The sequence below is a fragment of the Cygnus atratus genome, chromosome 3 (assembly GCF_013377495.2).
Source record: "Cygnus atratus isolate AKBS03 ecotype Queensland, Australia chromosome 3, CAtr_DNAZoo_HiC_assembly, whole genome shotgun sequence".
Lineage (NCBI taxonomy): Eukaryota > Metazoa > Chordata > Aves > Anseriformes > Anatidae > Cygnus > Cygnus atratus.
In genome coordinates this window covers 76,993,277-77,115,172 of record NC_066364.1, presented here as the reverse complement: position 1 = coordinate 77,115,172, position 121,896 = coordinate 76,993,277, and the positions used below count along the sequence as shown (strand labels likewise).

The following is a 121,896-nucleotide window of genomic DNA, read 5'->3' as shown; positions in this document are numbered from 1 at the left end:
TCCCCAGCCGCGGCGAGCGCGATCACTTATTCGCTGCGAGGGGCTCCTCCCGCCTTCTCCCGCCCCCATAAAGCCGCCCCGCGCCGCCCAGCGCTACCGGGCCAGGGCGGGCGGGCGGGCGGCGTCCCCGGGCTCCCGGCCCCGCCGAGCTGTCCGCGCCCGGCGGGTGCTGAACGCCCGTAGGCGAGGGGGGCGCCGGGGGCAGCCCGATCCCCATCCCCATCCCCATCCCCATCCCCATCCCCATCCCCATCCCCATCCCCATCCCCATCCCCATCCCCATCCCCATCCCCATCCCCATCCCCATCCCCATCCCCATCCCCATCCCCCCCGCCCACGAAGCGGCGGCCATGGAAGAGGAGCTCAAGTGCCCGGTGTGCGGCTCGCTCTTCAGGGAGCCCATCATCCTGCCCTGCTCGCACAATGTCTGCCTGCCCTGCGCCCGCACCATCGCCGTGCAGACCCCGGAGAGCGAGCAGCACCTGCCGGCCCTGCTCCACCCGCGGGGCACCGCCGCTCCGGCCACGGCCCCGGGGCCGCCCGGGGGCTCCGCCGCCCCCCCGGACCCGGAGTGCGCGGCGGGCGGCGGCGGGGACCACGCGGACAAGCTGAGCCTGCACAGCGAGACCGACAGCGGCTACGGCTCCTACACCCCCAGCCTCAAGTCCCCCAACGGCGTGCGGGTGCTGCCGCTGGTGCCCGCGCCCCCCGGAGGGGCGGCCGGGGCGGCGGCTCCGCGGGGCGCCGGCGCCGGCCCCGGCCCCGCCGGCTTGTCCCTCACCTGCCCGCAGTGCCACCGGAGCGCCTCCCTGGAGCAGCGCGGCCTCCGCGGCTTCCAGCGCAACCGGCTGCTGGAGGCCATCGTGCAGCGCTACCAGCAGGGCCGCGCCGCCGCCGCCAAGTGCCAGCTGTGCGACCGCAGCCCGGCCGAGCCGGCGGCGGTGCTGTGCGAGCAGTGCGAGGTGCTGTACTGCGCCGCCTGCCAGCTCCGCTGCCACCCGGCCCGCGGGCCCTTCGCCAAGCACCGCCTGGCGCCGCCGCCCGGCCACCCGGGCGCCCCCGGCGGCGACGGGAAGGGGGCGGGCGGCGGGCGCAAGCCGGCGACGTGCGCCGAGCACGACCTGGAGCACTACAGCATGTACTGCGTGAGCTGCCGCAGCCCCGTCTGCTACCAGTGCCTGGAGGACGGCCGGCACGGCAAGCACGACGTCAAGGCCCTGGGCGCCATGTGGAAGCAGCACAAGGTAAGCCCCCGAGGCGGGGGGCCGGCGGGGTTTCGTTGTCGCGACATCGCCCCGCCACCCCACAGCCTCTGCTCGGGTTGTTCCGGCACCAGCAGGCTCCCTCCCACGGTTGCCTTGCCTGATCCCAGGTATCAAACCTCAGCCTGAACCCCGGCAGACACCTGGGGTTATCAGCCCCGCCAACTTGCTTGTCCATGCCATCGTCCTGTCCAGGCCTGAGAGCAGTGGAAGGAGAGGGGATGGCCTCCGTTTCTCCATTTCACCACCTGGGACTCAGTGGGAGCTGCCGCAGTCTCATCTCACCACGTCTTCTTCCCTGTCAATGCCTCAATGAGGGCGAACGGCCCGCAGCCACCCAAAGTTCTTAGATGAGAAGGTGTGGTAGGGAGGCTCACAGGACATTGTGTTGTCTCCAGGGCCTCAAGGAGATCTTCCATTCCCCTCAAAACCCAGAGGCCAGAAGGAATGGCTGGGGGACCTTCATGGCACAAGAGTGAGGAATAGTAGGACGGGCTCTGGGGACAAGTACAGCCTTTTCCAATTCCCATGATGTTGCGGTCTGATTCATTCTTCTCTGCAAACGATGCTCCTTAACCCTGTCTGGAGCCCCCCGTGTGATCTCAGTCAGTGACTTTGCAGCACAGGTGGTACAAAATAAGTCTTTGCAACCATTTGAATAAAGAACAAGACGTGACCATAAAAGTTTATAAAGTGTATGAAGTTAGCTCACTCTTGTTAAGAACAATGGATGCTGGGAAAATCATTTAATACAAATGAACATTTAAAAACCTCTGAGCTGAGAGCAGTTCTTTGGAGCTTCCGGCTACATTGGGGGCAAAGGAGTCCTATGGGCCACGCAAAGGGCACTTGGCTCGCTCTGCTGGCCGCAGGATCTCCCCCTCCGCTGCAGTTAGCACTGAGAGGAGCCCTGAGAGATCCTTTCAGACGGTGCAGGAAAGGACAAAATCAAGTCTGGTCTCATCTTCTAGCCGTGGAGTGGCTGAGCATGAGCTAGCAAAATGAAAAACAATGCCTTTTGGTTTTAAGACCTCCAAAAGATGCCACTTGGGGTTGAAATGCATAGTTTGTCCATCTGAGAAAGACAAGCTCCTTCCAAATGTGTGTCCATTGCATACTCTCGGCCAAGGACTCAGCCACCTCCTCACTAATGTGACTTGCTTGTGCACGGGAGAAGTTCTCTCAACTCAGAAGGAGCAGATCACAGATTCGCAACTATCACTAATCTACTAGTGGCAGATTCCAGTTCTGAGCAGAATTATTTCCATGAGCAGCAACTAAGCTCACTGTTCACATGTGGTTAACATTTTGTGTGTTGTGAGGGACCAGCTTGTGTTGTGTTACAGTCTACTTTGAGTGAAAACTGGTGCCTTTTTGAACAGTGTGATAAACTCTGCTGCGATCAGAGTGTGCCATTGGTCATTTTACTTCTTTTCTGATGTCAACAGAATGAACAAGAGCAAGTTGGTTTCTATTTTTACTGCATTTTTTCTGGGAGTATGGTATCACTGAATGTGATTTCTCTTGATTTATAGATTCAATCTTAATGTGAAAATGCTAGTGAAAGCCAAAAAAAAAAAAAAAAGACTCGAAATTAACTAATCTGGGGACTCTGAAGTTGGTCCCTTGTGAATATTACTTTCCCCAGAACAATGCACTTGGCTGAAAGTAAATATAGTGGAACCATACAGTCAGACAGCCTAAATCAGCAGCTCACATTCACTCGGATAAATTGCTCAGGAGTTAGATACTTGTGTTTATAAATAGTTCTCATATAGCTTATTACCTGTAGTTACTTCTGCCAAACCATAAATTACTTATGCTGAAGTACTGTGCATTGAATGGTATGCCGAATGAGGTTCAATTCTGTGTTCTCCTCGATAACCCAGCGTAGCTGGCAGAGAAGCTGGTGGAACGGCTTCTTGGTGAGCACACTGAGCCTGGGCAGCTTGGTGGCTTGGTGGTGGCTTGGCAGTTGTTCCCCATCAGCTGCCTAGCACCTGCATATCCCATTCTAAGGCAAGGGGCTGGTATTCTTCCCCTAAAAAAGGCAGCCAATGCCATGTTCCCTCCTCTCATAGGGCACGGTTTCATCCCACAACAGCAAACTTCAGACTAACAGTTTTCCTACAGACCCTAGAACTGTTTGTCCAGAGCCCCTGCCCATCTTCACCTTCAGGACCGTTTACAGCCACTTCTGCGTTAGTCGTCTTCTCAGGCTCTTTGACTTCTCCATTGTCTGAGCCTTACATAGAGATTCGTTGGGCAATTACAGAGTGTGCAAACTCATCCGTGCAGTGTTTCAGACCATGCAGTGAGAATTGCATTTACCCTCAGCCGTGCTGCTAGCCTGATGGCTTTTCAAGACTGGTTGGCCCCTGTTAATGGTGCAGGTTTTTCCCCGTTACCCTGCTGCACGTAACCTCTCCTTCAGAGGAATGAAAAATGGTGGAAAACAAAAAGAGGGCCCCAGTGGCATGAATCAGTGTAAATAAATCCACTGAGTTAGGTGGGCTATGCTCACTTACATGACCTGTGCATCTGGACCAACAGCCAGAGAAGTTGGTTGAGGCCCATAACAAGAACAGAGGACCCATGAATATGAGGAATGATGGTGGACATGTTTCAGCTCAAATGGTTGTATACGCATAGAATTGGAGTCTGCACGCCTGCTTTTATTTGCTGGTGTGAAGACTTGTGTTCCCCAAAACATGCGGGCTCTTTCAGCATTCAGCACCAGGGTAAGCTTATCTAATCAATAGCCAATCTGCTGCTAAAGAGAGAGAGAGGGAAAACAAGCTAAATGAACACGAACTGTGCGCTTGAAAAAGGACATTGGCATTATCTGGTTCATTTTCTACAATCAAAGGAAGCATCAGTCTTCCATGCCTATCTGGATTTAATTACTCACCCTCATTATCTCCCTGTTCCTGTGTTTGATAGAAGTAGAAACTTGGCATCCAGAATCCTCACTTTTTTGTTGCAAGAGCAGGTATTATAGTAAAGACAGCCATCGGAAGAGTACCGTTTGTCAGGAGTTATTAATTGTCGTAAGCAATGGAGCTTGTAACGTTTCAGCTTGGCTTCAAGTAAATATTCTGCAGCACGCAAGACTGCTCTGAGCGTACAGGGCATTTTATGGTTTGGTTGGTTTATTGAGGGCTTAGTCATCTAGCTCTGTTTGATTCTAATGGGAAGTGCAGGACCAGATGCCACTGCTTTGTAAGGTATCCTTTACAATCACTTTGAAAAACAAGGCTATTATCTCTAAGTGGGTTTCATAAATGGAGATCTGGTCTTCTCTGTGGTTCCGTGCTGCAGTCGCGTTAATGCAACCGCAGTTTTTAGTGAACACGAAAATTCCCTTAAGAGCCATTTGATCAATGACTTTGTCAAGTGTCTGCTCCAGTCCCTCGCAGTGGTAGCGTGACTGGAGCCGGGCATGACTGTGCGAATTGACGGCAGTGCCTGTGGTGGCCACAGTTCATCTGCGTTGGCTCGGACTTCTACCTGATGGCCACAAATAGTTTTTGGTTCATCTTATCTGGCAAAATACGCTTTGGTTTGTAAGTGAGGGTTGATGTTGGAAAAGTTTTACTTTTGTCAGGACCAATCCTTGGTTTTTGGTTTGACAGAAACACTGGGACAGTTGTGTTGGACCAGTCGTTGGCAGAACTTATGATGCTCGTGCCCCCTATTTCTTTCTTGCTTCCTCCCCACCGCTTTGTCATATGCCAGCTCCACCTTGTCATATGTCAGCTGAACAAACCAAAGGCCCAAACACCTTGTGTGTGGGGTGGAAAGTGCCATCAAAAAGGGTGGGCTTTAAATTATGGCAACCATAACCAGCACATGGAGGGCTGATTTGCAGTCCTGATCAGCTGGTCTGGCCGAAAACGTGGGCCCTTTCAAGGAATTAGAGTTTTTTTTGTAGCCTCAGGTGGCCTTCCTATCAAATACGCTTGCTTTACATTTTTGTGAGGTGGCACAAGTCTGTGTAAGAGAATGTTAAATATTTAACTATTGAGCAACTAACGCTGTAATTGTTGATCTTCCTATTACATTTGTTACAAATTAGTTGTAGTAAAGCATATTTTATTTTCAGGTTTAGCACTGATGTGATGCCTACAGCTGGACTTAAAGGGGAAAATTTGTGTGACTGTGAGGAAATGGTGTGAAGATGGCTTCTTTCTCTGTAATTCAGCCCCAGTTGTGGAGAATGTGTAGGGGACGTTCAGGCAGGAGGTAAACCCTGAACAAGGTCAGTGTGAGGAAGTGAGCTGTGTCATTTTCAGGGATGGAGTAATTCACTTCCCCTCAGGAACAAGAGGGAGGCAGAGAACGAGTGGGGACTTCCAGGATTGCAACTAGGTCTCCTCTTAGGGGCTTGTAGCTTTTATGCCATCCTTCATACGAGGCTCTGTCTCAAGACACCCTCTAGTCCTAAGGAGTCAAGAGACTGCAACCTTTTGGGAGCCTGACATCAGCAAGAATACTTAGCTTTCCTTTTCTTTGTCAGTTATTGTTTCTGTTTTGTGGGGGTATTACTTGGATGTTGGCAATCTGATGGTTACCAAGTGCGACTAAGGAGCAGACCCAGAAGAGAAGGTCCAACCAGGAGGACTTGGCATAAGAGCCCAGAGCCCCATGCTGGGTGCACACCCTTGTCAGGGAGGCCGAGTATGACAGCAAAAAGAAAACGTCCCCAGTGACACCCACAAGGGGACCAATCCCATCTCTCTGTGTTACGCTGGATTTGGGCTTGCCATGGGCTGCCAGATGGAAGAGCATGGTTTCCGTGGTCCCAGCCAGGCTCCGAGGAAGCTGCTCGAGGAGTGTGCACTCAGACCACGGGTTCCTCCAGACGGAGTTTCCTTCCGACATGGAAAGTCCATCAAGAAACCACTTGTTCAGTTTAGAGATCTCAGGTGCCAGCTGAGCAAAGGGGAAGTTGGGTCTTCAGTGTGTACTTACACACTGATCAAGTCCTCATCTCTCAGCAGTAAAAAGCTAACAGAAGTTTTTTTTTCAACTTTTCCAGAAATATTCACCCATTTGTTGGGTTGGAGCATGCGAAACTGAAGCCCCCATTACTATGAAGTCTGAAAACACAGATTTGTCTTTGAAGTCGTAGGTTTGGTAGAATCTACTACATTTACAAAGATTTCAGGCTTTGATGAAAAAAAACCTACTATTTTTGAAAGCACTTGGGGATTTTTTGGCATGACAGATGCTACTGTGTAAGACTATTTCGTTATATATGTGGGTAGTTGTCTTGTAAAAAGTATTTTGAGTTACAGAGTCACTGTAATAAAGTGTAATGTGCAGACACAATACTTGACTGCCCCCACATGCGTATTTCTCCTTTATTAAAACTTATTACAATTAAAATCTTAACTCTTCTCTTCAAGCACAAACAGTTTGTGTGTGTAAGAATACATGTGACAGCACGTAAGCCTTTTAGCTCATTGTTAATTGTTAAAAACAAGGATTAGTAAGAGATATTTTGCATTTTATCTCCAATTTTTCCTTCTATTTTTTTTTCTTGCAGGCACAGCTGTCTCAGGCTTTAAATGGTGTTTCAGATAAAGCAAAAGAAGCTAAAGAATTTTTGGTTCAGCTGAAAAATTTATTGCAGCAGATACAGGTATGTAGAATATTAGCTGTTGTGATAATATGTGATCAATAGAACTGAGTGAATAATTTATCTGATGACTTTGTCTCCTTTGCTGTTCTCATATTTCCTGGAATCGTCTAACCTTTCTTGAATGTATTTGCTAGGCAAAATTACTCATCAAATAATGCCTGTACACCTCTTTTAGCTTCTGGATTGTTTGCTGTTTATTGCATGAAGCTGATATTCAATACTGGACACTGGAGCTGTGTTGATTTGTATTTGATTGAATTCAGCCTCCTGCCTGATGATAATTCCTTGAATTTAGGATAAGTTCTCATTTTTACCCACTCAGAACTTACTACTTGTTTTTCATCTAGCAATTTCTAAAAATGTACTAATTTCTGGATAAAATCCAGCCAACCTGTTTATTGGAGAACTTGTAGGAAGTCAAAAAAAATAATGAAATGAATGCTGCTAAATCAATTTGGTTGTCTATTGAAGGAGAAGATATTTCCATGCATGTAATTGCCCAGCTTCAACAGTGAGAATAGGGCTCATGGTGAGTGCAATAATTGAGAGCACAAACCCCAAATGAAACAAGTTCTGTTTTCAGCCAGATTTAAGCTCTGATCAGTGTTGGAGGTTAGGTGATCCTCAACTTCCTTCTCACCCTGCAGAGTGGGGCTGGGGATGTGCTGCTGTACTTTGAGCTTCACTGATTCCAGGAGGGGACACTTGCTGTCTGCAGCAGCAGCGCTCTGCTGCCATGTGTTTTCTGTGTGATACGCATCATCTGCTCTAGGGTACGCCTGCTCATCTTCCATCAACAAGCAGGTCCTGTTCCTGTTACTAACAAAGCCAAAGCTCAAAAATCTGTATTCGGTTTAGAATGTAATCATTAAAAAAATGACACTTTATGCTGCAAATGATGGATTCATACCACAAGTGCTGCCAGAGCTCGCGGATTGCCACAGAGCAGCATAATTACCCACCCTCACAGCCTTCTGTGACAGGGTGGGAAACAGAACAAGCGAAGACTAGGAAATTGGTTAAAGAAAAGAACATCTAGCTGAAAGAAACCAGCATGCAGCCACTGACTGGTACCTGTCACGTGTCATGTTTTGGATGCAGTGTGAGGTTTTTCTCAGCTGACCTTAGCTATCTAAAAGTTAAATAGCTCATCTAGCCTAGTCACTAGAGCTTCTGTCATTTTCCAAGGAGAAGGAGAGGTACCTGTAGAGAGCCGTTCTTCCTATATGTACTGGCAGCTATTTTAGGCTGGGATAACTCATCCAAAACAATAGTCTGTCACCAGTCTTCTCTTGAGTCACCTACCTCCATTAAAAATGTATTTTTTCCCTCCTGAAACCCAAAGGTGGCCTATTACGACTATTTATGACTATGTTGTAAAATCCTTTAATGTGTTTCAATAAAATCACTGGCAAATTGCTCTGCTTAAGGGAGCTGCTAGAATTAGATCAAAAGACCAAGTAATTTCTTTGATGCTGCTCATTGCTTAAATGCTAGAGGAGGGCTTGAAAGAGGAAATAGTATCTACCAAGCACTGTCTAAAATTCAGGTGTGTCTGGGCACAAAGCTGGATGTGACCTCACATGTCGAGCCAGTCTCCAGCATGAGTCTGTCTGAATGAGGAAGGACATCAAATTTCAGCAAACCAGAACATAAGGACTAATCAGCTGCATGTGTATTAGTAAGTGAAACAAGGCTAGGGTATAACTGAGTGCTAGATGATGATCACTCACACCATCTGACATGGCATGGTTTGTCCCATGACAAATAGCACTCGTTCCCAGGTGATGCCTGGGCAGCATTCACCAATGGCACATGCTGGGGATTACTCCCGGGAGGCAGGTTTGATGCAGCTATGCTGTTTTAGGGGAAGGGGTTTAAATGTGTCATGAGCTGATCTGTGCCTTTTGGCCTTTAGACGAAAGAACAGTTCTTGGACTGTTCTTTGAGGGGGTAGACAGATGTAATCTGCATGTAGGTACTCAGAACCATATATCTCAGTGCAGGGTATTGCTAATAGCTGTCTTATGGTTACCACACATGCATACAGACACTTACCACTCAGCTAAAATGTATTTTTACACAAAGGAGTGAGCCATATGTTCATTTTATTATCCCGTTTCAATGCATACTGGACCAGTTAGCCATCCACTCTTCATCTCTTCTTTGAGTGTGTCAGAACTACCAGGAGCTGTGCTTTTGTCTTGCCTGGGGCAGTTTGCAAATTCATAATCTATTCTTCTTTTTTCTGTTTTGCAGATCTGTTGGTTTCTCCTCTTCTTCATTCCCTTCCCCTTTCTGAGGTCACTTTTAAATCTTGTAGTCTTTTCTCTTTAGAAACTGCCTGTTCCTTCCTCATTGCCCCTGTTGCTTCCTTGCTCCTCCTTGTTGTGGTCATTATCCGATTTTCACATTTTCCCATCTGCTGTAACAATTTCATCCTTTCTCACTCGGAACAGGCATATCGCCAAACACCCTGTTTGATGTGTGAACAGAAAATGAAGAGAAAAAACGATGCTCCACAGCCATTTACAGAGTCAAGCTCTGTACACATAACAGTGTGTCAAGAGAAGCTTGACAGAAAGAAGCTTAAGAGTGAGTCAGGTGTGATATAAGCCGAGGAGGGAGAGATACGAACAGGAGGAGTCTAGAACAAGCCTGTGAACAGTAGCCGAGCTGTGTGGTGTCTCTCCCTGCTCCCCTCTCACTGGCTGGGGCTAGGACAATGAAGAGTGAGCCTGCTTCCCTCAGCCAGAGGAAGGGATGCAGGTGTTGTGCTGCAGGGAAAGGAATACAGTGCTGAAAGATCTGGTCTCAAAAGAATGAAGACAAAACTAATGAACAGAAGAGAACACTATAAACAAAAGAACTGGAGAAAGTAAGGAGTTAGGGGTGTGTGATGGCTTTCCATAGAGGTGCTTCTCCTTAAGCACGCTTAAAATAGTCTCACTCTTTTTTCTTTTCTTCTTAATGATGTGGGGAACTGTGAAAAAAGCTGATAGGACAGCTGAGCATCTCCTGGAAAGAGGAGCTTGAAAGCTTTCTCCTTCTTGCCTCACCAGCAGACAAAGCGAGGGAGAGCTTCCCTTTGATGGGTGTTACAGCACCAACTCCACAAACAGGGGAAGCCATCCCCTGGAGGAGGGTCGGCACAAGACACATTTGTACCATTCAACCAGATTTCTACAGCTGCAGTGGGTGTCAGTGGTAGCAGGGTTTGTGCCATGTTTATTGTATAGGGGTTTATGCAAGGCTGAGTGATACCCAGGCCTTGTTCAAGGCTCAGCAGGGGTACACATTGTGCACCTCACGTGCTGGCCCCTGCCCAGCAGAGAGTTTTACCACAGCATCAATAAAAGACTGCCAAGTGCTTGCTATTTTTGAAAAAGTACTAGATGCGATACACAAAATCTCAGGAATAATATTCGTACTTGATTAATTTCTCGGTAATCAGCCTACGGACTGCATCCTGGTCCATAATTCTCTTCTAGTTGTCATAATGTAGAGCTAGTGATTTCAAGGGAGCTACACTGCGATAATTATACAGGGTGGGACAGAACCCTCTTACATATATGTATGGTAGGTTTAGATTTTACATTATGTTGTACTACATCTGCTGTCTGAAAAGTGCCAGTAAATCAAGGTTTTCATATTAGCCCACTCTGTGGCATAGCATCTCACTGTTTCGTTTTATAGCATGTGGATATTAATGATACAGCAATAATGAAATCAGAAAGGCAATAGGAATGCTAAAATCTTGAAAAGAAATATTCTCTGAATGGAAAAACAGGTAAGAATGAGCAATAATGTAAGCTATAAAATGGGTTCTTTGATTAATATGTTTCTCAACTTCTTCTAGGAGAATGGGTTGGATTACGAAGCCTGTCTCGTTGCTCAGTGTGATGCCTTGGTCGATGCGTTAACACGACAAAAGGCCAAACTGCTCACAAAAGTTACCAAAGAACGTGAGCACAAACTAAAAGTGAGTGTAACTCTCATCAGCTGTGAATATTCAGCTGAGCGTGGCTGTTGATACCTGGTGTTACTGAACATTTTGTCAAGTTCTGAGCCCTTTACACGGTGACAATGCCTAACAACCCAATCCTGAAGTCCTTCAGCAGGTTCCAGCTTAGCAGTTTTATGGAAATGTGCTTATACACTTAAAATTAGGCATGTACTTCAACAGTTTCTTGAGTGAGGCCATCATTCTATGCATCTGATGTTTTGGGGCTCACTTTTGAGAGCTGCTTGTTAGTGTAACCTCTGTGTGATTTGGATTGTGGATCCTTCCAAATGCAAGAAACCCCTTCTGCCCAAGTAAATCTTTGAAGATTTTGGTTTCTGTTCAAGTCTCTGAAATTCAGGCAGGCCACCACCAGATATTGATGTGCTACTCGAAAGATATTAAAGAAATGCTGTAAAGGGAAGAAAAGAAAGCTATGGCTGGTTAAACCAAGTGGCAGTCATAAAATAGACAAATTTTTTGAAAAGGGGAACTTCATAAGTGATTTTGAGGTATTACAGTGCTGGTAACATTAACAGCATCTAAGACAGAAGGAAAAATCAAAGTGAAAAATATAAAGTGAAAAACAATAAAATATACCTGAAGTAAGCATTCAAAAATCCCCATGCTTAACAAGAACCAACATTTAGGACATGCTTATAATGGCATAGTTTTATCTTGCTTTTTATTCTCCTTAGCCTGAGGTAACTGTGGAGTTCTGTGACTGAACACAATGCTATTAGGCCTAATTTACAGGAGAATCTAGCCCAAAATCTGGAAAAAATGAGAGGCATTCTTAATCCTAGCAATGCATCTTTAAGCAGAACAGGATCAATGGGGAATTGTGAAGATAATGGTAGAGTATAATCTGCAAGAAGCTACCCCTGCAGTTATCTTCTGTAATATTTGCCTTTTAAGTCAAAGGTTTTTTGAAAGCTCAATTTTTAGTGAAAGCACGATTGTAAATGTGAATACTGTAAATGCAAAAACATGTTCTGTGCTCTTTCTGCCCCAAGCAAACCTGAGCTTTGAGCAATTAATCTGCTCTGAAAATTGAGATTCCCTGTGCACAACATTTTGCCAAACTAATTATCGGTATTTACAATACAGAGCAAGTGAGTGTAGCTGATGGAGATGTGGCAATGGCCATATGGCAGCTAAATTAAGCATAGCTTTAACACACTCATCCGTTTGTTGTCTCTTCTGAAATAATTTTATACATTTCACTGTAAGCTGAGGCAATTATCAGAACTGTACTGATTGTTTTCCAGGTTGTTTGGGACCAGATAAATCACTGTACGCTGAAGCTACGTCAGTCAACAGGGCTTATGGAGTACTGCCTAGAAGTTATCAAAGAAAATGATCCCTCTGGGTTTTTACAGGTATTTTTCTTTCCAGTGTTCTGGGAGAAAAAAATTAGATTGATATGTAAATCTAAAAATGGAATGCTTTGCTAAGTAGCACCTTCCACCTCCAAGGCAGGTTCATTTTAACTCTTGTTGATAATGTCTAAAAGGCCAGTTGCAAATACTGTTTCTTAGGTGCAAACTTTTTTTTCTGTACAATTTTAATATCACTAAATCTGATAGTTTTATTCCATCTTCTCTACAACAGACAACTCACTGGAGGTGCGTGCTAAGGTTTGAAGAGTTTTTAAATGTATAGAAGGCCCCTTAGCCTCTGCCTCAGTAACTATTGAGTGAGATTTTATGGCTAGGTCTCATGTAAGCCTACAACTTGAAGGATTGGCAGGTGTCTCTTCTTTAACATTTGACTTCCTCTGGCTCAGTTCCAGGAGCTGTGCAGCCCAGGTCCCAGGGAGGAAGCAGGAATCTTTCATGGTTACCATTGCCAAGAAGAGGGAGGAAATTGGGCAAATCATGAAAGGGTCAATTGATGAAAAAAAAACATAAGTTTTACTATCCAATTAATTACTTGGCCTAATTAATCACATTATTAACTGTTTTCCTTAATTCTTATTTTAACGTATTAGCTTTATTGCCTTATTAATTGCCTAAGAAGAAAGGCACATCAAACAAAATGGTTTGTATGTGGCTGTCAGCTGAACAGGGCATGCTGCACACACGAATGCATGAATGTCAGAGGGCTGTCACAGTATCCCTAAAAACAGGATGAAAATTAGCCAATGTAAACCTATTAGCACTCCAGATTGATTGTTACTGTCACGTCTGGTCTCAAGAGTTAGGAATGTGTGGTGTATGTTAATCTCAAAGACTACACAGCATTTTAGCAGGCTGTCAGTTGGATACTACAGAATGAATGCAACCTTTAGGTCTTACACACATGCTTAGATATGTGCTTTCTTTTTGTTTCAGCTTATTTTTCCTATAACCTTTGTGACTTCATTCTTTGCGCTTGCCTTTTACGTAAAAAAGTACTTTTGTTTTTACATTTTCCTGGTTTATTTAACAATGATTTCCAGGTTACCACAAACGCTGAAGCACTGCATTACTTAGAGCAACTACTCCTGCAGCCAGGATATTGAAACACAGCCAAGGGATCCAGCACCCCTGTAAGTGACTCCAAGGTTGTAGGAAGGCTGTTAAGATGCTTCTCCACTTAAGGCACAGACTGGTTAGGAGCTGTTGGTGCAGGAGACCAGACAAGTGTCTTACAGTAACAGTAGTGAGGAAGAATATCTGAACTCCTGCAATACAGAAAAAATATCTCTGACCTATCCAGAAGAAAATTCTGCTCTCTGTGATTTGCAGGAATCTCACTGGGAAGGATTCCAGGTATCCAAGCGGTGTTGCTGAACTCAAGGACAGTAGAGTTCATTGATTTCCTCAGAACCAAGATTTTGCTTACAGAGGAGGCCATTGGGATCATCTTAGTGTGACTTTTGGCCTAATTGTCTGTGGGCTGAGCTAGAGCAAAGATTTAAAAATGAAATTCTGTTTTGATGTATTGATAGCAAGTCCATCATATTCTAAGGAAATCTGTCTGACAACTTACTTCCCTCACTGTGAGAAATACCCACCTTCTTTTCCTTTTGATTTTTTTATTCCTTTCAGCTGAATCATTTGTGCTAAATGGAGAGACTCTGACATGTAAGCCTCTGTTTGTGCAACTGCTGTTTAAACAGGAGAGCAAACCAATACTGTGCACATCAGAGAACGGAGTTCACAAGTGCATGAGGCTTTCAGAGACATGATATATAACTATCTTAATGGTCTTTACGAATGCAGTTTTTGCTTTCCTACTCTAAGATGAGATTGTTTTTGAAAGGAGGAGACCAAAGGATACCACATAAATGGAACTCACCCCAGAATTACTGGATCCCATCTCAACTCTCATGCTGTCATATTCCTGGTTTCCTTGTGCTGTATCTCAGAGCCATTCTGTCACTTCTAATGTCTTCCAATGTGCTGCTTCATCTGCAGCTTCATCATAAGCCTGATGCTGTCTTTCAGATTTCAGATGCTTTAATCAAACGTGTTCAGGTATCCCAGGAACAGTGGGTCAAAGGAGCCTTGGAGCCAAAAGTGTCTGCTGAGTTTGACCTGACACTGGATAGTGAACCTTTACTGGAGGCGATTCACCATCTGGATTTTATTCAGATGAAATGTAGGGGTGAGCTTTTGTGATTTTGTTTTTTATGCATGTGTTGAAATTGCACTGGGAAGAGGGGGGGGACAGAGGGAGGAAAGAGGAATGACTTGAAATTGCTGGATATTTTAAAGTTTTCAAGCAAATTAAGATCACTGGGTGTTTCTGAGAAGGGTGTGCTCACCTCACATGCAGTGACCTGGACAGGCTCAGACAGTGATACCATGTGCAGTTGCATATTTGAAATGATGACTTCTTCAAAGTAGGACTGTCTGCTAGCTTTGGTGATTCAAAAGACATCAGCTGCATGAAACTTTATGCCATTTTATAGCATTCATAGATTTAACACAGTTAATCAAAATAACAATTATCTCTATCTTGTCAGGAACAGCTGAAGTAGTAAATAAATATCCCCCGCCCCCACATGCTTCATAGGGAGAGAACCCCTTTGGCTTATATCTGGAAAGTGCTGCTAACAGTGCTCAGGTTTTAAAATAAAATAAAATTGGGAGGTGGAGAATTACAGGCAGAAACTAGTTCAATGACTGTAGTGTTCCTTGATTCCAGTTGTCAGAATGATCCTGAGGGGCACAAATAAATGGAAGAGGAGGTTAAGGACATTATTTAAAAGCAGAAGCTGATAAACAGTAGATGCCATTGGCAAAAAAAATATATTAACAAATATGTGCTTGTAATGCACTTGGTGCAGAGCACACAACTGCATCAGGATTAAATAGAGAGATACACAGGCTGGCTAGATGTTAAGCCCATGGAGGTTTCTGTGATCAGACCATTTTCTCCACTCAGTGGTGAATCAAGCCTTAGCTACGCAAGTGGGCAACAGGCTAGAGGCTGTCAGAAGTTCATGAATGAGTTAAGGATAATCACATAGTGATGTTGGATGTGTTTGTTTTTTTTTAACTCCAAATAAGCATAAAGATTTCAGTTCCGTTTATCTGTTCTCTCTGAGCTTAATTCTGAACCTAAGAGGCCCAAGATGGAGTGGGTCATTTGGCAGATAAATCTGTGGAGAAAGAATGGGTAAACAGGTAAAGGCCAAAGTCTGCTCACCAGGAATGGCTTACATCTTGACAGGAACAGACTGTGTTAGTGTTAAAGAAGTTACTGAAAAAAAACATCTACAAACTGCTCCTCTGAAATGCTTACAGCCTGCAAAGCAGTCAAGAAAGAGTAGTGCTGATAAAGCTTCTCCAAATATTCTTGCATTTATCTGTTTAAATCAGTTTATATTTAATGCTGGCCATATTTATTATTAAATATATTTAATAATAATCTTCCACCACTCTCCATCCCTAACATTTAAAGAATTTAGCTAAACTATCCAGTTAGATTGCTCATTAACCACAGGTCACTTGAGGTGAGAGCAGCTTAGGTATTTGGCTTTTGGATGTTCATCTGGCTTTAAGTGTGAGGACTTAGAGACTAATTGAGCCAGATTCACTGGAGCTTTATGAGAGATAGTGCTGTCAGTTGACAAACCCATTTAAAGTACTATCACTGTTAAGCTCTGGCACTGAGCTAGACACAGCCTGAGATGCAGAGGACAGGGCAGGACTGCTTCTCCTTAAGCCTGTGGAGAGCTTACAGACCAGCTTGGGCACTGCTTCCCAGCGGCACCCTGATAATTAGTCTTTGGGAAGAGCTTTTCCTTGGGCTGTCTTGGCTTTGACCAGGGAGTACCTGCTGCAAATCTCGTCAGGTTGGTCAGTACAGGTGGCTGGTGGATGCTGAGACCTGGCCTGGCTGTAGAAATGGTGCAAACAGGGGTGGAAATGCCATTTGTCCTGGTCGCTGTTACTGCAGATGCGTAAGGGACTGCATTATTCCCCCTGGCACCAATGTGTGCCCAAGCAACGCATGCCACCAACTGGTCCTGAGCCAACATTCGTAGGTACTGAGCATAGTTTAGTATAAGCAGTATATTTTTCAGTTTATGACTGCAAATCTGTTTGTATTTGAACTGCTCACTGTCTGACACGTTGGCATTTTTGTTTCTGAAATTTGCCTCTATGGACATCATTGTGGACATATTTACCTCTATGGACATCAGCCAGCTTTGCATTATCTTCTCATGCGTAGTGGTCTTGCATCTCAACATACAGTTACTACAGAGTAAACAACCCAGCATTTTGGTAGTGAGCACCCAGACCCACGAGGATTACCGCTTTGCAGACTGAGAGAGGGAGCTGTTGTTGGTTCTGTTTTGCTATTTGTAGCAAAATCACACTCAGGGCTTGTATACTTCTGAGTCGCCAATTCCACACACAAAAAATCTGTCTCTTCACATCTGCTCCTCTTTCTCGAATCTTACCTGCCCCAGCACACCAACGAGTCATCAATCTTTGCCAAATGCTTGGTGTTGAGGGGAGTGTTACTAACTCACTGTATGGATCGGTCTGACAAGAGTAGATGCACTAAAGACATCAGAGACCATCTGTAAAGGGATTTTTGGGGGAGCCTAAGAGAACAGGGCCAATGTAGCTTTTCCAGCTGCGTGCTGTTTCTTTGCAAATACATTGCGATGTAAGGTCTGTAATATTGTTATCGATGCTTAATGCATGACTGAATTTCTAAATTTTTTTTCAAACTCTGGCCTCATTCAACCTCAGTGAGCTTGCATGGGTCATTTAGAGTGAAAGCTTGCTTGTAAGTAAACATTGATTCACTGTGTTAGACAAAGAAAAATGAAAATGAGAACAAATCACATTAGATTTGCTCTGATGACTTGTTCATGTACCTTACTGGTGGATTCTGTGTAAGCCTGTATCTAAGGCCAATCTCAGCGAATAAAGATCAGGGAGTGTTGTTTTCTTTTTACAGAAAGAAAAAGCAATTCAGTACCAAATTAAATGTGCAGGGAGCAGAAATGTGATAGATGCAGAAGTGATGCTTAAGCAGTCGTATTGACCAAAGTGTCTCACTGATTGTTCTTTGGTAAGAGTCCCGCAGTCCCCTGTCTAGCTGACCTGCTGAGATACATGCACAGCTCTAGTATTTGCTGGTATGCTGAGCTTTCCCAAATCTCCTTCCTCTGTCTGTGTTTTCTTCTCTTTATTGCTTTTTCTGAGTGCCTTGGCATGAAATTCCTGTCTTCTTCAATGACTAGCTCATTGTGTACAATGAATTTTCTCAGTTCAAGCTATGGACACAGACAAATAATACATGTTTGAGGTTTGCTTAGTTCAAACAGCTGGAATTGCCATGCAGTCTTGGTTTGTTGTAAAATGTAGACCAGGTACAAAACAGGAAAGAATATAGCTACTTGCCACTTTTCTGTACCACCTCTGAACAGTCACTTATATACTCCTTGTCAGAAGTGACTCCCCTCTTCTACATACCAGTCCCTGAGGATTCCCCAGGCACATCTCCTGCAGCAAAGTCTTTCTTCTTCTCAGCCAAGAGATACACAGCCCTGATAATGAAACAGGAACTGTTTGATAGTAGGCTTTATTCCTGGGTCAGTCTGTTCTGCATCGTGAATGCAGGTCTTTGCCTGTGGTCTTTCCTTCTCTCTTGATAACACCGTTTGTAGTGCTCTTGCTACAGCAGTGACTCAGGGATTTATGTGGCCAAGATGCAGTTCTGGAGGATGTTAAAGGTTTCATACTTCTGAGGGTCCCATTCTCCCACTGCATTTACTCATTTAAAAATTAATCTGAGAGGGTAGAGGGCACCCACGTACAACTTGCTTTGTCAAGATGACAAATAACAAGCAAAATCTTAGAACAGCCTTACTCTACCCTAAGAGAAGATCAACTTTGAAATGCATTGAGTAATGTGTTTTTGAAACTGCTGAGTTGATGTTAGACATCAGTATCACATTTCTTAGCTAAGCATGACCTGCGTGTAGCACTTCTACAATAGCAGGACATTATTCAAACTCATTAATAGGTCTTGTTGTGCTAATGCAGTATCATTTCTCCCTTTATATTTTCATTCTTTTCCTTCAAAAACGCTCTAGAGGACTTTTAAGTTGAACAAGAAGTGGGACAGCACTGTTATTTAACATCTGAAACTTCTTTTTTTTTTCCTGACAGTCTATATTTGTCTTTTCTTAGTGCTGTCCCATGGCTCTTCACTATGAAGTGCATCCCCGTGTCCCACTTATTCACCTCCCTCCGTACTTTCTTATGACTTTTACAGCAAGAGTTCACCCTCTTTCTTCCCAAAGGGAGTCCGAGGTCAAGATAAATCTCTGACCATCTGTGTCCAGCTGCTCCAGGAGGGAGACAGGAGGGCGAGTGCAGCAAGCGTAATCCAGCAAGGCTGGACACCTGCCTGGGGGGAGCTTCTTAGCCTGTCCTGGACCACTGTGCGGTTGTGCAGCACAGGGATTTGGGCAGTTTGTTGAGTGGTGTGGGGGTGTTGTCTATTTTGCACTTATTAAGCTTTGTGAATGAGGTTTTCATGTAGTTTTGCCAGAGGGAGTCTCAGAAGTAGGGGGGACCCAGCAAATGCTTCCTGAGAGAGTTAGCAGGCTAGCCAAAATGGCAGGAATGGGAATGGTGGCTGATACAGCCCTATCTTCTCCCAGGTTCATCAATCCCTGAAAATACACATGCTAACAAACACAAACAAAACCCTAAACTAAAAATGGTTTGTTTAAAATTCTCTGAATTCCTTGCTGTCAGTTTTTTGGCTCCTGTAATACCACATTTCTGTAACTTTTCCAGACACAGTGCCTTCTAGAGAAAAGTCTGAACTTTTTGTGTGGGGAAAAAAACAAGTAGGTCTTTATTTATGATACCCTCTGAATCAGCCTTAAATATCAAGGAAAAGCAACAAGGGTTTCTATTTTGTTTTGTTTTCAGAAAATCCTTCAAGAGCTAGTTTGTTAAGCTCCTTTGTTACAGACCACGCTCATTCTGCAGGGCTACTAACCACCTGGGTTTGCTGCAGTGATGGTAATGCCAGCGGGAAGCCAGGGTAGCGCCTGCATTGTTCATCACAAGTGGGGTGTTGACTTGTGTGTCACTTCCAAGGTAGGGGTGAAGCCTTAGCCTCCTGCCACAGTAGGGGGCATTTTCCCCCTATTTTCCCACAGACTGTTGGCTGCACGAAACATGAGCAGTCATTTTTATGCTGAGAGGTTAAATAGGACGAAAGGAACAGCTCAAGGGCTTAGCTCTCTCACAGGCAGAAGGAGGAAAATAAACTAGAGGCTCAAAGTGGAGTACATAAAAGAAGAGCAAATTGACATTGTTAAGAGCTCGGTCAATGAATGCTCAGAGCACTCAGCTCCCTGCAAGACGCCGTGCAGCTCTGCAGAAATGATCCTAACGCTGAAATTAAGCCTTGGGCAGAAGATGAGGCAGGCCCTGTGCGCAACGTATATCCCACTTATCCTGTGTAATTTCAGTTGTGCACAAGACACGTGCCAGATCTCTCCAGGAGACTGAAATTTCACTTAATAATTCCCAGCAAAGGGCGAACAGGGAGAGTTTAGGTGTGCATGGTAGAGAAGGTGTGGTGGAGGCCTCTTTTCCCACAGAGGCACGGCTGAATGTTGTACTCTGTTTACTTTTATTTTTAAGACGTTGCTCTGGTCAACAGTCTCTTGGTGTGTTTTTTTCCTGGGCAAGTCAGTAAAAAAGCGTGTCTGTAGATGACTTCACAGCTCTAATTTTCAAAAGGACGGAGCCGCAAGCAGTCTCCTGTGATGCAGAAGCTCCTTTTGCTACCTGAGCTGAGGGATTTAGATAAACGTTGCAATTGGAACAATTTCCAAATATGTTTTAATTTACATATTTCAGCCAAATGGTTTGTCTAGCCAAGTAAAAACATTTAATTATATCATTTTTACCAGCTTTTGTTTCAAGGGCCATCTTTGGGGTTTGGACTAGATGATCTTTAAACCCTTCCAACCCACACCCTTCTGATTCCCCACTGCCACTCACTCCCCACGAGGGGAGGGAAGCAAGCGGCTGTGGTCCTGCTCCCAGCACAGACTGAGGGGGTAGGGCAGAGCTACACTAATCTGTACTCAGTTCCTGTTACAGTGCCACCCGTCCCATTACTGCAGCTGGAGAAGTGTTGCACCAGAAACAACAGTGTGACATTGGCCTGGAGGATGCCACCTTTGAGCCACAACCCGGTGGAGGGTTATATCTTGGAACTTGATGATGGAGATGGTGGCCAATTCCGAGTGAGAATTTCATTCAGCATTTATTTGTGTTTCTTTGTATATAAGTTTCCTCAGGATCTGAATTTGTGTCTGTCTGAGGGTGGGGAGAGGGAGCAGGGAAAGTATGGTATGTCAAAGCATCCCTGCTTTCATTGCATGGATGTAGAAAGCTCCGGATGTGGTTTCTACTCCTTAGAAGGAGACCCAGCTTGGGTAGGAACTTGGTTGAAGCTCTTCCTGGGCAGCTGGCAAAGAGGCCTTGCTGAGGTGAAAGGTGGAATTTCAAGTCACTAGTGTATCTATTGTGTGTCCTCCCTGGAGAACACCCCCACAGAAAATCTCATACCAACCTACAGGGGCTGAAAGTGCTTCGTGCCATGGAGCAAGGATTTCTTTGAAGCCCCTACTCTTGTCCGTCCATATTTTCTCCCCTTCCAATAGACAAAAATTCTTGGTCCAGAAATGCATTTTTTTTTTCCTAGTGTTCAGATTTAAAATAGGATCCTGCATAAAAATACAAGATTTCTATTTTTTTTTTCCTCTGAGAGTAGATGATATGAGGCTGAGGGAAGTGTTCCTCAGACATGCTGCGGTGGCCTCGCTAAGTATGGGAGGACATCCTGAGTGCCATCCTCCCAGACCTCCAGGGTGATTCCACAACTGCTCGCTTATGCCTGAGGATGCAGGATGCTTCCATACTCTTGTCCCCTCCCTCCACACCCGAATAAATGAACCACAGAAATAATTCAACCATCTTTCTGCCAGCCACGTCATGCTGGAAGCAGTGGTCTGCCTACCACGGACAGGATTGCTGCTACTGTGCGTACTTCTGTTACTTCAGGACCAGGCTAGGCTGATGCATTCCCCAGGGGCTAGTGCCTTGAAACCATTACTACAGAGCACATCTGCTCTCTTCACAAGTAGGAAGTTGTGCCTAAAACATGTGATGAGATTTCTTTGGGAGCTGTAAACTGGCTTCCCACCAGAAACCTGAAGGTTAGTAAAGCTGAAAATGGCCTGGAGCTGGCCCACCTAAGGAACTGCCTCCCTGTACCAAACTGCTACTTCCCCAGCCAGCAAAGGCACCTGGTTTGGATGCCCCTCATTAGAAAAAACAGCAATGTTGGCAGGGTGTTTTGGAGAGGGCACAGTGTTTCTGGAACTTCTCAATTCCTTGGTCTGAGTATCGTTTGTGAAAAGGTGCCTTTGAGAATGACTGGCTGGAAGCTGCTGACAGAGTTAATGTTAGTAGGTGAGAGTGGTATCAGTGCGTGATGAATAAGTGCGGGGGATGAGTTGTGACACATTCCAGTGTCTTGGATAAACCATTTCAAGTGTTATTTACATCTAAATAAATAGTTGTGAATAGACAAGATTTTAGGGTGTGCATATCCAGGGTGTGAATGAGCCTTGGTCCATTCGTGTGTGGGGTTTTATAACTGGCAAAGGCTTTAGGACTGCCGGTGCTGCCATGTCAGGATTTTGGATTGAAAGGATACAATGTAATCTCAATCCTTCAAGCTCAAGGGTCACAGTTTCTAAGTGAACCACTTTGTTTGCAGGGGTAGGAACATCCTCAGTTTTACCCACAGAAAGATAAAATGCAGGCTTCCCAGAAATCCCATTTCAATAAGAGTTTGCTGACCATTTTCCTGAAGGATTATATATCTGAGAGCAGTGATACTGACTGCACTTCACCAATTCTTGATGAGTAGGTTTTAAGAATGTTTTTTGTTTCCCTTTGTAGTGGAGAGCATCAGTCTGAATAGACACAAGCAGTGGTAAGACTATAGTGAAACGACTGTAAAAATAGATGGATTAGAAAATGGGAGAGTTGTCCTACAAATACAATGTTTTGCACAGGCAGCATATTCTATAATACACAGATGAAAAACTGTTCTGTTAAAACTCTTTCTCTCCATGAAAGTTCATAGACAAACTCAGGACTCAAGAGATTTTGTTATTGTAGCAGCCAGAATGATAAGCAAGGTGGACAAACACATGCCCTGCTGCGTACTTAAGTAATCCCTTTCTTATTCATTATATACTCCCTTCACTTCAGGTTCCTATCAGAGCTTTAATCATCAGGACTACTTCTAGGCATATACTTAAGTGCCTTAATTGAACTGGGGGCTGAGTGCTCTGCTTACTCACAGCCTTAAGCTGTTTACAGCCTTTGCTACCACAGATCTGTGGATTTCACAGAATAAGAGAAATCAGAGGTGAGAAAGCTTTGGAACTGGGGCTTTCAGCCTGCTGCCAAAACAGGATTATTTCCTTTTCTATCATTTTCTATTGCAGTATTCAGTTTTCCAAGAAACATGAGGTTTCTAGGCTTCTTTCAGTTCATCACAAACTATCATCTGACTGATCCTGTTAATTATTTTGCCTAGTTTTTCCTTCTCCTGAAATATTTTACCTTATGCAAGTGCTTGCTCTTTAATAAATCTTTGCAGACTTTTATTTTGTCTCTGCTGTCTAGTTGCTGTTTCATCAGGTGATGCATGTGATCCTAATCTTCGGGAGACTGGATTCTTCTGTCTCTGTCTTAGCAGGTTTCAAAATTATGTGTTAATGCAGGCATGAGACAGCCTTTCCAACAGAATTAAACTGTGCTTACTTGTTTTTTATTCCTCCTTTCCCCCTTTTTATGGTCCTATATAAATACAAGAATGGCCACAGTGGTTGAGATTCTAGGACTATTGCCTAAAATAGTGTTTTGGAATAGGTGTTTAGGAAAAGAGGGTAAAAAGTAAAATCTTTTCATGTTCCCTTTCCTGCTGTACCTTCCCAGCTTTACCTTCACCTTAGTGTCTCCAGTGCTGACCTTACTTGATGTCTCCACTTCTGTAGCTATCCATGTTATAACAGCCTAAACTCTGCATTCACTAAAACCATGAGAAGTTGTTTACTTGTGATTTCTGTTTAGAAGTCTTATCGTGATCATGAGACACAGAAACAGTTAAACTATGTCCCTCTTTCTCTCTCTTTCTCTTTTTTTTTGGTGTGTTTAGGAAGTATATGTTGGCAAGGAGACTCTCTGCACTATCGATGGCCTTCATTTCAACAGCACCTATAATGCGAGAGTCAAAGCTTTTAACTCATCAGGAGTTGGTCCTTACAGCAAGACAGTTATTTTACAGACATCAGATGGTGAGTTTGTTTTTCGCCAGTTTTTAAAGTAAAACCTGCAGCCCTCAGTGTTGGGACACTTGCATCCCATTATATCCACTGATATATGTGGCACTTGCTGGCATGGAGATTTTGGATCATCTCAGCGGGGAGGCCAGGGACAGCTGCCCTCCAGGCGTGCACCTCCAGGTCAGGGCTGAAGAAGGCAAGTCAAGTAATGCAGGGCTGTGCCCCTGCTGTCTCTGCTGTCCCCTCTGCATGTGAACTAAACGACTGCACAGCATTTGCATCAAGCTGCATGCACCTTTCTGTGTGCATGCTTTTCCAGTGCTGATTGAAGCTAATCCACGTGCAGGTGACCGATACTGCCGAGTGTACATGCAGAAGGCAGTGCCAAAAACCACACACAGCTGTAGGTGTACTCTGATGGCTGCTGCAGTACACTTGGGCGGAAAACCAAGCCTGCTGTCTCGAGTGGGAACAAACCAGCCCTAACTTCACTAATGATAAAATTCAAGTAGGCCATTTCTTTACACTTTTGGGGGATTTTCCATTGTCAGTAACACTTCAGATTTCAAATCTGCAGTTTTGTTTGGTTATAGAAGTTTGGTGTCTAATTAGGGTCTTTATTTGTTTTAGTATACAGAAGCAGTTATGCAACACACTGGATATTTGTATGCCATGCTGTCTCCACTTCTCCATTTATCTTTGGAATTTGTGTTTTTCCTCACTACTGCTTCAATTTCAGAGCAAGGTTTGATAAGACAGAGATGGGAATTTGTGCTTGTTCCTCTGTAATTACACTTGACATCCATAGAGGCATTACAAGAAGTTCATCTTCAGTAATGATATTGTAATGAATTGAGAAGTATGTGCTGTCCTCACTTCAACTTTTATGCTGTGTTGCCAAAATAGGCCAGTATAAATTATTAATACTTTAAGAGCTTTTTCTGTGTTTTTTCCCCCCCCCTTTGATAAACTGGTGGAATCAGTCCTAACCAGCATGGATACAGAGGAACTCCGTTTCTAGTAGAGACAATCCTGAACCAAATCACACTTGTGAGCATTTTCTGCATTATGAAGAAGCCTTTGTCTCCTCTGTGACTTTCTGGTTACTGTATGAGAACAGCAGGTCACTGTCCTTAGAAGCCTCCATTCAGAGACACAGATGACATAAGGCACACGAGTAATTATCACTTCGATACCACCTTAAGCCACCTGGACTGAAAAATGCCTTTCAGGTATTCCTGGGTTATGCAGATTGCATGAAGCACTCTTTTCTTTCTCACTCAGTCACCAGTAGTCACTCTGAGCTGGGTCTCAGTGCAAAGCAGTCCTGTGTAACCTCTAGGATAATGAGAAAAGATCGTCCTTGTTACTTGAGAGTGCGGTAGGGTCTTCAGGAAGGCTGAACCTCATTCTCCTAGTGGAAGTAGGGCAGCTGATGGGTGCGTACAGCCAATTCTGTCATAAACCTGCATCTCCTCTTCCCCTGCACAGTGGCGTGGTTCACCTTCGACCCCTCCTCAGCTCACAGGGACATAGTGCTGTCAAACGACAACCAGACCGCCACCTGCAGCAGTTACGATGACCGGGTTGTTCTTGGCACAGCTGCCTTCTCCAAGGGGGTGCATTACTGGGAGCTGCACGTGGACCGGTACGACAACCATCCCGATCCAGCCTTTGGCATCGCCAGGATTAACGTCGTCAAGGACATGATGTTAGGCAAGGACGACAAGGCTTGGGCCATGTACGTTGACAACAACCGCAGCTGGTTCATGCACTGCAATTCTCACACCAACCGGTAAGCACCATCTGCACAATTTTCTCCTTATCGGTTGTTTTTCCTCCTTGTCCTCAGAGGAAGAGATCTCAACAAGCCATAGTCCACCTCCCTGCCAAATAGTTATTTTATTCCTGACAGAAGTCTGCCTCACCTGTTCTTAAAAGTCACCAGTGACAGAGATGGCATCTTGTCCCCTAGCAGTCTGTGTTGGTGTATGTTATCCATTCTGTTAGCAGTTTTTTCCTGAGATCTAGCCTGAATCTCCCCTGCTGCGATTAAACCCGTGACTGCATGTCCCACCCACAATGTCAGTAGACAGGAGTGCCACACAGTCTAAATCCCGTGTATATTTGGAAAACACTGTATTTGTATACCTACTCTACCATGATGGGAGACTGATGTACAAAGTCTGGCTGAGGATATATAGCAGGTCTGTGGCAGAGTGGGAATTAATTTTGATTTAGTTTTCTACTGCCTGTCTCAGCAGGTTTTCCATACTTACTAGGTCAGATGTTGTTTCAGTTATATCAAATGATTAAAAGAAAGGTTTGCAGTCATTTTAAAAACACTAAAAATGCTTGTATTGTCTCCTTAGAGGGAAGTTTCTGCCAACATTCACGGCATCCTAAAGCTGATAATAATGTCTCCTGTTGAGTAGTCATTCAAACTCTAAAACATACTTGTATTTTGAGTATGTATACTGCAATTGATGGTAATTTTTGTTTGAAGCAGTTTGATTTTTTTAGTTCATTACAGACAGGTGGAAGAACCTTATAGCTGGACCCAAAGCTATCTGAAGTAAATATGAATATTTTCATTGGCTCCAAAGTCCCATGAAAGGTCTTTTTAGGACATGACTTAGGTCATGTCCTAACTAAATGCAGCATAAAATAACATCAGAATGATAAATATATCAAAAGGTTCTCTGTCCCTTTAATATCTTGATTTGATTTAGGGTGGAAGTAATGTTAAGCTGTGTAAATTTTAATGCTCTGTGAAACAGCTTATGTTTTCTGGAAAAAACTGGCAAACGTTCTGTGTGCTGCTGTCCCAGAAACCTCTTTTATGGATTTGGTCCTAGGCATGCTTCTTCCCGCGAACAACACAAGAGCAAAGCAAAAGCTTTCCTTCTGGGAAGCACAAACAACGGAAACACTTTGGATTTCCAATCATCCTGCTTAAACAGGAGAACAAAGTACTTTGTGTTGATGAGAGCTTCCCTCTTTTTACTAGGTAAAACACAAAGGTTTTGCAGGCACATCCAAGGAATGGGCAGTCCAGCAGAATATTCTTTTGAGTGAAATACACTGACGAAGGGCATGTAGTCTCATGAAATCACATGCGCTTCAATGAAATTAGGTCTGGGCATTATATTTTTAACCGTGACAGTCAAGTAGGTCAGGTTTTTAACTCATTAGCTGTGGTAGTCTAGTGGAAACAATTGTTGCTGCCTTGCCATTTTTCCCCACTGGAGACAAGTGCATGATAGCACAATGTCAGTCCAAAGAAAATTTATTGCCAGCTTTTAGCCTCTCGGATGTTATTATGTTGGAGGCTTTATCTTAGTAATAATTTCATCCATCCAAATCTTCATGAGACTAAATTAGGACTATAAATAAATGTCTAGCTTCAAGGATAAGCTGGGGTGGAGCTTGAAGGACTGAGGCATGGGACCTGCCAAGTTTAGCGAACTTCCCTGTTCTTTTCGCTCACAGCAAGCACACCAGGATCTGTCTGCATCCTTAAAACTGCCAGGCTGGGCTCGACCTCTGTCGTGCTAGAAGAAAGGGCATGAACAGATGAACCTAATGCTATAAAAATAGAGAAACCTTTGAGAACAGGTTATGCAGACACCGGTTTGATGCTTCAGGGCAGGGATATACCTCTGTCAGGTACCTTTCAGCCTTGTTGTTCCTGGAAATAATCAGTTCACACCAGAGGTGTTGTGTGCCCATTGCTTAGAGGCATCGCCACTCATTGCAGTAGATCTGTACCTTGGCAAAGTTCCCAAAGGCAGGAGTACCTTGTGCTACAGGCAGTATGCTAGCTGCTGCATTGGTACATGAAGAAAGAGATGGAAATCACACTGAAATGCTTTATGCTTAAAGACTGTGGGACGTCAAAATCTAGACAGGTAATCTTTAAGCCCCCTGCTTATAGAGAGTCTCTTCACTAACTTCAGAGGTCTCAAGAACAGGTTCTCATCACACAAAAATATTACAATTGACTGAAAAATACTGTCCTTGACAATGGACATGGCAAAGTTGTTAAGTTACTGTAAAGTTCATGAAAAAAATACTGCTAATGTGGAGTAAATTCTTCAGTGTATTAAACAGTGTTCATAGATTAAGATTTATTTTTCAGTAATAGTGAAATTTACTCCTATTCTTAAGTCCTCAAGCCAATTCATTCAGTCCAGTTTTGCAAATTGTCCACACTGCTGCTGAAAGCACTCTGAGAATATCAGATCTCACTGCAGCAGACAATGGCATATTTCAGGGTAGCCCAATTCCTGTGTCTGCACTCAGACCTTCCAGCCCTGCACACAACACTGGCAGTCAGTACTTATCGTTGTGCACAGAGATAATATTTTCAGGACTGTGGGAAAACGTGTGTGAGAGTTGGGATTTACTTGGAATAATGAAAGTGGTGCGTGTTTTCAAAAATGGATCATTGTTGCAGAAGTACTGTACCAGGTAGCTGTCTCTTCCTTTCACATGGCCTGCAGACTATCAGGAGCCTGTAGTATAACTACCATTAAGTAGTTTTAAAAAGACATTACAGAAAAGTGTCAGCTCTTGGACATGCTGACACAGAAGTGCACGAGGTAAGAGCATCAGTTTAAGTTGGCTTGAGCTAGCAGGCTTTTGTATTACAACTAAGACATTTATTAGAATAAATATCCAGTAATACCGTCTTGATGTACGAAGAGTGAGGAAATGTTTTGTACAAGTCTGCTCGTGAAACTTTAGCTGTCCCATCTTTCCTCCTAAAGGAGGTAACCGTGACAGTAGTCTCAAAAGCACTGGATTTCTCAAAATGAGTTCCTGGAGACATCATGGGATGCCCAGAAGGAGCAGCCATTCAGCCTCAGAAGCCTTGGCTTCATCCTGCCAGAGCCTGCTGCTCCCTGTGGGGAGGTGGGTGCTCAGTAACGAGGCAGTTGACCTGCTGAAGTCCTGCAAGATTTGGGGCAAGAAAGCCAGGGAGAGCCTGGTGCCTCTTTCTCCTGTCCTGGGCAGCCCTCAGCTGGGTCGTGTGCTGCAGGCAGCATCTTCTTTTCAGCAGGGCTTTCCCCAGAGGCTGCAGAGAAGTCACTCAATGTCACCACGTAGCACATGGCTAATTAGCCCACAAGAAGCAAATTAGTTTATTATATAAGAAAGAGCACAATAATCTCAAATAGGCAAAGTTGCCATTTCTATTTCCCCGAGAGAATCAATGTCATTTAAAAAGATGTCATAAAATCTATTTTAAAACACTGCAGGATATAAAACTCGGTGCACTACAATCAAAGCTGTCCTCCATCAGAGGAAAAAAAAAAAAGAAATACGTTATCCGTTTGTAAATAGTTCTAGATGGTGGTAGTGACACTTTCCACAGTCTCATTATGAGTTTTATGATTGAGTGCTTTTAAAAAACAACAACCTAGTTCTAAAGATACTGAGGCTAGGTAAGCATTTTAACTTTTGTTGGAAAATAATACGCTTTATGGTTTTGAAGAGCTCAAACACAAACCTGTTAATGCTTATAATACCAGAAATAAAGGGAGCTCAGAACTGCACAGTTTTAAATCTAACACATCTGAGAGCCCAACTCCTGATTCTCAACTGTACCACTATTGTTTGAAGAGCTTTAAATAGAGAAGGCAAAATACTATTGCCATTACTATCACAGATAAAACTACTTACACCTTAAGAGGAAATTGTATGTGCCACATTCAGTCTAAAGGAAAACAGTTTATGACACCTAGTGGACATGATGAAAATCTTACCCTGCACCATATTCCTAGTGTATTTGTTTTATCTACGTGATAAAATTTATGTTAAAATTGCATTTATCCTGTGAATTTTGCGTGCCTGAGGGAAACTTGTGGGATAAAGGACAGTTGCTTCCTTTCCTAATGCAAATGACTTGACATCTGATTTAGCCTGAACAAATTGTGTCAGGTTGTAAATGCATGGCAGAGCCCCCACCCCATGACATTAGTGAAGTAGCAGTGCCTGTGGCCAATTTGCATATGTAGCAGATTTCTTGCTCAGCGCTCTTTAAAGTAATACTGGGTTTGACTAACCCCCAAATCAAAGTGCATTAATGTCAAATCATTCATGCATGTAATGGCTGGATCTGTCCTGGCATGATCTGATACCATGGTAGCTCTCAGCAGCTGCTCCTGACACAACCAATTATCGCCAATACTAATAACTGTGCCCCAAAGCTTAGAGCAGCTCCCAGCCCTATAGCTGAACACCTCATCAGCCACAGATGTACGTATATCCTTAACCGGTCCCACCTTCCCTTCCTCCCTGAAACCAGGATCTGTTGGACCTATGCTGGCTCCCTGGCCTCTGGAAAATTGGGTCCCCTTAGGAATTGCAGAGGTGAGCCTCGAGCTGTTAGCAGGCATAGTGACTAAATATGAGTACCTAGGACACAAGCTTTTCTGCTTGTTCATTCTCTGCTGTGCATCACTCCACCACAGCAGGGGCACTCTCAGGAGCTGTCTCCAGGACTCCTGTCCTGCACCCTTGGCACTGAACTGATCTGCTTGCCTGCCCAGCTCTTGTCAGCGTAGGGCATCTGTTGGCTTTGGACACCATTTTCAGCACAGAGTTTACAACTGGAGGAGAAATGGACCTAATTTCTCTTGCAGATATCCCCTTTAGGCTCTGATGAATGTGGTACATATATTTTGGGTAAAGGTGCGGTTTGGTCGTTGCCAAAGTGGTGTGGGGCTAATCTTTTCACTGTGCTGCTCCACTCTCCCCTTCCTTAGTAAGACTGCTTGTCCTAGAGAGAGCAGCAGTGGTGTAGCATTCTGCCTTCACTAAACCAACTGTGTGGTCCCTTTGTGCCTTAGGACTGAAGGAGGAGTCTCTAAAGGTGCCACTGTTGGTGTCCTCCTGGATCTGAACAAGCACAACCTGACCTTCTATATAAATGGGCAGCAGCAAGGGCCTCCAGCTTTTGAAAACATTGAGGGTGTCTTCATGCCTGCACTGAGCCTCAATCGAAATGTCCAGGTAAGTCTTCCGTAGTTCCATACGACTTACCCTGTTCAGCTAAAGGAGGGCATATGCTACTGGCCATTTCTGCTGTGACCAATAATGCCATTTGTAGGTAGTCACTACGGATACTGTCTCTCTCCTTCTCAGCCTGCACTGAGAAGGCTAACTAACGCTTTCTTGAAAACTGGATTTGACCTTCTGTCTTGCCTCAATGATGTGAGGGGTAATGCTGTAAAAGCAAGCAGAAGTGTCTGCACATCCTAATGCCAACATTATTCTGCTGCAAAACCCCCCTTAGAAAGCAGCAGGTCTAAGGCTTCCTCTGCCAGTTTGACTAAAAAGCTTGAGTATCCAAATTCCACATAGATCTTGTGTTTAGAGATAATTAACACTGGCAAGAGACAGAAATGCCAACAGCACAGTTGAGCAAAGCAAAGAGCAAAGACAACATAGGTCAGAGAATTGGTTCAACAGAAAGACCCAGTTGGCACATTGTTCATGAAGTTCAGAGATTTCTCTCTGTTCCCAAGAGATCTCCTCTTGGAGGAACCCTCTTTCAATATAATGCATTTTTTATTTCAAAACCACTGTGTTTGGCTAGAAACAGGAGGTAATGTAAGGGAGAACCAGCACCTCTACCAATGGAAATACCAGGAGCCTGAGGACTGAAGGCTGGTTTTAATCAGGCAGGACCAACGCAGTCAGGGGTGGAATATCCATCATTTACAATCCCCAGACTGAAGCAAGAAACCTCACATGGCCTTACATTAACATTAGCATTAGTTGCTGATGGCATCCAAATCTTTCAAGGTTTCGTAGCTTTATTGTATTTGATGCACAAAAGCGGAAGACGTGCACTTTCCTGGGCACCTGACTGCTATTTTCAACACAGATTTTCAGTTGCAGCCTTCCTACATCCTTTAAGTACCTGGCTTACATTTACCATGACCAAGTTAAGGCAGAGCATGGCCAAGAAGGTGTGAGGGGGAAGCTCATGGCCAGTGTTATTTCTTCTTTGCACAGGTGACACTGCACACAGGACTGGAGGTGCCACAATGTGTAAAGCAGCCAAAGTTGCCCAGCAACTAATGAAGCTCCATTGAAGCTCCTGCCTGAGCCCCTGCTGGATTCTGTAAGCTTTCTCAGTGTGATTTGGCACCTTTTAGTAAGTCAGCAAAAAAGCATTCTCTTCCCTACGTAAAAAGTTGTACACCATGTTGCTCACTGAGTACTCCACTGGTTACAGCTCGCCCACTCCATCTTTAATTTAACAAGCCACAGCAAGCATACCCACAGAACTGGCACGTGATTACAAATGGGTACCTGCACATAGCTATACTGCACTGCATACATGTGCACACAACACGCATACACATTTATAAGGTGAAAAGTTAAATGAGTGTATTTTCTCTCCCATGGCTGGATTTGTACTCAAAAGATACTAAGGATGCTTGAAAAAATGGGCAAGACTAGGACTGGGGAACATTGGCTGTTGGAACAATTCACCAGTTGGTGAACTGGATTCCTTTGCCTCCTGAAATCCTTAATTCAAGACAGCGTGTGTTTTGGCAGCTGAAGTGGAGGCTGTGTGCTCAGTTAAAGAATTCACGTGCAAGATTCTTTTGTCTGTTACTTCCAGGGGCTCAAATGACCTTAACTATTCCTTCTGGCTCTAGACTACAGTAAGCTGTGACTCGTGTTCCCCTAGAATTCAGTGGCAGAACGAGAATAAGACTGTTTTCCAAATGCTGTCACATAATAGTTGTGCTCGTTTGAGCTTGCACCATGATACCTGTGCAATTCAGATATGAAAGGTAGAGAGAAAAATATTCTTGATACATTTTCATATTTCTTATTTAAGTGTGATTGTGGGGACTATCACAAAGAGAAGATCTGATTGTGGTTATCAGCACAACTCTTGAAAAATGATGCAGGGTAGATCCTTTTGAATTTAACTGATAAGAGATTTATTTAGATATGGTATATGCAAAGTATTCCACACAGAGAAATGCTGCTTTTCAGCCTTGATCCTGTAAGTCCTGGGCAGTTGTAGTTCCAATGTAGCTTTGAGATCAAAAGCCTTAATTTTCTATTAGATTAGGGTGATGTAACTAATGTCTTGACTTCCATGAAACGTTTGAGCACGAGAGATTTATAGGATTAATGCTAAATCCATTCTGAAGATTTTTTTCTGGATTGGGACATAAATACTTTGTCTGACTTGACCGTATCCTGAATCTCCCATGAAAGCAAGAAACCATTTCAGATGCTGTCCATGACAACATGAGTCTGACCAACGTGGAACTTCCCATAACCACGGCACTACCACCTGCATGCTGTTGTCAGAAAACATATTGGTTTGTGTTTCTTTTCCTCTAAAACAAGTTAACATATGCAGTGTGTGTGCATAGCAGTAATGCATAAGAACAAGATGCAGCAGACTGTGTGAGCCCATGACATCTCAGACTTTGTCATTTGTCATTTTGTCCAATCCTACATAAGTGCAGTGGTATCAAACAAGATACCACAAGCATCAGCTCTTATATCCTATTGATGTACTATGCCCTTTTCTTAAATTCTGCTGCTTATACAGATTTTCCCCTCTAAGCATAGGTATAAGCACTTGTATACTGTTGTCAGACGAGTAATTATGAAGCCTGAAAACAGATACCCTAACCCAAATCCAGCTAACTGCCTTGCATTAAACCACAGCCGCAGGACCAACAGCCCAGGCTTCCCTTAGGGCAGCCTGGTGCTGGTGCACTTTCAGTCCCTGGCCTGAGCACATCACTCAGGTAGTGCTGAGTGCTGGCAAGGCTGCACTGTGACAGAGCAGCCAGCGTCCTCACTGGTGGCATCCCACCCTGCAGCCACTGCGGGGAGCGGAAGGCAACCCGGCATGAAATAGTCACGGGCTATTTCACAGGTGAAATGCAGCCTGCCACCACAGTGCCTGTAACCAGCTAAGCATCTCGTAGCCCACCTCTCCTGCACAACAGCAATGCACCATCAGGGATGTCAAGACTGAAATAGGAAACAAAACCAACAACAGGAAAAAAATAACTTAAGCTGTTAAGCAGGAAAGCAACTGTAGTTTCTTCAAAGTCTGAAATGGATTGTATTAGTAACCTTTTAAACATTGGAATAACTGTGCTACACTCATCTTGATTTCTTAAGGAATAGCAGAGACCAACTGTGTTTTAATTTTGGTTGTGTTTAATGCCATATGAACTCGTGCAGGATTTTCTAATTTAGTGGGTCTGCTTTAACCTACCTCAGCTAGAATGCTATTGGACCCTGAATTTCCTCTTGAGCATGCTCATCGTAAAATTGTCTTCAGTGAACCTAAAAGCTGAGTATTGCCAGTCAGAGCAGTGTGTGGGAATACTGTACATAAGTTGCACATAGTTTTTTATATTGAGGCACATCCCATGATAATTTTAATACAGAAGGCACTCCACTTTCATTTTTCTTATTAAAAACAAACAGACGTTGTTTGTTTTGGGACTGAACCTTTGTCTTTACTCCCAGCTTCTGTGAAGGGAATTCAAATGAATTTAGATCTTTCCGTTCTTCAACCATTGCCAGATGTTTAAAATTAATTCTGAATGGGTTTTAGAAGCGTTGCAGTACTTGAGTTTGGTTTGCATAGTTGCTTTGGTATAGGTTCCTAGTGTTGTACCTTGGGGAGAATGCAGTGAGTGGTGCAGGTTACTAAGTTTTAATGGAAATACGGATGCTAGGGACCCGCATCAGCTCTGTAGAGAAGCTCCTAGAAGCTCATTGTTGTTCTAACACTCATACAGGTAGGGTACAGACTAGCTACCATTACAGTCTCTTTTTAACCTAGTGGAGATGCAAATAAAATAAAAGGAATACATACAGTTAGAAGTAGGTATCCTGCATTAGTAAGACTAATTTAGCCTAGGTCTAAACCTAAACTAAGTGGGTGTATGTGTTGGTTGTGTACAAATTCAGCAACTTGGATTTGGCATGGTCCATAGCAATAAACCAAGTTACCACAACAGAGTGTAGTCTCTTGACTTAGCTGGATGCATTTTGGTAGTTTAACAGAAATAATGCTTAAGTAGATAGAATTATGCTAGGAAACGAATTACTCCACATGTTATATTTATGCAGAGCATCCAGATGGCAGCGGGAGCCATGTGAACATAGAGCAGAGCGGAATTTGACGTTTGCAGAACAGCGTCAGGTGGGGAGAAGCAGGGCACTTTCACCTCTTTGCTCAGGCGGGAGGTAGCTTGTTTCTCTGCAGGTAACTCTCCCATCTGGTTGTAAACCCAGCAGTCTGCACGTTCTTCATCTACAGCATCTCTTTTGCCAGCTTTTATTTCCTCCAAATCCCTTCTCTGGGAGGGAGCCAGCCTTTTGTAGTGCGGTCCTTGCAGAAATTGTGTTGCTGACTATCCAGGAGGAACCCAGGGGACCAAAGGGTGGCATAGATACGAAAGGGGACCGCTTTGGATGTCTCTTGCTTCCTTTTGATTCCTTGGGATATTTGTGCAGCTCTCTGGGGCTCCAAGCTCCTGCTCCTCCTATATCCCAGGCACCTGGACAAGCACAGAGCTGCTTTTTGTGGGATGCATCTGTTCCTGGAGCACAGGCTCTTCCTTATAAATAGGAAAGCAGAGCCTTTTGCACTGAGATGAATTTCATCCCCTGTGGTACGGAGTCCACATAAGGCAGTTGTAAATTGACTAAATGTTTACAAAGAAGCAAGTCCTCCTCTAATAAGCACAATGAAACTTGATTTCTGAATATGTCAATTTGGAACATCTGCACAGCTGCTAAATAAATATTGTAGGCAAACTTTCTGTCCTGTAGAGCAACAAGGGGCTCTTAGTTTTCACCTACCCACACAAACCCAAACATTATCCTTTGTGAACCATCGTCCTGTCCTGGCTCTTTCCTCTGCAAATTTCCCTATTAAGTTTAGTGGGACCAAACAGAAGAACTGTGCCATCAGGGGCATTGTCAGATCTCCCACTGCGTGCAGTGCTACACAGTTTCCTGAACCTGTGTTTCCCTCATCAGCCCAGAAAGAGTTCTTGTGAAGATCTCTTACTAAGAGCACAGGCCTAGCTGACAATCTCTTACTACTTCTGAGGCTGAAAGATGCGCACTAAAATACATGTCAGTAAGGACAGTAGGATACTGTGATGCATCTTGAATTTGGAAAGCAATTTGACTTCTAAAACATAGAAGACAGGCAAACAGCCCTGTCACCTCCCATATTTCCCATACTGTTAAGACATATAAAGAAAAATATATTGGACCGAATTAAAAAAAAAAACTTACATATATCAGAATTTAAGAGGAAAAGTATCAAATGTAATTTATTATGTGCATAGTGTTCCATCATGTTGTAAATAAACCATTACAGTATATTGCTGTAGTTTGTTCTTGGCTGGTGATCAGAGTTCTGTTGTAGTGCTGTATGAATTCTGTTTTTTAATTTTCTTTTGAAAGTATAATTAGTAAAGATGGCACAGAGCACCAATACCCTAGTTTCCTGGTTGTTCTAGAGCAAGAAGAAATGTGATATGCAGATTTTTTTCTTTCTTACATATTAACATTAAAAGAAGAAAGAGGAAGAGGGTCAAGGTTAAGCTGCCACTACCACCACGTGAAAAATGCCATGTTTGTGATTGCCAACGAGGTGGTGCATTTTGGACCACAATTAAGATGACCTGTTCCTGTGAGAAGGGATGCAAAGTACAACAACCTGTTAACAGCAGCTTACTGGTACCATCTAGTACATCCTTTGTTCACAAAGATGAGAAAATAGAGGTGTTAGACCTAATCTCAGGCTTTATCAGCTTTGCAGCATTCTGCTTAAATAGCAGAGAAAAAAATTAACCTTTGAATCAGGTAAAATAATCTGAAAAAGCCAAACATCTTGGCTAGCTCAACTCTGGAAGGGAGATCACAAGTCCATCAACAGGTTATGGTAACAAATCAAACACATTGCAAACGTAAAGGGCACTTGTCACTGAAAACTATCAAAGATGGAGTGTCATCTTACTATTATTAATTTTTATTAATTTTTTTTTAAGTGAGCTGCTTCTAGTTTTTATTGACAACATTTCTGGTCATTCCTCTATCCAGTATTACTGAACGCTGCACACACAAATGGCTGGAGTGGCAGCTTGAAGCACAAATCCGCCACAAATAAGATGCACTCAGTCTTCTTATGTGTAGCAGCCCTTATGCAAGCCACAAAAACTAGATGGGTGGGGTTTCTGCATCTTTGCACAATACAGGAGACAGATGTGTGTTGGCTGAGCTAGATATTCAGCAGCATTTTCCCCTTCTGTTAAGTGACTTTCTGTTGCGTTTGTTATTGGAAGCAAATCCAAGCAGACCAGTACTAAATTATTTTTTTCTGCTGATTGAAGGATTTTTAATATGTTCTTGTAAGTCAGTAGATCTAAGTATTTATGGATCCAGATCACATTCTTTCATCCCGCTGGCTGCTACCACCTTCCTTTAATGTTGTCAGTAAAAACTAACCTTTGTAGGTAGCATGGTGAGAAGACATTATGTGATGAATATTGAAATAAATGCATGAGGTAAAACTGCTGTTACTTCTGAGTGTTATATGAAGCATGAATAACACTAATTTAAATGTTGGCAACCAAAAAAAGTGCAAAGGAATAAGATCATGGTGTTCACTTCTGGCTAAGTGAAGGATGAGAAGTTTCTTCTGTTTTCTTCTTAACCACAGCATTTTTTTCTTTAGCATCATTTCCCATACCTTATACGAATTTGGACCTGGTGAAATATACATCTCTTCTGCATGTGTCTGTCACCAGATCAAGAGGAAAATAGAAACTTTTATAATTTTGTATCTGTAGCAAAAGTTTGTATTTTTTGAATTGGAAACAAACTGCTTTTTGTCTTTTGGTCTAAAACTTTGTGTATTATTATTACTCTTTTGGAAAAACCTGACATATGAGTTAATGCTGTTTTACAGTTTCTAAATAAATTCTTAAAACATTGCCAACAAATTCAGCATCAGTGCCTTTCTTATTATTATTGAAAAGACTGTCACAGTACACACCTGGCTGTTGATACCTGCTTTGTTACCAATCAATAACGCAGAGAAAACCAAGATCTCTTCTTCAAAGAAACCATCCATGTCTGAACTTAGCACATGACACATCTCTGTCTCAGCACCACCTGATTACCCCTGGCTCATGTACTCTGTAGGGTACAGGGGATGTTATGTAGGTCTCACCCATCTTAGATGCATTCCCAGAGACAGTTTCCCAGTCTCCAGAAAGTCCTGATGGTGGAGGAAGCACGGCTTGAAAACGATGACAGCACCAGAAGGATCTGATTGGAAAGGCCATCATGTAAAAGTCAGACTGGGCAGGAAAGAGAAAGCTTTGTAATACAGTTTAAAATTACCTACCACACTGGTGCTGCACACCTTTATCAGGCAGATGCCTCAAGAAGGACTGAGCACTGCTACGGAGGTAGCACACTCAGACCCTCCAAAAAGGCACTCGTTTAATCTACACAACCTCAATGAGCACCTGTTAACAAAGAAGAAGAAAGCATAGTGACATGGTAAGAGCAATGCTGGGGAAAGAAACAAAAGCCTGGCCACAACGAACAATTGGGAGTAAGCACAGACGAGAGTGTGGAGACACCGTCCATCACAGTGGTAGGGTGCTTTTTAAGCAAGAGACAACTTTGCATCGCTCTTTCATTGTAAAGGCTCTGACTGAGAGGAAGGATAATGACAATGGCTTCAGCATATGTGGAAACAGGAATAACACTGATCGTATTCTTCCTATCTGCTCTTTCTTACGCCTTTTACTGTGACAAAGTTTTCTCCTTTTCTCCCTTGTTCTGCTATCCGACCGCAGGTAACAATTAGATGGTCCTTGCTCTTCCTTGCCTGCAACAAATCTGTTATTCGGTCAATACTTTCATGCATCAGTACATGCCCCCAAAACAACTGTTTGCTGGTTGAACATCCTAAATAACAGAGCATGTAAGTGTAACACATTCTAGTCCAGAGAAACATTAAGTGCATAAAAGGTTCTCAACAGTTTAGTTAGCCAAATGCCAGTCATTATCATTTTTGTTAATGTGTCCAGTAACAAAACTGGACCTAAAGCTATCACTGTTTTACTGAGAACATGATCCTGAAGGTAGGATGGCCAACTTAAGTCACCTTGACAAGGTGATATTAAAAAGCAACGTAGCACCATGTAACAGCAACTTTTTGTAATGCATCCACAGCACTGTGTGTTTGCATGCTTACATGTGTGAGGAAACAACATTCTGAATAAGCTTTTGCTTTTTTCTAAGGTTTAATGTTCCACTGTCACCTTGGCATTTCAATTTTCAACTGTTTATTTTAAGAACTGAATTTCCTTCACCTCTTTTTTAACAGCACTTACAAAACCCGAGACCAGGACTGCATTAATTAGACATTCCATTCTGACCAAAGTTCACCCCTAAAAACCTTTCGGGAGCTGTGGAGGTGGAAAATGAACCCTTTAAATTATCTAGGCTGAGTCAGGACACAAGCTCCCAAGTTATATTATACCCAAAGCCAGATAAACAGCACTTTATCTAGAAGTGGGCACTGTAAAACCAAGCTCAAGGATCAACCAGAAATTAAAAGATACAGGCTGTTCTGTAACATCCAAAGCCCATCCTGCTGCCTCAGCAAGTCTTGATGCTCTCTGTTCAATCCTGCTTGGTGATTACACCTTCACGTGAAATTGTGATTTGATATTTCTGCAGTGTGCATATTCAGTAACCAGATGGGATTATTAATTCCGGTTTGAATTTGCAACCAATACCGAATAAGAAGAAATCCAATTAAGCAATTATGAAACGTGGTAACAGTGTTTAGCAATCCAGCAATCCAGTTCTGGAGCCGTGTGGGAAGGGTGTGCAGAAACACTCCCTTCCTCTTTTTATCTTGCTCTATTTTCCCTCTAGGCTTGCTCCTTCCCTCTTTTTAGTCCTCTCTGTGTTGGCACAGCATTATCTCCAAGACTTGAAAGTAAGGTGGAAGGTACGGGGGAAGAAGCGTGTGAGAAAGCATCCCTTTCCGTGCTGTAGTTCTCCCTACCTCAGGATAATTTCTTATCTTGGGAAGGGAGCAGCCTCTGGTGCTGCTGTTCTCATGCTAGCTGTAAGCTGGCTTGGACCTCATCACTTGATGAGGTCAGAGCTCACCTTATTCAGGCTCCCAGGAGGCAGCTAGGAAGCGTGCTTCCCAAACCCTCCTGGATAAGCTGAAACTCAATGAACAATTAATTCCGTTTCCAATGGAAACACAACCTTCAGAAACAAAAACCCACAACAACAAAACAAACCAAGCTAGAGAGGGCAAAATTGTTCTTTCAGACCGACCAAATTGCTGAAATCAAAATAGCACAAAAAATTCAGTTTTGACAAAGATTTCATAGAAAAGGCTTATGAGGCACAGGAACACTGATCAAAACAAACCTGAGATAACCGTGAACGATCAGGAGCTACTGGGTGTCTATGCCTCATCTGGCATTTGGCTCAGGTCTTGAATCTTGTCTGGTTTTGTACACTGTCTTAATCACTACCACCCCCGAAACCGCGATCTGAAACAGTGACTATCTGGAGTTTTCTGGAGATATTCAAGTTGAGTTTCTAACTCTTACCTGGGACAAAACTTCAGAAAAAGCGCATTTTCATTCTCAAGCAGGTAATTTTGAAGCCTTAAAAGGCTTTGCTGGGCAGGAGAACTGTCTGTTGTGCAGCTCCTCTATCCGCTAACAATTCAGATAAGCAGAAACAGACGTATGCCTGGTAAACGTTTAAACACGTAAGAACACCTCCTTCAGGTTCAGAGCAAGTAAGTTACTGCTTTTGCCATATTCCTTCCAGATGAAAGCAAAGAGCTATATATTTTAATTCATTAACTGATGCATTAATCTTTTGCTTAGAGCCAATAATTTAGTTCTAGATACTGAAATGAAGTGAAATGCTTTCTTTAGCACATACTGATTAATAAAAATAGCCTGTGCAACCTTCTTAATTATTAAAAAGTCTTACTTTTATTTACAAAATGGTAAATTCTCATATTCCCCCGAAGAACAAATGGAAGATAGAAAAACCTGCAACAAATAATAAGGTACAAGAATTACAACACGGCGACAGGGCAAGGAGCTATGTTTTGGTGGCAGTGTGAATTCTGTCTTATGGCTTTTGTCCATTTCCTTCTGTATCATAAGTTCATTTGATAACTTTAGATGATTTAATTTTCTTTATGTCACCACTTTGTAGAATCAAAGTCCCATCTCTGAATTTTCCGACTTGTCCTGCAGGCCAAATGCTAGGCACTGATTTCTTCCTTTTGGCCTTCCTGAAATATGAGGGGGGGAAGAAATGAATCAAGAGAAACAGCAGAAACTCATGAAATGCTCAATTTGGTGAAAAACATCACTTATTTATGCAGTCAGGGTTGGTATTATGGAATACCAAATCATAGCGTGTAACAGCCCCAGAACGTTTATTACCATTCGTCATCCAAACTTGTAGCACATTACAAAATGAACTACATTAAAACAAGAGTTTAAAACCACAAAGACTTTCAGATAGACAAAGGAGATAAAGAGTTTCACATGTCAGTGAGCCTGCTGCACTATAATTAAGGATGTCACTTTACCTTCCAAGCCTCTCTACGTTGTAGCTTGTGTTTTGCAAACATTATTTCTCAGTGCAAATGTTCTCAGTGGCATATCGTAGGTCCCCACACAGGGATTCCCAACCATCCCACCTCCAGCTGCAGTCTTAAACATCCTAGAGCAGAACTGACACGTTTTCAGTTAAGCTGCATACCTAAAGCCTCTGGAGCTGCTAGACACAGGTCATCATTTTGCAACAAAGAGTTCTGCAGTTTGAGAAATTTGTGCGTGACTTGTGGTATAAGACTGTGCATAGTTAGACAGGGGCAATACACTGGGAAAGCTATACGAAATAAATTTACCAGTCTTAAAAATGTCTCACCTCTCCTTCAGGTCTTTCTTCTTCTTCTTCAGAGAATCTCCTTTGTGTTCCTGTGTCTAAAGATACATATTTTAATGGCAAAGGAACCGAGCACCTCGGCTAAACAACCCTCTGCACAAACAGCACACAGTTCTTTTTGTTTCACAGAGCGCAATGCGTTAAAACAGGTTGGGAGACCTCCTGACAGGACAAGTGATGCAACACATCCGGAGGCACCACACCATGCCCACAGCCCTTCCGTCACCTTGTGGAAGGCACAGCCCTCTCATGGCCAAAACGCTGCCCCTGCCACGTGAGGAGGTGCAGATCCAGCTACACGAGGGGAGACCTGCCTTTTGGGTATGTGATAGATCTTTTGGTCAAAAGATCTACTTGCTAGCAGGCAAAGACACCTAGCTGCCTGCCTGAGCGTACCTGTCACACAACAGGGCTCGCCTGCGTTTGGCCATGCACTGGGTTGTGCTTTAAGCCACGTGACAGAGGAGAAGTAGGTCCCCTGGAAAAGAAGGTGGCAGGAGACAGGCTGGTGGAGCAGAAACCTGCCCTGCAGCCTGCTCCCACCTACAGCAGAGGCAGGGAACAGGCTTGGGGCCAGACAGGCCATGCTAGGGGATGGATGCAACAGAAACCTCACCCTTGCTTTAAATAGTGAGCAAGATCCTAGATGGAACTGTGCTGATACGAAACCAGCTGAAGATCTGGCTTTCTGTGGTTATTCAGTATGCAACAAACACTATTTGGAGGCAACATTTTTTCTCTTGAGAGGCGTGAAAAAATAAATAGCTGCTGATTTCATGTCATCAGTCTACCAGCCTCCAAAGTTGGGGCACTGAAGCCCACCGTAGCACAGGACAAATTCTGTGCCTTTCATACTGCCCACAACCAGCTTTGACTGACGAGGTGAGTCCTGCTGGAGTCAGGAACCCACTCCATGGGGAGCAGCAGGTGTCAAGCCCAAGCACTCCTCCTGTGCCTGAGGCATTATCTGTCAGGCTCTTGGGCTAGCTCTTACATGCTGAATTGTTAAAGACAAAATTTCACACGAACCTTTCCCTTATCATCCTCCTTCCCTGCTTTTTTCTCTTTCATTTTCTCTTGATATGTCTTGTAGTTGATGTGTTCCTTTTTGGGGGGCTGCAGAAAAGATCGGGAATGATACCACCAATGAAATTTTCAAATAGGTTCAAAAAAAATATTCACATTTGCATGGAAATAATTTTTCAGGTGGTGGGGAAGAATGAAGACGTGGTTTATTCCATTTTGGATAAGAGGAAATGACTTAAGGTAGATAAGGTAGTTTCTTGGGAGAGAGGGATGTTTATGTTATGTAGCAGACCTACAGAGTTTCCACAATAACACCAAGCCTGAAAAAAACTATAGTCCCTTCCCCACTCCCAAAGACCTAGAAAAAATGTTAAGTCATTGGGAGAGAGAAGCTTTAAAAAGCTTCAGAAGAAGTAGTTCCCCCTCCAGCCACTTAGTTTTGAATGGTCTGATTAAAAATTAGTAAGTGGTGTTTTCCATCCCAATCAGTCCTATTTCACCTAAACATCTCTGATAACACAAGCATACTAATTTTCCAAATGTCTATAGAAAATAGACGAGACTGAACAGAAAACATAAAGTAAGCATGAGGTGGGAGAAGGGGCATGGGAGGGAATCTGGTGTTTTAAAGTAGTGCCAAAACCCCACAGCGTTTATCACCTTCCTGCATTGTGAGAGCTGGGTCACCTCCGAGCACAAAACAAGCAAGAATTACCTTGGCTCCCAGCATGATAGCCCGTTCCCGTTCCCATAAACGTTGCTCTTGTTTCTCATAGCCCGTGATCCCAAACCTGTGCACTTCCAAGCGAGCCTAGAACATCATAAAAATATTGCAAGTGTTTTGTAGTTGTCTGACCCGTTGTAAAATAATACTTGACAGACCACAACAAAGTCACACTCCCAGAGAAACCCTGGCTAAAACCTGAACTCGGCATGCTATAAAATAATACTGAGTTTTGAATTATACTGCAGAACAGTTAACCGCTGTCTATCTAATGTCTGGACAGTAAGGACTAACAGAGGGTCAGTATTTGATTCTCATTTCACACAAAACTGGACACATGGGAAGGACCTACTTTGTATAAAAGTGAATCATGTCGTGCTGTACAAACCTGAGCAATAAAACATGCTACCCACAGCACCCAGCAATTGCAGCACGCTCCCATTCCTTGGCTGCAGAGCTTTTGACCAGTGAGAAACACAGATGGGCATATGGTGCAGTGGTTCAACTACATAAATATACGTACACAGTTGACACTACACCAGAACTCCCTGGCAAAACCAGGACGGAATTCATAACCTTTATAGAGGTAGTAGTTGAAGCCCCAGTGTTTCCACCAGTACAGCACTCCACACAGAATCTCCACCGGAAGGTCTTGCTGGATCACAGCACGACCCTGGGCAGAGATTGGGCATACAAAACAACTTGCACAAATCTGCAAAAAAATATGTAGCTAAGAAGGCCAGTGCTGGTTACACTTATAGAACAGGTTAGCACAAAAAGACAAATGGAAAAAAGTCATCTGTTATTTCAAAAATGGAAGCCTGCTTTTTTTCCTCCCTTTCCATATGGGATTAGAAATGCAAATTTAACACCACGTGCCTAAAACAGCGTATGCTACACATTATGGGTATTCACATAGTTTCACACCACTGACATACAGTGCACCTCCTCAAATTATCGGTGACAAATCAGAAAGAAAGGACACAGAGTTGTAACATGCCTCTCTCCATACAGAGCTGTCCACAACAGCCAGCACACTCCTCCTCCAGCACAGCTCACGGCCGAAGTAACATGAAAAGATACCTTTTTCTAGCAGTGCTTCTCCTTGGTCCCACTGTACCTTTCCCAAACATATAAATACACACTCCTGCACAATAAAGTGCTGAGATTAGATAGATCCTGGTGACTTACTTTTTCGAAGTTAAATTCTTGCTTGTTTTTCTTTTCAGCCACTGCTTTGGTCTATAAGCAAAATAAAACATTTCCATTGAATATAATAAGTAAAATTATATTTAAAAATTATACTTAAATTATATTTAAAAGCTGATTGGGATAGTTCTTTAGAAAGCAGTGAAATGCTAAATTGGGTGGTAGCGGTATCTTTTTCTGGCTTTACTACCTTGATTTATTAAAATACAAGTCTTAATGGTATTTTTAATGTGTAGATATTGTAGGGTCTTACTGAAACAGCCTTGCACAATTTGCACAATTGCATGTGAGCTATGCATCATGCACACTTTCATTTCAAAACTCATACCAAAAGTGCTAAGCCATGAACTTTAAGCCATTAACGCAAAGAGAAACACGTCCAGAGGAAGCAGTATCTACAAAAGGTAGGTCCCATTAAAACCATCTCAACGTCGTTTAAAGAGCACACTTGTTCAAAGCGAGACTGGCACTCGGTGGCCCATGGGCTCCGGGCCTTTCCACCCTTTGGGGCAGGAGAAGCAGCCACTTTTGGTACTGAGCCTTTCCGAGATGCTTCAGCTCACACAAAGCACACAGTGATAGCTCTGAGGATCTAACGAGAAGCCAACTTTGTTTCTCCTACTTTTTAAAGTCTAAAGCCACGTGTGTCCGATGCCTGAACCCAGCAGGAGCTGGGCCTTCTCCCCGAGGTGGTCCTGGGGCAGCTCCCAAGTGCCCAGGTATAAAAAAAAAAACAAAAAAAAAACAGAAAAATAAGAAAGAAATAAATCCGTGCTTCAAGATCCGTGCCCTGGGCCTACCTGTGCGCCGCTGCCGGGGCCCGGCCGCCCCTTCTCCTCCTCCTCTTTCACCTTCACCCTCCTCTTCCTCCCGCGGAACACCACCACCTCCACGGGCTGTAGCGGCGGGGCGGGGGGCGGCGGGGGGCCGGCGGCGCGGAGCTCGTCCCGCAGCCCCACGAAGAAGCCGCGGGCGCCCCGCTGCCCCCCCGCCTCTCTTCCTCCTCCTCCTCCTCCTCCTCCTGCCGCCACCGGCTCCTGGCTCTCCTCCTCCGCCGCCTCCTCCTCGCCCCCATTGCCGGGCTCCTCACCTGCGCGGCGGAGCCCCCGGTCAGCCGTCACTCCGCTCCCGAGTGAACGCCCCCCCCCCCCCCCCCCCATCCCTTATTTCGGGGAGCCCCCGGCCGCACCCCGCTCACCCACCCAGGTCGTAGAGGGCTCCGAGCACCGCCTCCAGCCGCCGGCAGGGCTCCCTCGCCCCCATGGCCGCTGCCTTCCGCGGCGGGGCGGGCGGAGGCGCCGCTTGGTCCCGAGAGGCTGCCGTCGGCCCTAAGATGGCGCCGCCCATGGCGCGGCTCCTCCGCCCTCCCCTGCGCCCGCCCCAGCGCTGCGGGCAGCCGGGCCGGGACCGGGGCCGGAGCAGGGACCGGGGCCGGGGCACCGGGGGGCCATGGGGGCCGCAGCCGCAGCGGCGGGGTAGGGCGGGCGAGCGGGGCGCGGCGAGGCGCGGCGGCGGCGCTCCTGGCACCATGGCGGCGGCGGCGGCGGTGCCCGGGCGGGCGCGGCGAGGGACGCCCATGTACTCGGTAGGCTGCCCGCGGGGGGCTGCCCGCCTTGCCCCCTCCCCTAACCCGGCCGTGCTCACTCTGAAGCGCAGTGACGGCCCCCGGCGGTGCGGGGGGGGCTTTGGGGCTGGCTGCGGGGGCAGGGCGCCCCTTCGGGTTCCTGTCCTTGCTGGGATCGGGGCGAGGGGGCTGGAGAGAGGGGGGCGAGTCCTGGTGTCTGCAGAGATCCCCGAGCTTCGCTTCTGTGTCCCCAGGTGCCACACCGGTGCATCGTGAACGCTCCCATTTTATTGTTTTGAAGGCATAGGGAAAGCGGAGGTGTTCCAGGCTCCCACCGCTTCGCTTCTGTCACTGCCAGTGCCCCGGTAGCCACCTGCCCCACTGGGTTCTCCGACTGGAGGTTCCCGGTTGTGGTTTCTCTCAAGGAGCTCTCTCCCGGCCTGCGCTGGAAGCCCCTGCAGCACCTTGGCTGTGGAGCACGAAAGGAGCGATGCTCTTCTTCAGCCGTTGGCTCCCTCAGTGCTATGTCAGGCCAGGACACGAAAATAACTATTGCTGCGGGAAGAAATCCGTGGCAGGTCAAATCTAGAAACGTGAAATGGAGACAAGTGGCAGGGAGGTGACTTTTCCTTTGGCCGTGGCCTTTGTGAAGCCTCACTCACCGTGGATGCGTTGTGGAACGGCTGTAGCAGTGCAGCGGCTCCTGATGTGGCTGATGATACCGGGGCTGAGTGCTGGATTTCCTCCTTTTTTGTTGTTTCTTGTGTTCTTTTGCATGGGGTTGCATGTTGTAGGATTTAAACTTTCGTGATTCCAAGAAATGTTGCTTAGTTTTTCTGGGTAATGTCTTGTCACGTACTGATTTAAGCAGGTGCATGCTTAGAGCTGACCACTGTTTGCTGAGGCTATTTTGAGCTATCTTTTTCACTATTAAAAGGCATAAGTGTTTTTTTTTACGGTTTTATTTTTAATCAGGAGGGTTGATATAAGGTATCACGGCAACCGATGACTAATACAAACTATTTCCAGTCTCCTTGTCAGTTTGTGGCTTACATGGCTCTTGTAAAATATCAGCCAGGTGAAAAGTATGGAAGAAGACAGATTGAAAACTGTAATACTAAACTTCCACAGTTATCTTGTGCTAATGAATGGACAGGAGCTAAGTGTTTGCTCTGTTTTCGCTTTAAATGTCAGCTGCTTTTGATAATGTTGCTGATGTGGCTGTGGTCAACCGGCAGTGAAAGCTGACTCCCTCTCCCGAGGCTGAAAACCTGGCTGCTGCTGCTGGGCATTTTGCGTATCTGTTCCTGGTGTTCTCCTGTGCGTTTGCTGGCCAGGCTTTCGTCTTGAGGCTAGAGAAGGTCGCTCTGACAGCCCGTGAAGCAATGTGTTCTCTCCTTCGCTTTCAGACTGATTCTGCACAGGTTGTATAGGAGAGAAGACAAAATGAGTGGAAGGGGTGCCTGTGCTGCAAGTTGTGCTGAAGAGGAAGACATAAGCATTTTTATCTTAGCATCTTCTTCTAATAAATGTGCTTAATCATAACTGTTTCCTTTGTGTTGCACTGAGCCTTGCTTGTCTGATGAACTGTTGCTGCTGTTCTGAAGTTTGGAGGAATATGATTTAAAGACTAAGGGGTCATTCATATGATCTGTGCTGTTAGAGGAGATAATAGGAGAGATCTCTCTCCAGCACAGGGGATGCCTACTGACTCAAGGAGAAGAGTTTTGTCACAGATTTCTACAGCGGGATGGATCCTCAACTAGCTCTGGATGCACTGCTAGCTTTGCTGCTTACTAGTGATGCTGGTCACTCAGGGACTGCACTCTCTTTATAACTCTGTGTGCACCATGTTGCGTTTTTGGTCTTCGTGTGGCTGGTAATAGTTTTTTGGTTCTGTTCCTACCCGGCTGTGTTTTCTGTACCTTATGTCCAAGGCTGGTGAAAGCCAGCACCAAGGTCCCAGATGCAACTTAAAGCAGAAGGGATTATTTCTGGTGTTGATGATTGTGTTTTTATAATGTCATGCGTGTTATTGCATTCATGCAGCTGCAAGAGTAGGGATCAAAGCTGTTTCAGTTAATACCTCTTAAGCACGAGGAGGCTGGAGGCAAGGCATTTTAGCTTTAAAGCTTAGGTGTTTCCTCAGCCTCTTCCTGTTGGACAGAATTAAGTAATGTGGCATATGGTGATTTGGGGACCTTTGCAGAGGGAAATGGTTGTTTCTTTTGTCTTTGCTTTCTTTTGGTTTTAGTTTCTAATTGCAGCATTGTTCCAAGCAGGCAATATTTGTTCATGCACTCAGAGCGTTGAATGGAGACGTTATAGAAAGGTTAACAAAAAAAGACACATTGCAAAAATTTTGCACGCTATTATTTTACTGCTGTAGTCAAGCAGATCACTGAATTGCTCGAGACGGTGTCTCATTCTTTATTTGTATGTTCCCAGCAGAAAGAGCTCACGTCAAAGAAAAGGGATGAGTTTGAAGATATCTTGGAGGAAAGGCGATTGTCCAGTGACTTGAGATATGCAATGAAATGTTATACTCCTGTGATCTACAAAGGACTTTCACCTTGCAAGCCAAATGCTATTAAAACTGCTGTTCTGCAGTCAGAGCAAGTTCAGTATGTTATCAAGCAGGTGAGCCTGAACACCGAGCTGTAAGACAAAGTAGATTGAACAGAGCCAAATTTTGTGTGGCAACGGGAAAAAATAAAAGTTACTGCTGGTCTTGTCAAACACCAGAGCTGTAGTTTGAAAGGCACTCAAATACATCAGTAACTAGGGAGGCACGCTCTTCTGGCAGGAAGAACAAATACTGGTTTACCACAGAGTTGCCACTAAAGCTGTTGTGTTGTAGTGTTTTTATTTTCTGTATATGACACTTTACGTTCAACTTAACCAATGTGCTTGACTTCTTTTTTTTTCCTCCTCCACTGTCCTTGATGCAGAGCAGGATTGTGAAAGATTCTGCTTAGTAGATGTTTTTGTACTTTGAGGATGTTTTGTAGCAATTTTATAGGCTAGTGATGTATTTATGAATTAGTCATTGACACATTCCCTAAAATGAGAGTTATTAGAAATTTAGAAATGTTAGAAATTTTTCAGACAAGTGTCCAGTGGTTAAAGGGAGTTAGTCCTGCCATTGCAATCTAGTTCTCAGCTTTGGACTAGAAACTACTGAAAGTATTGCTGGCCTCTAAACTGAGCTGTGCTGTTTGGGAAGCTTTTTCCCCTGTCACTCTTCCTCTTTCTTCCTACTCCATGTTCTGTAAAAGGCATGTTCCTCATTCCATAACAGAAAAAAAACCAAACCAAACTTTTCAGCTAAATATTTCTATATTTAGGAGAGAATATAAATCTCTCCTCCTGTATAAATAGAAGAGATGACCATTATTTAAGTCCGTTTTAAGAAACTTCAAAAGGGAACGTGTGTAAGAACAGAAAAAAAGAACATTGATATGCAAAGCTGGTAGAGACAGCGCTTTGTATGCATTTCAGCTAGCGATTGCTACAGTAATACATTACAAAGAAAATCAAGCTTGATAGGGCTGATGTTCTTCAGCCAAGTCTGAAAATCCAGTCCAAATGCACTTCAGAGATTTACTTAAATATCTCTGCAAACATAAGTTTCATTTTACTCGATAAAGAAAATTGCACGCAGCCTTCTTAGACCAGTAATCTATGAAATATTCTTAGAACTGAACCTCCTCTGAAGATGCTACAGGCTAAAATATTCAGATGGTGTGTTTAGGGGGGGGAAAAATGTTGCTCCCTACTCCCTGTTGACAGCTAAGCTCACCATTGATTTTGAACAGCTTTAACTTGGCTTTTGCTTGCTGGTTAACAGCAAACAGATTCTGTGAGATTAGATGTATGCCTATCCCATAAAATAAAATCTTGCTGGCTATTGCATTAGTGTTGGCATAATTATTGTGGCACATTGAGCAGTGTGCACGGGCAAGGAGAAGGGAATCGCATCTGACTGCTCTTTTGTTTGTTTTCTCTTTAGTTAGCAAAAGAGATGGGAGAATCACCTGATATTATTCAAGAAGAAGCCACAGAAATCCTGGATGAGATGGGTCACAGTATGCAATTAGGAGCTGTCAGATTTTTTGCCTTTACTCTGAGCAAAATATTTAAACAGCTTTTCCAGAGAGTTTGTGTGAATGAAGAAGGAATGCAGAGAGTGAGTACTGTTGGGGAAAAATAAAAAGGTATAATATTTTCATGCTGGTTGCTTAGGCAAAGACTCCCATCTTCACTTCCAGTAAAAAATACAAAAAAAAAAAAAAAAAGACTGCACTTGTGTTTATTGCAGCTTTTCTAAATAGAGGAGAAAAGACAGATGACGTGTAAGTTTTTGAGGCAAACAGCATCGTTTTTTGTACACTTCCAAATGTTTCCTGTGGTAAGGAGATGTTTTGCATAAAGCATCTTGCAGCTTTTGCAGAGATTATACAGGCCTTCACTTGGGATACATTTGGCAATGAGGAACATACGATCTGTAAGATTTAAATATATATATATATTGCTTGTGCCATGTATTTTGATGCTTAGAAGGAATTTGCTTAAAACTTTTTAGTAGGATAAGAGGAATTGTGATCTTGCAAAAGTGAACTGTTCATGTTATTTGTTTGCATTTTTTTTCAAGAGGGCATTAAAGGTAAGTAGTTGTCAAAAGAAGACACGTGACTGTCATTCTCTTTCTCTTGTTGCTTTTTTTCACTTCTGTAATTGTTTTGCTAGTTCTTCAGGGATCTGAATTCCTAATTAAAAAAAAGTTCTCTGTATGACTAATTTTGATCAAGTGATTTATGAGATGTAAGAGATGAGAAACCTTTATTCAACAGTTTTGTTTCGAGAATACTTTGACCTCTTTTCTTTTAGCTTGGTTTGCCTTTTAAAATGGCAATTAATACAGTACATCCTGGAAGCAATTTCCATGTGGGGTGGAACGTGATGATTGCTACCTGGGCAGTAGATAAATAGAAATGCTGGAACTGTTTCTGGAGGGAAAGAATGGTATGTGGCCAAGAATATAAAAAAAAAAAAAGAGTAAGTTTTTTATTGCCTAATTTTATGTGGCTGAGTGGGTTGGCAGTTCTGCAAAACCTTCATATAGCTAAGATCCATGAAACACTGTGTACCACTGTAAGATGTCTTAAGTTTGCCCCAGTCTGGTGGGGATTTGTTGTCCCCTGTTTCATTGCAGGTTGTCACCCCTCTGGAGGAGGGTACAGTCCATGTCCTGCAAGACTTAACAATGTCAACCCTTACAGCCCCTACTGGGCTTCCCATTCCCATCAAAAGGGATTTGGATTGTGCCATCATGTAATGAGGTGGCCCTGTCTTTCGAGTCCTGTGGTGCCTACGAATCACAGGTTGCTATTCTGGAAAGTACTGCTCCAAATTTCCTATGACTCCATGCTGAAAAAGATATAAAGTATGTGAACAGAGAAACCACCCTCATCAACAAATCAGCTTCTGTTTGTCTGAAGCCACGTGAAGGTCTGTATTTGCAAATTCCAACAGTTGTTCCACAAATACTGGAGCAATATTGTTTGTTCTGGTTTTCTTTTTTCAGCTGCAGCATGCCATTCAAGAGCACCCAGTTGTACTGCTGCCCAGTCACCGAAGCTACGTAGACTTTTTGATGCTGTCTTACTTGCTATACACGTATGACTTGGCTTTGCCTGTCATTGCTGCAGGAATAGGCAAGTATGTTGTTTTAGCGGTGTTTTCAGGATTCAGAGTACTGGTAGCAATTGGTCTGGTATCTGCTGCTATAAATACTTGCGTTTAACTTCTGTTCCAAGTACATTTTGTTAAAACCCGCTTGGGTTAGATGTTTGCAGTGTACGTGCCTCTCCTCTGTGTTGAGTGCCATCAAAAGTGAATTTTTTCATAGCAAGTTCAACCAGAAGCACCTCACCTGCAGACCCAAGGCTGGGCAAAGATAGGTGTTTGAAGCAGACTTTGATATTACTTTCCTCGCCCAGAAACAAGCAAAAACTTGGCCATGAGCTCCTGTGTACACAGAAGGTTTTGCAATACCTGATACAGTTTTAAGCACAATCATAGTAGCCAGATATGAAGTGCCAATCACCTTTTGCTAGCTGGTGGTGTGACTGACTCCCTTGAAAGCATTGGCAGAACTTCATTATGCAAAGTGCTGAGAGCAGAGCTGGCTGAGAAACAGAACTTCGTCAGAGGGCAAACTGTCCAGATTTTGAACGTAGTACTAAAGCAGATAAAGCTGGTTTTATTTGTGGGAAACGGTTATTGAAAACTAACAGTCAGTATCTTCTCAGTCAATGTGCTTTTTGAAACTCCTGTCTCTATGGCAGCCTTTAACCAAGAAGCCTGATCTTGGAAGTCAGGAGTGTCAACCAAGTCTTCTAAGCAGGCAGATCTTCTAAGCAGGCAAGCTAGCAAAGATCTGGGAACCTAGTACTCTCCTCTAGTTTACTGGATCATCTCTTTTAAAGACTGGGGAATGAATGAGCCTGGAATAAACAGATAAGATGCTCCTACCCCATGTCATTTTTGTCAGATGAACAAATTTTGCATTGTTTTCAATGGAAAAATATGTGAAAATGCTCCCATCAACCTAAACTGCTTTTCGTTTTCAGTAGATGGTGTTTGATATCAGGAACTTTGTTTTGAGCCTCTTACAGAAAAGGTGTCACAGATTTTGGAATTGTTTTATTAAGTAAGCACCTGTAATGGTGAGAATTTGTGGGTATTTTTTTCAGGTCTGTATTATGCTTACGTTTCCTCCCATAAAAAAAAAAAAAATGGGGGCAGGGATGATTTATGCCATTTTTTGAAAAATTTCACCTAATGTTCTTCTGATGCTCTAATATAGATTGGACCAGATGGGAATTTTTCAAGGGTGCAGGCTAGATCGTTACTGTCTTTTCCAATTGGGAGATTAAGAATACCAATAAAAAATCAGTGGAGGCTGGGAGAATAGTGAAGATAAGGTTCTGCTGATCTGTGAAGTAGGGGTATCTTGCCTTCTGTGTGATGCAGGTTAGCTTCTGGTGAATTCGGAATTTGATGTCTCATAGCTGCCTTTATCAAGGTGCTGCAGCTACTTACCTGCCACATATTATTCTGAAACTGCTCACGTGCTGACGTAGGTATTGGTGTAGTGCTTTGTTAACTTTTGGATTAGACCCACTATTAAGTTTGGAGCCTCAAAGTAGTAGCTACAGATACTAGTACTAAAAAAAAAAATTGCGTATGTGTATTATTTTAAGTTCCTCAGGTGAAAATACAGTTCTCTGATTGTAGTCATGTACAATGTGTTGTTAGATGTTCACAAGATGTGGTACACTAACTCAAGGTGGTACTTGTGCTGAGTCTTCTGATTGAGGAATAAGCGCCTCTGCTTTGTTAGTTGTCGTTTGGTTTCAGGTAGCATACACCTAGATCTGTGGGGATTTGCTGCTGTTGCCACCCAGGGTCCTGTAGCCAATTTCCTTTTATCTATTTTGTATCGTGAGTGAATCTCCATTCTCAAATGTTTCATCGATTGAGGTTGCAAGAAGGCAGAAGCAGCAAATGGCCAGCTGCTTTGTAGACTCATTTTAAATACCTCATGAATAAATTTAAGTGTTTCCTAGTTTTGGCAAGTTAAACGCTGGTCGTGATTGCTTGAAACTAGAAAATTACCAAAAATTTTAGCTGATTTAGTCTACCATTCCTAAATTGATGAGTCAGGCTCTCAAATGGTATAATGTAACATAATTGGTTAGTTAATTTCCAGGGTTAATTTTTGTGTCTTCTGGGATACATTCAGTGGTAACTGAAGATGAGTGAGTCAATGTACTTAAAAAATATATATATATATATATATATATATATATATATACACATATAGTCTTCATTATGGCTGAAATCTGGACATCTAAATTATTGAAACAAATTGCTCTAAGTGAATGCTCTTTCCAAAAATAAAATATAAAACACTGAAAGCAAATTATAGCATGACAATCACATCTTCCAAGTATTTACAACAGAATCCTTGAAAGAGATCTCCTTTATCCTGGTAATTGAATCACTTTATTACATAAAGTGTTTGATTCTGCTGAAAGTTATTAATCAATAAGTTTTGTGTTTGTGGTCTTGTTTTTTGTTGGGTTGTTTTTCAGATTTCCTAGGAATGAAAATAGTTGGTGAGCTGCTGCGAAGGGCAGGTGCCTTTTTCATGCGGCGTTCCTTCGGTGGGAACAGGCTCTACTGGGCAGTTTTTGCTGAATACGTAAAAACTATGTTAAGGGTAAGTAAATTACTGAACTCTCAAAGTGTATGCTTAAGAAATACTGTATTGCAGTGATTCATGTTAAATGTGCATGATGTAGGCAGGAGATTGAAAGTCTTCACTGTGATCTGTGGAAATGGATTTTACCTCAGAATTCATGTAGGTGAAGAGCATGTTTGCTGTCTCTTCCTGCAGTTCATCAGTGGGCGATAAACAAATTGTTCACCTTCAGTTGCTTTGGCTCATGTGCCCATATCTCATAACAGACAAAATATTTTTTTTTAATTTAGCTATATGTTGTGGCAAATACAATAGATGAATACAGGCTTTGAAATGACTGAAGTTAGAGATGCATGGCTTCCATTAAAAAAAACTGCTTACATTTTAAGTACTTGAAATTGTTTGTGGGTGGTAAAGATGAAATATTTCAATGTTTCTGACAAGCTTTTTTTTTGTTTTACTTTTGTAGAATGGTTATGCCCCAATTGAGTTTTTTCTTGAAGGGACAAGAAGCCGCACTGCCAAGACTCTGACTCCAAAGTTTGGTAGGTTTGTTGAAAACTTGGAACTTTTTATGATTAATAATGTTTTCCTTAGTGGTTATGTTTCTCCGAAGTCCTTCAGATAGGAAGGGATGTTGAAGCGGTGGGAAATTGGTTAAGTCTGTCAGAGTAGTGGAAAACGCTATAGTTTGATTTCCAAGGCTAAATAAAGAAGGGCAATACATGCCTCTTGCACTCTGCTGCTTTCTCTCCCATTGTGTATATAATTGCATAACTCTTCCCTCTTTCCTTTCTGGAAAATAAGCTTCCCCTTACCTGCACAGAAGTATTTTAAGCTAACTGTTTGTAAAAGACATGGGGAATCTTTAGAAAGATGATGATGTGCAAGTGCAGATAAGTGCTATTGAAAAGAGCACAAACAGCTGTCCACGTGCATTGCTTACATTTACCTTCTGTTTTAAAGCTTGGACAGTGTCTTCTGCTTCTGCTTAGTGAAGGAGAGAACAAACGTAATGTTCACCTATTCACAGCTTCTAAAAATTATTTAACTTTTTGAAAAAGATATCTTGCAGCTGCTTTTCCCTTCTTGAAAAAGACAAGCGTTTCACTTTTTTTTATCCAATTTGCAGGTCTTCTCAGTATTGTGATGGAACCATTTTTTAAACGTGAAGTCTTTGATACGTACCTTGTTCCCATCAGCATCAGCTATGAGAGGATATTAGAAGAATCTCTCTATGCATATGAGCTCCTAGGAGTCCCAAAGCCCAAAGAATCTACATCTGTGTGTAAATTCCTTAAGAACAGAAACTAGGTGGATGTATATACACCCTGCAGCACTAAAATTTTATTTTTGCTCCTCCCATTTTTGTAGGGGTTGTTAAAGGCCAGAAGGATCCTCAGCGACAATTTTGGTACCATACACATCTACGTTGGCCAGCCGGTGTCACTTAGAACGTTGGCTTCTGGGAGAATCAATCTATGCCCATATAACTTGGTTCCCAGGTATTACATCTTTCTGTGGTTTATGCACAGGAAAAACATTTGTTTAGTCCTCACCAATGTAAAAATAATTAAGAAGTTGTTTTTTTACTTTGGTTTTGATTTTTCTCCTCTCCTGTCCATTTGACCACTGAAGAAGTTTTGTCTGCGCTCAGAGTTATCATGCTTATGACTGGCTGTTTCTGAAACAGGTTGTTACTTCCATTGCTTTGTTCTAGGTTGAGAACATGCCATTTTAAAAGTTTATGATGATGTATCAGTCAGGCAAAGCTTTGTTTTCTGAGAATTCAGTGGTTTTGTTACTTAAAAAATCTACTTTCTTTCCCTTCTTGCTTTATTACTGCAGTTATGTGATTGTGTACCAAGAAGCTGCAGCTATGGCTGGATTGGGTGGGTTTGCAATTTGTTATATAAAGTTACAACACTTTTGAATGTTTTTGAGAATAGCAAGTGTATAGCATCAATACAGAGTTCTGTTTCAAATATTTTTGTGAATTTCCTCACATTTTTCTTTGTACAACATAGTGCATAGGTAGAATTACCCTCCAGGTGTTCGGTGCTGTAAAGTACTTAGGGATCTGGGAGCAATACAGAAGAAGTCTGGAATATAAATCACCCTCTTCCCTATTTTGGAGCTTTTTAACCTTGAGCTGCATGGTTCTTTTCAGACATCTTCCACAAAAACCATCTGAGGATATCCAAGAATTTGTCAGTGATGTGGCGTATAAAATGGAGCTCCTGCAAATCGAAAACATGGTTTTGAGCCCATGGGTGCTAGTTGCTGCTGTCCTGCTCCAGAATTTGCCAGCTATGGATTTTGAACTTCTAATAGAAAAGACCCTGTGGCTGAAAGGCTTAACACAGGCTTTTGGAGGTTTCATTGAATGGCCTGGTATGCACATGAAGTGTTATTTCTATTTCTTTTTTTTGTTTGTTTATGAAAGATAAATTATTTTTATGTGGAAGCAGTATATAGTGACAACGTTACAGATTGTTTTCATGGGTGCTGAGTCATAAATGGATTTTAGAATATGCCAAAAATGATGCTAAAATAGAAGGGGTTTTGCCTTAGGGCTGTAGAAGATGCTACTCTGAAAAACAGTTAGGTTGAGGCAGGACAGGTATTTTACTGTTGTTTCCTGAAGCATGGAATGAGGGAGAAATTATAGACTGCTTATAACGTCTTTCTGAAGGCTGTCTCAAGTCCTAGGCAATTAATTACCCAGTTTGCAACAGTACCTCAGTAAAATGCTACATTCGTTGCTTGATATTGGCTATGAGTTGGTACTGTGATAAAGAACTAGCCTAAACAAATGTGTGAAATAAATAAAACCAAAACTATACTTTGACTATTTATTTTTAAATTTGACTTCATCCTTTTGGGGATGCAGTGATGACTTTTGAGGTAGTGGCTTCTATGTATGTGTGTATATAATATAAAAACACAAAAATATATTTGTGTGGAAAGGTTGATTCTTCTTCGTCTTCTGAACAATTGTTTTAAGCATCTCTCTTTGAGCCAAGGTGACACAGGTAATTTGTTTTGGAGCATCAGGACATAAGTGGATAAGCGGGCAAAGAAAAGTAGTGTGTGGTGCAAATACATTTTCACTGTAGGTATATTTAAACTATGGATCTTTGCTTTTGTAGTCATGTGTATACTCAAGGATCACTCTCGGTATTGCAACAGAGAAATATGAGCAGGCCACAGTTATAACAGAACTCTCATTTCTGGAAAAATACCGCTTCTCCTTTCAGGTATCTTCACTGTAGTAAATGCAGACGCAGTCTGCTCCTACCAGACTGTGAAAGGAAAAACTTCATGGTGTTTAAACATCATTTAGAATCTTACTGCACAGTAAACTGAAGAACATACTGCATTTGGGTTTGCTTATTTATTTTTTCTTAGTAACAATGAATAAACTTCTGCTTTAGTAGAGTTGTAGTCAGAGAATGGAAAATAGGCAAGGTATAGAGAGAGAGGCAATAACTGAACAGACTTTGTTTGAGTGCATTGGCCCTGCACTAGCTGTCATTTGCATAGAAACAGGGTTTGTTGTTTGTTTGTTTTGAATTGTCAATTATTTGAAAGAATAAATAATTTTAAAGGTTAGTTTGGAGGCATCATCATGTCAGCAGCTACATGCATCCTGTCCGTTCTTCTATCTCCAAACAGCTAGCTGTTCCTCCTGCTACTGTGCTGCTTGGTTGTTACAGGCAGAACATTTGCTTAGGTATTAGAAATTTTATATTAAAAACAGGAACTGAAAAATGACTCGCTCACGCTTCTTATTAAACTGAGAAACGTGAAAATGTTGGCAAAGCTGGAATGCAGTAGGCTGAAGGAGCAAATAAGGTGCAAGGAGGTTCTATGTGAAAGCCAGCGTAAGGGGAAAATATATTTTTGTTTTCCAGTCAAAGTCTGCAGTGATTTGATATGCATGTATTGCTCTAATCATGTAAATGGTATTTTCATGTTCAGTTAACAGTTTTTATTGCTTCTTTCCTTGCTTGCTAAAGAGTTCACAATGCAGGGAATTTTGGTAGTGTTTAAAGCCTAAGATATTCCAAAAAAAGATGACTGTATTTCAAGACTTGAGGTGCTGTTCTTTATCTGCCTAAAGTTCTTTGAAGGACTTTCTTCTTTATAGAAAATAACAAACCCATAACCCACCCAGTTCCTTGCTTTAGACTTTTTTAAAAGGATTTAATGAAACATGAATGTACTTGGGTTTAAGTGCAAGCTATTTTCTTTTTGAGCAGGTATATTATGCAATGACCCCTGTTAGAATTTTCTTAAACTTAATTATGATGAGGAGTTCCTTGTTTATGAGAGTTGAGGAAAAAAACTTGTGCATCTGATTCAAAAATTACAGTATCAGAAATTCCTAAGCCAAAGTGTTTCCTTAATGATGACTGTTTCCATCAAGTAGTTCTAGCCTCTTTTATTTGGAGGCGCAGAATCTTTGTTCCAGAGACAAAGGATTTACTTGTTATTGTTAGCAAGTGGAAGAATTTAAAGTGCTGTAATGACAGAAATGTCTGAAATTTGTTCTCTCCATTGCATACAATGCCTGGGCTGAGAACATTTTTCTAACTGAATATTTGATGTAATAATTGGTCCTAAAAATAAAGCTTAACGAAATACTAGCATACTTTAGACAGTATCAACAGAGACATATTCTCTTTTGCATTTTCCTGAATCTTGCATTTTCTTGCTAGATAATCTTTGTGCCAAAAAAGCAGTTATGTCTGCCCTCGCCCTGCATTCCAACATTGCTCGCCTCGTCAATGGCCACGTGGTCCTCAATGACAAAGGAGAGGAAGATGGAGCTGCAGGGGAAATTGTCTTTAAGCGAGCTCTGGCCATCCTCATGTGTGGTACCTACAGAAACCAGTTGCTGAATGTCTTCGTGCGTCCCTCTCTGGTGGCACTTGCCTTGCAAATGACGCGCAGCTTCAGGAAAGGTACGTTTGGGTAGCTCGGGGAGCCCAGTGGCTTCGTTCCCTCTCACGTCCTCTGTGAGAGGAGCAGGAGGTTCCTGTGATTGACAGTGGGGGCTACTTGACAACGTTGTGCCAGAATTCTGAATAAGGTCCTGTGACATAAAGTGGGTGTTTTGGGAGGGGACTTTTTTTTTTTTTGCCGTTTTTGTTTACCCCTTGATACCTTTGAAGGGAGGCATATTCTGGTGAGACAGCAGACATGAGATGATTCCAGTTCTTATTTACATTGTTCTGCAGTCCAGAAGTAGTTGAGTTTAGAAAAATGTATTTGGGAGTGCTTGGGTTGCTTCCCTTGCAGTATACATTATGAAACTGCCAGAGGGTAAAATGGCCCCCAGAGTGGCAAAAATCACCTCTTGTATTTCAGTTGTTAAATAAAACTATGCTTGGAAGTGTCTCCTGCCTCTCTAGCAAGGCTTCATTTCATGACAATGTAAAATAACCTACAACCATTAAGTTTCTTGTTTTGTTGGCATTTAGCAGACCTGCTTTTTAGGTTACAAGTTACCCACGGCTCACATTCACATACAGTGCAGCCAGTTCTCAGCCTTTTTTCTCTTCTCAGTGCTGTTCCTGAAGTGTTTCAGTGCTTTCCAATACTCATTAAGTAAAATTTCAAAATATATGCCTTGGTTTTGCGCAGCATCTCATTATATGGTATTTAATGCATGTTCTTAGAAGCTACAGTCCCCTGTTCTTTCTTTTGGTAAAATCTGAATCGAGTACTTCCTGTTTCACTGTGGTGATTTCTGTTGTATCTGTACTCGTGGTTTTAATGTCAAGTTCAAATTTTATTTGGGGTAGATATTCTCTCTCAGGAATAATAATAGAGAGTAAATATTCTCCCTAAAATAAGGAATAAATGGCTTTTCAATGGCGTCCTTTTAAATTATGTTTTTTAAAACAACAATACTTTACAATATTTTTTTTCAGAGGAAGTCTACAGCTGCTTCAGCATCTTGAGAGATGTGTTCTCTGATGAGTTCATCTTCTTTCCTGGTATTTCATTGAAGGTAAAAACATCCTTTATACAAAAATGCTGATCGTCCATAGCACAGTCAGCACAGCATCTGATTTTGGAGCTCTGCTTAACAAATGCCTTGTGATAAATACCTACAGAGATATCAGCTTGATCTGTAAGTGGGAGGGAGAACTTAAAAGAGGGTCAGAGTGGAGGTAGTCATTAGGTTAGTTGCAAAACATTGTGTGAATCCACAAGGTTGCATATGCAATCTTTTTTTTAATTCCTCCAGTGTGTTTAAAAAAAAAAAAAAGGCCTGAAACTTCCTAGTTCTGAACTATTAAAGTGAGCTGTAGCAGAAGTTTGGCTTTTTTGTGTAAAACTACCAATCTTCTAGAATGGATATAAAAATGAGTAGAGCAGTCTTTTTTTTTTTTTTATTAACGAAGTGTAAATACTGTCCTGTTCCTCTGCAGTTATGAAAGAGACGTTAGGCTGTGAAGAAGAAAGTGTTAACATAGGTCTAATTGGATTCTTTCACAGAGTAGGTATGTTCTGTCAGCACAGAAGCAGAAGAGTTTTCGCTGAGGTTATAGCAGGGTCATTTTTCCTTAAAGCTCTTGCAGACTCTGTAGCAGAGGGGGCACTGCTGCTCTTTCAAAAAGTTAAACTATGGGTTCTATACCAATTAATGATCAACCATTGTATGTCCTTGTTATCTTTGACAAATAGAGTATGCAGTTCTAAATTTAAGTCCTTATTGTCTTCTGGTTGATTATACTGCGTCTAGTGCAGCTGTGATGGGCTGCTTTGTGTAGCACTATACGTGTGGTCTGTGATGGTGGGGCTGCCGGAGCACTGTGCCAACACCCGTGCTGTGTGTGTTAAAGCACATCTCTGTACCACCTCTCCTCGGATGTGCAGCATGGCCGTATCTACCTCTGTAGCATTTATATAGCAGCTAGTGTTCCTCTTATACCTTAAAATCTGAATATTACAGTGCATATGTAAACTTTTTTCTAATATGTAGTGTTGACGGCTTTGAGGCCTGTTAGATTTTTATTACTGGCATTTACAGTGTCTCATGTAGATCCAGATATTACACTATGAGCACTAGGAAGGAAGTACTTATAGTAAAACCTGATTTAAACCTCTGCAGATGAAATCTTACAGAGCTAAGAAGGTACAGCCTGTGAAGGTTTCTGAAGCGAGAGCCTTCCTAATTGCACAACAGTGCCCCTAGCAGAGTCTTAGGGAAGCTTGGGTTCCATTGCTTGAAAGCAGCTTCCCCTCATTCCACCCGCCTTCCCATATCAGCATTACTGAGACAAAGCTGGTATTGTTCATGCGTGCAGCCTTATTACAGCACTCAGTGTGTCTGCACGCTCTCCGAAAACAGCTGGACACAGAAAAGATGTGAAAACTGCAGGCAGTACGTTGCTCCCTGCAGGACTTGCCGCGTCAGTTTGTACGCATCCTGCAGGGTTGGACCTGGCTCTGGTCCAGCCAGCCTGAAATGCAGGTGAGCACAAATTTATTAGTGAAAATTGGTTTGACATCATACCCAATACAAACTGGTGCAGGCGCAGTTTTTATTTGGGATTAAAACAGATTAAATATGATTTTTATCAAATGTTAAGGCTAAATATCTGATAGCGATATTTAATTGTGATCTTTCCTGCATTTAAAAAAAAAAAAAAAAGAAGATAACTTTCATAAGAATATTCAGGATTTGTGACTATATTAAAATCTCAGCAAGCCACCCCTCTAGTCATCCACGTGTCTATCATGTCCGTTCCCTCCCCCCCTCTTCTCCTCTGGTAATGCAGGGAAAATAGTTTTGTCACTGACATTTCCATAGTCTGTAACTTTTGGCCATTGTGTTGCTTTTTTTTTTGTAGACAGCAGGTCAGTGAACTATGTTATCACTTATCACTAACAGTGTGTGTGAGATACAAGCAAGCCCTGACTTAAAAAAAATAAATAAATAAAAAAAATTAAAAAAATCTGCCACCATCACCAAACAAACATAAAGTCCCTAAAATAGACAACTTGTCCATATTCTGACAAAATCCAGGGGAATACAAGCTGGCTGTTGCAATAGCAACCACAGCCTCTTCCTAAGGTCCTAGGCCTGTTGTGCTTCCAGATTTGCTCTGTTTAAGATCATGTTCCCAGTGCCTTTTTAGAAGGGTATTTCTGGTATACAGGAAAATTTTGGTTCATGTCTCCAGAGAACGAAAGTGAGAAATGGAAGAAGTGTCATGCTCTGTTTTTTGTTACTGTGGTTTTGTTTTGGCTTGTTTTTTTTGTGTTTGGTTGGTTGGTTTTGTGGGAAAAGGTCTCCGCACTTGCTGTAGAGGTTAACATTTCAGTTGCGGTTCTCTCTCCCAGGATTTTGAGGAAGGATGTTTTCTACTCACAAAATGTGATGCGATTCAAACAACTCAACAGGAAATCTACCCCACTGACAAAGGAAGTGTTATAGTATCTTTCTTGTCAGCTATGTTCAGACCTTTTGTGGAAGGTTATCAGGTATGCTGTTTGCCAAAAAATTATCTTTTTTTATCCTGTGTTTTATACAAAAAGTAGTAGAGTAGTGATAGTTCTGCAGTACAAATAGTGACCGTTTCCACGGCTGGGGAATGGAAGAGTTGAGAAATAGCAGTAACAGGTATCTTAACATCACCTTCCCTCCAGGAACCTGATTTCAACTTTTGGCTCGGACTTTTCAAAGTGACTAAAGCAGTAAGCTGCTTTGTAACGTGACGAGCTATTGTGGGTTTACAAGTTTCACAGGGAGTATGCTGCTGGCAGGCTCCGTTGCTCTTTCGTAGAGGAACTCTTGCTTAATTCATTTTGTGGGCTGTCCTGCCACACGCAGAAATGAGTTTGTATCTCATATCTGGTAGGGTTTTTTTTTTTTTTTTTGCTTTTTTTTTTTTTTTAGAATCATTAATTCCATTGGTTTCTCTGTAAATTCTTTTTATTTTTTCCAAAAGGTTTTAGTATGGCTAAACACACTTACAATCCTGTAATACGTAACCTGTACAAAAATAGGAGGCTAAAATCTCTGTGTCAGCATAACATTGGTGGGAATGTAGATGTTTGAACCTGGTAGATGAGGGAACTGCTAATGATCTGGTGTACGACTTAAGCTGGTCTGTACTGATTTGCCTGATTTTATTCCTATCTGTAAAACAGATAATGCTTTAATAAAACTATACTGGGTTTGATTGCAAGAACAGAAATGTTAAATTGATGTCTAAGGTAACCATTGCAGTAATGAATGCTGAATCTTCTTTTAATATTAAGATTCTCATGCATGCTAAACAGTAATAAACTTTTCAGATGTGCTACCTACTGATACTTTTTGAGTTCCTCTCCTAACTTTTCAAAGTGTAATAACATTACCTCCTTATGGGGACATGTTTGTTTGTAACTAATAACAAATTGACAATCACAAGGAAGGAAGTGCTGATGTTTGTTTTTTTTTTTTTTTTTTAAATGTTAGTTAATTTTCAGATACCTATCAAAGGAAACAAAAGAAGCCTTTACGGAGAAGCAATTTGTACCTGGAGTCCGCAACTTTGTTTTTCAGCTTCTTGAAAAGGGTGCGTACAGCTGTCACGCAATATGATTTTACAAACTTAACCTGTTAATGGACAGTGGCAACATTTTTGATTGTTTTTTCTGCTTTCTCTGTAGGGAACACGCAGTGTTATGAAGCGCTGTCTTCTGACATGCAGAAAAACGCCTTAGCAGCTCTCGTGCAACTGGGTGCAGTGAAGAAGAAGAAAATGTAAGTAACACAGGCTTTTTGGTATATAAAAAGACAATGTGCGGTCTTACTGGAAGTTCTTAACGACTGAGCTATTAGCATTAAGTAGTACAGCAGACACCCGATGCCCTGAACATCAGTCAACTGAAGGCTGATTGGATTTACCTGAGTTGTGGTGAAGACCCAGGTAGTTCCTTTCTGTATGCATTGTGGAAACAGAATGGCAGCCCTCAGAGTGAAAACACCCCCGCGGGACCCAGCAGCAGAATTTAATAACTCGCTGGTGGGCTTCTTCTGACTCCCTTTTCTAAACCTTTTGGTTTTCAAAACCTTTAGCAGGGCTTTGATAAGCAAATAGAACAGCCCTGCTTATTCTGTGTGTTATAATAAGCCTCATCAGGCAATGTAAGCAATTATCAGGAACAGTAATACTTTTTCGTGTGTTTCGGCACTGACATCTCAAATCAATTCAAATGAAAGCTTAGACGTTAAAATTATTTAACACAGTTCCCAGGCCTAAGATTAAATGATAGCTATAGTTATACAGAAACATGGTCACATATGTTTCATGTTAACAGATTAATTTGTGTTGAGGTGGTATTTCTTATATTTAAAAGTATAACCACAGAAGACCCTGCTACACGTCCCCACATTGTCTTGACTGTTTCACAGAAGTGTTGGCAGCTGATGGCCCTGAGCTATTTTCTTATGTGTCTGTTCAGGAAATGAACTGGTTAAGGTTTGTATTGCTCTTGGAAAGCACACAAAGTGCCGTTGTTGTTTGTCCCCCTGCTATGTCATTGTGCTACATAAATGTCTGTGGCTGAATTCCCCTTTCCAAGTAAATGGAATAAATCAAGTGCAGCAGATTTTGAGATCAGCTGAAGGTTTGATTCAGTTTCAGAGATACAGTCTTGAAAATTGTACAATTGAAAACAAATATTCTCTTCTTGCGGCTATCCCCAGTAAAAACCAAGGGAAGACAGACTCAGGGAGTGTAAACGGGAGGAAAGATAAACCCTAACAATCCTTGAGTACAATTTGTTTAAAGGTCTGCTGTGACCTAAAAATTGGTAAGTATGCTGGTAGGATGAAGAATATGATGACATTATGAAAATGTTTAATTCAGATTACTTGTGTAGAAATGACTGAAATAAGAGATATCCATTGAAGTTATTTGTTTTAACTGTAGGTCCAATGGATTCACTTACAATGTAAATCAAGAGGCTGTTAATAAAATCCTGGACGTGTTTGGTAAGTGTCGTGAGTGGTCTCTAGTTCATTTGAAGAGAACTTTTCAAGTTACAAATGAGTTTGGACAATGAACGTACATGTTAGACCTACTGTTTTTTCCTAATAGTTCCTCAGAATTATCTGCATAAAAATACTAATGATATTTTTACAGTACTTCTTCCTGTGTAACTGACTGCAGCTTTGAATCTCTCTCCCTCTTTTTTGAAATACTGTGCAACTCAATGACCAAAAAAAAGTAAATCAAAAGGAACTTTAATGGAGTAGCTGCAAGTAAGTGATTACTTTTTCTTCTTCTTTTTGTCAGATGCCAGGATACCTGTACAGAAGCCCGTGGCTGCAAGACTCTAAGTGGTTTTTGATGCTGTGACTGGACGTAAGTACCTACTGGGGGCACAGACCACCGCCGAAGCAGAGCGGGGACGGCAGCAGACCAAGTTCACGTCTTGTCCGTCTGTCTGGGCGTTGTCAGCGTGCCAACCTGCGAGGCAGGAGCAGGTGCCAAGGCTGTGGAAGGGTGGTCCTCACCTGGGGTACTTCCCCTAACTGCTTAGAGACTGCTGCCTCCGGTGGTTAAGAGTTGTATTTGTATACTCACCTGTGGTTTGCTTTTTAAAATGGATTAAACCTTTTTTTTTTTTTTTGGATACCTATTTAAAGAGAAGCGCACAGTAACGGCTACTTAAATACATATTTTTAGACTCGTAACAAGCAACGTGGTCGGTCTCAAATGTTTCCCTGGAGTGAAGCTGTAAGGGGGGAACTGAAGGCTGAACATTAAAACGAGCGTTCAGACAAACGCGTTGCCGGCTGCCTGTGTGCGGGACGAGGCCCACGAATAAAAAACTCCTGGCCGGCGCTGTGCGTTTAAGCACGGTGGCGGCGTTTCGGCCGCCCCACGGCCGTTCCCTTTCCGAAGGGGGCCGTTGGGGCTCCCGGCGCTGAGGGAGCGGAGCGGAGCCGTTGACGCGGCGGCCGTTGGGCGGCGCCGTGCTGCGCTCGGCTGCCTTCCGCCGGCCGCTCCGCCCCGGTGCGGCCATGGCGGGCGGCGTGGAGCTGGGCTTCGCGGCGGCGGCGGCCCCGGAGGACGCGTGGCGGCTGCGCAGCGCCTACTTCCCCAGCAAGGTGGGCGGGCGGCCGGCGTGGCTGGGCGAGGACGGGCTGCCGGGCCCCGGCGCCCTGCGCTGCGCCCGCTGCCAGCAGCCCCGCGCCTTCCTGCTGCAGCTCTACGCGCCGCTGCCCGGCCGCCGCGACGCCTTCCACCGCAGCCTCTTCGTCTTCGCCTGCCGCGGCGCCGCCTGCTACCGCCTGCCGGGCCCCGGGGGGCCGCTCTGCGGTGAGGCGGGGGGACGGCGGCGGCGGGGGGCGCCTCGCCGCCCGGCGGCGGGGCCCGACTGAGCGCCGCCTCTCCCCGCAGTGTTCCGGAGCCAGCTGCCGCGGCGGAACCGCCTCTACCCCGAGGAGCCGCCCCCCGAGGAGCCCCCGCCGGGCCCGGTGGCCCCTCCCGCGCGGCTCCGCAGCGGCGCCCGCCTGTGCCGCGTCTGCGGCTGCCTGGGGCCCAGCGCCTGCGGCCGCTGCCGCCGCGCCGCCTACTGCGGGCCCGAGCACCAGGCGCTGGACTGGCGCCGCGGGCACCGCCGCACCTGCGGGCAGGCCGGCGACGCAGGTAGGTCCCCGCCGGGTGCCCTCGCCGTGCTGCCGGGCCCCGCTGGCCTGGCTGTGAGAGCGCTGGGGGGGCTGGTGCGGTGACGCTGGTGTAGGGATGGGGATGGAAGGGTCTGTGCTGCGGGTTGGCTGTAGGGGTTGGCTTCGGTGGTAGAGGAATGCGGGGTCTTTGTTGTGCCTGACACACTGCTTGCGCCCTTTGCGAGTTGCTTTTAAAATGCCTTCTTCATAAATGTAAAGGAGCGCACGAGGTGATGCCTAAAAGGATACTGTGAAGGTCGGTAGGTGAAAAAAGTACTTCAGATTTATTTAAGAAGACACCCTTTTCTTACACCAGCCCTTCCCTCTCACTGTGGCATCTCATTCACATTTGTTTGCGGGATGTTCGAAGGACAAGTACAGAGCGTTGGAAGTGTTTAATGGTGTGATGTAACTTGGTGAGCGTGTGCTGTATCTTTGCTCAGGCATTGCGCTAGTCCCTCCAATGTGGGCTGCAGGAAGTGGAAATAAACAGTAAGTAAAAAAAATATATATATATTCATACAAATCAAGTTATGGGTCAGGCTTTTGAATCACGTAACTGAAACAGTGAAAATCTGAAACATAACATAACTAATACCATCGTTACAGAAGGCATGGTCAATGCATCTGTGGAAACTTTGTCTACTCAAAATACGCAGTGGAAAAATACGAGGAATAGTGTGGCCTCAGGGTACCCGATGCAGACATGACTTGTGTGCATATGCTACTTGGAATGGGATATGCACAGAGGTGTCAAACTGCAGTTTGGGACTTTTTAATGCAGCTGCTAATACTGTCTGTCTTCCGTGTCACATGGATTTGCAAAGGTTCAGAGCAACGCATCATCTGCTAGGTTTTCTACTCGTTACAATTTTTCTTATTTTTGTATCAGATTTAACAATGATGTATTTTTTTTTTCACCCTTGCCATGTTTGGGCTGTATTTTTGCTACGCAGCTTGCTGTAGTTACTTCTGGGGAGAAGAGCGTGAAATATGAATTGGCGTTGTGAAGTGGTGCCTGTTTTCTGCTTTGCAGATGACTCGGAGAATGCAATTCCAGGCGATGACAGATTCCTGTTTCCAGAATATGAGATTTTGATAGAACCCGAGGAACCAGAATTTCCTGCTGACAGCAGTGTGGATCCTGATGATGACAAAGGAGCTGCAGGTACATCAAAGGAAGCGGAAGAACAAGAGGAACTCAGAGTTAGTAGCAGTACAGGTAAGAAACATGGCACTGCAATTCTTCGTAACGAAGCCTGCGTAACATCTTTAAAATATCACATGCTGTTGTTTTTAAGTGTTCCATCTAAACTGCTGGTGACAAAAAGCTACAGTCAATAGCGGTGCAGGCTTTTTGTATACATCCCATAATATGTAGTGTGTTTGTGGGAAAGACTCACAGGGCCCCAGCCCAGGGAGTTGTCAGAGCAGCTGCTGCAGAGAGCTAGGAGCATACTGTGTCCTTGTGTGCTTTCCTCAAGTAAGGAAAAACTCGAGTGAGATGAGCAGGGCCCTGAGCACCTGCTTCTTTCTGGACACTGCTGGAATCAGGACACCGAGTTAGAGGCTCTCGGTTTAGCTCATTTTAATACACGGAAAATACTTAACGAACCTCCTTGTCTGTGCTAGAAGGAAACTGTTCTAAGGTTATCTTAGTTGCCTTTGAATTCAGAATTTGAAGTGCAGGCCCTTTCTCCACAAAATTAATGTTTGCAGTCACCACACGGGCTTTGCACACACCCAGGGTTTGCGGTTAAAAGGGAAAGCTGCTGGGTTCCCAGCTGTCCCTAAAGCTGTCTAGAGGCTGCTCGATGCTCCGCATTGATGTGAACGTGGGAGGGCTGTGGCAGGAGTGTAGCAGATGCCCCCTTCAGTGATAGAAACTGAAAGTCTGTCCTGTGTGCAGCATGGGCGGCCTTTTCCAGATGTCACATTCTGAAGGTTCAATGCTTAGTGATCCCTGCTGGAAGCCATAAACGTTGGTAGATGACCTCCTTCCCTTTCTAATGTGCAACTACTGACATCTGTGGTTAAAATGCTACTAAAACTAATCAGTGGATGTGTGCCAGGATCTTAGATGTCACAAAAAAAAATTGTCTTAGAGTGATGTACGCTGGCAATGGCTGAGAACAAAATACTCTTACGGATGCAATGTTGTTTTTAATTTTTGGCTGTCTTGCATTAACCTGTAATGTTTGTGGATTGTTGTTTTGTTTTGTTTGTTTGCTTGCGTTTTTTTTCTTGCTTAGGTGAAGCATGTCAGTCCTTAGATGAAGAAACTCTGGAAGCAATGGCAAAACATGAGACTGAAGAAGACAAGATCTTCCAAATGTTTAAAGAGCGAATAGCTGCTGAACCAGAGCAGGTCAGAATATAGATATGTGGGGCAGATACAGAACTTGCAGATTCTGGCGCAGCATTGTTCTCCACCTGTTCCACTTTCATGCCTATGATTATAAATGGTGATGGAAATGCCTCCTCATCCTCTACACACTTTAATTAACATAGGCTAATCTTCCATAGAGGCCAGATCATATAAAATATCAACTATTTAAACAAAAGCACGGTTCCTGGTTCCATTCAAAGGAAGCACATGAAAGGAAATGCATGTAAGCAGAGGAGGAGGAAGTAAGTCTCTGTCTTTTAGCTTGTAGCTCAAGCGTTAGGGTGCACATCTAGAAAGTAGGAGACCCTGAGTCTGTTCCCTCCTCTGCTTGGGGTAGGTGCATTGCTTCCCTCTCTGGCCATCCCCATGCTGACTGCTCTGCATAAGTGCCCTTTTGTTGATAATGCATCATTTGCTAAATAAGTATTTAGATAGCAACAGAACAAAAAAGAATATGAATGTCTGAAAATACTTGCACCTTGGACGTTAGGACAGTCCCCGCGTGTGTTTAGACTCAGAACTGCAAACAGAAAGAGCTGCGCTGCATCCCTGACTTCTCTGTACACTTCCACATACTCAGCTGTCAGTCTCTCTGCCTCCATCTCAAACCTAAAATACCTGTCTAGCATTTATGGGTCCCTTAATTAGAGAAATACAAACTAAACAATGATCTAGGGATAAATTGAATATAAATTCAATTGATAAATTGAATAAGAAGGCTAAATTAATACCTACACGAGTTTTCTTAACCAGTTGAGTCATGCAAAGAACCAGTTTTGTTCAGAATACTGCATTTGCTGCTGATCGACTTGGTACTGCTTCAAGGATCAGACTTGTTTCTGCACCCATCTTACAGCTTTGTCTACGTCAGTAACCACCTGTTTTAGAACAAGCTGAAACGGCAGTCTCGATAACTTAACCTTCTGTTTAATTCTAGATTATTAGATACTGCAGAGGAGGAGAAGGCCCAATCTGGATATCAAGGGAAAATATTCCCAAAGAACAAGATATCCCAAATTGCGTATGTGGTGCCAAAAGGGTATTTGAATTCCAGGTATGTAAATTTGTTTAAAGGTAATACAGGTGATGTGGTTCAGACTTAATGGGTTCTAATTGTATAGGTATTGACTTATGCTTAGAGCAAAGGCGTTGAAGTTGCTACACAATAATGATGCTAATTTGTACAGAGTCCGTATTATTGCACTTGCTTTTCCCTATAGGATTTTCACATTTAAAAAGTATGTTTCCATTCTCATAACTTGTACCATGCATAAAACAGTGCACTTGCGAACATAGAACCATCTCTTAAGTAACAGGAATCTGGTATCGTTTATTCAGAAGAGAAAAAAGCATTCAGGATGTGAATTGGAAATTTGCCTAGCTGGAAGTACTGAACTGCCGAATTTTGAACACTAGAACCATCTGCATGTTGAATGCACTTCATGTCAGGCAAAGATGAGAAATGTAATTACGAAGATGGTAATTGGGAATGGAAAGTGGCTTGTAAGTCGGGCAGCACTTAGTCGAATAAAACTTCTGTAGCTAAAATAAGTATGGCCGTGTGTTTGAGTCTGCGTGCATCTAATGCCCTGTGTCAGGCAGGGCAAATGAGAGGGTGTTTTGAGCTGCTGTGTTACTTCGTAGTTTTGACTGGGATTCTGGTAAAGTGAACATAAATGAAAGAAAAGCCTTACTTGTTGGGGGAGAGAGAGTATAGAGCTGTGGGCTACCTCTAAACCTTTTTTTTTTTTTCCCCTGAAGATTATGCCACAGCTCCTGAACCACCTTCAGGTTGACAGCCTTGGAGAGAGCATTGACTGGGGAACGCTGGTGGTGTACACGTGTGCCGAGAACTGCGGGGACGGAAATGAGTACGTTGAGGAGTTCATATGGAAACAAGACTTCTCTGCAGGCTCTATTGAACTTCCATCAAGTTCCTAAGTTGCATCATCTAAATGTTACATTTTCCTTGTTTAGTGCATCTGTGCATTGCATTTTGCAAGCAGGTAACTGAACTAGCAGTGATACCTGGCTATCTTGTAACAATACAACTACTAGACCTTGACAGCCTCTTTATGGTGCTGCAGAGGAGCACCTTCAACAGGCCAGATGCAATTATTAATTGAATTTTGGTTCAAATCTCAACTCTGAATGTTTAAATAAAGCTGAGATGTTTTTGGACTGGTAAGTGTCTTTTGTTGGCGGCTGAACTTTAAGAACGTAAATGTTTGTCTGCCAGGGTTTTCTTTGGGTTTCTCAAAAACAAATGCACGGAGAAAAGCAGACTGCGGTAAGGTCATGTAAGTGGTTATGCTCAGCAGGCGTACAGCAGTCACAGCTACGGTGAAACCGCTCAGCCTTTCAACGTGCAACCTAAATACGCTTCTTTTTCCAAAAGGCACACTGGAGCTGAAGTGGCAGTTGCTATGCATTGTAATTCTTCATAATTCAGGGTAAATGAACAGTTTGACGTAAAAACATTAACAGAGTTAAACTGGTTCTGCATTCTAACTGTCTGACATAGAAGCAGCTTAAACATGTTCTGGAATGGCTGGCTTTGCTTGTCTGTTACCTACTGCTTGTGGCACCAGATTTTCACTCTGAACTGTATCTTAACACTGCTGTCTTGGGTGAGGTTTAAAACAAGTGCCTCCTGTGGGGATTAGTCTGGTATTTGCTGTATAGCTGAGGCAAGAGGAAAAACAAAATTGTAATGTTTAAATTACCGTAATGGTTGCTTAACTACCCCTGTGGCCAAGAGCTACGTTTGCAGTAAGGGTCAGGAAAAAGCATGGATGGTGACAGAATTTGCTCAAGAACAATCAGTCAGGAATGTTGGCCAGCTTACGTTGTGGCGCTGGCGGTGATGCAGTTCTTGGGTGGCTTGCACTTACCTTGGCAAAGCTACGTTACTGAACACCGGCTTTCTGATAGGATCAGTGAAGACTAAGGATAAAGTAAGTTCACTTCAGACCTGCACACTTAATGGCAGCAAAACCAGCTATCATTTCATCTTCTATAGAATGAAACATCAGTTTCATTAAGTAAAAGAAACTGTGGTTACACTGGGGTTAGTTTTAGGTAAAAGCTGTTTGAAAGAATGTGCAAGTAGAAAGGTTATTACTGGAAATGTACTGGAGAAAAAAAAGTTTATTTTTAGTTCTCAGCCCATTAAGCTTCAAGCACAGTTCAAAGGGAAGATTATGTACATGCTGACTCTAGTCGGAAGGGCTTTGACATTTTACAGGAACACTAATATAGTGAGACTGTCGTAGTTGGTAAAATACAAAAGTAATTTAAAAGAAAGTCTAGAAGCTAAGCAAGAGTCTTTTGTTCCAATTCACTCAAGTGTAGCTATTTAAGACTTGCATAAATCCCATCTGTTGAATGTGAAGCAACACATACTTGAACACAAACTTCTTTAACCAATCATCCCTTGCTTTAACATACTAGAAATACTCGAGCTAAATGTTGCCAAGGATATGGCTACTGGTAAGCAAGCCAGAGTATCATTAAGATTCTCCTCACACTGACAAGTCATTTACAGTAGTGTATGTGCTATTTATAAATCCGGATTAAATTAAAAAAAAAAGTTCTCAATATATTTCACTCTACCAGCTGCATAATTTTAAAATTCATTAAGACAGTTCCCATAATTGTATAAACAGGGTTTATTGTACATGTGGAGCTGAAGGAGGAAAGAGGAGGAATATATATATTATATATATATGTACAGTGAGCCATTTTCATTAATAAATTTATTCTGTCTTGCTTAATACTGGAAAGAGGGAATGTGTCTGGCACAAAAAAATTAAAATTGAAAAAATTTAAAAGCTTAAGTTCTTAAAAATTATAAAAACCATGGTCTTATGGAAGGAAATTAAAACATATATACATGGCAACTTAAGTGGTTTATACACTGAGTGACACAGTTGCAGTTGTCTTTTAAACCAATTTATGGATTTTCTATTAATAGAACTGGCATTAAAACTATTTAAAAGCTAGAATATAAATAAAACTTGAAGAGACTGCTCCAGGAACAGCCCAGTAAAGCAACTCACAGTAACTCAGTAGACGTAATCAATATAATTCCCCGTGAGCATCAGGGAAGTAGGCACTAACTGGGAAATAGTCCAAGTCCTGGTGTTGCAGTTTCACGGAAGTCCATCTCGTTACTGCTGTGCCATATTCAATGCCTTTTAAAATGTACCCCCGATTTCTCTGAAACTTGTAGAAACTGTTACGTTGTCTTTCTGAAACCCTTTAAAATAGGATAGATGTTTTCAAATGCTTCATAGATTTCTGCTCGAACTTTAGCGCCTAGAAAAAGAGAGGGAATTAGGTCAGTTTATGCCTTTCTCCAGAGTTAAATACTTCATTTTAGCCTTTAGAATGTTTATCTGAATGCAGCTTTATGTACATGGTCCCTATTTTTTACGTCTATTTTTTAAATACACATTTCATATAAAGCATTCGTTATCAGAATAAACAGTGAGAAAGCTGGTAAATGAAAAAAACAACCTGAAAGGACTTTCATTAGCCTCTTCATGTTCACCCTGTATTCACAAATTAGATTTTCTAGACAATTTCTTAGTAGCCGGAACTACGAAGCACAGCCAAGAGGATGTTTCTGTAGAAAGGCCTAACCAGCAGGGTGTTTCTTCCAAGAGATTGCAAACACATTGGGAAGGAAGGTCTGGAAATGGAGGCTGTTGCAGAAGCCTACCACCTGCCATAGTGCAGGGCCATGCTCCTCCTTTCAACTGCGAGCTGCATTTTTCCCTACACAGTAAGGCTCAGCACAAGGCGAAAAGGAAGGGTGCAGGTGGAGCGCCTGAGGTGAAGGAGGTCCTAGAGCTTGTCTATCTCCCCCTCTTTGGCTGCTCTGCCAAAGGAAGATGGCAGCAGCCTCCAGCCAAGCTGTTAAAAAGCAGTCTGCTCAGTCACGCACCCAGCACACAGGAACAGGCTTCCAGATGTTGCTAGGAGCATTACCTGTGCTCTTAACGGCTTTTGGGGCACCTGCATTCCCAATTAGGATTCATGATCACTGCTTATATGGATTTAGCCAAATGCATGTGGTTTGCTTCGTGGGTTCTCACCCGCAGAACGCTGTACTAGCTGTTCTTTCCCAGTACTGTCAGCTTTAAGGAAAGCAACTAGCAAGTTGCATGCTCTTGGTATCATTGTTTTCAACACAGTCTAAATCCTACCCACTGGAATAAAATACCGTCTTCACTTACTTACCAGTTAAAACCACTTTTCCAGAAACAAAAATAAGCAGAACAATTCTCGGCTTGATCATTCTGTAGATTAAGCCAGGAAACAATTCTGGCTCATAGCTGTAAGAGAAGAGAGTCACAGGGTTTCAACATGCTTGCAGACAGATGTCCTAACCTTTCATCTGCAGGACTGTTCAAAGTGGACAGAGCAGGTGTAGAGTTCACTGAAATTTGGAGAGAGCAGCAACAACTATCATTTTGATGGGTTGATACCGGGCAACATCAGCTACACCAGAGGCAGAGCAGTGACAGGAACAAAGGTGTAGGTTCCTCTCTGGTGTAAGGAAACAATCTAAACAGACGCCACTCTCTAAGCTAGTCAGTATGCAACAAGAATGAAACATAGGCAAGCTTTTATTTACCTGCTGAACTGCTGGTGTGTGAGTACCAGTCCTTCTAATCTGATAGGAAATTTCACATCACAGCTGCCCACCATGTTCTGAATTTTAAAATCCAAAAATTTTGCAGGAAAACCCAGTTTCTGAACAACTCTTGCATACTTCCTTGCTGCCAGTCTGGATTGTTCTTCACTGAAGGGAGAAAAAATATCCATTTTATTTCCTCAGTTAAGTATTACTTGAATCAAAAAGCATTAAACCACAAATATTTGTCAGGAGAAAAAATGTGGTGCGTGTTGGGATGGGAAGGGGAGTCGCATGCAAAATTTTTACATCTAAAATTAGCAACTAACACTAGTTTTTACGCTTAGTTTTGGTACTATGGTCCTGAACACGACCGTCATTGTATTCACTGTTTATGAAGCAGCAAACACAAAACTAGAAAGCCATGTATTTCACAGACTTCATATATATGTACCTGAGTCCCTCCAGTAAGATGTGAAAGCTTACTTAAGTTTTACACTGAAAACAACTTTGAATTACTACTGCTACAAAATGCATATTCCTATAAAAATCTGTAAACTGCCCAAATCACCTGCTTGATTCAGCCCAGGCACCCAGACCTGGGTTTAACACAACTGCACGGCCTTACTTGCTATTGCAGAACTCAGTTTGCTTCAGTTTTGTGAAGTTTTCAGTTGTTCCTAAGGCAGAGTAAGACAACTTGAATTTCAAGCATCCCCAGGCAGAGAAAGTGTTCCCTGTGGGGCTCTATTCATTCATCTCTGCCTATTGGCTTATTCCTTCTGGATTCCTAAAGGACTTCTTCAGAGCAGAATTTCTCTTCTGCCCACTGGAGTTAAGCTTATGTTTAGTTTTCAATTCTCATGCTTCAATGATCACATTAAGAACAGATCAGACTAGAGGGACCGGAGACTTGGAGCTCTTGGCCTGTGATGAATGAAACTATTCAAATGCCCAATCACTCTTACTCTGCCACTGCCCCTACAGTTTAAATGGTTTTAGTGCAGTCATTGAAATTCTTAAATTATCAGGAAAAAAAAAAAGATGACTGCAAAGCCAAAAAAAGTGAATAATGACCTCCTCAGCCAGTTTATCAGACTGTATGAAAGAGCTTCAGAAACAGAACTCTCGTTTCCTCTTTAGCAAGGAAGTCCTTTTAGTCACAAAAAGACATTTTGTAAAGAATGTATACATTTGTCTATTTGAAATTATTTGGGAAGCAAATAGCCTATCTGTATCTGTATGATTTTATATAAATACTATATTCAAGCATCAGTATTTTTAACGCATCACGGTTTCAAAGGAAAAGACAGCTTTAATTAGTTTGCTTGTAACAGCTAAACATACCTTTTTGCTCCTGTGCACACCATTTTTCCAGAGCTGAATATAAGCGCAGTAGTACGTGGTTCTCTTATTCTCATGATCACAGCAGCAAAACGCTGAAATGTGAGTGTTGAGACTATCAGTGACACACCGCTGTAATCATCACACCAAACCCGAGTTTGCATAACATAAGCCATTGCAAAGAAATACTAAATTCAAATATGCTTGCAGATCGCTCGTGATTCAAGCATTTTGAGTAAATTTTAAGTAGCTTCCCACACATGCAGAGGTGGAGTCAAAGAGGAAGGATTTTTTCTGTTGCAATCCTATTTTATTAAGATCATCTTTCATTACTAAGCATGTGACAGAAAAATACCGCTAGCATTTGCAACAGAGTGAAAGACACAATCTTAACACCAAGTTTTCCTCCATGTCTTGAAATTTCATCTGTTATAAGCGGGATGGAAGACTAAGTAAATATTTTATGATCCATTTTGTTTCTTTACCTTAAAAAGTTGGACACTGTTATATTACTGTCAAACAACAGCCGATTTTATGTACTGTAACATCTCTACCTGCATTTACAAATATTCTTAATCTCTGAAGAAAAAGATACTGTAAACTGATCCGGGCATCAGACAAAAACCCTGCTGTTTGTTTGGTACATGTAACTTGGACCAATTCGCCGCGTAGTCCCATAAATGCTCTGCTGACATAACCAAGGCAGAAGCGTGGGTTACCTAACAACACATTTGACAAACCGTGGCTTAGATAATACAGCCAAGCAACATCTTTTTTTCGTAGATGAATGCACTGACTAAAAGTCAGGAGTGTATTACATAACCCTTCTTTCTCTCTGCTGTGGAAAACAGCATTTCCATATTGATCATTCTGGCCTACAAGCTTACGCAGACACCTACCCTACCTTAAGGGTATGCTCAAATTTTTGCCTCACTAGCATCTTACTCGCATGCAATCGTGTAACAGCATCACTGGTACAAACTTACACTAACAGTTATTTATTATATTTGCCTGCATGCACACTTCAACTAAGCAGAGCTCAGGCAAACCGTAGCAAAATCCCACCTCCTAAAACAAAACAAACAAACTAACATATCCCGAGAAAACCAAACCCTTCCCAAGGCGAGCCAATTCAATTACACAACATCCAAACTTCTATTAGACACGGTGTCCAGCTACTGTGGTTGCAAAGATAACATTTCCAAGAGGAGCCACCCAGAAGAAAAATGAAGCGACAAATTTTCTTGATTTGCTGCTCCAGGGCCTCTGCTGTTGTTCGAAGCTTCCCAAATTAAACAACTCTCATGGCTTAAGTCACTGCTGTTCCAACCTGCTAGTTAGAAGCAGTGGTCAACTTGGAAGTAGACATGAAAAAATAAAAAATTGCCATTCCACCAAACCTAACCATCAGGAGCAAGGAGATGGTAGGAGCACTGGGCGACAACATGAAAGAAGAGAGCTCGGGGGGGGAGTGAGATGATAAAACAACCAGTAACTGCACTGCTGCCACAGGAATTTCCAGGGGAGCCGCTGGATGGAGGAAGCCACTGCACACGCAGAACAACCGTGGCTCTGGCAGGAGCCCAGAAATTGAATTCTTCCTTCCGTTCTCCTTGTTGGGAGACAGGGAACAAGCCTTCAGAATCAGCCATTTTGTGGTAACAGAAAAAAGGAACTTTCTGAGCACAAGCAACAAACATGCCCACATGAACAGTAGTTCAGGATAGCTCCACAACAAAAAGCTTTGCCAGTATATTACACCGTTAGTTAGTTTCTTCCTAAACACGCTGATCTTTCCACATCTACCAAATTACAACCTCATGTAAAACATAGCTACATCAGCATAAAAACATTTCTTACTGATTTAAAACAGAAATCTTTAATAAACTTAGACCATTCTGTTAACTCTATGATAAATCTGCATATATATGAAGTTTTTTTTTCATTTGAGCTATTACAAAGTACGGCCCAAACCCGTGCTTCTGACATACCTGTTATTGGGTAAGTTCTAACACACTGCTCTTACCTTGGGATTATATTCAGCATTTCGGGCACGAAGCGCAATGGTTTTTAGGTCAAGCTTGCAGCCAAGATTCACCGTGGACACAATATTCCTGAAGATAGTTCACAGAAATACAATTAAAAAGTAAATTAAAGAGTGCATGCATCTTAACACATTTTAGCATGCTTGACTCGTTTTATTTCTTGCTTTATTTAACTGAGTTTGAATGACATCTTTCCTACCGACAGGAACACCGAGCAGTGTTTTGGCTCAGGAACCTCCTTTTTTGCCCTTCAAGGAGGAAGAAGAGGTACAGGACTAAGTGAGAATGCACTCACAGATAAACCCCTTGCCAGGTGATAGGAAAGAAGGTCTCCAGAAAGTTTAAGATAAATTATTAGATGCAAAATATCCTTTGACATTTGTTTTCCAGGAAAACTCTGAAATCTAAAGGTCCTCAATGGGGTGGAAGTGTGTGTGGGGTAAAGTACTAGGAACTACTCTTTCCATGCAAAATTCGCTTTGATTACCACCCATTTCTCTTTGGGCCTTCCATAAGTTGCTGCAGAAGTCTCTTTAAAGCCAAGGTTCAGTGAAAACACTTTCATACCTGAACCTCAACTAGTTCTAGGTTGTTTTTTTCTCCTCATCATAAACTCAACAGTAGTAATGAAGTAGAAAATGGAACGTGTAATATTAAAAACTACTCAGCACTAGCTCCTAGACTAACAGCTAGTTTCTTCCCCTCTACCCATCTAACTCCTTTTCAGCTGTGATAGTTCCTGCAGTCTGCTTTAACATTTCACTAACAAAATTCTATGCACAGTGAAGTGGAGCTATCTACTTTTCTGTGAACCTGCAAGTTACAAATGAGAATATATTTCAAGGCATAGATATTTTGAAACACTAGATTATCAACCCAGACTATTTTATAAGTAAAGCATGCTGAACTCTTAGAGTGTGTGTTGTTAGAAGTTACAATGCTGATAAATTAAGCATTAGAAGTCAAAGCACGTCCTGCGGAAGGACGCAACACACTCACTGTAGCTGTGGCACTATCCCAGAGCTCTCAGATGCTGGTGTCGCAGGAGTTATGGGAGTCATCGGAGTCATTGGAGAGGGGTACAGAGGCGTGGTTCCCGGTAGGGGGGCTGTGGTAAGAGTCTGTGAGTGGAAGAGCTGGGGGGTTTGACCAGATGTTCCCTGCGTCGCTTGCTGTGATGTAGACTGCTGTGCTGCTTGCTGCTGCTGCTGCTGTCGCTGCTGTTCTTCTAGGATGGACAGGCTGTTGGTGCTTTGGACAGGCTGCGGTGTCAGTCCTGTGCCATATGGCATCATTGGGCTAAAAATTGGAATCCCGGGAGTCATTGCACCCTGTGGAAAAAAGCACAAAAAAGAAACCACGGATCCTGTGGTGATCCATTTTGCTTTTAAGAAAAAAAGCTTGAAGGAGTAGTCTGAAAATAAATCATCTTAGTTGATCATATCAAGCCTGAGGCATATTAGTAACTTGCTAAAAACAGAAAATCCTTGGAGGATGCAGTTATTACAGAAAATGAAACACAACGACCATCGCTTTGTCAGTTCTAGCACTGTTTGTCACCAGCCAGCGATGCCAATATGTTTCTCACAGTACCTTGCAAGCATGTCACAAATTTGACACACAATTTTTACTTAAAATCACTTGAACGAAGACTGTACTCATCAAAACAAGTGCACTTATGGCACAGCTGCAGTCCATTATGCGTAATTTACAGGGTTCCAACAGCAATGACCAAAACTAAATTAACATTTACAACCCGTCTGTCATGCTCCAACTTCAGGGAAACCAATACATCTGTATGTTTCTTAAACCTCCGGATATATAAATCAAAGGTTTTACAATTCTGCTTTTAACTAGTATTATGCTATGCGTAGTAGAATTGTTCAGATCTGCAAACAAAAAACCTAGAGATTATATGCAAGAGACAGCAAACACTTTCACGAAGCAATTCAGATCACAGTTGCATATTAAATCGTTTCTTTTTACCTGAGGAGAGGCTAAGCCTTGAGCGTAGGGTGGCAAGCTGTTGTTCTGATCCATGTTTCCAGTTATTTCTTTGGTAAGATCAGAAATATTTCCCTCAATTAACTGAAATTGAATTCAAACCGAAAAGGTTTCTAACCCTTTAAAGCATTCCAGCAAAGCAGCTTTTTAGCCAAGCTGAAAACGTTAGGAAAACATCAGCTCCAGAGAAATGCGTGTTGCGAGTCTGAAATACTAAACAGAACCTGAAAAGCAAAGAAGTAGTATCTTGAGAATAATGGCTAAACAAAAAGCAAACCTATCAGCTGGTTAGTTAGATAAGAGACACCCACATACAAATATATATAAGAACCCTCACCCACGCATGCGTGCACATATGCACCATGTACACAACCACCTCTCTTAGGCACGCTCTGCAGACCCTTGCAGACCCCTGGAAGTCCCTAAAACCCCCTTCACAAACAGTTTGAGACATCCAAGTTCGTTCTGCAAGCTTTGCTTTGGACAAGCATTGTTTTTTTTAGAATTGAATTCCACCAGCTACAAACTGACAAGCTTAAAGCCCCACGCTGCTTGCTCGTCTTTTCCTGGGCAATTTTACAGCTCGGGCTTCCAAAAATATTTTTATTTCTAGCGGGAAAAACATCCCTGTTCAAACCAGAACTAGGAAGCTGCTGTCCAATTCTATAAAGTAAAGCTCTAACACATCAAATTGCAATGAGGTGCTTTATGAGGGGAAAAAAAGTGAAAGCCAGTTTCAGGTGTACACATGAAGTGTATGCATGATTTGTGTGGTGTTTTTTTTTTCCTAATTGTATCTGCGTTACTTGTTATATCTCTATGCTATGGAAATAACCAACGCAAGTGGAGAATTTAAAGGTTATGATTTGGTATCAAGTGCTTTTCCGTTAATTTACAGCTTGCTTAACGGGATACTTATTGTTTGGAGCCCCAAGGTCACTTTTAGGCCAGAGGCAGGCCGTCAGGAAACCATTACACCTGAAGAAGGCCTAACCAGGCTGTTGCTCATTATTTTTAAGGTATGAGGGCTGAGAAGAGCGCTACCCCGGTGGGAAGGCACACGTTTCCCCCCGCGGCCCCGAGAGGCCCCGACCCGCGCTGCCGGCATGCGGCCGCCCCCGGGTTCAGCCGGCGGGGGGCAGCGGGCGGCCGGGCCCCACCGTTCCCCCGGCACCGCGGCGGGCTCCCGGTGACCGCCACCCCCGGGGCCTCCCCCCCGGCCCTCACCCCCGCCACAACCCGCGCGGCTCCAGGCCCAGAGGCGCAGAGGCCGCCCCGCTCCCCCCGCCCGCCCCCTCCCCGTTACCGGCCGGCAGCCGCTCACTCCCCCCGCCCCCCGTTCCCCCGGCGGCCGCCCGGCCCCGCCGCCATCACGGCCGCGGCCCTCCCGGCTCCAGCGGCGGCCAAGTTTCCCCTCCCGGCCCCCCACCCCCGGCTCGACCCAGCCCCAACCACCGCGTCCCGGGGGCACTGCGGCGGAGGCGGGGGGGGCGCGCGGGGGCCGCCCGGTACCTGCCGCGCCCGCCGCCGCCGCCCAGCCCCGGCGGGAGCCAAGCTGCGCCCCGCGCCCGGCGCGCCCCGACCGCGACACTTCCTCCGCGCCGCCTCCGCCGCCGCCATGTTGGGTGCGGGCAGCGGCGCCGCCGCGGGGCCGAGCTTCCGGTGGCGCGGCCGCCATTTTGCCGTGAGGCAGCAGCGGCAGGGAGACGGGTGCCGGGGGGATGCTGTCGGCCGCCGGGGGGATGCTGCCGGGGCTCGGCCTGGAGCTGGGCGGCCCGAGGGGGGCTGCCCTGCAGTACCGCTTCTCGCCCTACACCTTCAACGGCGGGTGAGCCCTCACGTAGGGGCAGGGACTGGGACCGGGATCGGGATCGGGCCGGGCGGGCCGTTGCGTGTCTGGGTGGGTTTGGTCGCGCCCGGGGTCCCGCAGCCCTCACGGGTCGGTGCGGGCGGTTTCCCCTACCCGCGGGGCTGGGTTTTTATAGCGCTCGGTACACCCGCTAATGGTCGCGTTATTTGCTTCTGAGTCTGTAACTGGTTTGAAAACTGCTTTGTCATAACTGTTACAGGTAGGTGATGTGTAAAGGTGCTTGCCTTGAGTTGGCAGGACCGAGCCAGCTTAGCGTTCTTTAGATATATTTTTCATGATGCCTAACCTCTTTTTAAAGGACATCTATTTATTACTTAATGGTAGTACGTGTGTGGCAATCACAAAGTTATTATTTGGAATTGCATAATGTAAAATAACGTCAAACTGAAAGAGTGATACTAATTCAAGAGGTAATTTAAAGCAATATTGGTGCTTGATACTTGGCTGGAATGTTTTTGCTTGGAAATCCAAGCAGTTGTAGAAGGTTCAATCTTTCCTTATCACACATCTAAAATTTGTAGTTAACCGTGTCTCTAGTTTTTGTATTATACATTACCAAGTTTCCATATGATTTATAGTCAACATAGAGAATCACGTATGTTCTTTTCAGTGTGTAGTATCTTCTCTCGAATCCTGAGTAATGTGCAGGAAAACGCATAATGGGAAGCATACTAAGGAATATAGTAAGATGCTTGACACAATGTGAGTCAGGTTAGAGGGCTCTTATCTTGTCTGTTCATTTGTCACCTATAAAAAAAAAAAAAGCTGTGTCACAAAAGTCATGATTATATGAATTAATCTTTTTAAGGACTGTGTTGGCGATTGCTGGAGAAGACTTTTGCATTGTTGCCTCTGACACACGACTGAGTGAAGGTTATGCAATTCACAGCCGGGACAGTCCAAAATGCTACAAACTGTAAGTCTGTGCCGTGTAAGAACTGAAATGGAAGAAAGATTGATGCGTAGCGATGAGCATGTCACCTGTCTGAAATGATCTGCTACTTTCCTTATGCTGAATTCTCAGGAAAAAAGGATAGTAACAGAATCGATTTTCTGAATCGTGGTGTCTGTTGCTGCGATGTGCTGTTCCAAATGCAGTTGGATTTCTTGTTGCATGTTGTAGAATTTTGCTGATAACAGAATGTTTTTAGCATGGTACCAGACTTTGTCTGTAACGTAAGCTAGGTTCTAGCGGGATAATCATAAGCTATTATCCTAGCAGGATAATCAGAAGAACTTTTGTCTTAACTGCAGCAAAACTTAGTTCTGTAGTAACTAGTTCTGCTTTGCCAGTTCACAAGTGTGCCCGCCACTGTCTGTGGTATTGCGTCCCTCTAGTCAGCCATCTGTCACTTCGAAGGGTGTTTATTTTCAGAGAGGTAAACCTGCCCATAGTTCAAAAATGGAACTTTTTACGTTTGTTGTATGCTTATCTTGACTCACCTAGATAGCATCCTCTTGGTTTCAAAAGAATATAAACAATATCTATTTTTAATGTAGTAGGTGTTTACCTAGTAGGCTGCCATCAGCTATATAAACAATTTTTTTTGTTGATGACACAAAATCATATGAGCTGATGTTTTTCCTGACTAACTTCGTCCTGTATCTTTGATTCTCTGTTACTGCCTAAATGGCAATTGCTTTGGCACAATCTGTGTGCAGTACCTGGTGAATTCGGGTAGTTCTAGTGGCAGTGAGAGACGATTCTGAAGTTATTTTGAAAGTGACTACTGAGAGTTAATCCTATGAAATATATGTCAGTTTTTGTAGGTTGTCACTGATTTATTAGAGTTTAAAATTCAAATGTGTGTTCCTGTAGTTAGCATTTATGAAATGCTTTGGAACTGAACAAAGAGCTAACCTACCTTACCTCTGTAGCCAAGTAACTTCTGTTGTGCTGACACCGAAAACCACCTACCCTATAAATGTTACATAACCATCTTAAAATCTTAAAGCAGTCCTCTGGCCAGATGGAGTAAAACCGGGCTGACTGATACTGTGTAGCTAGGTAATAGCTAGGGTTAGGGGTGCATGAAGAAGTTAACCTTTTTTTGGTCTTGCTGTGGAAGTCAGTAGACCGAAGAATGACATCTGTGTGGTCCCGCACTGAATGAGTCCTTCCCAAGATGTAGGCTGCAGTTTCCTTGTAGGTGCAAGGAATACATGTTACTACATTTTAGACAACAGTTTCTGATCTCGTTAGAGAAACTGGCAATATATTTGATGTTTTCATAATCTGCTGTGTAAGAAAGTGGTATAGTTCATAGTAAATCTAAGATCACAACAAAACTTGGTTTTACAGAACAGAACGAACGGTCATTGGATGCAGTGGTTTCCATGGGGACTGCCTGACGCTTACTAAAATCATTGAAGCAAGATTAAAGGTAGCTAAGTATCTCAATGTATTTAGAAACTTATATTCTTAGTATTGCATTTGAGACCCATGATCTATTTAAATATGGCTTTTGCTGTTTGTCCTCAAGTGTTTATATCACAACTATAGCTGTATTGCTAGTGAAAGATCAGGCAGGTGAAATTGATGCTGTGTCCTTCCAAGTGTAACATCACAAATTTAAAGAATGGAAGCCACTGAAGAGGCTAATGTTAATGAGGCAACATCTATTCTTTGCAAAATCTCACAGAAATATTAATTTTGGCTTGTGATAAGACTTTACTGTTAGACCAGTGTGTTTTTGTTCATCTTGCTAGTTGATCATCTTGCTAAGCCTCAGTCTCTACTGTAACGAGGTTTCAAAAGTGTAATCCTGACTATAAAATTTAGTGTGTGACTTCTTTCTTGGATGTGGTGTGCCATTTGCAGATGTACAAGCATTCCAATAACAAGACCATGACTACTGGGGCTATTGCAGCAATGCTGTCCACAATTCTGTACTCCCGACGTTTCTTCCCTTACTATGTTTACAACATCATTGGTGGACTTGATGAGGAAGGTAAGACTTAAAGAGACTAAATTTCTGCAGGTGGATAGCTGTCCTTTTGTGTCTCAGGTGTACTGAAGGAGTGATGAATTTAACATGCCTATTCTGAACACCTGCCTTTAGGTATTGGGTACTTATGTAAGTGAAATGCATATTGTGCAGCTGAACCAGTTTCGTCGTTTCCTGTACTAACTTGATCTTCCATTTCTGAGGAGCCTAAAAGTCTGAAAACTGTTACAAACAAAATCTGCCAGCATTGCTTACCATTCATATTTTAATTTAGACAGGAACACTGTATTACAACAGCTTTGCTGGAATTTTTAAATGCCTCTTTAAAGGAAATGTTAATAGTAGAATTGTATATATTTTATTCATGCCTTTCCTTGTGGTAGAGATTCTTAAATATGAAGACCTACTCCAGAGAGGTTCCTCTAAAGAGACTTTTAAATATTAACTAATCTCTAATGAAAAACTACGACTTCTATGTGGAAGCTACAGTGCAATGTACAGGACTTCCTGTGTTCTTGTCCAGTGATGTGGCTGAGCTGCTAAAATCCCGTGTTCTCTGACTTTGAGCAGGAGCTCAGAGGTGGTTGTGTCTGCATAACTTCAACCATTCCCCATGGTTTGTTGTTAACACGAAGTTATACTGCTTTCCTAGTCTTGCTAAGGCATATCTACGATATATGGAGTGTGGAAGGGTTTTTTCTGGCCTAAAAATGGTAAATCTCAAATTAAGAGGATGCTGTAGCATGCGATTAGAATCAGAGCACAGGTTTGCACACGTTGATCCGGTAAGATTTATTTCTGATTTAATGTTACTTCCTGTATTTGCACTAGCTTCCTTGGGGCTGCTCAGCTACCTGTGCTGTGCTTCTCAAATGAGGTGCAGCCTGGCTGAAGGAAAAGAATGAGGGTGGCCAGGTGCTGTGTTTTCACCAGTATGTCCTCATGAAACCCTGATGCTTCAGAGCTACAGGGTGTCTACACCTGTAATGCTGTACAAGCTAATAAGCATTGCACAGCCTGGCCTGACTCCAGAGGGAAGCGTGTAAGAAACGAGAGCATCATCCCCCGTTCAAGCAAGGCACCACAGAGGCATCCAAGCATGCTGTCTGGAGGTAGCTCAAGAACTATGCATTGATGGCTAAAATGCCTCTGTGCTAGCTTTAGGACAAGTAGAGCTCTTTGTGCAGCACTGTGCTTTAGCACATTCTTCTGCTTTGATTATTCTGCATCGGGACTTCTGTGGTAAGTACCATAGGCAACACCTGTTAGAGAATGGTTATAGCTTAAATCTTGAAGATAACCTTGTGTATAGTAGCAGACCGTGGCCACAGTGAGCCTACTGTGCCAAGTACTGTCTGACTGCTGCGGTATTACTTTGTAAAGGTTTGCTGGGATCTCTGCTGTTCTAGAGACTCCTCTTGTGGAGAGAACTGGTTTCTGATGTAAATCTGTATCACTGTTGAGAATCTCTTTGGATTGTGATTATGTACTTTTTTTTTTCTTTAAGGGAAGGGAGCAGTTTATAGCTTCGATCCAGTAGGCTCGTACCAGAGAGATTCTTTCAAAGCAGGTGGATCAGCAAGTGCCATGCTGCAGCCCTTGCTTGATAACCAGGTAAAATAATTTTAGTGTGTTTGTTTTTCATGATCTCTGAAGATTTGTGACATTCAAATTAATGTAGGTTTACTTTTGAGGAACACTAATTTTGAGAGAAGGTTTAAATGTATTACAGGTATTATTAATCCTACCTAAGTAAATTTACAAGTTGTATGCTTCCACCCTCTCAGGAGAAGTCCAAAAGTGCTGCTTTTGGATACTGTTCAGGCTTTTAATAAACTACAGTGGGCTCTCTGTTTAAAATATAGTTAAATGTTTTAATTGAGAAATTGCTTCCCGTAGAAGCTGATTGTTTTTTCTCTTCTGATAATGTAAATATGCCTACTACTTAGCATGGAATAATTCTAAATTAAGACGATAGAATTAATTGGGGTATATAATACATTTTAACACCTTAACATATCTCTGTTTGAGATTCTCAAGTTGTGTACAAGTCATTTACTATTTTCTAAGAATGTTCTTGCATAAAACTGCTGGAAACTTACTCAAATATTTGACAGATGTAATTAAGTATCTTCATATTTAATTGAAACTGTTAACCATTGAATTAGAGAAATACCAAAGCACATTTTACTGATTTGGTTCTTAGATATTGGTGCTGGTATTGTTAGTCAGTTGAGCCTGATGCCAACATAACTGAAGTGCTTAAAAAAGCAGTAAGCACTGTTAGTTTTTGTCAGCTAATAAAGGAATAGCATCTTTCCAGTTTCCTTAACAACTCGAGTTTCTCAGCTTTGTTTCAGTTTTAAGCTTCATTAACTGGAGAGAATAAAACATCTTCTGTCATAAGTTGCTTTAAGTTATTTTTTTTATCATTTCTGAATTTGAGGCATAGTAAATGACTCTTCCAATTCTGACATTTACTTAATGGCTAAAATATATTTAATGGGGCAGATCATGCTCTGATATGGGCTATTTTAAATTCTAGGTGCATTTAGGAATACTTGCTTTTAAGAAATGCTTCTAACTATGAAATGGTTGGAGAAGGGGCTTGTGTGCAGTTCTGATGCTGCTAACCCAGCGAGAAGTTTCTGAAGAAATGGATCAGTATCTTGCATATGCTGAATATTAGTAGGAGAGGCTATGCTTGCTTTATACTGGATCTGCTTCCGTTTACTTATGTACGAATATCAGCGTTGGTAAAGTTCTGATCATGCAGCTATAAACTGTATGGAGGACTACTTTTGCCAACTTGGGTTTTTAAAACGGATTAATCATTTCTTTTTAAGTTGTCTAAATCTGCTCGTTCTAGTGCAGCGATTGAAACAGCTTTCATGCTCGATGGAACGTACTTCATTTAAAAAGCATTTTCATCTTTTCTTAGATTGGCTTCAAGAACATGCAAAATGTGGAGCATGTACCTCTGACCCTGGAAAAGGCTTTGCAGCTGGTTAAAGATGTCTTTATTTCTGCTGCTGAGAGAGATGTGTACACTGGTGATGCACTTAAGATTTGTGTGGTCACAAAAGATGGAATTAAAGAGGAAACTATCCAATTACGAAGAGACTAATTGAGTTCACATACAAACATGTAATCTATGGAATACAATTTAACTGTATCGTGAAGATGTTTGTCTTATTAAATTTTTTCAAGAAGTTTGATGACTGTTATACCGAGTATTTTCTGTCCTTGGTAGAAGTGATAGTGGTGTTTTGGTGTGTGGGTTTTTTTGTTGTTTTTTAGAAACCCAAACAGTTTGTGGCAAGGATGATATTAAGTGTTTGTCTAAGTCAATTTGGTTCATCTCATCTTAATCTATTAATCAATCTAATTACATTGTCAATTTAATCCTCTTCTTACAGTCCCATATGCTACAACATGGAGGATTGTGAACTTACTAAAATTAGACTGACAGCTTTTCTGATGATGCTTTCTGTTCAGCCTTGGTTTAGTGAGAAAAGCATTTGTTGTGTTTGTTCCTGCTGTCTTCTCTGTACTTCATAGCTTACTTTTCCCATCTTCTTGTTTATCTTTCTGACATGCTGTTCTGGCATCTGACCTCTCTGTGTTTATTTACAGACGATAAATCTGAGTTGCCTGAAACAAATTTATCTGCACAAGAGGGAAGAATGTTACATGCAACCTTTCAAAGTTTAGTCCTGAACTCAGCATCTTGACTCACCTCCACATGTATTTGGTTGGTGTCCAAAACGGAAGCAGCATGCTTTTCTGGCTTCTGATGGATAATAGAGATTCTTGGAAGCCTGTTAACGTTGAGGGTGAAGCTGTCAGTCCTACTAGTTTTTTATTCTTGGGAAATTGAATCAAGCATAGACAGTCAGATTCATGGAAATTTGGCTTGGGTACTAGGACCTTCAGAAAAGCAGAGATGAGTAATCAAGGGCAAAATCATCTCTTGTACAGGAATCTATTCAGTCTCTACCCATTCAGAAAAGGACGTGTAAAGTATCTCTGCTTGAGGCACCGTGCTTGATCTTTATAAAAACAATTCTGCTGGTGTGTTTGAGCCTGCAATAAGCTTGTGGCTTGTTTCAAGGTGGCTGACTGCCTTGTGTGTAGCATTGTGGGTGTCATGCAATTTTTTTTAGCTTTGGCTAGTCTTCATCAATGATGGTAGTTTCAGGCTTTCTAGACAGTTCAAGTAGCAGGTAACTTTGAACACCAGTAGTGAAACACATGGCGCATTTCAAGGGACTCTGGATGTGTTTAGGAAATCCACTGAGTGACAACTTGAGTGCTTTGGGAAACTGCTACTGCTCATGAATACCCTTGACCACTGGGTGCCACTGTTGGGCCGTGTAAGGAGGGAACAGCTCATCCCAGATGGATCATCAGCAGTAAAGGGACACAGCATCCCGAGGGTGAGCATTGCTGGCTGAAGTCACTTGATCCCACGAGTCAGAACTTCCAGGCACATTCAAGTAACTTACAGGGATGCTTAAGATTATTTGCAAAAGCCATCTGAAACGGGCACAGTTAGTTGTATAACTGATTGTGTAGCTACAGGCTGTTCCTTACTGAGCAAACTGAACACAATGCAGTAATTCCAAGAACTAAAAGTGTGCATCTATTTAAAATGCAAATCTGGAATGCCAAATTAAATACACACTGTTACTTCTCTAAAATTCAATTAAAGCATCTTAAGCTCAGCTATCTTTGATACCAATTCTATGCTGAATTGCTCAAATGTTCCATAATAAATGGTTAGTTTTGCACAATTGCTGAACTCTGGTGAAACTGAGTAGTATTAAAGCTGCAGTGAAAAGCAGCTCATGATAACAAGTTGGCATGCCTGCCTTTTGGACAGCTCTGTTTCCAATATGCAAGATCTAAACAGTTATTAAGGAAAGGCAACAAACTAGAATTTAATCTGTACCTGAATGAATTTAGCATTCTTGATTGATGTCAAATGTGTAGGAGAGTTGCACTGATTCAATTAAAAAAATAGATTTTAAGTTTGGATGCTCATATATTCAAAGGTAAAGTTTATATGAAAACTAAATGCATGTCAAACAGACCTTAAAAATTATTTGTTCTAGTTTGAGGTGTCTAGGCTTGTCTCAGTAAGTTGTTTCAGGAGGAACACCAGGTGATTTGAGTGTTCAGGTCATAGAGGAGATACAGCAGGTAATGAGGATGCAAGTTTTCTTGCTATTGGGCATCAGTGCTGTCCGGTTGGAGCACTTGTGCAGACGAGATGGCCGTTTTGTGTCCTTTTCAGTTCTCCTGTGGAGCACCTCTGGCTTAAGAACCAGCAGGGGATGAAAGCTTTTACACAGGCTTGTTGGACTGGAAATACCGATGTTATTTTTTCAGGAATACCCTGACTTTCTGCAACCCTCCTTAGTTTTATGCTTGTACTTCCTGTATATAAATCAGGTCAGTAGTCATGTTGCACTGTCTACAATGTCAAATGTTTTATGAAGTACTTTGAGCACTATCTAGTTACAGAACTGCCCAGGGTGGTACACTGTGGAGGTACAGCTAGGCAAAACAAATAGAAGAATACCACTTCCAGTTCCTAGAAGCAGAGGTCTGGGATTGGCGGGCCTACTTGGCTAGGGATGAGATGTCTCAGACTTCTGGGGAAGGGAAGGGAGAAGAAAAACGTTTGTCTTGCAATACCCTTTCTTAATATTAAACAAGTTACATGTGTATTTCAAAAGCGAGCTGTGCTGCAGAATTTGGTTAATCTTGGTGTGAGCGCTTCTAAGCGCCTTGATCAAGTGCTTGCGTGCAAGTGACATGGTAAAAGAAGAGCAAGTGCACAAAGCTGTGACAGCTAGCTCCTCTTCATCTGGAGCAATGCTAACCAGGACCGTAAGATAGCAATTCTAACCAAGACCGTAAGATGGCAATAGTTAGCTGCTCTAGCAGGCTACACCACAGTTACACACGGGGTGAGTAAAAATAGTCATACATACTTCACCAGTTTCCCACTGTAACATGCTTTGCAGTAGTGTTTATTGAGGAGATGGGAGGCTTTATTTTGATCTCAGCCAAATGGCAGCACACTGTTGCTTATATAAGGGACTGCACAAGGTCAGAATCAGCCCTGAAGACTAGGTTTGTAATAAAGTAGACCTTGCTTTATTTTAGACACATGTTTTCAGCAGGATTGTTTATGTGTCAAACCCATTTTGTGTACAGGGGAGGGGGCTTGTTATTATGGAAAGTGAAAGTGCTTGACAGGGCATATATATTGCATCCATGCTTCTAGAACTAGGTCACTGTGTCATTTCTGCGTGGAGGATAAGTTTAATTTTCCTTTATTAGGGTGATCTTAAGATTGAATCATAAAATGTTGTTTTATAGAACAAGCACTGGGCTTACTCACTCCACAAAGATATTTCTCCTTGTTACAGAGAGATGTCTGCAACAGTACGTACCTCTGTGAGGTGGGAGGCAGGAGTGGGCTGCTTCTATTTTATTGCCATTTCATGGGGAAAAACAGCGATATGGGAATTATAAAACACAGTTTGAAGTATAGCAGTCTGAAGTGATCCTACTGCAACTCACTCCTTTCCACTATTTATATACTTATGGGGCAAAGCTGTAATTTCCCACACTTGGAAAAACTTCTTTTTTTGATACCACAGAATTATCCGAACTGGAAACCAAGGAAAAGTAGGCTTTCCAAGTGCTCTGCTGAGTGATTCAGGATTTTACAAACCTAAGCTTGCGGAGAAGCGGCAGGAGCACGTAGGGAATGATTAAAAAAGCATTCATGTCAATCTGAGCAAAATAAAACAGTCCGGTTTCTCCCGAGGCTAGTAGAAGATAGTTTTAAGAGCATACAGTAGCTGCTGCCCTGTTCGGGGCTCCTGATCTAGAGTCAGGAACCAACTTTTGACTGAAAAGGATTTGGGAGTGACAGCTTTCAAATTCTTTCTTTCAGTCAGCTTTTGTTTAATATGCATGTCCTTTGCTTTTAGGCCAGCTGGGGCAGTTGTAAAACAGACAATATGGCACATAGGCCTGAAGTTAACCAAGATTTGTCTCCAGAACTGCCTTCTCAAGACAAATTCCTTTTGAGGAGGGGTTTTGTCTGTGTGGGTGCAACACAGTGAGACCAGCCTTATATTCTTTCAACTCTAATATGTAGTTAGTTTAATTGTATAGACCATTTTATGTGCACTTCCTTTTCTAAGTAATCTTAACAAAGTCTTCATAATTACAAAAACATGGTTTAACAGAAAAACAAACAAAAAAATCCTCAGTATCTTTCCCGTTAGATTGTTCTTGGCCCTGTTCCGAACAGTTGCTGGCAGAGTTCAACTTCACTGTTCGTTTCAGAGGCTCAAGTGAGGGTAGGGATGGACTCTGTCAAGCTGCTCAACTTTGCTGTAGCCTACAATAATTAATATTCTCTGGCACAAGACAAATTAAAGGGATATTAGCAAGGGGATAAGGATGGCATCCAAAATGCAACTGGTGCTTTGCTCTTTAGCCAAAGAACCCTAAAAGAGGGGCTAAGCAGGATTCTAATTCTTGCTGGAGAAGAGAAGATGTAAAAGACCGGGAGTTGTAGTGCGGTATTATAAAGACTTTGCTCTTGCTGTAAAATTTATTCGGCTGACACCTCTGAAATTTAGGTATTTCTGCTGCTTAGCTTTCTTTGGCCACAGGGGTTTGGAGACCTCCTCGTTTCTAGTCCAAGAAGTCACTGATGCGCTGACTTACCTGTGTGCCCACCTAGGGTGCAGCAGACAAGGTGGCTTAGCCCAGCAGAGTCACAGCTCCTCTGGACCGATGCCACGTTTAACCAGGCCTTGTGCAAAAGGGCCGTAACCAGCTTGGCAGTCAGGTCTGGTGGGTCACCAAGCTGCTTACTGGGCTCTCATTGCTGTGCTCTTGTGTGTGAGACCCGGGGCAGAGCAGCTGAATGCCGCATGACCACCTGGGCCACTGATGGAGCCGTACCTGGGAGGTGGGGATGCTGCGGAGTGCCTCGGGAGCGTGTACCCTGCCAGAAGCCCGTCCTCAAACCGCATATTTGTTTGCAGCTTGCTTCTGCAGCCTTTGCGGAGAACGTCATGCACTGAGACTGCAGAAAGTTCAGAGGCCTGATGGCTGTGGGGAGGGGAAGAAAAATAAAAGAAGAGTGGGAAGCTTTTTCTTAGGTTTTATACGAGCAACCATTTTGGAGAAAGCTGCATTCCAGTGTCACTGCCTTGCGCTTGATCTGAACTTTTCTTGACATCTACCCTTGAATGCGGAATGGTTAACACAATCTCCATTAAGTCCCATGGCAAACAAACAGTTTGGTGCGGCTGGTATTTGTTTGCTAGTTGCAGACAAGTCGATCTCATTAGAACTGCATTTACAACTTCTGCCAAGCGTTTTGAAACTGGTTGACATGCTCAACAGCTGCCTGAGCCGGAGCGGCATTCCATTCCCCGCCTCCATCTTATTAGCGCAGGGGATGGCTTGATTAATGACAATTAGATGGGATTTTTAAAAAATGAAAGATAATTTGTCTTTGGAAGAGCTATGCAGTGTGTTTTCATTCTCTGACTTAAAATAAGCCACAAAGTCTGGGGTTTTATGTCCTTTTACAAAAGCCAAGAGAAGTGCTCACCCTGAGCTAACCCACAAAATCCGAAGTAAAAGCATTTTAAAGGGTGATGCAAAGCGTTTTCATCAAACTGCTCTTTAACAAAGCGCAACCAAACGAGAAGATTTCAATGGTGACACTTAGATTTTTCTCATACAGCTCCAGCATCGGGAGGCTCTGTGTGAGGTGGGGGAAAGGAAAGCCTTGCTGTCCACAGCCTGTTAACTACTGCAAGCTCGGTGATGCTGAACAGAGTTCACACAAGCTCACATAAAGACTGGTCTAATGTGTGGCTCAGCCTGGACTACGCAATTTGTTAGACTGGTGTATAACAGTGTTCATCTTATGTTCCTTAAATCCCCAAAAACATCACCTGGGCAGATGGTGTCTCCTGGCCACCAGTCTGTTTCAGCACTCACTTGGTCACAGCTGAAGCATTTCCACAGGAAGGTGATGGCCCATTTGCACCCCCCCAGTTCTCCAAGCCCTGAGCACAGAGCTATTGAGCTTACAGCCTCAGATAGACAGGCTGTTGATTCAGCACAGGCTGTTCCACCTAAACTATCACATGTATACTATTTGGCTATGCAGCCTTTAAAGTCAGGGGCTGTGGTAACCTTCACCTCCGTTAAGACATGACTCTCACAGGGGCAGTCTTCACCAGACTCAGTGAAGCACCACAAAGCCAAGATGCTCTTCCTTGAGCAGCTGGGAAGTCACAGTGACCAAAACAGCATCTACACATAGGCATTCTCATGCCTAATTTAACCCACCGAACTCCTGCACAAACATTTCATAGAGGTTTCTGGCAGTTTAAACCCTCTGTTTGGTTTATGATTGGTGTTGGCAGGAAAGCTGCCCTCATTTTCGCTCTGTGCACAGACCTGGAGCTCTGCACTCCTGTTCATGCTCCCAGTTAAATTTAGCTGCGGTGCTGGAAGTCATCATCCAGTCTGAGAGCCCAGGAGCAGCATTCACTCTGAACTGCAGTCTCACAGCCACCTGTTTGCTGATTTTAACTGAATTGCTCCAGTTAGTCTCACTGCAGAGCACATCAGTTTGGAAATGGCCTGATTGATGCAAGTGTCACCTCAGAAGCTTCTGGATGAGTCCACAGAGAAGCATGTTCCCCTCAGCCTCTGCATCACATCCCAACCCACATGCAGGCAATGGGAGCCAGCGTGGCTCTAGCTACAGTGTTGGGCTACAGGATCGCTGCCTTGTAAGCACTGATTGTATGGTTTAATGAGACAACCCAATTAGATGGCTTGACAGACCATCACAACAGTGACGCAACTGAGCTCAAACCCCATTACAGAAGCAGGAGAATTTCAAAGAACTTCTTTAAAAGAAAAGTCACAGAATAGCTCGCACACAGCTCTGCAAACAACAACATCACCCAGAGGCTGTGCAGAGCAAGGAGAAGGGCCGCGAGCGTCACGACAGAAACAAGACGAATCAAAGGGAATTAATTCTGATGCTGATGTCCCTTGCTAACACTCAGCATGGACACAGCCTGGATTTCAGGTACCATCTATGGGATATAACTGCTTACACAAATCCCATGGTATTCATCTAATGCTGCCTATGGAGAGTTATAGCATAGCCTTTGCAAAACTATGCATGTACAAAATTGGTTATGCCAGGATGTATATTTTATTGTCCCACAGCTACTCACGGATGCTCAGGGCTGCATTCACAGATCCACACCCTTAAGGCATTTCGTAGCAACAACCAGAGAAAGGTTTTTATCATTCCCCGCCCCCAACTTCAGAGGATCAATAAGCCTAGCTTTTGGAATTTCCTCTCTTCTTCATCCCTGAACTGGGAATTGTTCATAAATCACCTACTGCCCTTCCTGGCTGGCACTGAGGCTGGCCATCCCCACAGCCATCTACAGGTAATCTCTGAATGCTTAGCAAAAAAATCATGTGTTAGCAGATTGAACCCAACATCTTGAACTTCTCTGAGCCACAAGGCAACTACCATAGTGTTTGGTGACACTCCCAGGACAAAACTCCCTTTTCAGAGCATGCATTGAGGAATTCACAGCAGTTACAGTCCTCATCTGGTGACCAAAAGAGAGGCTAAGCACAAGGTCCAGCAGGCTCAGCAAACCTTGCTTGTCAAGCCAGAGGACATTTTACAAAGCTCTTCTTTCCAAATGAGCCCCTTTTGCTCCTTTTTACATGTGTCAAGGAGGATCCAAAACTAACGGGGAATGTAAGTTGCTGGCCACTGATACCACAGCGGCTTTTCAATGTTATTTTCCCTGGATTAAAGAACCATACACGCATCCCACTTGAACTGCATGACATGCACATCAGAGAAGGAAATCTCAAGGCCTAGGCTGACGCTGAGAGAGCTGAGGCTAAGAGGTAGAAGACCTTTCCAATGCTGCTGACAGGCATAGGCTGCTCATCATGGTTCTGTGGAACATTTGCTCTGCTCCTGCAGATGCCGTCCCAGTCTCTCTGTCCACCCTACTGCTAGGGGTTACTCCAAGAATCTGTGCACAGAAACACCCACCCACCCCCCGCCACCAGAGTTTCCTGAGCTCTGTCCCGGTGAGCTGTGGGTGGGATGCCCTCACTGAGGCCTGGAGACACCACACTGTGGCTTCACTCCCAGTGCCAGCAACCGTACTGCAGCTGGAGCTGTGACACAGGCCACCACAGCCTGCAGGCTGGTTTCCCTCCCTGCCTGCTTTCCGTGTCAGGATAAATCCCTTTGTGCCAGGAGAAGCTTTGCTGCCAGCTCTGCCAGCCTCTTGGGGGGATACAGCAGACGGCCGCACGTCAGTGGGAGTGCTGCCGTAACAAGCCCAGACCGAGCTGCCCCTGTTCCTGCAGGCACAGAGCCTTCAGGAAGAGCACGGATGAACTCGGCAGCACCAGGAACGTGTCTGTATTTGTTTCTGCAGGGGAAAATATCCTGTCAAGCAACAGGTCATTAACACGTAGCTAGCTAAGTTTTCAATAAACCCATGCGCAGCTATTGTAGTGTTAAATGACACCTCAGTGCCTCGTAGTGTCAGGGAAATCAAAGGACGTCCCTCTCCGTGCCACAGCGCAGTCATCATCCTGGAAGCTCTGACGTGCTGTGATATGGGATACACTTCAGGGACAGGCGATAAGGCTGGGAAGCATGGTACAGACCAGAAGTGCGGCAGCTGGAGAGCTTGCTGTAGGTGCAGACATGTAAGGACTGGTAGGGGGAGACAGGCACCTGGGGCTGCCCAAAAATGCACACCTCAGCTGTGCGGGATGGTGAAGTGAGGTGAGGAGGGTCATGCATAGCATGGACATTATTCTGGTCCCAAAGAAAGGGGATGCAGCCTTATGCTCAGGAGTGTCTGCTCTGAAACTGCATTACAGACACTGGCAAAGAGCCGCTGCTACCCAGAGCTGGGTGGGCAGCATGTGCATCCACCATTTTCTGTGTAGCACAGGTTTACCTGAGGGAAACCACTGAGTATGGCAAAACAAACACCTTGCTTTCCACAACCCACCTGCAGCTCTAGATCCAGAGGCAGCTCAGACCTGTGCAGGCATATGTCAGGGTGTGGGGGGGAGGCCAAAGTGCTCAAGAGCACTTTGTGGGCACGACATGAGCCCAGAGCCACACGCTGCAGGGGGCTGCCTGCAGAGCACAGGCACCCAGCACCCTCCTGATGGCAGGCTGCTCGGGGCTGATCTGGGCATAACGAGTGCCACATGATGCAAGGCTTTGCTCCCCACACCCATCATTCAAGTGACTTAAATATGAACTTGAAATAATATGGGCACAGTACAGTGCCCCTGCAGCTTTTTCCTCACGCTCCTGCATAATGCCATGTCACAGCACCTCAAAACACAGCACCGCAGTGTGACGCTTGAAAGAATTTGCCCCGAACTCGCCTGGAGTTGTCACCATGGTGGTAGAAAGGGAGAGGCCGTCCCTACTCGTACCCCCTCACACAGAGGGTCGCCCGGCCTGTGTGCGGAGGAGGGGGGCTGCAGCCCCTGGCCCTCGCATCTGTAAGGGCCGGGGAGCAGCGGGCCGAGGTGCAGAAATCAATGGGCTGGCGGATCAGAGGGCCCGGCCGCGCAGAGCAGGAGCCGGTCCTCGCGCACGCACGCACAGGGGCTGAACATCTGTCAGGCAAACAAAAAGCAACCCAAGCGGAACAAAAGAGAGGATTATTTTCACTCAAGTTCTTCTTCAGTCGCAGCAGGCAACGCTCAAGCCGTTCTCGCATTCAGACACTAAGGCCTTATGGGGTACGGGCTGTCCGGGAAATGCCAAACGCTGTTACCAGAAGACAAAAGAGGGGAAAGAAGAAGACGAATAAAAAAAAAAGTAGATATGGAAAATGCAGACTGTGCTGTTGGATTGGATTGAGCAGGGGGGCGGCGGAGGGGGCACCACTGAGGGGTCGAGGAGAGGGAGGGGAGAAGGACGGGGTGGCAACACACTCAAGAAGATGGTGACAGTCCTTGGAAACACTGCTGAGCACATCTGCTGTGCCACCAAAGCACCGAATGCTGCTGCTCCACTCTGAACGCACCCAGAGGGGCAAAGGACATGGGATCAGCTCGGGAGCAGCGTCCATGCCTCTCCCTGGTGCTTGGCACTAGGTGCGCTCACCTGTCAAATGCCAGCCCACAGCATCCCACAAAAAAGGTCCACGTACCAGTCTCAGGAGTGACTGGCCATGAAAGACACAGGGTCTTGACGGCATTTTCGGGAGTATCACACAGGTGCTTCAAATCAGCTTCATTTTACTAAAATCTATTTGGTGGGGGGTAGGGATATAAACTGGAAAAGGGGCATGCTGAGCTGACCTCTTTCACTGCTGCTAGACAAGGAGAAAATTAAACTTCTCAAATGCTTCTGATTTCCAAAGGCAAAGTTGCAAAATGTCACACAAAAGATCTGCACGTATCCATTACTTGTGCTGCCTCCCTTTCTTCTCTGCTCCTTTGGTCCTTATCCAGCTTCTGAAGGAGTCACTGTGCAGGGACAACCAGGAGCAGATTGCTCTGGTAGGAAGGAAGTGACACAACCTGCCCTGTTTCACTGCACAACGTACTATACTGGTCCCTTACCATAAAACTTTTTATGAGGATGCTGTTTCTTGTATGAAACACTTTTTTCTCCTGTAAATGATCAACTTTTATTATTATTATTATTTATCAACATATCATCTAAACGTCTTGTTTCTGGACCCTCCCCCCCAAAGCCCAGCTTTATAGTATTAGTTTTATGGCTTCGCATACTACTTGCACATAGTTCAAAGCTTGCAAAGAAAACCAGAAACAGAAAAAAAAAACTTGAATGTTTTAGCTTTAAGGAAAAATATTTACTATGGACAAATATTAGTAATATCCTAACCACAAGATAAGAAGGTATTGATTTGCTGTTGATGAGAACTGCTTGCAAAAGGTAAATAAGGGACTCCTGAAATTCCTGAGACATGACCAAGCAGTCAGACAGAAATTCCTCTTATGAAAGACTGCAGTCTGGGCAGAGCAGCAGCATCCAGGGAAGGCTGAAGGTGAGGAACTACTGACCAAGATTGGCCAGAAGCAACCCTGGTAGGTCAAGAGCATGGTGGGGAAGCAGGCTGCTCCAGGGCTTGGGTCTCTTCCTCAGGAGGAAGATGGGTTAGACTGCCTGTAGCCTTGCAGAAGATGACAACTCCCTAGACCAGAAAAAATGCAGGACTGGTGAAGCTTGGATAAAGAGATGTCCAAGGCCAGCTTATGAATTACTTTGTTTTAGAAGGAGAGTTTGATCTTTCTGGCCTCTTGTGAGCCCTTTCAGCATCCAGAGAGACAGTCCAGGTGTGTGTGCGTGATCTGTGCAGGACATGTGCAGGGGGCTGGGTATGCTCTCTGTGCACAGACCTGTGGCTTAGCATGCAAGCTGTCTCTTGTTGCTTGAAACGTCTTCTTGAGCAACGCTGGGGAGCCTCCTGGGGCAAATGTACCTGGGTCGGCAGTATCCATGGTTTTGGGGGTTTCTTTGATGCCCATGAGGTTGCTCCATGGACAAAGATGGCCCTGGAAGACAAAGGCCAGGGACAGGGATGTGTTCAGCAGAAGGCTCTGGGTGATCTGGGAATTAAGACTGGGAGAGACGTGCTGAGAGCAGACCTGACCTGTAAGCCTGACCTGTGGGTTTGATGGTCCCCATTTTCTCTGGAGCCACAGAGCACCCAGATCTTTCCTGCAGTCTATCACACCCCTTCTCAGATGGCTTTTAACAGACAAAGGAGAAAGACAACGTCAATGTGCAATGTTAGTACGGCTCTGCAGACTACTCAATGTTGTCTCTCAGGCTGCAGCTTGAGAACTCCTGCTCCAAAGGCCCAAAAAAGAGACGGGACTAACCAGCGTCTCTCAGACAAACAGCTGTGACACGTGCCATCACAGTAAATTCATGGTGGCCGCAGTTTTGACAGACTAAGTCAAAACAGAACTGAACAATCAGAGCAAGTTTTTGTCTTGTGGCTGCAATGAATTCCCTGGTGGCTGCATGAGGCCACTGTTATTGTCTGTGGGAGTCACTGCCCTAAGAGATGAGTTCTTCAACAAGTGAACAAATAACTCAATTAGAAATGAAAGCAGTACATTCCTGAGAGGAGCTAAGCAGCCTCTTTCTCCCATTAGCAACAGTGGAAGTTCCCAGGCTCTGCACCTCGCAGCCCTCAACCCCAAACCATGGCTCCTCGCTCTCCCTTTAGCAGATGACATCTACCAGTGCAACCGATTGCTTCACAGTGACATGCCAGTTTGCCTCTTTCGGGTACCATTTGTTGGTATGTGGCAATGCACTTATTTTTTCTGGTCAAATTTCAGCCTAGAAAAATAATCCAATTACACACAACAAAATGGAAAGGGCAGGGGAGAGGAGACCAGATTTATGAGTTGATGAATGAGCTTTTTGTTGAAAAATAATTATTGAGTACTCACTTTGTGGGTGAGCTTTCTCTACCAAGGAGAGGGGAAAATCAGTAGTCCTAGGATCTAAAAACAGTCAAGAAATCAAACTCAGGCAATTAGAGGGTGACAGACTGGCCAGTCTGAATCATGTGATGAGTACGGATATAAAAACTTTCCTCCAAGGTATGAAAGAGAGTGAAAAGTATTTTCGTTAAATGTATTCAGTGGGCATGGGAAGCAGGGACCTCCTGCAAGGAAGAAAATGTCCTTCAAGTGTATGTCATGGTAATCTCGTACTGAAAAGCAGACGGGGTGAAGGAATTGTGAACAGCTGGTAAGTGGCAGCTCTGTGCCAAAAGAATAAAGAGTGGAGGAGGGGGGAAAGCAATTAAAAAAAAAAAAAAAAGCTAAAATGGAAACTCCTAATTTCAACAGTAAAATAAAAACCCAAACAGAAAAACAAACCAGAAGTGTTGGGAGTGTATTGTCAAACACCAGCTTCCCATGGATCCTGAGCTACAGAAGCCATTGTCCTCTGTTGGGGATGGGAACCATAAAAAACAACAAGCTGGGCTGGGAACGTAACTGCTGTGCGCTCTCACTCACATTTCTCAACCCAAACCAACACAACTCTCTATTGAATACAGGGGATGCTCCAGAAAGAATAAGTGTACCCCTCCTGCCTAGTGGGGGAAATGACCTGTGAGCACTCACCTTCCTTAAAAATAATCACAATGGTAAAACAAAATCCCGTATTCAGCTCATTATGGCTCTTGGGTGAGGAATAAGTGATGGCCCCGTAGCAGGGTGTGGGAGAAGGACCCACAGCCAAACCTGCCACGTGGCCAGCCCCGGCAGAGATGTTTGGGCAGGGAGAGCTGCGGGCGGCAGCACCCTGCGCCCAGGCACGCGGCTGGCACCAGGCTCTGCGCCGGGGGCTTGAGTTTTCCCAAAGCTGTGCTTCTGCCAGCAGGAAGAGAGAGGTTTATCCTCAGCCTCGGGCGAGGCACGCTGACTTTGCCCTGCCTTACTCTGGCATGGGAAGAGTTCACCAGGGACCTGCCCACGGCTGGGGCGAGCGCGGCGCGTGCCAGAGGATGAGGCGCAGATCCGCGATTACTGATCCACCATGCGGGAGATCAGGTGAAAGCCTGTGTGCCAGGGCAGAGCAGGAGCTCCTGCACTGCTGCTTTTGGTCCCCCGGTGAAGATATTTCTCTTACCACTGGTTGTATGGCAGCAGCTTTCAAACCCTGCTCAAGAGCCAGGCATGGTTTTCGAACTGGCTTGGGCAAATCTAGATCCCGTAAATGCAGTTCAACACCAACACATGGCCACAAGCTCAACTCGGAAGTCCTTAAATCACAGACTACCCGATACCAGGAGGATGCACAAAAAGATCTGTTACTCTTTGCTAGCCCTTTGCACACCGCTATTTACCACTGTTTTGAAATAGATGCATTAAAATTACAGGTAACCCAAGCTCCATGTTAAACTAGCTGCCGTCTATTTTGATATTCAGAGTATTTAAACTTCTCAAAAGGATTCTGCTCATGGATGGGCTCATCGTTTTCAGGGCATGATTGACAGGGGTCTATTTCAAGAAACCTCCCCTTAAAAAAATAAAAGAGAAAACTACCTTAATGGTGAAGCGGGGAGTGACAGCAACAGACAAAAGGTCATTGCTTCTTTGTTCTTCACATCTGAAGAAAATACACAGGACTCCATTGTATGACTTTTCCATGCACAACATTGTCTCCCTTGACCCCATGCACATCTGCAGCCTGAAGTCCTCTGTTATCTCTGGATAACAGCTGTTCCATCACTGATTATTCGTCAGCTCCAGTTCAGTCTGCCTAAGGTGCTGTGAAAACTTCCCAGGTTGCTGTGTCTGCTGATGTGATTTCAATATAAAGCCTAAAACTGCTGCAACAATAGCATAAATAATGGATAACTCTTATTTGACAGTTTGTTGGGTTATCTCTACAAGTAGGTCTATAATTCAAAAGTTACAGGATCTTTTAAAAATCTCATAGAATCCCCTAGGCTGAGTCCTTTTGGTTTTTATTTGTCTTTTGAACAGCAAAAATGCAGGGTGAAAGAAGACATACAGTCAGCACTGGAGGAAGAAGAGAGCCCTTCAGATATATGATGTGCAGGAGCAGAATTTGCAGGACAATTAATTAGTGAGGATTTCCAGTTAAAAGAAAGTGACTGAAGAGATGGGATACGTGCAAAACCCAACCCCTTTGAATGCAAATGTGCCTTGATCTTTATTTGGGGCAGAGGAAGTCATTTCTCTTCTGTCTTCTCACACTTGCCATGGTGACCACAATTCAGTATGCACCTCCTCCCCAGGTAATTCATCTTCTGGGCTCTTCCACCCCCACACCCCCTGCCTCATCTTCCACCCCTACCACTCCCCAGTTACCAATGCCATTCCCACATGGGTGCTAAATCCCATCAGTCCCTCTGTCAGAAGGATAAGGATGGAAGAGGATTTCTTTGATCTCTAAGAGTCTTTCATGGGTCGTTTGAGAGGTGAGAATGGAAGAAGGTGAAAATTTCCAGTTTATCAGCAAGGTGTTGATGGCCACCAGATTGCTGGGAACATAACAGAGGACAATCCTGAAAAAAAAGCTGCTTTTCAGCCCAGCACTAAGTTGTTAATGAGCTCCCGGTGTAAATTCACAGGGTGCAGGGGCTGTACCTAAGCAGGTGGCTCTGTAGTGACAAGCAGGCCCCAAGTTACCTACTTTGGAGTAAGCTGTACAGCTCCTGTCCCTGAGATCTCTGCATGCTTAGACTTAGAGTTAAGATTAGCATTATGAGTCCGCAACATGCTAGGCAAATTTCCAGAAGTGTGAGCCCACCTTACAGACTGCAGAGGTGCAGGCTATTCTGGGGAGTTGGCCCCGAGTCCCAGTGCCCATGGCTCATTTGCCATGTGGCCATCTGTATGGGAGGCTGCTCAGAAGTAGCTGCTCTTTGATCTCCCCGATCCCAAAGGTGCGATGCATGCAGAAATGGTGAAGGTAGCAGCAGTGTGCCTGTCACAGCAAAGAGCACTGCATCCCTGGCGCAGGATGCAGGCACGCGAGTCCACTGAAATGATACAGAGGGACAGAGTTAAAGGTACATATTCAACCTTTGTCCTAAATTCCCCAATTTGATTGCAAAACTGACTTTTTTTTCATGCCCACAACTCTTCTTTTATCTCTTTCAGCCCATCTACATCACATCCCTTGCAATTACATCACACTCCCTTTGTCCGGGAGCCAAGAATTTGTCGAGAACTTGCAAAATCCTCATCCCCGATTGTTTACCTGTTTTGTACAGCATTTCTGCCTTTCTTCAGAAAGCAGTTCTACTATAGCCTCCTTCTGTTAGACAAAATTATGCAAATTGCGTAGATTAAATTGCTGTATAATGGTTGATCAGCTTTTCCTTATTGTTTGCCATTTGTTACACAGGATTTGCGTGCATTTAAGAGTTTTATGTGTTTAATAGTTATTTAAGAGGCTTAGCATAGCTAATACCTTCAAGCAGTTCTGTCCCTGCAGACTGCAGAGAAGTAAAGGCTACCTCTGTTGTCACTGGCTTTGACTCTGGGAGTTTATAAAAATTGTTTAAAAAGCTCGAGAGGCAAAGGAGCTGGGGAGAAGCAGTGATGATTGCTGAAGGTTTTTCACGGTGCTGCTGTTTACCAAAACGTCCCCTGTCCTTCTGCTGATAAAAGGAGCTACGAAGCAGACGCAGCTCCATGGAAAGGGTCCCACAGGATTCATGCCATCCTGTTGACATTCATGTCCATGCAAAAGCTTGGATTCGCTTTCACGCGAGCCTAGGCTCATGTTCCTGCTTGAGGCTGGTTGCAAGCGAACACAGAGGCATTTCCTCCGAGTTGCCAAATCCTGTTCTCGTTAACGTGCTGCCAGAGCATTAATCATATCTCAAATCTTGCGTGCCCCTGAGCAGCCTTTCCCTCCCAGATGCCTCATCCCCATTCCTTGATAGGCAGACTTTCATCTCTCCCCCCCTCCTTACGCAGCCCTGATTTCCAAGAGCTGCAGCCCAAGCTGAGCAAGGAGGCCAGGAGCAAGGATTCTGCCGTGATGGAGTTGGCTGTTCTGCTTCCCAGCCGGCAGCCAAGCCGAGGCCACTCCAGAGAGCTCAGCAAAGTGCACACAACTCGCGCAATACCTACAGCTTTTCTGTAAGCAATTAACTGAAGAAGTCAGGTTTGGTTTTCTTAAACAAATTAGCCTTTTAGTATTGAGTTATACACACCGTTGAGAAAACAGAGAGTAAAGTAAATACATTCTTGAAAAGCAACCCTTCTCCCATGCAGCCCCAGAGAGCAGTACTCACACATTTGCCCACTGCAAACAGATGGGCCATTTTCTTGTGTCTCTATTAGGTAATAGGCTCAAGCTGTGAACAAATAAAGCAGAAAACACCCAATATGCCAATGTGTTAATTTTGTCTTCCTGTAGGTGTCCCTGTCGGTTGCAAAAATGAGGCAAGCCCAACTTTTTCAGTTCTTTTTTTTTTTTTTTGCTAACAAAGAAAAAGACCAGTTGCAACCTTGTTCCTGTGCAAAATAAACTCGACTATTTTTCACACTAACACGTATCTAAGAAGTAGTGATTCAGCCACATGTGAGAAACAAAACTAACACTGCTTGATAGGCTGTCTGTATATGTATTATTTTTTAGACAGCTGGATTCTCCTTTAAAACCTACATCTCTGTACACGTTACTTACTAACTGTAGTTTTAATTACATGTCCAGAACCAGTTCCCTTAATGTGCATATGAATACACAGAGTATACATAGTTATTTCTCATTTGCTTGGCCTTTTTTGCTTCTGGTACATCATGAACCTCACTGGGATACAGCTCAGGACAGAATCTGGCTGAGGCTGTGCAGACCTGATAAACTATCAGATGTGAATTAGTTGCCATCACTTTTATACACAAGACTGTTTCCATGCTTGTATGGGAGTTGTCAGATTTCCACGGGGACCAAAAATGAAAGGTTACCAACCCTACGTAGGTCTAGCCATCAGCTAAAACTTTGTTGCAGGGAGAACAAAGATTCAAAATCATTTTTTCAAGGCACCCTGTCCAAATCTGCAGTTGGACTTATTTTTCCTAGGAAGTCTTTGCACTTGCAGGGCTGAATTCTTGAACCCAAGGAGCTCAGCAAGTGCTGAGCATCACAGGGGTTTCTGCACTTCAGAACACACACAGAACAGTTCTTAACGCAGTCAGGCCTGTACATGAGAGATATAAACGTGCTTCTTTAAAGTCTAACCTGATTAGAGTCACTCCTATGACTCTTAATTTACCACTATCGAACTACCTCTCCTATTGTTATAATCTTCTTTTCTTTCAGGAAGGCTCTTTGGGAGCTTTTCACATACTTGTTAAATGCTCCTGGTCACAAAGCCTGCTCAAAGTTCCCTTGATCATGTCATTGCTATGGTGTAAAATTGAATTACTTTTACAATGCATGCTGTACCCTGGCAAAGTGAAGCCTTTTCCCACAGTTAACAGAGCTAGAAGGCCTCAAAATAAATGAACAAAGGAGCACAAAAAGTGGATTTTCATTAAAAAGACAAAAATTTAGATTTTTTTCTCACTTTGTCTTGAAATGTGGGGAAGGCAAGCTCAAAGGGCTCTCTAGTATGTGCCAGCCAGCCACACTATCTCAGTCTTTCAAGAGAGAAATGAATTGACTTGTTGGGGAAGGGTTAATAAAAGTGAAAGATAAAGTATTTGCAGTTTGCTTTTTTTGGGGGGTGGTGGTGGTGGTGGTGATGGTTATAGAAGAAACACCAAAGTCTTGTCTCCCACAAGGAATCAAGAACATGAACAGTTTCTCTGTTGCTGATAATGGCTGTGGGATGTTGTAGAGCTGCAGGTCACAAAGTTCTCACCTTATTTGGGTCCTTTTTATAGGATTGGACATCAAATGAATGAGGTTATCCAAAGTGCAAGTAAGTATTAAAACCAGACAAGCCTACTCAGATCATGATCTGGGGCATGAAGTAGCTCCTGAAAAATATAGTCACTCAGGATTTCTTTTTACAAAGATGTTTCTAAGACCTTGTTATTCCCTATGGTCTTAACTATGTTCATACTCCTCCCACATACCTCATCCTGGAAAATAAGTCAGGCTTCTCTCACATTGTCTAAATAGAGGACCTTGTTCAGCCCTGCTTTTTTCAGGTTCCCATTATACATTTCTAACACAGCACAATAACAAGCCTGCACTGGCACTCCATTGCTTCATGTTGGAGACAGCAGAGTGCCCCTTGGAAATCCAAACTTCTTCTTGGGAGAGCTTGGTGGTGTGACACCTTCTACAAAGTACAAAACTCTAACATCTTTCTTGAGTACAGCATGATCCCCCAGTGACTATCACCCTGCTGACCAACTATTTTACCTCACTAATTTTTCCCTCAGTTTCTCACACATGACCTGTTCATTGCTATTATACTTCTTTGTGGAGCTCCCTCTCCTTGTCACATCTATGTTGGCTTCCTTCAGCTTCAGGCCTTCATGTACTTGACACCATATTCGGCCCTCAAGCCCGTGGGCTGGGAGCAGAAGGAGCTCATAGCCAGGGGTGCAGTGGTCATCCCCAAGATCCCAGCTGGAGAGGGTCCAGATGCACCCATTCTTGTCTTTGGTAACTCAGAGCTGGTCTCAAGTGCCCCAAAAGTCCTATTTCAGTTCAAGACAGTCCCAAGTGGTTTCACTCCTGTCTATTCTGTAAAGGGGTTGTGCTACCAGGTTTATATACTCTGCTATACATATTCTGGTCAGAGCTTGTTTCCCACCTAGCAGGTTGATTTCATTGTACTGCTCCTGTGAAAGCCATCGAAGGTGTTTGAGGGAGCTGCTTCCACGCTGGCAGCACAACAGTGCCCTAGGATGTGGCAGAGCACATGTGGGGAGATGAAACCTCTCTGTTCTCTGGGATTCCCGGATAGCCATGCAGCACAAAGAACAATGGGAGCAGCACCCTTTTGACTTGCGTGGTTTTCATGTTTCTTTTGCTTCCCCAGGATTTTCTAAGGCAGGCTGTGCATACTAAAGTGTCGCCACTTGCACTTAAAGACTTTGCAGGTGATAGTGTGATGCTTGTTCACACCAGTATGAGAGGAACACCACAGCAGGAAGTCAGCTCTTTCAGACCTCTTTAGAAATGTGTGATAATCTTATAGTGCATCAACACTTTCTCCCTCACCTTTCTCCCAGCCTCTAATTTCTCTTCAACAAGACTATGTCAGTCTCTACGTTTCGATGCTGCTGCTGACATAGCTCTCCTTTCTCTAAATTTGCTCCATTTCACACTTCACTGCTCCAAACCATTGCACTATTCAGTGTTTTGGGGAAAGGTTTACACGCCTGCTTGACACCTAGCCTGCTGTGTTGCACTCTTCATTTTTCCACATGCTTTGGAAAAGACACATTTGGTGACAGAAATGCATGCCCTTCTATATTCTCTTTCCTTTTTTTTTCTTCTTTTATTTTCCTTCATGCCTGGCCTTCTCTATATTGGTCCATATTTAAATTTTGCTTTCATGCATCACATCTTTCTGTCATTACTGCCTCTGTTTACAGCCAGTCAGATTTATTTTTTATTATTATTTATTTATTTATTTTACACAAGCAGCTTTTATAACCAAACACCCCAATTCTGAAGAGTTTTCCAGGAAAGGAAAACCCTAGGTTCAAGACCTTCTATGAAATGAGTTAGTGGCAAACTCATATTCAAAATGTGAATGCACATCCCATAGGAGCACACTTACCAACAAAATGATGTTTGTTCTATGTATGTATGTATTTGTTTCAATCACAAATCTAACAAACAACCTTTGAAAGATGGTTTTATCTCGATGTACAATAAAGTTGAAAGATCTGAGAAGAGTTTCCTGCCCAGCTCTATTTATATCACAGTAGTATCTGAGTGCCACTCAGAGCTTGATTAACTTGCTCATTCAATCCTGCAAACAGGGCAGTACCATACCAAGTTGGGTTTAGAGTTCGGAAATAAAGACACAGAGGACAGGTTAAGCAATTTTCCCAAGGTCACACTCAAAATACCACTGTGCTCACTCACAAGATTCTCTCTCATGCCAGACTAATGCTTTATCCCCAAACCCATAATTTTTAGTTAAGTATGTAGCAATATTTATGCTATCACCTGACACCAGAGCACTGAGACTTACTGAACTTTTCATTAAAGCTGTGTACAAGCACTGAATTCTTACAGTGTCAATCTGAAGTAGTGGTCACTACTTTGTCTCTCCTGTAGGTTGTGACATTGAAGGACATATTAGAAAGCTGACATGACCAAAACTCTGCTGAGAATAAGCAAAGTTCAGTCATCGTCCTTATCCTACCACATGCACACATTGGGTCACCTGTGGAGGACAACAGGTTTCCAGACTCCTTTTCGTTTGGTTTAAACATTGGATGCTAATATCTTTGTGCACCTTATTAATCCTGGTGAAGATCAGCATTTTTCTTTTTAGTGCAACTGAGGTGCATTAAAACCCACCAGGATTTACACATCACATGTGGTCCTCTCTTAAGAAGCTCAGCTGTAAAAATAATTCTCATCACACTTTACAAAGTTGACTGTGGTGTTAAACTCAGCAGACATTTGGCGAAGTGCACTCCTGGACAGGACCAAATAGTTGTTAAGCACGCTAAGAAACTGTTCTCTCATTCAAATAGAGGCTACCAAAATGGTTTTTGAATAAGAACTCACTGGGTTTTCTTCACCCTTTCATCTTGTCAGGAAATCTCTGTGAACTTCCCTCCTCTCCATTTGCTTTCCTTCCCCTTTCTCTGCTGTCATTTACCAGCCGGGCTGTTTTCTTCAAAGTACCCTCTAAATGTCACAACCACCAAACAACCACAGCAAATAATGGAAATGCCCTAGTAACCCTTCCCAAAGCACTTATACACCAACACTGAATAATTTGACCTGCTCTCATTCTAGGGAGCATTTTTCACTGTAGTAGCAGAGGAAAGGGAACGGTTTTAAGATTTTGTTCCCTTTTCTCTTGGTTCTCTTTTGATGTAAGACAGCTCTACAAACACGAACTAGAAAAACCCTACAACCCAAACCATATGCCCCTGGGAAGCAGTGTGCCAGCTAATACAGAATGAGGAACGTTCCCATTTCAAGTGCCATTGCACATGCTTCAGTGTGTCCCCCTCATTATAAGAAAATCACTTGGAAGTTCTCAGGGACCTCTGAACCAAATAAGCCATAACAATGAAAGGCTTGGGTAAAGCAATGGTGTCCACATGTTTATCTTTAAACTTGGGGTTTCACCTGGGAAACACAGTTTGTAAGACAGGATTTCAGGCAGAATTCCAGCTCTTACTTTGGTTTTAAAAAAAACAGAAGTGTTTCTAAGAGTCGTGAGAACTGTTCTTTTCCTGTCTGATTCTTTCTAATATATCAAAGGACACTTGATCTAAAGGCCCACACAAATAGGCATTTTAATGTGTTAAAGTATGTTAAGATACCTTACTTGACTAATCTTGGGATTTCTGTATCATTTTATTCAGTGTTGGCTAAAGTTCTCATCTCCCAAACAACTTATTTCTATCTCTCTCTTTGATCACCGATAAATAAGAATTTCAGGTTATTTAGAATTCAAGATGTGCCTGAAGCAATATCCTCAAACCAGCTCCTACCAAGATCAGAAAACAAATATTTAAGTCAGCTCTTAAGCTTTGAAGATGATCTTATTGCAGACCTAACAAGACCTCTAGATCTAATCTAGACCAGAGCTTTGGTCTCTGCCCCTTTCTCTTTTACAGGGACAGAACAATACCAAATGTGGTCTTTCTCATAGTACTTTTCCCTCCTTCCCTTCAGGCTTTTCACTGTACTTAATTTGCCTTACCCTAAACAAGCAACATTGACTTTATCTACTCTCACTGGAGAGACACTTTAAACCTAACCCAAGTTACTCACTCTTGTCTCACACGTCAGGAGTGAGAAGAATTGTTCAATGAAGCTTTCAGAGGTGTGGATTTAGTGATATACTTATCTGTTCACACATAAACTCCTTCTGAAGTGCTCCATGGAGAACAAAACAGTGGCACTGATGGTGTGACCAAACCAAAGGCTAGGAGCTTCCTTGGACATGACTGCAATATGCAAGTGAAGGAAATTCAGAAGAAAGAAACATGAAGGAACAGCTCCACAAATTAAGCTACCTATGCAATTAGGTAATGAGGAGAAAAAATTGTTTCTGGATCCCATCTGTGACTTTTGAGGACTGACATAACCCTCCCCTGCTGCCTGCAGCGCCTGTTTGACAGCCTCCCACCAGGCCTGCACTGGAGGCTCCTCTCAGACCAGCTACGGCAGCCAGGAGCTGGAAAATATTCCTCCCCTTCCCACCATAGCTTTGCCAGGAAAAGCCTTTTCTTAGGTACAACTAAACCAGCAGATGGATTCATTGCTAAGGATTCATCTGCTCAGAAAACGAGCAGGACCTATACTGGACAGAGGACGTGAAGGCTGATGGTTGGAAGGCACGGTTCGGGGAATAACTCTGCCAACATCCCCTTTGAAGGACAGACAAAGCCTTGTTCTTCTCACTGTGCAGTCACTCAAACTAGCTGCCTCCCAGACACCATGTGGCAGCAAGTTCCCCTGATTAATTAAAAGCAGTGTAAGCAGGAGACGTTTGCACACTCAGTCAGCCTCCTCCGTGTCTTACACAACTCCTAAGGAGACAAGTTGGCCTTGTGGTTGATGGTGACGGGCCAGTCTTGCTGGAAATTGGTTGCTGCAACACCCGTGCTACTTATATGCTGTAGCCCTTTGTCTCTCTTGTCTGTAGATTTGTGGCAAGGACTTTCTGGGCATATGTGGTGTCCACTGTAGCACGGCTCCCCTATCAGCTGTGGTTTCTGAACTCTTACACAAACAGTTGCTAATGATAAGAGAACCTTTGTTCTCAGTGCATAAAAATAAGCAGTTAAAAGCTTTAAATGGTCAGCTTTGGCTTTCCCCAACACAACGGCAAAGCAGTCAGTGGAGTTTGAAAGAAGCAGGCCCAAGCCCTTGAGCAGTGCTCTCGCCCACCTACCCACCCTTTCTCAATTTTTATTGCAGCCCCTTTGGCTGCACAGAGCTCTTACCACAACTGTTAATACACTGAAGGTCATAATTTCCTAACCTGCCCTGTTGGCTTCTCCATAGGATTTACAAGCTTGCTCCTTCTCCTTCTGTTGATCTGATTTCCATGTGTATGAGGTGAGGTGAGAGCATGGCCATTTCAAAGCCTCGGAAATGGACCTCCAGCACCGGGATGCTGAAGGAGGGCAGAGGAATCAGCATGAGAATGTTATCCTAACACCTTGGCAAGAATGGGAGCCCTCGAACAAATGTTTATTCAGAGACAGAGGGATGGCCTAGCTGGGGAGCATTTTACTTTTCACTCCTAGGAGTGTGAAAGGAGGACGCATAAAGAAATTTACAACTCGCAATTCCCCTCCTGAGACCTAAAAGATGCTACAAAGTTGTGGAAAAACAAAAGGGTTTTAAGATGAGTGTGGGAATTTGCTGCTCACAGTGAGCTTAAACCTGCAGCATGTTCTTCTGCCTGTATTCAGGCAAAATTCAGACAAAAAGTTGATGTTAGTAGAAGGTATATCAGAGAAGAGCAATGGGATTTTATCCAGTCCATGGCTTTCAAAATCAAACAGGATCCTTCTTTTTTTGTGGCTGAGAATACTCAGAGGCATGACATGGTACGGCCACGGAGCTGTGCAAGGAGTGAGATATCTAACAGCAATCAGCAAATCTGGTCAAGTAATGCAAGTTACCATCTGCCTAGGAAAAGCTGTGAGTACTTATCTGGTGTTCTTGAAAGAGCACATGGCATATTAATTAGTGTCAGACACTAATGAAAGGCTAGCCCAGTGATTACTGCTGAACCAAACTGGTGGCTGCTCCTGCTGCTGCTCAGTGCAGAAAAATGCAGAGAAGGTTCTTGTGCTCAGGTCCAGCCTGAGCTGGTCTCAGCTGTAACCTGGGGAGATGCCTTCAACTTCCAATAGCCCCTTGCTTCCGATCTGTCATGTTTTCCCCAAAAAACACAACCAGGGAATGTGCCTTTTCACATTAATATATCACACCTTTCTCCTGGACAAGTACACATATAGGTTTTATATGTATATGTATAAATGTTTTGTCCTTCTTTAGGAGAGTTTTGCAAAAAGCAAGCCTCTCCTGCCCCCACAACATTTCTTAGGAGACCACTCCATTAGTAGCTCTGACTCTCAGAAAACCACATCAAAATATAATTGGAACCAACTATACCTAGACAGGCTTATTGAGACCCAGAAAGACCACTAGATATTGCTGACCTGAACACCTGTGTCTCCTAGACCATGGAATTTCAACCCATTCCTCTGCACCGAGCAGGGCTTTCACTTTGGAAAGATGATAAATTGCTATGTCCTGGTGGAGATTAAAAGCATGTAAACAGACAGCATGGCCTTGACCTATTTCTCATACATTTCTCACAGGTGAATTCACCCAGTTTCTAAAGTTTACCTACCTGTCAATGATAAGCAGTTTACATTAGTTTCCTGTTTTAACCACCAGCCTCTGGCTACTCTGTGTTACAGGGTCATACTTCTCCACTCCAACTCTGAAAGAGGTTACCTTACCTCCATCTTGAGAAGAAGTGAAGGGAATTATGAGGATAACTTGGATAACACTCACCTCAGATAAACAAGCCACCAAAAATTAGGCTTCTAGCTTATCTTAGCGCTGCTGGCTCCCTTTACAGTTAGAGACAAAACAGGCACCTGCGGAAGACAGTTTTCCCACCTATTTTAGGATAGGCTGAACTGCCATCTGAAAGTGCTTGTTGTGTCTCTACTGGCAAGAGAAGGAAAATGGAATATTAGTTTGGATCTGCAACAGCGTGAGTTTCAGGCAGAAAATGCTGGGTGAGAAAGCACCTACTCTTACACTCAGTAGGTTAGATGCCTCCAACTAGCTGAGGGAATCTGTGACAAATACCTTTGTCGTGGAGGAATGTTCACCTTTTTAATATTGCAACCCTTCTAAAACTAATCAGAGAAAAATAGCAGAAGAGATGAGACCATATTAGAGGCTATCTACTCGGACACTCACATTTTAAAATTGAATCATCTTCAGCTGTGCGAGGGCAAAACAAGAGCAATCAGAAGCAGCTGCAATGATTTTGGTCGAAGGACTAAAGCTTCCAGCCTGAGCTAAGATCCTGCATACATGCTGGTCACTCTGGCTAGTGCTATGCTCACCAACATCTTGGAAGATCAGATGATAAGCTTGCACATCCACATGGAATTTTCCGCAACAGCCACAGGCAAAAACTTAATTCACTGATCCAACCTCAAACTGCCTAGGAAGGCATTGCAATTCTCATGTTACTGAACACAGAGCACAGTTGGCTACTGCTTTTGGTGGCAGTGAAATTGCATTGAAAAATCAGATCACAGACTTAAAGTACTCAAATAATTATTACTGGAAGCCCTGATGACCCCTTGAGTTCCACGCCTGACTAGCAAGTATCATGTACAAACAACTGATAGGAAAACTGAACCTCAGAAGTTCATCTTACCAATATTATAAAGCGGCATTCCTGATTTCTTTATAAATTATCAAGCTAAGACTGTATCTGAAGATATAGTCAGACAACCTGAACTGGTAGTCTGATCTGGTACAGCAAATCCCACTTGGTTTTTATTTCAGCCTCTTTATTTCCACCACCAATAGTTAATATTTGACATGCAGGGCACTGGGATAATTATCACTGCATCTGTTTTCTCTATTACAGAATGCATTTTTAGCCATATAATCACTTACAATTGGATGGAGGATTCTCAGAGTGTGTTTACCAAAGAAGTGTACTGAGAGGCATCTGTTTCATTTAGTCTGGAAGGAAAAAAAAATAAAAAGTCAAAATTGAATACTTACCCAGGGGCAATGCTAAAATTACAGTACATACTGAAGTCCAGGCTACTACTCTATTAAATCCATTTTTAATGTCTCCCTGTTAAATCTACTAACCTCTCATGCACCAGACATGCACAGATCTCATGAGCATTGCTGCCAGTGCTAGGAAGCAACTGATGCTAACCAAGAATACAACGCAGCAAAATTTAATTCCCAGACTAAAACCAGCTTGTATTTTGCAGTGTTATAATAAGCAAACTCTAATTAAGTGTACTAAGCAAAGCTCTGGCTTGCAGAAGCTTTGCACAGACTGCAAAAACTCTGAAGGGCAGGAGATGCTTTATTTGACAGCTTCTGCTAAAGAAAATAAAAATAAATACTTATACGGAACATTCACATAACCCCTTGCTCATTTCAGAGTCTGTGGTTTGCAGATCACTGCAGAAGAACTGAAATTACAAGACTTGGCTAAGTGATTTCCCACATATCTGTCTCAAAGTCTTGTTGTTCTTTGAAGATGGAGGAAGTTTCAAGTATTAAAACCATATATAAAATCCTTATGAGGCACTGTGACAAGGTACTCTGTGCTTGCAAGGAGATGGAAAACTGAAGATTTATAATTTCTTCCATCTTTTCTTGTGCTACTAGTAAAACATCCTTGTATATGGAGATAGTTTCCTCTCTCCTTACATCCCCCTCCCAGTTCCCTGCACAAAGCTAGCAGAGTATGACCTTGGGCTGCAGAGCAGAGACATCCACGGCTTGAGAGATGACACTTCACAAGTTATGGGCGTTCAGCTGTGCTCCACACTACACCATTTAGCCTTCTTGTAGAGCGTGGCCAAGTGGTATGGCCCAAACAGCCACCACTTTGGGGAAGATCTGGGCAGACAGGACCAGAGGTGGCTGCAGCCTGACTCTTCCAGGGAGCTGCACAGCTCTGCAGGGACACAGGGACATACACCATGCCATCCAGCTCGCAGGTGGGGATAGGTAAAAATTTATTGTCTTCATTCCCTGGTAAACCCCTGCCTGTTGGCAATACTCTATTTCAGTGGGCTTCTCTAGCAGCAAACGCGGAGGTGTCACAGAGTTTGGGACAGGGTTATACCAAGGGTGAAGCCCTAGCCTCAGGGGCTTGTGTCTAGTGCCCTGCCACTGTAGCCTTTGACAAGAGGACTTGCAATGAAGTGAGATGGACTCTCACACTGCTTTTTATGCTGATGATCACTTGACTGGAAAAGACCACAAAAACCTGATTTAATTCAACCTGGTTTGAACAGACAGTGGGACTAAACGACCTCCAGAGGTCTCTACCAGTGTGAATTATTCAATGCTTCAGTGATTTCATCCCCTTTTTGTTCCTCAGATTTCCTTAGTTTAAGAAAAAGTCACCTCAGGTTGAATGTGACTGTGTTCTTTGTATAAAGGCAACCTTGCAAGCATCCCCAGGAGCAAAGAAACAGCACCCCAGACCCAAACCCCAAAGGACCAGGTGTACTAAGTTAAAAACACTTCTTCCACTGGGGACACTCAGCTCATATATACATGTATATGTCTTGTTGAATTTCTTTGGCACTGATAGCTGCACTGTAGAAACAACTGTCCAAAGAGGTTTCTGACTTCAAACATTTAATTGTCCAATCCAGAAGTTGTTTAGCATGGGTTTTACATTTGCATGAAACCCCAAGATGTATGGTGACTTCCAGTGGGATCTGGAGCTATCTATCTACCCAGAGCTACCAGTGTTAACTGGTGTTAATAAAACACCGTGTAATATTTCAAGCGCAGCTCCAGGCTCATTTAATGCTATTTAGAAAAGCAAACAGCGTGAGGTGAGAATTAAATAAAAACACGTTTCGAAGTCGCAGAAATGACCATCAAAGATCGATTTCTTGTTACTCAGTCAGCTGGCTGCTGTCAGCGTGAAGAATGAAGCAATTCCATTTTTTAATGCCATGTAAATTATACCACTGTGTTGTGATACATCAATTAAGTTCTTTGAATAAATTAATCAGAAAATTCTGTAAGGATGCTTCTTTGCTTTCTGAAGGGAAAAATAATAAACCCAAACACAAACCCAGGCTTTGTGTTTATCTGGTGGTTTGTTTTCCTCTGGAGTTAATTCATGGGTTGAAGTCTCCATGCATATACATTCACACATGTAAATAAGGAATGAAAAGCTTCACTTTTTGTGTGAAAGGCCTCAAAACACTTCTCATAATTTAACTTAATAGATGTTAGCAACATGCCAACTAAATAAAGTGCCTTACACACATTTAGATGAAGCATCAGTTTTGCAGCTGACTAGTGCTCCATTATTTCTACTAATTACATATTTATCTGCCTTAAGGAGCGGTTTTACTATTGATTCAACTAGAAACAGCTTGCACAAAGCCAAAAATAAAGCAGCATTATGAAGTCAGACTTTTACATGCAAATACAGGATCCAGTTAGCGATGGCATAAAGCAGCAGTCATGTAAACTTCACTAAGAGCCATACCACCTCCTCACACAAGCAAAATTGTTTCAGCTCAGGTTTTAACATGAAACCAGACAAGCTGGTTAAAATCAGAAGAACTTTTGAATAATACGGTACGTGTGAACATCTTCTGGTTAGTGTAAACACATCAGCGCCACACAAAAGACCAAGAGTCAGCTTCACAAGTGCTGAATATCATCAAAGCTCTCATCATCGCATTAAGAGCTTGGCTCATTTGTATTGTCAGGGAGTAATGCTGTATTTTGAACAGAGCCTAATTTATCAGAAAGTAACAGACTCTTCTCTCTGTTTTTGAGCACAGAATGAGCTGAGGTCAAATCTTGGTTATGCCCAAGCTCTGCAGTAGCATGACCTGAGTTAAAATATGTTAAGAGTCAACACCTTTCCTCCCTCATAGTTCCTCAATAAAGCTTAGATCCTGCTGATTTTTAATGCGTATGGCTTCTCAGGAGTGGCTCTGGCTAACTGAGAAAATGAGCGCAATGTTTACCTGATGCACAGAATTCTCAGATGCTGGTTTTGCTCAGCCTTTTCCAGGTCACATTTGCTTCCATTACATTAACTACTGAAAGGTGCATACTATCCCTTCTCTCCCCTAAAACAAAACACAAAAAAAACCAAAAACCAAAAACAAACAAACAAAAAAAACGGAAAAAGAAAACATCATCAAACGCTACGGATCCAAATCCCACCCTGTACAGGCCGAAACACCGATGCTGAAAATCTACAGAGTTGCACTGATTCATGCAAACAAGTAGCCTAGAACTGTTCCCTGTAATAGGCTCCGAAACTCAGAACTCAAAAGGGGAAATCACAGCCAGGTTAGGCATCAAAAGTTTCCCTCTTGCTGGTGATGAACCAGTGGTTTTATTTTATTCTATTAATCTACGTGTTTAGGGATTTTGACATCTAGCAAATAAAAGGTATGTATGTGAATACTGTATACAGAGAAAGGGTTATATATGGTACACTTCTAGTATAGGTACTGAAAGTGTATGCACACACGTGATTAAACGTACAATACATGTCATATATTTTCAAGGGAATGTGTGATTGTTTCTTTAGGAATAATGAACAGGCTGAAAAGTTCCCCCATTCCCTTGCAAATTCAAGCCTCGTCTGTACTGCATTCTGGCAAAACCCCTAAGCATTAATGCTCTTAAACAATGTGTGCTCGGAGAAAAAGGACGGACGGATTGAGGGAGGGGAGGTTTGTAAATATTGCCCACAAATCATTCAGTACTCCTTTCACAGCGCAGTACTGAAGCCAGACTAAATTAGCAGTCCACTTCCCCCGCTCTCCTTCCCACTCAAGTCATGTCTGTTTACCCTCAGTAATGACAAAATGTAGACAACTGTCTGCGAGGACTGTGGTGACATTGGCACACACATACCAGACAAGCAGAATGTTGTGGGAAACAGAGATTGAAGCATCTTGATATACGAGAAACAATTATCATGGGAATTGTTGTTTCTCAATGCAACAGCTATAATAAATAGTTGCCATATGCTAAGCACAGATGCCTCCTTGAAAAGCAGCCCTGAGATGGCACAGCCCATGTTCTCCAGAGTCTGGGGCTTTGATGAAATGACTGGCTTTTTGCAAGCAGAACTGCGGCCCCATGGAAAGGTATCTCGGGCCACTGAAGGGTTTAGGAAAAAAAAAAAAAAAAAAAAGGTGGCTCAGTAACAGCTTGGTGTTTTGCTGGTGGGTTTTGCAGGGGAATCTGAAGCCGATCCCTTCAGGTAGGTGAGAGACACTGCGATGCCACTTTGTAAACCTGATTTCACCTCTGCTTGCTTCTTTCTTCAGGCACAGAAAGCCTTTTCAGGGAGAAGTACTAGGTGCCTGCTTTATGCATGTATCAGAACTGCAAGACTATTTAGTGCGCTGCAGGGGTTTGGGGCTTTGTTTGACTTCAGGACTTAGGGACAGAATACTTCGTATACGTATATGTACATACATGCACACATCTATATGCATCTTGACCATGTATCACAAGATTGTTCTGCCAGTCTCGACAGGAAAGAGGTTGCTGTTTTTTTTTTTTTTAATAGCAGAGGAAGATAAAACGTGAAGAAAGCCTCCGCCTATTTCACTCACACATCACGGGCTGATTGCGCTGCTCTATGCAGAGAGCAAAACAAAATGAAACAAACAGGCGAAGATAAACCTGGCAGACCAACTTACCCAGTACCGCGCTGTGGCTGGCAGGACTGGTGCTATTTTATCAGCAGTCCTGCTTTTGCTTGTGCCCAGGCCCTAAGTTCTTTAAAACCCTGTTTTCTTTGCATTCACAGAAGCCTACAGGCACATCTCAAGCCTTTTCTCTAGCACAGTGCAAAGGACAATTTAAGTGCCTAAAAAGGCTGAGAGGGCCAGACCCTGGCCCATTAAATGCACGAAGGCACTGAACTGCCAGATTTCAGTGAGAGTTAGAAAGGTAGATTCTTCTGAAACAAACAAATAAAAAGTCTTGTCTGTACCATTAGTGTCAAATATTAAAAAAATCAACAAAACACCCTCCAAAACTGTCTCTGTATTTTTCAAGACAGCAAAGTGTGACTAGGTTTTACAGCACTCAGCACTCTCAGCCAACTGTTAGTAATATCTGCTCCTGCACTTGTACTAAAAGGGGATTACAGCCTCAGTCTGGACATCTAGGTGTTGTCCTAACACATCTGCTTAACACTCAGGACTTCACCGCCAGCATACATGAAAACCGAGACCCAAACAGACCCTGTTAAGTGAGAAATCTGGATGAAAATCCAAACCCAGCACCGATCTCTGTGTGTGTGTGTCACTTTAAGAAGACGGAAGGGCATATATTTGGAAAGCCAGCTGTAAAACCCTTAGATAGGCTTTCGAAAAAGCCAGCCCATCATGCACAGCAGATGCTGGCTTCATAAATGTCACAATGATGTAACCTGCCGTACTGTTCGGCTGACATAATTTATGTGTGCTATCATACAAAATGCTAATAGTTTTTAAAATACATTTTAAGAAAGTTGTTAACCAAATTAATAAAGCATGTTACAAAAATCTTGGCTGGTGTTTCACTTCTCTTATGATTAACATATGACAATGATTAGCAGCTAAAAGAAATTTCCAATAACTTCTAAAATTTTTCATTCATATGGTCCCTTTTAATCAGAAACTTTCTTTTATCTGAATTCAGTTGTATGCTTTGTTAGGAACTATAACATCAACAATACCAGGAACTTCCTTATTATTATCCCATTTATGCCAAGGATTCTGATTGCTACCCCCCACTCCCATCCCAAATTTAAAGGAAAATGGAAAACTGTTAAGGAAAATTAAACCCTGCCGAGTGGTTGCTATGCATTTTGAATAGTCCTTTTGTGCATGTATTATACATACATACATACTACATCAAGCTTTTATTGGCTAAATTTGTATCTAGTGTATGTTTATTAAACAGCCAAAAAAAAAAAAAAGAAGCCACTGCTAAGAGGCTGCTGTTTTCAGCTCTTGTTGCATTTGCAGCAATACTTACAAGATAGCTGAGTAAAGGACAAATGCTCAAGTATTAATTTTTGTTTTTAGTATATGAAGACTTTAGAGCTGGACACTTGGAATTCTCAGAAGTTCCCCTGTTTCCAGAATCTTTTGGCACTCTTAATGAAACCTTTGAAAGTTTATTTTATTTTTATTTTTTTAATACAACTTATTGGTCATGAAAAATAAGCAAGATTTTTAATCTATTAAAAATATGGTACTACAACGACAGTATCAATATACCGGCTATTTTAACTCTGTGAATTCCACAGCAGCACTTTATCTGAGGGATGTATAGATGCTGATCCCCCTGCTGCACCTGGCTCCTTACAGAGAAGCCTTTTCAGTCTCACAAAGCTGAAGAGAAGGAATGAAATTCTACACTGGCACCACGGTGTGCTTAAATTTAGACACAGGATTGGAGCCACTCTGTAGTCTTTACTTAAACTTCTCCACACAACATTTGCACTGAAGTCAAGGGAAGCACCAGCTGGAGTAAGGACCGAAGGATTCAGCCTCTAGGTAACACTGTGCAGAACAAACTCACTAGTGAAATGAGGCTGCCTTTGGCTAGGGTGCCAAGGAAGAAGGAGAGAAACACAACCAGATGAGGAAGATAGAGAAGTGATGTCCAGTTACTCCAAGGTGGAATTCAGCTGCTGTGCACAAGTCAGCACTTGACAGATGTGAAAAGTTCCAGGGGATGTTTAATAAGAAACAGCCAGGACCCTGGCTTTACAGTTTATTTGAAGGAG

At 43.2% G+C, this 121,896-nt stretch overlaps 6 protein-coding genes across 9 annotated transcripts; 4 read left to right on the top strand and 2 right to left on the bottom strand.

Annotated features, from left to right (window-relative positions):
• Window positions 1–350: 350 nt before the first annotated feature.
• On the top strand, window positions 351–31,862 carry TRIM67 (tripartite motif containing 67). The gene is made up of 10 exons (XM_050709725.1): window positions 351–1,244; window positions 6,814–6,909; window positions 10,769–10,891; window positions 12,184–12,294; window positions 14,347–14,500; window positions 20,503–20,648; window positions 23,642–23,780; window positions 25,260–25,563; window positions 30,626–30,788; window positions 31,797–31,862. Exons 1-10 carry the CDS (start codon window positions 351–353, stop codon window positions 31,860–31,862), a joined length of 2,196 nt encoding a protein of 731 aa, XP_050565682.1.
• An 8,981-nt stretch (window positions 31,863–40,843) lies between these two features.
• Window positions 40,844–46,113, bottom strand: C3H1orf131 (chromosome 3 C1orf131 homolog). Of its 2 annotated transcripts, XM_035538975.2 has the most exons (7): window positions 45,987–46,113; window positions 45,585–45,874; window positions 44,767–44,817; window positions 43,567–43,662; window positions 42,855–42,941; window positions 41,808–41,863; window positions 40,844–41,163 (listed from the first exon to the last, which is right to left on the bottom strand). In XM_035538975.2, the coding sequence occupies exons 1-7, from the start codon at window positions 46,045–46,047 to the stop codon at window positions 41,034–41,036; spliced, it is 771 nt and encodes a 256-aa protein (XP_035394868.1). In that variant the 5' UTR covers window positions 46,048–46,113; the 3' UTR covers window positions 40,844–41,033. The 2 variants fall into 2 exon arrangements, with proteins under 2 accessions (XP_035394868.1, XP_035394869.1); XM_035538976.2 differs by lacking the exon at window positions 42,855–42,941.
• A 4-nt stretch (window positions 46,114–46,117) lies between these two features.
• On the top strand, window positions 46,118–66,421 carry GNPAT (glyceronephosphate O-acyltransferase). 2 transcript variants are annotated; one of them, XM_035538973.1, is made up of 16 exons: window positions 46,118–46,369; window positions 48,797–48,988; window positions 50,361–50,537; window positions 51,936–52,065; window positions 54,511–54,638; window positions 55,090–55,165; window positions 55,753–55,904; window positions 55,995–56,125; window positions 56,791–57,014; window positions 59,345–59,590; window positions 60,563–60,642; window positions 62,985–63,125; window positions 64,105–64,204; window positions 64,299–64,392; window positions 65,564–65,625; window positions 65,930–66,421. In XM_035538973.1, exons 1-16 carry the CDS (start codon window positions 46,118–46,120, stop codon window positions 65,971–65,973), a joined length of 2,229 nt encoding a protein of 742 aa, XP_035394866.1. In that variant the 3' UTR covers window positions 65,974–66,421. The 2 variants fall into 2 exon arrangements, with proteins under 2 accessions (XP_035394866.1, XP_035394867.1); XM_035538974.2 differs by having other exon boundaries at window positions 46,287–46,369; window positions 48,800–48,988.
• Window positions 66,422–66,633: 212 nt separating this feature from the next.
• On the top strand, window positions 66,634–71,878 carry PDCD2 (programmed cell death 2). The gene is made up of 6 exons (XM_035538416.2): window positions 66,634–66,958; window positions 67,040–67,288; window positions 68,345–68,530; window positions 69,561–69,676; window positions 70,635–70,751; window positions 71,459–71,878. The coding sequence occupies exons 1-6, from the start codon at window positions 66,661–66,663 to the stop codon at window positions 71,636–71,638; spliced, it is 1,146 nt and encodes a 381-aa protein (XP_035394309.1). The 5' UTR covers window positions 66,634–66,660; the 3' UTR covers window positions 71,639–71,878.
• Window positions 71,879–73,350: 1,472 nt separating this feature from the next.
• Window positions 73,351–82,412, bottom strand: TBP (TATA-box binding protein). 2 transcript variants are annotated; one of them, XM_050709674.1, is made up of 8 exons: window positions 82,247–82,412; window positions 80,717–80,784; window positions 79,730–80,061; window positions 78,712–78,799; window positions 76,689–76,780; window positions 75,342–75,509; window positions 74,945–75,039; window positions 73,351–74,017 (listed from the first exon to the last, which is right to left on the bottom strand). In XM_050709674.1, exons 1-8 carry the CDS (start codon window positions 82,410–82,412, stop codon window positions 73,938–73,940), a joined length of 1,089 nt encoding a protein of 362 aa, XP_050565631.1. In that variant the 3' UTR covers window positions 73,351–73,937. The 2 variants fall into 2 exon arrangements, with proteins under 2 accessions (XP_050565631.1, XP_035394310.1); XM_035538417.2 differs by having other exon boundaries at window positions 80,717–80,958; window positions 82,247–82,363.
• PSMB1 (proteasome 20S subunit beta 1) lies at window positions 82,367–88,770 on the top strand. The gene is made up of 6 exons (XM_035538418.2): window positions 82,367–82,562; window positions 83,413–83,520; window positions 84,907–84,988; window positions 85,426–85,555; window positions 87,060–87,166; window positions 88,494–88,770. Exons 1-6 carry the CDS (start codon window positions 82,456–82,458, stop codon window positions 88,677–88,679), a joined length of 720 nt encoding a protein of 239 aa, XP_035394311.1. The 5' UTR covers window positions 82,367–82,455; the 3' UTR covers window positions 88,680–88,770.
• The last annotated feature ends 33,126 nt before the right edge of the window (window positions 88,771–121,896 follow it).

What these genes read in the sequence shown, in the direction of transcription:
- TRIM67 (XM_050709725.1), top strand. Translation starts at nt 351, where the DNA reads ATGGAAGAGGAGCTCAAGTGCCCGGTGTGCGGCTCGCTCTTCAGGGAG. An exon ending in TATTTTACAGACATCAGATG is followed by an intron (nt 23,781 to 25,259) that starts GTGAGTTTGTTT and finishes TCCCCTGCACAG; the next exon opens with TGGCGTGGTTCACCTTCGAC. An exon ending in GCCTCAATCGAAATGTCCAG is followed by an intron (nt 30,789 to 31,796) that starts GTAAGTCTTCCG and finishes TTCTTTGCACAG; the next exon opens with GTGACACTGCACACAGGACT.
- C3H1orf131 (XM_035538975.2), bottom strand. Translation starts at nt 46,047, where the DNA reads ATGGGGGCGAGGGAGCCCTGCCGGCGGCTGGAGGCGGTGCTCGGAGCC. An exon ending in GCCCCGGCAGCGGCGCACAG is followed by an intron (nt 44,818 to 45,584) that starts GTAGGCCCAGGG and finishes TTTTGCTTATAG; the next exon opens with ACCAAAGCAGTGGCTGAAAA. An exon ending in CTATCATGCTGGGAGCCAAG is followed by an intron (nt 42,942 to 43,566) that starts GTAATTCTTGCT and finishes TCTTTTCTGCAG; the next exon opens with CCCCCCAAAAAGGAACACAT.
- GNPAT (XM_035538973.1), top strand. Translation starts at nt 46,118, where the DNA reads ATGGCGCCGCCCATGGCGCGGCTCCTCCGCCCTCCCCTGCGCCCGCCC. An exon ending in AGCCCAAAGAATCTACATCT is followed by an intron (nt 55,905 to 55,994) that starts GTGTGTAAATTC and finishes CCATTTTTGTAG; the next exon opens with GGGTTGTTAAAGGCCAGAAG. An exon ending in CTTTTGTGGAAGGTTATCAG is followed by an intron (nt 63,126 to 64,104) that starts GTATGCTGTTTG and finishes TTTAAATGTTAG; the next exon opens with TTAATTTTCAGATACCTATC.
- PDCD2 (XM_035538416.2), top strand. Translation starts at nt 66,661, where the DNA reads ATGGCGGGCGGCGTGGAGCTGGGCTTCGCGGCGGCGGCGGCCCCGGAG. An exon ending in CCCCGGGGGGCCGCTCTGCG is followed by an intron (nt 66,959 to 67,039) that starts GTGAGGCGGGGG and finishes CTCTCCCCGCAG; the next exon opens with TGTTCCGGAGCCAGCTGCCG. An exon ending in TAGCTGCTGAACCAGAGCAG is followed by an intron (nt 69,677 to 70,634) that starts GTCAGAATATAG and finishes GTTTAATTCTAG; the next exon opens with ATTATTAGATACTGCAGAGG.
- TBP (XM_050709674.1), bottom strand. Translation starts at nt 82,412, where the DNA reads ATGGCGGCCGCGCCACCGGAAGCTCGGCCCCGCGGCGGCGCCGCTGCC. An exon ending in AAGGCTTAGCCTCTCCTCAG is followed by an intron (nt 80,062 to 80,716) that starts GTAAAAAGAAAC and finishes TTTTTTCCACAG; the next exon opens with GGTGCAATGACTCCCGGGAT. An exon ending in ACACACCAGCAGTTCAGCAG is followed by an intron (nt 75,040 to 75,341) that starts GTAAATAAAAGC and finishes CTTCTCTTACAG; the next exon opens with CTATGAGCCAGAATTGTTTC.
- PSMB1 (XM_035538418.2), top strand. Translation starts at nt 82,456, where the DNA reads ATGCTGTCGGCCGCCGGGGGGATGCTGCCGGGGCTCGGCCTGGAGCTG. An exon ending in AGTCCAAAATGCTACAAACT is followed by an intron (nt 83,521 to 84,906) that starts GTAAGTCTGTGC and finishes TTGGTTTTACAG; the next exon opens with AACAGAACGAACGGTCATTG. An exon ending in AGCCCTTGCTTGATAACCAG is followed by an intron (nt 87,167 to 88,493) that starts GTAAAATAATTT and finishes ATCTTTTCTTAG; the next exon opens with ATTGGCTTCAAGAACATGCA.